Raw genomic sequence first — 144,179 nt, 5'->3', positions numbered from 1 at the left:
TCACACGGGACTTAAACGCCATTTTCTTATGCAAGAGCCTTGCATTTGATACATCCATCCAATGATCCACCCACGCCCTTATGTGGACTTTCTCGCTATTTATGATACGTCACCCGTCTTCCTCCTTTGCTAACGTTGTGCGGCCACTAGAGGTCGCAGCCGCAAGAAAAATTAATATGGGTCGTAAGAACGTGCTCATTTTTCTGGTGAGGACATTATTGTTAAAATTATTCCACACTGAAAGTATCACAATGTTCTGTGTCAGCTTCTTCAAGTTCTTCGTTAAAGCTGTACAATGTACAGTCAAATATTCAAAACCAAGACTCCATGATTTTTTATTGCTGCACCATTCAGTGAAATTATATTTTGTGCATCACTTTATACTAATTTCTCAAAAATACATATTTGATATCTTTGGAAACGTTTGGATCCCCAGTAAAGTTTGAAAGTAAATCCACCATCAACTTGCGATAACCTTTATTTCTTTGTGTTTTGATTGTAAATAAAAACAAGCAAACATACAAATGAGTTGGAATAATAATTGATAGACTTTTAAGGACACTTTTTATGGTCTTTTGATGATGTGGTATAGCAGATAATTAGTTTGCAGGGAGTCATTTAACCAACTCGTTCAGATTAAATGTATCGGTAAAAGTTCATTTCCAACATTATCCAACATTATAAAAGACAAGAATTTGTGTTGGACAGAAGAAATGATTTTTAAACCATGTGTTAATATTTGCTGTAGTTCTACGTCTGCCTTTTGTTTGTTTCTTTTCCATCAACAGAATAAAAACCCTCTTTTCAAACACTGGTTCTACGTGTCGAGTCCTTTACTCGACTGTATTTCATGTCTGCCTTCCTCAGAAGCATCCCGAGACACATCAAAGCCCCGAGGCCCGAGCTGGAGATGGAAGGAGGGGAGGAAGGGGGAGGAGGAGGGAGGGAACGCAGGATGCCCGCACTTTAATCTTCTTTATCCGCTGATGTGAGGACAGACCGTCCCAAATTCCATTTATAAGAGAAATACTGATGCAAAAAGGCTGAGCGTGTCTTTATACCAGAGTGAACAAATTGGGATGCAAATGCGCAGCCTTTGAACTGTGTAAAGTGGCATAATGGGATGATCCATAAATTATTAATCAGTGTTGGTTTAGAGCTGAACCCAGAGGACGGCTGACATCACCGCCGCACAAGAAACCCAAAGAAGAAATTATTTATCTCCTCTGGTCTTGAGCTGAACAACACATTACCAAGAAAAGGAAAGTTTCTTACAATCGGCGCACAAAACTGTAAAAATGTCCAGATTTGTGTCTTTTTCAAGTTTGTTAATTTATGGTTTTGTTAATAAAAATTGATTCAGTGATTTCACTGCAACTTTCATTTTTAATTTTCTTGATTTATTCACATTTGTTAGGCTTGGTGTCAGAAGTTGGGAGTCAGGATTTTTTTTTTGTTGTTTTTTTTTTTTACATTTATGTGCAATGTAAATAAAGCAAATTGGTCATTGTGCGTTCCACAATTAAGGTTGGCCTATTCTAACAAATGAATGTAGTAATTTCCAGGGATGGGCAAAGATACATCAAAATGTATTTTAAAATAAAATACCAATTACCCTAATTTTAGCTCTATCAAAATTAAGTAGAAATCACAGCAGCCATGCCCCGTTTCAGATTTAAAAAATACTAAAAATACTTTTCCCAGGAACCAAGAAGTTACGCTATAAAGTGCAGTAGTACAACGACTCCACAAAACTTTTTGTGCGCAACCAACAAATAGATATCATAGGCTGAAAGTAGCAAGCTAATGTTAACACGGAGCGTTCCTCAGGTCAGATAGTTAGCTAGAACATTACATACTGTAAATTGGTTAAAAAGGACACTACCACAAAAAATAAAACTTTACAGGAACTCTTAAGTTTTGTAGCAGTTTATGCAAAAAATCAATAAAAAGGTGGCAATCTGCACGTTTCTCAGCTTGACCTTCATGAGTCTGGATAAATTTTCTGTTCTGATCTCTTTGAGTCTGGGCAAATTTCTGAGTAGGCACCAATCAGAGGAAGCATTTTTACTTCTCAAACTCTTTTATAGTATTTTAAAACTACAAAAAGAAAAACACAGAAGTATTTTGATACAAAATATGAAGCCATTTTTATATCAAATAAAAATTTGAGTAACTCACGTTAAGAACTTCTTTCAGCTCTTTGTTTAGGTTTTACGGCCCTCAAGTGTACTGTTTTGCTTCGGCCTCAGTTCTCACATCACAAGTGTGGTTTTCATTATCAAATGGGGAAAAACATAGTGGAGCATTTAGCAGCTAAAGAGCCAGATATTTCCCTCAGGAGCTGGTGGAGACCAAACCTTGAGCTATTAGAAGAGTGAATATTGAACATACATTCATCAGGTTGAGATACACTTCAAATAAACGCTAACGTTGCTCTCTGTCTGCTGAATGAGCAACTTGCATGTTCAACATATTCACTTAATGGTTGTGCTCTGTAAGTTAAAAACAGGTTGCAGGTTTATTGTTGATTATGCAACGTCACAGTTTTATTTAGTAAACGTTACACTGGATTTAAGAGTCTGGGGAGTGTTTTGACTTACAGTATTTAATAAGCCGTCAATAATTGCATTGCACATTACATGGTTGTGCTCTGTAAATGAAAAACAGGTAACAGTAACAGAATTCCTTGTAGCTATCCAGTTTTATTAGCAACCTGGATTGGTGATACAACATTCATTATAATCACCAGAGACTTGAGACTTGACTTGGACTCTAGCTCAAAGACTTGAGACTTGACTTGGACTCTTCAGAGACTTGAGACTTGACTTGGACTCTAGCTCAGACTTGAGACTTGACTTGGACTTGACTTGAGACTTGACTTGGACTCTAGCTCAGACTTGACTTGACTTGGACTTGACTTGGACTTGACTTGCTCAGAGACTTGAGACTTGACTTGGACTCTTGCTCAGAGACTTGACTTGAGACTCTTGCTCAGAGACTTGAGACTTGACTTGGACTCTTGCTCAGAGACTTGAGACTTGACTTGGACTCTTGCTCAGAGACTTGAGACTTGACTTGGACTCTAGCTCAGAGACTTGAGACTTGACTTGGACTCTTGCTCAGAGACTTGAGACTTGACTTGGACTCTTGCTCAGACTTGAGACTCTAGCTGAAACTTGACTTGGACTCTTGCTCAGAGACTTGAGAGACTTGGACTTGAGACTTGACTTGGACTCAGAGACTTGAGACTGACTTGGACTCTTGAGACTTGAGACTTGACTTGGACTCTAGCTCAGAGACTTGAGACTTGACTTGGACTCTTGCTCAGAGACTTGAGACTTGACTTGGACTCTAGCTCAAAGACTTGAGACTTGACTTGGACTCTTGCTCAGAGACTTGAGACTTGACTTGGACTCTAGCTCAAAGACTTGAGACTTGACTTGGACTGTAGCTCAAAGACTTAAGACTTGACTTGGACTCTAGCTCAAAGACTTGTGAGCATCTCTGGTTCCTTTTTTTTTTCCCAAACACACTGCAGAAGACCCAGAACAAGCTCTACCAAAACAGTCAGAACAGCCTGACAGGCATAACTCAGGGCAGCAAAAAGTGTTCACTGTTGCTTGTGAAACTTTTAAATGTGCGTCAAGGTGAAGCAGATGAGTGTGTGAACATTTTCATTATCTTCTTTCTTGTCCCTTAATGAGTTAATTCAAACTAAAACTGAGAACAAAACATGGATTTTTTAAAAAGTGAGTAAGTGGAAATTACACCCGTGGTTATTTATGATCTGTCTTGTCTCAGATTTAGTCTCAGAGTATGTCTTACTTGACCAAACAAACACCTACATCACATTTTGGCACAAAATAAAGCTACAGTACGATATAAAATGATTAGAAAGAGTAAGAGTACAAATAGGTTTCATGTTAAGAAGCTTATAGATGTAATAAGTAATAATTTACAAGTGAAAAGGAAATAAAAACACAAAATGCATGTTTTTCAAACCACAATCACCACATCAAACTGTCAGTTCCTCCCACTTGTCTCCGGAGTTAAATTAAGATGACATGCCACGTTAAAATTGACTTTTCAGCTCGTTTGCCACACTGAGCACAAAGAATCGTCTCCAGGTCGCACTAATCTTCTGCTACCTGCTTTCAGACCCCGCGGGGCCTCTCACATTGTTTGGGAAGCTGGATTAGCGTCGCTCTGAGTGACTCGGCATTATTGTGTAGGGCGTTGTGGAACTCCAGTGCCGCCTTTCCTCGGGGATCCACGCCACATGCTGTCCGGGCTAGCGCGCTAGCTAGCAGGCAGGAGTGCCAGTGTCGTCGCGGCTGATAGGCTGGCAGGCTGCTGGCCCTCCGAGCCAAAGCACACTGCAAGAAATGACCCCCTGACAAAGTCTCAAAAACAATAAGCAAATATTTTGACATAATGCTCAGACCAGAGGCTACTTACAATGAAATGTAAATGGCTTTCCAACATTAAAATATTATATCTAGAGGGTCTGAATGAGGATTTGTCTTAATAATGCTTTACTGTCATCTTTTCCATTGAGCCTGATGCAACCCCTAAAAAGCATGTTCATGTAGAAGTGAATACTAAAACACTTTGGTTAAAGCATAGGTTCACAATTTTCTCAAGTCTGTCTTAAAACAATTATCAGGAACAGTTTTTGCTCGTTGTTATCATTCCTCCTGTTCATCCTGGCCATCAAAAAACACCATCCTAATGTGCTTCCAGTGTAAGTGATGGAAATCAACGGTCCTTGTTCAGTGCGATTAAACATCCCAAAGTTTGCATCAAGTTAATATGAGGCCTCAGCAGTCTGAAGTCTTTTGGTTTCCCCAGGATTTTATTCCAAAAAGACTGGAACTGTGGAAGGTATCCACTCGATTTTATAAACTCAGACTGCTGAAGCCTCATAATAGTTTCATAACTGGAATGCACTGAACAAGGACGCCTGAGGTTTGGTTAGTTTCACCTGTGAGAATGATAAAACAGCCCGAAGCATCTGTTCTGTTGTCATGTTTACTTACCAAAGTCTTGTGTCGTGATCACGATCAAACTCAAGAAAACAAGAAATCATGCTTGTTCTCAAGATCACAAACTAACTTTCTAGTGATTCACATGAAAAGAACATTTTGCAAAAATGCCTTTTGTCTTCTAAAAAACATTTCTCTGCCTGTTAAATCAACCTTATTGCTGTAATTTGAACCTCAACTTGCTTCTTGCAACTCTCTGAGCCCGAAGATATGACTTTAGCATACTTTTTTGAATCATAGACTATATTTTTGTTAAACGTTTTAAACACATTGTTTTGACACTTTAGGCAGACAGAGTGAATATTGAATATTAAGGCATCACAATGAAAAATATATATCATAATATTGCTTCACTTTCAACAAGTATGCACATTCACCATGGCAACAGGACAGGTGTCAATTGTAAAATGTAAAAAGAAAGAAAAACTGCATAAAAAATAAAATAGATAAATAATAAATACTAATAAAATAAATAAGGAGTAACAGAAAAATAGGCAAAAGGATCAGATTCATATTTCTTTAACAAATTCTTGTAAAAAACTAGTTGTATGGACACATTTTTTATTGTGGACCATCGACCGTATAAAACATGGTCTCAAATTCTCAGGCTATTCCGCCAGTGTATGAATGAGTGTGAATGTTAGTTTCGGTTTGAGCACTTAGGCTCAGTGTATGAATGAGTGTGAATGTTAGTTTCGGTTTGAGCACTTAGGCTCAGCGTATGAATGTGTGTGACTGGTGAATGCAGATGTAGTGTAAAAGCGCTTTGAGTGGTCGAAAAGACTAGAAAGGCGCTATACAAGTACGGAGCATTTACATTTACATTCAATGACGTCACCCACAGGTTTCTAAAGAGCCATTGTAAAGCTCAGTGTGGGCGGCTCCCTGCTGCTCCGGCCGTCGCCATCTTGGCAGCGCCAGAATCTGGCTGATCCAAAAATGGGCAAAGAGGCGGGCCGAATGAAGCCTGGCGGCTAAACCACCTGGCAGCTAGCCACCTGAGAGGGCACTCACCTAATTATGCAGAGCTTCAAGCCTTAACATAATTTAAATGGCTTCAAAATTCAAAATCCACGCCCCGCAGAATTAGCTACAGAGACCAAAAAGTTTTTCTGTACCGGGCTGTAAAAATGTTTGTTTGCTGTTGTGCTGTGAAGTTTTAACGTGGCCTTCTATGGGGATTGACTCGCTGTTGGGGCCCGCCTCAAGTGTTCATTAAATGAACTGCTCTGCGTTGGCTTCATTTTTCATTCCTGGGGTTTGCCGCTTGGTTCGGACTGACATTTTTTGCAGCGTGTGTGTGGTGGCCAGACTCGGAGCAGCTGGTCAGTTAGCAGGCCACATCAGCGTCAGGCCGCCTCACTGATAATGGGATTAGTTTAAGCCAGGCAGCAGGGAAAGCAGAGAGGGGAGGAGTATGAGGCAGGGTGGGGGGTGAGTGAGCAGAGGGCGGGGGGAGACTATTTCCACCCTACACAACCAACACTCGAGTCCTTTAAACCCCAAAACCCATAACTGTACACCACAGGGCCCAGATACTGCAGGTATGTCAGCTGGGTGTCAGACTCTGGTTCTTCATATCAGCGTTTTGCAGATGAATAAAACAAAATCGGTCACGTTAACATCAGAATAACACTTCCAGCAGAGCCAAAATGAGTTTCTTTTCTATTTAAGTTTGTATGTCAGACAATGAAATGGTCCAAACCTAAAGAAAGAAACACAATACAATGTTATGTTATTAAACACTGTAAAATATATACTTGCAATAGAGGCTCTGTTTCCAGTTTGTTGTGTGTGTGTGTGTGTGTGTGTGTTAGATTATCTGGAAATTTGAATCAAAGCGCAAGCGATTTTTTCACTCCTGATCTGCAATACAAGGCACGAGCGTACCAGCAGAGCAATCAGTCGGACTGGATTCGGTCTTTGTGGAACTGACCTTCTTGTCACAAACTGACCCGCCTCCTTCGCTTCACACAGAGTTCAAGCTGATTGAACTTTGACATGTGAAATCGCAGGGCTCTCTAAGGTCCAACCAGTTTGAGAGAGGGGGTGGTACTGACCTCTTATTCAGGAAGTTTTGTTTATTTAAATCCTTGTTTGCGTGCCAAAATAATACCGTGGCGTTTTGCAGTGACAGACCTTAAAAACTGTAAAATGTTTAATAAAATGTTATTACAATTTACAACTTTGTGTGCTGCTGTTGTTAGCCCGCTAGCCATGCTGACAGGCAGAACCACATGTACTGCTTTGAGGGGAAACACTACAGTAAGGACCCCAGCTAAAGACCAGAAAAGCTTTGACCTGTCCCCCATGATTTTGGCCAATTGTGATTGGATGCTACAAGTCAGCTGGCAGCCACCATCTGATGAATGAAGCTGACGGTGAAGCCTTAATGAAGCGGCTGAAGCCAATCAGTTAATGCAAGCGTGAGGAAAGCTACGCTCCATTTTTAGAAACGTCAAAGTCATCATCAAGATCCAAAAATATTGATTTTGACATTGTTGTTGTCAGGGAAATATTTGGACTTTGTGGCCGGGATTAAAAGTCCACATTTCAAGAGAGGTTACAAAACTGTTGTTCTCCATTCACTCAAAAGATTTCCTTGAAAATGTTATTGTCAAAAAAAAAACATTTCTGGGAGACAGAGTTGCATTCTTCTTATAGTGTCACCTACAGGTTGTTTGGATTTGACATGTCATGTGTTGTGTTTATGTCAGATTAAGCTACAAGAATTTAGCAACAGTTAGAGGCTCATTAAAGGCAAATCTAATCTGTTTTTACAGAAATGTGTGTTGACGTGCAGATTGTTGATCTAAAATGTGCTTCTACACCTCACACTTTAGTATGTACCAAAAAAAAGACATTATAGATGATGACACGGTGGCGCTATCTGCACAAACACTAATTATCTGTTCCTTTACCCATGACTGAACTATCAAACAAATGTCACTGAAATCTGTGTACATGTTTTGTGAGATACTGATGATCACTACGAAAAACACAAACAGGATGCAAACCTCCTAAAAAGAATCATGTTATTTTCTGCAGTCTACAGTCCATGAAATAACACTCTTCACAATTAGCAGTTTCTTCAATCTTCTTTTAAAAAAACAGTAGGTTGGGTCACTCCGGTGGCCCAAAGGTAAAGGCACAGACTATAAACAGCAACATTTGCTGCCCTTCATTCCTCATCTTTCTCTTCTCCTGCTCTTAGCTGTCTAATAAAGGCATACGACATGTCTAATAAATAAATAAATACAAACATAATTATCTTTGCAGCAATGGAAATTTAACCAGGAGGCTATTTTCCATCTGTAGCCCCGACATTTCTTCCGTCAGCTTAAGCCTACACGTGAAGTCGTGGGATGGATATTTTTTGCAGTGCACCCTCTCCGCCCCTCAGCTCACCTGCAGTGGAGGCGGTTGAACCACACTGGGCTCTAATAGGCTCACAGCAGCTCAATTATTATAGCCAATCTCACTTGCTAGCAGCCTCATCTTGTGCTGCGCCAACCGCAGGCTTTAATGGCTGAAGTCTTTGCAGAGGGGGAGCGCTAATAGTGGCATCAATACGGACAGCAATTTTGATGTGATGAGAAAGCCCTGAAGTCGACATATTACATCCTCTAAACCAGCAGCAGCAGCAGAAGCACTACCACATAATTTTACCCTAAAAGCCCCCGGCAGTCCTGCTGAGGGCTGGAGAGGATTGTAGGGGGATTGATCTGTGAGAGTAGATGGATGTGTGAAAGCCTACAGAGCCGTCTATTGATTTCAGACGGTGTGGAGGATGAATCCATGATAACAAAAGGTCACCGCTCCTTAATCCTGGTCTTTAATCAGAACAGAGATCCGTCCTGCAGCCTCCGGCCTTCTTCAAAAGAATCCGAAGCCACCTGAAATTTCAAACTAGGGGACGTTTCAAAGGTGTGAGAGCAATAAATTCACAATGATCTGTCTTGGTGGCCGGTGATGTGGGTGAAATAGCTGCACTCTCAAAAAGACGTGTGCAGCAGGAAGGAATAAAAACTGTTCCTAAGCAAAAAGTTACATTTTCGAGCTTTCACACCATGCTCAAAAAAATGCCCTACTTTTTTGAATATATCCCACACATATGCTCAAAATACCACCCTTTTCCAAAAAAAAATATTGGCTTTGTAGAAATGCCCTCTCTGTCCAAACTGTCCTCATTTTCCAAAATGTCTTCTCTTTAAAAATCTCCCCACTTATAAAATATCCTTACTTTCCAAAATAAAATCTGCACTTTCCAAAACATATCCACACTTTTTACTTTCCTTAATGTCTTCACATATGTAAAAACATCATACACACACTGTTGCACGCCCGTCCTAATTACTCCACACACACGTTTCCCATGAGGCACCTGACACATGCAGCTGCCTGTGGCTCTGACATGTTCACACATGTCATTCCAACATGCTGTGTCGAGTGTCATCTCAGACAAAACATGCAAACACACACACACATGTGGAAACATCTCAGCTGCACGACCTTCAACAGGACAGCCTGAAATCTTCTCTCTACGGATGCTGCTTTTAATAACTTTATATGTGTCCATCTATCTGTTTATAAGAGTCCTGTTTATTTATTTTTTTTCAAATTAAGATGAACTGAAAAACCTCAAAAATTGTGGACATGTTGCATGCTCCTGTCTGTTACTTCTTGTATTGTACCAGCGCAGCGTTTCATGATGAGAAGCTGACCTTGAAATGAATGAATTGTTCCTTTTAAATGAGATCATTTAGATTTAATTCCACATAATCATAAAAAGTCAACAACTGAGGAGGAACTGTGCCAGTACGAGTTGAATTAACAAGAAGCAGCAGGGTGAAATTCTGGCCAACAGCACTAATGAGATTGTTGAATAAACTCCAACCTAATTAAGGACTTTATATGTGTGTGTGTGTGTGTGTGACTGGCATGCATTTGGTTCATTCATTTGTTTTTAAGGGGAAACAAAGACCTTTGAGGCCTCACTCATGCTCGCTCCTTATTTTAGATCATTTCTACAATCTCTAAAGTGCAACATCGCCATGCAGCCACACAGCTGCCGTCAGCAGCCGCCCGTAGCACACACACACACACACACACACACATTACATGAAGAAGCAGTACAGTAGCTGGGATGTGCTGATCCGTGCATGAATGTGATAAATTGCTGCTTTTCTGGAGCGTTGAAGCGTGTCAAGATGCTGTGGTGTGTGTGTGTGTGTTGCCCTTCAGTCCTCTTAGTAGATGTTGTTGCAGTAGTGCTGCCCTAAATTTGGGGAATTGTGATTATTTGCTATTGGCTCCAGCTGAATTATTAACACACAGAACTGAGAGTCATATCAATCTTCTCTTCTAACTGAGAAATAACATGCACGCTTTCTAAAATGTGGCAAGTAGCTGTGGTCTCATGTTAGTAATAGCAGCAGTAGTGATATTATTATTGGAAGTATGAAACTGGAATCATTAGAGGGCTAATTAGCAGTAGAGGTACTACTGGCACTACTAGTTAGTAGTATTACTGTTTTTCTCTATTTTTATTTTGATAAATTAATCTTAAAGAGGGAGATCGGGATGTGTTAATGTAGCAGAGATGAGCAGCAGCTGCAGAGGAGATATCTTGTCTTTCTAACTCCACACCAACAGATTTGTTTCATTTTCGAACTTGTAGTCTTCAACAGAGTTGGGAAGGTTACTTTGGAAATGCAATAGATTACCGATTACAAGTTAACCTGTGTGTAACTTTTTCATTTACTTTATCAAAGTAATGTAACTTATTACATTTTCTAAATTTCTAATGAATGTTTTCAGCTGTTAACCATTTTCTAAAAACAGCTTGAGAGGCAGTTTGACTGGCAGACGTGAATTCAAACATGAGAACCAATCAGAAGCGTCAGAACAGCATCAAACTTTACTTACCAGCTGTGGTTGGAAACAGGAGACACTGGATGACACTGCGCACATGAAAAACATGCAAAACAACAACATTATTCAGCATATAGCCGAACTTTTTACATAAAATATTCACATTCAACCCCCAACGTAACTGTAATTTACCAGTAACTGTAACAGATTGCAAATACATTTATATTGTAATTAAATTATGCTACTAAATTAGATGTAACTAGTTACACCCCATCACTGGTCTTCAACCCCAACTGATGCTGACTGAAGTGACTTGGGGACATTTATCAGACTTCACACAGCTCCCTCTGGAGACACTAAAGGCTTCATACGACTTGTTTCACCTGCAGTAGCACAACAGCAGGAAACACACTTCGATGAATCAATGTGTAAATGTGAGTCCCACTTTAAGTGTCACAAGGTTTTTCTTTAAACCACATCTCATGACCTCAGCGTAGAACTTCCTGTGATAACAGGAGGTCGCTCAGTGGTGTTTTATATTACAGCGTAATAATGTAATGGCATCAGTGCTTCGAAGCTGCAGCAGATCTCAGTCTCGTTATGCAGATGATATTATAATGAACAGCGTTGTCCCTCCATTAGCAGGCTGGACTGAAGGAGCTGCAGCAGGGGCTGCTGGGATTTTGACAGCTCTGGGGTGGTGGTTATGGCTGAGGCAGCAGGGGCTGCTGGGAGCTGCTGGTGCCGTGGAACGATGCCTGGGCCGCCAGCAGCGCTCCTCCACTTCTTCTGCATCGGCCACAATCTGAACCCCCCCCAACACACACACACACACACACACGCTCAGCAAGCCGTGTCTTTGTCTGGCGTGTCCACATACATCTGTCATGCATGGCAGCGTTGGCAGTGACAGTCTGCTATTGTTGCCCCCCCCCCCCAAAGAAAACCCTGTCCACCCCCTCTTTCAGCAGGAGACGCAGCCACAGTTTGGGGTAATTGCTGGTCCTAATTAGTTCACACACACATTGACACACACACACTCACATAAACACACACACACATATATGCCAGAAATACTGATTAAATGCCCAAATCCTATTAAAGGGAAGCTTCACTGAAACAATGTGATGTTTATTTTCCAAAGCACCATTGTTCACCCCTGAATCGATACAGAGGAAGGTTTATCTCTTAATTCTGTGTTTAACAATGCAGTTATTATGAAGTAGTTGGACTCACACTACCAGCACGTCCCTACCAATATCCAGCGACTGCTGAATTATCCCTCGCGATCACTGTGATCAAAACAAATAAATAAAAACACTGTTGTCTGTCAGATTCAAGCCAATGTATTTGGTACACAAACAGCTCTTGTTCTACTGCGAGTCCAATGTGTTATTTAAGTTTTGAAAGATTATGTCCTCCCCTCCTCATCTGCCTCACAGTGGTTTGGTCCGCTGTCTATACCTTTTTCAGACTCTCACTCACTTTATTTCTGCAAGTCTGCACTGGGAGATGTTTTTATTGAGCCCACCAACAGTGACATGAAATATTTACACCTGCACCCAACAGTGATGACGTGAGACGTTAAACCACCATAGGCTATAAGAAAAAAAACAGGGTGTTGATGGTACCCTGCAGAGTTTCTGATAATTCCTAGCACTGTTTTTAGGAAAGGAAATCCACAGTCCTGCCGATGGTTTAACACTATTTCACTGTGGAAAAGAAGAAGAAGACTGCAAGCAAGTAAACATGAATGTGAAAAATGCAGGTTAAGATTTTTAAGATATCGCCTTTTAAAAATGTTTTTGACGATAAAGGAAATGCATTCAGCGCGTTTGTAAGACCTTTAAACGTTTTTTTGAAGACACAGTTCTCAACAATTATCTATTCTGAGCCAACTCATTGCCTCATTAGATCTACATGTTTCCAAAAGTTGTGAATGATTCTTCACACTCACGTATGTTTACAAGAGAACAGACTTCAAGGATCAGGACTAAGTGGTTGGTTTTTAAAAGCTATGCTGGGTTTAGTTCTCTACCTTTAATGGAGAGGAGCTTCACTAAGCTTTTCTATGAGATGCACCTGAGATTGTTTTCCATGCGGTGGTTGAGATGCTCCCAAACAGGACAGTAACTCTCTGTCAACAATGTAAATCTGCAAGTCAAATAGAGGTGGAAACTACAAATCCCTAAATCAGTCATTTCTGTTTAGTTCATCACTGATAATATAGTTTGTCCATTTTAATTTGTACCGTTCGAAAGGTTATCATCGTCACTCCCGCATCATGATAGTTTCTTTAGTTTAAGGTTTTCTCAGCTTTTAAACAGACACAGCTGAGCTGACAGCAGGGCTTTCAGGCTCAGGTGGAAGGAGCTGCAAAGCTAAAAGCCGCTGAGTCAGTTAACGAGTACGATGAGTCACCCCAGCCGGTTCATCTTGAGAATTTGGTGTTTGAGATTTGTTCATGCGTGTACTGAATCACCACGATTCCAGTCAGCTAAATGAAGCTAATAAACAGTGTTACCCTTCAAAATGTTTGAGCTGAGTTGGTTATTATGATCCTCAAGCAACTGAGACTGGAGTCACAGTTGCTTGAGGATCTCTAATCAGAAAAGGAGCCAAACAAGAAGAAATGACTCAACTTTCACTGCGGCGTTTGATCTGAACTGAACTCCTGCTTCTGCTCAGCAAAGTGTTGCTTTAAGCTGCAGGCTGTTGTCATGGATGCTGTAACCTGATAGTAATCAGGGCTTCGCAGGGGGAATACATGCAAGCGCCTCTACTCGAAGTAATCACTGGAGCGTAGCCTTGTTGGCTCCCAGGAGCCCGGACACCGCCACAACCCTGATTTAATCTGCTCATTATTACACGGAAAAATACTGTCAAAATACACCAGCAGGTCTGGGATTTATATGAGTGGCTGCCTGATTTGGAAAGTTTAAAGTTCACCTGTTAATTTAAAAATCACAACAACTTTGTTTGAATAAAAGCTAGAGAGCAAAAAACCTGAAGCACAAGAGAATAAAGAAGCGATTTCAAACTCACTGGAAATATCTGATAAATCCAGACTGATCAGTGCTACTGAGGAACATAGGGGTGTTGATGAGAAAGAGATATTTTATCTAATTATTTGTAATACAATTTCAATGTGAACAGTTGATTTTGTTAATCCATGAAAAAGTATGAATTACATTGCAGCTCAGCATCCAAATCTGTTTAAGATTTAAAGCACCATCGATCCTCTCTACACTTTCTTTAACACTGACTTCCACTTTCAGTCTGCAACAAACCACCTGTGGAGAAGGCTGAAGGGGAAACTTTGTGACCCTGTGTGTGCAGCATTGTTGGAAGCAGTGGATCCATTTAGCAAACCACAGCGCCATCTAGGGTTAAAAGCACAGAAGCTCCACACAGAATGCACGGTGTTAAAGCGACAGAGGTGAGATCATGTCCTGTGAAAGGAGTGTACTTTCAATAATTACACACAAATTCGCACTGGTTGTTTTTAACACTCACAGTATCTCACATTTACTTCAGGTTCTGCGGGCGGTTGTTCTGTGGGTCAGGCTGAAGGGGCACCAGCATCCTCCTGCTGAATCCTTCTCACAGAGGCTGCAGAAGCTGGGATTCTTGGGATATGCTGTCTTCTCTGGATTTGAGGTTCTCACTAATGACTTGCCTGTCTCCTCTGGAGCTTTCCCGTGATCCAGTCTGGGTTTAACGCTATCCAGATGCCAAAGCATTGTACTCTGAGATGTCAAAGATGAAAAATATCACAAGTGGCCAGCGAAGGGTTTTCCTTTTGCAGCTGTAGCCAGTCACCAGCTTTGGTGGCAATATAATCCATGATGAGTTCTGGTGTTTGGGCTACACAGTCTCCCTATGCAGCGTACTCATGAGTACCACATTTTTGCCTTTTTAAATATTTACAGTACATTTACTTTACTCATTTGGCAGTCGCTTTTATACAAAGCGACCTGTCAATAAAGTAAGACATCTACAAGTGACAATAAATACTACACCACATGTGTAATATAAATGTGGAGGGGTTGTGTATAGTGTTCATTGAAAATTACATTTTATATGTTCTTCACAGAAAATGAGCCAAAGCCAAGGAGTCCGAGGTTGAAAAAATAATTTTTATTTTTAACATTAAAAACGGGTCCAATAAACCCAAACAAAAGCGTTAAAGTCTGATTCTAATGTTTTTTAAACTCAGATATTTAACTTTTAGTGTTTTTGTCAAACAAATGAATCTATGTGTGTCTATGTTCCTAAACCTGAATCCACTGCCCTGGTATTGTGATAGATAAAGTTCATAAATCATACAAACATTCTTAGATGGTGCGCTGGAAGACTTTGGACCTCATTATTTACATAATTCTGGCTACAACATTGATCAGTGTGTCTGTTTCTGAGCTGGCTGACGATGGCTCAGTCAGTTCAGACGTGTCATGACCAAGGACTTTATAACCTTTTTTAATGTGCTTGGAGACGTGAGTGACATCGTTTAGTAGCCCGCTTCACAGGTTATAATTATTTTTGAAAGTTGTTTTTGATTGTTTGCAGATTTTAATGTTGATGTTCTCTCTGTGCTGCATTTTACATATTTAAAGGCTTTCTGAACATGTAAGTGGGGGAGGGCAGGTCCCCCTAAATTGTCATCCAAATCTGAGTTTGCCCTGGATTTCGCCTCTCAGGCAATACAGAGGTTTCCCTGACTTATTAGTGCTGCTAGGGCTGAAAAAGGCACTGTCTCCTCATATGCATGTCTTTGTTTTTAAGAGATACTTGATCCCTGTCTTTATTTGAGGTTACTATTATTTTAGAACTGAACATCAACCAAATGTAAAGCACAGTGCTCTTCATAGTAAAGATAGAAATGCAACTGCATCGTGTTGTTACAGAGCCTTTGACTACACAGAAAATATATTTAATATACTAATGTTTAATCATAAAATAGCTAAAATGACTTTTATGTCAAATGTTGTAACATATTTAGTACAAAACATGACTTAGTGCCAAAACTTGCATTGCAGTTGCTCGTCTCTAAAAGCACCAGCAGGGGGCAGTCAAAGACCAGGGATACAACTAACAAACGTCAGCACAAAGTGGTCAGTGTCACTGAGCATGCTCAGATCCACCCAAACTCTGACGATCCTGCATGTGTGTGACCTTAAGTGTTTAAGGGAAGTGTTTGTGGTCAAAGTCTAGTCCTCCGGGAGCCTCAGTCTGGTGCACAATGGTGAGTTTTCACTTCATTACTTTTGGTTTTAAACTTTAAACATTTGCACCGAACCGAATCCAAAGCAGAGAAATAGAAAGCAGATGTTGTGAATCCACTCTGCACTCAGGTTGTTTCCCCTGCGACTCTGAGAACTTTAGAAGTGGGAGAACTTTTCAGTCCACGATAGGTCTCATCTTCACACCGCCATTATTTCCACAAAGTGGTCTCTCTCTGTACAAATTAGTAGTATTGAACTTTCCTGTATGACATAAGGAAATGTGTGAAGATAATTTTCTTTGAACTGCAAAATAAGGTTAATCGTCATTTTGACTTGAGCCTCTAAAGGCCCCATTTATCAGTAGTGCTGAAACTCATGCAAGTAGAGGTGTAAATGCAGATCGTGACCACATCCGATCTGATCAAACCACCTCCGGATGTGGTCCAGGCCGCATTGTGACCACATGGCACATAAGTTTAAATGCATTGCATGCTTTGTCAAAAATAAACCGCTTGCGGTCTTCCGCAAAAAAAAAAAACTGACTGCGCAGACAGGCGTCGTGAAGTCAGAATAAAGTTCTGAAATAACAGAAAGGAGCAGGCAAGGAAATGATACAAGGCGGAAACTTTCACTTTCACTTTGTGGCTGAGCTGTCACAGTTACTGAAGAGAGGAACACGTGGGGGTTTAACCCATAGAGGAAATCAAATCGTGATGGAAAGCCCACTCACAAAGGTGTTTGTAGTATTATCTGTGTTATCTGTAGTTCTGAAGCATTGTTTGGAGGCCGGTGTGTGTGTGTGTGTGTGTGTGTGTGTGTGTGTGTGTGTGTGTGTGTGTGTGTGTGTGTCTTCACCTCTATTAGAATCACTACGAATCTACATAACAGAAATGAATTCATAGTGAATTCTAGAGAAAATGTAAATAAAAATGTCCTCAAATATGATGATTATTGAAGCTAAAGTTGGACAGTTAGTTCACACATTGACCCGTCAACATGTAGAGTAAATAAATGTAAAGTAATGTGATGTTGGCTCCAAGACCAAGGACTTTATAACCTTTTTTAATTTAATGTTTTAAATTATTTTTGAAAGTTGTTTTTGATTGTTTGCAGATTTTAATGTTGATGTTCTCTCTGTGCTGCATTTTACATATTTAAAGGCTTTCTGAACTTGTAAGTGGGGGAGGGCAGGTCCCCCTAAATTGTCATCCAAATCTGAGTTTGCCCTGGATTTCGCCTCTCAGGCAATACAGAGGTTTCCCTGACTTATTAGTGCTGCTAGGGCTGAAAAAGGCACTGTCTCCTCATATGCATGTCTTTGTTTTTAAGAGATACTTGATCCCTGTCTTTATTTGAGGTTACTATTATTTTAGAACTGAACATCAACCAAATGTAAAGCACAGTGCTCTTCATAGTAAAGATAGAAATACAACTACATCGTGTTGTTACAGAGCCTTTGACTACACAGAAAATATATTTAATATACTAATGTTTAATCATAAAATAGCTAAAATTACATAAAATGACTTTTATGTCAAATGTTGTAACATATTTAGTACAAAACATGACTTAGTGCCAAAACTTGCATTGCAGTTGCTCGTCTCTAAAAGCACCAGCAGGGGGCAGTCAAAGACCAGGATACAACTAACAAATCAGCACAAAGTGGTCAGTGTCACTGAGCATGCTCAGATCCACCCAAACTCTGACGATCCTGCATGTGTGTGACCTTAAGTGTTTAAGGGAAGTGTTTGTGGTCAAAGTCTAGTCCTCCGGGAGCCTCAGTCTGGTGCACAATGGTGAGTTTTCACTTCATTACTTTTGGTTTTAAACTTTAAACATTTGCACCGAACCGAATCCAAAGCAGAGAAATAGAAAGCAGATGTTGTGAATCCACTCTGCACTCAGGTTGTTTCCCCTGCGACTCTGAGAACTTTAGAAGTGGGAGAACTTTTCAGTCCACGATAGGTCTCATCTTCACACCGCCATTATTTCCACAAAGTGGTCTCTCTCTGTACAAATTAGTAGTATTGAACTTTCCTGTATGACATAAGGAAATGTGTGAAGATAATTTTCTTTGAACTGCAAAATAAGGTTAATCGTCATTTTGACTTGAGCCTCTAAAGGCCCCATTTATCAGTAGTGCTGAAACTCATGCAAGTAGAGGTGTAAATGCAGATCGTGACCACATCCGATCTGATCAAACCACCTCCGGATGTGGTCCAGGCCGCATTGTGACCACATGGCACATAAGTTTAAATGCTTTGCATGCTTTGTCAAAAATAAACCGCTTGCGGTCTTCCGCAAAAAAAAAAAAAAAACTGACTGCGCAGACAGGCATCGTGAAGTCAGAATAAAGTTCTGAAATAACAGAAAGGAGCAGGCAAGGAAATGATACAAGGCGGAAACTTTCACTTTCACTTTGTGGCTGAGCTGTCACAGTTACTGAAGAGAGGAACACGTGGGGGTTTAACCCATAGAGGAAATCAAATCGTGATGGAAAGCCCACTCACAAAGGTGTTTGTAGTATTATCTGTGTTATCTGTAGTTCTGAAGCATTGTTTGGAGGCCGGTGTGTGTGTGTGTGTGTGTGTGTGTGTGTGTGTGTTGAGCCCTACAGGATCACTGAACGTGGACATTGGAGATGCATGTCAATTTGTTTTAAATCATATCTCCATACAGTCTGTAGAGGAGACACATGCTGCAGGGCCCTAATGTTGGACAGAGATTCAGTGTTTGGATAAAAGCTAACTGCCGCAGAGGAAATTTGTCTTTTAAAATCTTGTTAAAGATCTTGTCAGATTCACCGAGCTGCAGAAGATCCTCCACACTGAAAACATTTAACTCTAAAATGTATCTCTGGTGTCTCATGAGCCATTTTAGCCAATGACCCACAGCAGCTCATGCAGGAACAAATTAAACCTTGTTCAGTTACCATTTAATGCAGGCCATTAATAAAATGACGATGTAATTGAGGTTAAGTCTCTTATCCTGAGTTTCAGTGAGCATTTCGGTAGGTTAAACACTGAAAGTGCTGCCTCCTTTTAGACGTCTGTCACCTTATTAAGACGGAGCATTCTCATTTCTGTGTGGCTCTTCTTCACCTCTATTAGAATCACTACGAATCTACATAACAGAAATGAATTCATAGTGAATTCTTGAGACAATGTAAATAAAAATGTCCTCAAATAGGACTTTTAAAAGATCAAATATGGTGATTATTAAAGCTAAAGTGGACAGTTAGTTCACACATTGACCCGTCAACATGTAGAGTAAATAAATGTGAAGTAATGTGATGTTGGCTCCACCTCGCTGCCTCTTGCTCTTTGTGGACCTGTGGATCAATGTGAGCTTCACTTATGTTTGGTCACGTGACTGCTTTCTCACTCTGCGGGGTCAGAGGTCAGCCGGGTGTTTGGTTAAGCGCAGTGATCCTCTTAAAGAGCTGAATGGGCCACTCACACTCACACACACACACACACACACAATGAACAAGAGCTTTCTGTCCGATTTGAAATTACATTTTTGCTTTTCAATACATTTAGAGCCCATTTTAAATGACGATCGCACAGCTGTTGGACAAGTAAACAGACAAAACAAGTTTAAATGACGAGGCTGTAAATGGTTTTGTTGACGTTCAAAGATCGGCCGACTCCAAACCCAAAATAAGTGGGCCATCCTTACAGAAAAATTATGTGTCATGAGTTGATGATGAACAACAGAGTAGCTGATAAAGATATAGCGGCTGCGTCATTATTTTGTTAATATCCAGTTAAACCTTTTAAATTTCGCTTAATGTGCATATTTATTTTGAAATAAACAAGAATTATTGAATTTAACAAATACAGAAAACACACAATATCTAAAAAAGTGTTAAAAATACAGTAAAAATTTAAGAAAATAGATGGAAAAACTGAATAAATTAACAAATAAAACCATCTTTTTGTTGCAGAGTTCAGCAGGAGGAGGCTCGTCCCTGCAGGTCCACGCGGTCCGGTTCGGCCCGGGTCAGGAGCTGCTGGGATCTTTGCAGACGTTCGTGGAGGAGAGGCGACTCCGAGCGCCGTTCATCATAACCTGCGTCGGCAGCGTTACAAAGGCAACGCTCCGGCTGGCCAACGCCACATCAACAAACACAAATGAGGTCAAATATTGTTTAACTGTTTATAACCACAAATACAGCCGAGAAATGTAAGAAATAAAACTACAAAACAGTCACAACTTGTTCATTAAAAGTCCATATGTCGTTGTAAATCCCTGTAAATATTAATACTTCGAAGTGTAAAATGTAATTTAATCCACTGACATGAATGAGATCAGCACTTTCATCAGGTTTTCTCAGCTTGTCTCTACATGATGTGTAAATAAAGTTTTGTCACCATAAATAAACCGTGCTCAGTACCTAGACTGAACCTGGATGACGGGCTGACCTTCACTGCAACTGTCACTACGACAACCCGCTCCTGCAGATTCGTCCTCAACGCCATCAGGAGGATACGTCCGTTCCTGGGTGAGGAACGGACGTATCCTCCTGATGCAGGTTCTGGCCCAAGCTCTTGCGCCATCCATCCTCTGCAGCTCGTCCAGAATGCAGCGGTCCAGCTGTTCTTCAACCTACCGAAGTTTAATCCACGTGCTGCACTAATGGCTGCTCTAATCCAATTCAAGACACGTGCACTTGCCTATCGTGCTGCAAATGTCTCAAGGCCCATCCTGTATCCAGGTCATGATCAAGCAGAGGAACCCAAACCACCCTTTGCCGAGCCACATTAACCAACTCTGACTGGGGGATCCCGAGGCGTCCCCAGGCCGGTGTGCAGATAGAATCTCTCCACCTTGTCCCAGAGGTAATGAATGTAATGTTAGCTTGTCATGATGTCAGCCTTTTCCCTCAGGTGGTCCACCTCAGCGGGCGGTTCGAGATCGTCTCCCTGGTCGGCACGTTAAACCCCGACGCCCACCTCCACATCTGCCTGTCAGACAAGGAGGGCAAGACGGTCGGTGGTCACGTGCTGGGAGATCTGGAGGTGTTCACCACAGCCGAGGTGGTCGTCGGCGAGGCGGTCGACCTGCAGTTTACCAGAGAGATGGACGTGGGGACGGGCTTCCCTGAGCTTGTGGTTAAAGCGCGCTCACAGACGGGCGAATCGGCCTGATTGGACTGACTTTAACTCCCTCGTGCTGCTATGTTAATGTACGAAAGTGTGTCCAAGGCACTGATCACTCTGTTTGATCGCAAGATGGGAAGGGAAATGGGGAAAATTGCAATTATCAAATCTGAAGAATCTGACAGTTGAAGGAGTAAAAATAGGTTCACCAGATACAGCTGCTGTCGACGCCATGTTTTATTATGAAAAAGCTAAAATTGAATGATCTTGTGCAGCGAATCCACTGTTGTCCCATGATTCCTGTGTTAATATGTTATGTACAAACACATAAATGAACAGACTGACTGGCAGCTGATGACACAGGCTACATTAGCCTTGTTAGCTTAGCTACTTGTACTGTAAGGTTTGTACAGTACATTCAAAAATTTCAGTGGACTCGTACAACAAAACACTGAGTCCAACTCAAAGCATCAACTTGCCAATGGACAAAATCGATAAATGTGCATGGCTGTGCAGAAAGACAAGTTAAAACACAGAGATGAACACAAACGTCCAGTGTGTGCCCAACATCTACAGGGGATGCAGCTTACAAACACACACAGAGCAGCCCCAGCAGCCAATAGGAGCCGCTCTGCGGGGGTCTAATAGATGTTAAACTGAGCGGCGGCCTTTCAGACCCTCTGACCCCCCTGGTTGTGACAAGACAAAGGGAGGACCCCCCTTTAAGGATTAGTCATGACCTTGGCTCGGTCATGGCCGTCGCCGCGAAGAAAGGAAAGCCTCCGTTGCCGTGTGGCGGGCGGGTCGGAGGGAGGGGAGAGGGGAGTGGCAACAGCCTTTTGATGGAATCCAGTTCATTGAGTTTAATTGGACCTCAGCCTGGCTGACGTGTTCTTCATTACCGTGAACACACAAGTGGTAGCTTGTTTTACCTCAGTCCCACATACACCGCCCGGCCCCTGGACGAACTCACAGCTATTACTAGTACAAATTTGTTTTAATCCACCACTGAAAATAGTCCTCCGGTTTGAGTAAAGTAGTAATGAACAGTACAGCGGCCCACGAGATCAACATCGTATCAAAGCGGAAATGTTCTCACGATAAAAACATTTCATACCATTTGATTTCAATAATTATCACAAGTCAAATCATTATTCCTTTCAAGTTTAAAGGCTGATTTTTGCCCCTGAGTGAAAGTTGAACATTCAAAACAATTATGATAAATGATCTTTTTTTCTGTCCCTTTTCCTCAACAAGATAAATATCTTAATAGAAAAATAAAGTGCTAATTCATTCGTGATTCTAATGAATTTAATCAAATATTTATTGACGAGGAACCCAAGTTTCAAGAGGCATTTCAATTCAACTGTTAATTGGTAGGAAGTTATTAGAGGAACCTGCTGATGGCCTTTTAAGAACGAGTCTTTTTTTGCTGGTGTGATTTTGGAAGCATTTTCATTCACAAGGTCTAATGCGGGAAAAAATACCAGTATGGCAGCTTCCTGTATCAAGATGTGTCTCAAGTCTTGAAAGTTGGGTCTTCTTCCAAAACCAGCACACCACAAAGGTACATTTTTAAAACATTACCTGTTTGCAATATAATGAGTCAGGTTGCCAAACAAATTAATGCACGTTTCCATCCACTCCCATTATGCAAATATTAACAGTTTGTAACATTAAGTCTTCAATACATTATTGTAGAAGAAGACGGTGCAACAAAATGATGGTTTTAAAGAATGTGTGATTTGTTGTTAATTAATAAAAAATGCTAAAACCACCAGTATGGAGAACTTTACGTTTCTCCCTCAGCACAGCGACACTTTGCGGGTCTTTGCAGTTGTTTGTGTTGCTTCCAGGAGGACGAGGCCGCAGGTCAGCGGGGCAGCCGGCCTGCCGCCACATTAAAGCAGAGCAACAAAGCGTCCCCGCTGCAGCTTTGTGCTTTTGTTTTGCTGCGTTGACGCAGCATGGTGGCCGAAAAGCGTTGGTGGTCTGCCCCGGTGGCCCCCTGGGAGGCGGTTTTACGCATCCAACTAAAGCGGCTCAGCTCACGTTCCTGACAAATTGAAAGGCGACACAGAAGCCCAAAGCGGATGTTCTGGATTTGAAATATATCTTTTGATCTAAAGGCCATTCAACACACTTCTCATCTTTTTGTCTTTCTTTAAATGGCATCTTCATGTGGCAGAGATGATTAAACGTCCACAGTGTTGGTTTCCCTGTGCATACGTACGCTTAGATTTCCACAGATAAAATGTGACTTATCCTTGTTTGAAACATCCATGAATAACAAGTTTGTAGTGATGTTTGTTGTTTATTAATGTTGAACAGTGCGGTTTGCAGTTGGAGTCCTGCTGTGAGGGACCAATTACATTTTACTGAGATTCTCTCGCTCAACAAAGAGTTGACTTTAATCACTGCACAGCTGTAATGTTCGAAACCTCTTTGGCTGCGTTCACACTGCAGCTCAATCTGTTCATATGTTTTTGACAAGGAGATTAGAAGTTCTCACTTTTTGTTTAAAAAATAATTACAAATCATAATGTGTTTGTCTTTTAAATGTAGCCAATACTGGATAAAAGGTTGTTAAATAGAGCCAAGTTTTATCTCCTTCAGGTTCAATGTCCTCGAGATCTTTTGTCATGTTTAACATCTAGATTTTAGCTGACGTGTGCAGTTTTGCTCCTTGCTCACAGAGCTTTCACCCCTCTTACCTCTCGCTCCAAAAAAGGAAGAAGCTGTGTCTGTAATTAGATTTTAGCTTAAATCCTAGCCTGCTATCCAAAAGATCTGAGCAGCCAAACTCATGTTTGAGCGGTAGCCGAGCAAAATTGGAGCATGATGGAGATAAAAGACAACGCTCCAATGTTCGCTCTTTGCTCCATCCAAAATTCTCGTGCTACACTCACACATGCCATGGTTCAAACTGTAGCTCAAATCTCATATGAGTGTAAACGCTCTGCATAGCGCCTTTCTAGTCTTTGCAACCACTCAAAACGGTTTTACACTACATCGCATTCAAACATTAATACACTGAGCCAAAGTGCGGAAACTAACATTCATACATGGAACAGCCATCAGGGGCACATTGAGGTTCAGTATCTTGCCCAAGGACACTTCGACATTCCTGGAGAAGCAAGGGATTGAACCGCCGATCTTCCGCTTGATGGGCAACCCGCGCTACCTCCTGAGCGTTACCTGCCCAACATAGATACCATATAACATATGGGTATGATCCCATCTGGGTAAAAAGATGGCACCAACCTAATTTTTTTACTTAAGCGTACTGCGATGAGTAAGACACATTAACGCTGTGACCAGGACGCTGCTGAAAACAGCACAGTAAACAAAAACTAGTGACTGTACTTGCTGTCTTTAATTGAATAGCCACGAAAGAGCTGAGTCACCGTGAGAGCACATGCAAAAACAACACAAAAGTGTACACAGGGCATTAATAAGCCAAGGGGTGTTGACCAATCGTCCATTTGTGACGCTCTCTGCAGGAGCTACAGTAAAAATGCAGGACGGGTAGAGGCCTTAGTGGAAATGTTTCAGTGCCAACAGCACACATAAATGAAGACAAACAGGTGTGAAAGTGATTCTGTGCTTCCACACATCATTTACGAATCAACTCTCTGTAAAAGCCTAATAACTGGAGCAGACTGGGATGTCTTTTAAGATGGACACGATGTAAGTTCCTGCTGTGAGTTGGTGGAGAGACGGACTAATGGTCGTATTAGCCTTCTGTTCAGCGCAACTTTTATTTTTCCATCTTACAGGCTTCAGTAGAAAATAAGAAGAAGCAGAGCAAGTAGTCGTAGGATAAGACTGTTATGCAACAGTATCATCCTATGCGACCTTTATCTACCAGAAGTCTGCAGTTGCACCTATTTGCCGAATGGTGTTGCATTGCCCAACAGCAAAAGTTGAGCCAAATTCAATTGTTTAAAAAGACATCTGCTTTTTTGGGGGGCGTTTTGGCAGGAGCCTCTTCGTCAGCCCCCCATTTTGCATGGCACGACTGGTTAGCTGTGAAGAGGTGAAACAGTAGTTTGAACTTCTCTCTCTTGACACTTTTTATGTGACCAGCTGAGTGCAGCACTACTGTCTGGTTTGGATCTGCCACCAAAAAGGACAGGAGCAGACTACAACAGAGCAGAAATCATCTGTGCCAACCTGCCCTCCATTCAGGACTTACGCATTTCCAGAGTCCGGAAACGGGCAGGAAACATCACTGCAGATCCATCTCACCCCGGACACAACCTGTTCCAACTTCCTATAATGCAGATTTGCTGTGATTTTTCTCTCGCTTCAGGACTTCCCCTGTAACCCCTGTGTTTCACGTCATACTGCTATTTAACTGTGGGCAATGCCCTCAGGCAAAGTGCCTGCAGAAATGCGGACTTACGAAAAGGCTCAAAATGTCCACGAGAGAGCCCTCGCGCACTTGATGATTTGACTCACAGTGGCAGGAACACTTCTCTGTCTCTACTCAGCCACCTGTTTACTGGTTACCACTTACTTTTTATTCATCATTCTCTATTTCTGAGCTGTTCATACTGTTCATTTTGTTATATTGGATATGTATACCAAATCCACCTACACCTGCACATAATATTTATTCCAACATCTTTTGCAATCATCAAACTGTGTACATGTATGTGCATAATGATAATGATGGTAATAGTAATTTACTTCTGCATCCTTTGCACTCTGCTTATTGCACTACTGTCTCAATATGTCTATATTGTTATTGTTTATAGTTTGTGTGTGTATATATATGTTCTCATATCCTGGTAATAAAGAAATAAAGCTAATTTTGATTCTGATTCTATGAATGTCTTTCAGTTTAAGACATGCATGTGGAACAATTATCACGTCTCCCCCACTCTGTACGGTGGCCGGCTCTCCACCTTCTAGAGTGGCCTTTCCATACACTAGAAAACTAGCGGATGCTCTGGTTTTGAGGTTTTGACCCAGCTGTTGCAGTTCCAGCAGGCCTCTTCCTGCCCTGCTCAGGTGAATCTCCTCCCGCAGCAGTAGTGTCTCTGAGTGACAGACGAGGAGCAGAAAAGCTGGTGAGGAGGTTCGTAATTCCTCCGTTTAGTATCTGCTCTTTTCCTCATTAGTGACTTCTCCTCCCTTTTGCCTTTTGTCCGTCCTTCTGTATTATCTGTCAGAGTAATGAGCCGTGTGCGCGGCGCAGGGACTCCAGCGCTAAGCCGCCCCCACTCCGCCTCACTTCTAACAAGACCAACTCAGGTCATTTGTAAGTCGGCTGCCCTGTCTGAGAAGCCGTGGCGGCAGTCACAGGCCTGTGCACGGTGCAGGGATGCAAGCAGCCGGCCCCCCGGGGAGCCGCCGCCGCTGATCATCCGGCTTTCATGTGGCAGTCAAAGATCTCCTGAGCTAATGACTCGCAGCTCTGTTTGAATGTCGCAGCATGAGGCGGAGGGCTGGATGAATAACACACACAGATCAAAACATCTGAGCCAGCGCTGCTGAGGGAAGTTGTCACAAGTTTGGTGGGCTTCTACACCGACATTGCTCTTTTTTAAAAACATTTTAGGACACGCAGAGACACTGAGGATTATCAGACACACACACAAAATCAGAATTGCTGTGCACACAAATGGTTTTCACACAACAATGCATCCAATTGAGAAAGTTTCCCTTCAGAGGAGGAAAAACAAGCCAATTACTAAAGTAAAAGTGTCAAAACAACTGTGGCATAAATACTTTCTGTCTGTTTCTGTCAGAAATAGTATCTGTAATAAAATGTTATTAATGGTTCAGTGTGTAATATTTAGAAGGATCTATTGGTACATAACAGTTCATTATGTAAGGTCTTTATGTTTTAATACTTTAGAATGAGCCATTTCTATCCATGTTTCCGACTCTACAGAGTGCGTTTTGTCACTACTTACTCAGGAATAAGAAGAAGAAAGTAGTGACTGATTTATTAGAAATAAGAAGAGACTTGAAATTTGGACAAATGCAAGACCTCACGTAGGCCTATTATTCAGCACAAGAGCTGAAAGAGCGTGTCGGACACCTTAGCTTCTCCCCCGCACGTGGAGAGGAGGGGTGAGTGAGCCGTTGGTTGCAGTCAGGTTACAATTTGCAACCCTCACCAGTAGATGCCACTAAAACGTACACACTGAATGTTTGAAGCAACTACAATTAACTTTTATTTCGTGTTGATAAAAGGAGGACTTCTTCTTCGGTTCATCTTATTTCACGAGGCAGGACTTTACTGTCTTTTCGCTCCCTGTAGTTGCTTCAAGTACCTAAAGTAAAGGTACTCATGAGGAAGAAGAGCACAGTTTAGTTCCACTGTTGGCCCAGATTTTCATGTTTTCAGATCAGTTAAAGAAGGAAGAAATGTAAGAAAGGAGAGTGGAAAAAACTGAAACTAAAAGTTATCGTATCTTCAATCTGAAATAAGGCCATTCCTTAAAAGCTTTTCTTTTACCAGTCAGCTGTATCTATCTCATGGTGAGACACATCTTTGTTCATTGTGGGACTCTCCCTCTAACAAGAGATTTTGTTATTTACCTGCTATGCAGCTAAATGTCTTAACGAGGTCGTGGTGATGAAAGATGTTGGCATAAAGCCTGTTTCTCACCCAAGGTCAGATCGCTGCAAGAAAATATTGTCTGACATTGTTAGAGAAGTTTGAGAGATCTCTCGAAGGCTGAAACCACGGCAAGAGGAATTTTTCTTTTAGACGTCTCTTAATGTGGTTTTTAGAGTGAGATGTGGGTTTGTTTGAAATATCTGTTCAAATCATTTTCTACACTTACTCTGAAATGTCTTCTATTTGACATCTGCAGGCCACTTGAGCCAGAAGTTTTTTAGCCAAATACCAACAACAATCATTTGTCTTTTCAAGTTTATTGCAGACATAAGGTACATTTACATAACATTTATTCATTTAGGTGACGTTTTTATCTAAAGCGACTTACAATTGCTATAAATGTCAGAGGTCGCACGCCTCTGGAGCAACTGGGGGTTAAGTGTCTTGCTCAGGGACACAATGGTGGATGGATCACAGTGGGAATCGAACCCAGGTCTCTCTCTGTCTTATCCGTTGCGCCATCGCCACCCGCCACATAAGGTACATTTCTATCTACCTAGGCAATTTATTTCAGAAGCATTTTTTGTTATATTTGTTGAAATTCTCTTTACATCCCAACAGTATTTAATAAATCAAATGCTCCAACACGTCAATCAGCTAGATAGAACGAGCCAGTCCAGTAGGTCGTATGACTACATCCTGGTACGAGAAACTCAGCATCGTAGCTTCAGCGGCTCTGGGTAGCTTGTGGAAAGAGAAAGTCATGATGCCACTTATGTGACTTTCTCATTACACGTTTACAGTCAACAACTGCAACTTTATTTACTTGCAAAAATGTCTTTTAAATCGACAAACATCATATGTGTAATTCATGGCACAATTCAAACTAAATTTCTGTGGCTTCATGACTGAGCCAGAGGGGCTGCTGTGGGTTTATGTCACCCCGGCCTATTGAAGTGGCGGCCCACCCGCCAATAAAGTCAGACCGGCCCGTGGATCAGCTCTATTTACAAATAAATAACATTTAAAACCTGAAGAAGTACAAAAATAAATCACATAAACAACAGACCTTTTGGCCACATTAAATCCTTCAAACCTGCAGAGCGCTCTGTGCTGCCAGTAACAGCCAATCACAAACATGCATTACTGATGATGAAAGCCCTCCTTTGCATGCTGTTGTGGTCTCCTGCGAATCCAGTTTCTCTCACATGTTAATTGTCATCTTTTCGTGCTCTCTTAAATAGAATCACATAAGGTAGCTGATGAAAACAAACAGTTTCATGATTTATTTACAGAAATACTTTATTGATCCCCGAGGGGAAATTCTTTTGTCACAATTGCACTCTCATCAAAGGTAGATAGATAAAGAGTATATAAATATAATGGTATAATTACAAAATATAAAGACATTTGCCAACATGTCTGAAATGTAGGGAACATAACTGCAGAGAATTGTCAACATTTATACATTTATTTATTATATTTAATCATTTTAAATTAGATGTTTGCATCTATGTTCTTACTGTAAAGTATTAAAATAAATAATTTGGTCATAAAGTGTCAAAATCTTACTGCATTTGAGTTTGATTATAGCTGAAGGGGCTTTTACACAGTGTGTCGGCTGCTGCTCATGTGAACACCGGGGGGCAGCATGAGGCAAGAAGTCCCTGAGAAGGACATGATGGCAGCAGCTCTCTGTGATAAGAGGGATTTAACATTGTGTTGTGTGTGTTGTTCAGATCTTTAAATGTGTTTTTGATTAATGTTTGTAACAGCTGCATTTCAATAGAACAGGGAACTTAAGAAGATGTAATAAATGCTATAAATAATTATTTTGTACAACACAGTGAAGACAGACCCTGTGTGTGCAAGTGTAACCTTCAATGTGAAAGCACTCACCTGAGGAACAACAAAAGTCTATTGGCTTCTCTTTCAGCTGGTTAAATGTTCATCCAACAACAGAATCTTTGGCTGAAAAATTAAGCGACATCTTTGCAATTCTTAGGGCTTTACCACTAGGGGTGCAACAGTGTCAGGGCTGTGCCATAGGAAGGTTTCTCCGTATTATGACGGCAACATTTTTAAAGAGCAATGGTGGAAAAGTAAATTCCTGTAAGTCTGATCTTACAGGTGCTTCAGCAAAAAACTCTAAAGCGAGAGTTTTGAAATGAGAGAGGACGGTGATACCAGATAATAATTTCAGGGGAGGCTCAGAGACTGGAAGTGAAACAATATTACATAAGTTATCAAAGGGAGATCACAAAGAACAGCCTCACTGTGTGTGATCTGGTTAAAGAGAGAGGAGGAACTGTTTTCCCCACTTTATCAGAGTCAGAAACTAATAAATGCCCGAGGACAGACCTTTTTTAATTGTATGTTTTGTAGTCTGAAGTGAAGTCAAACAGCAACATTAGGCTATTTTGGCTAAATTTTTGAGTGTCTATGGGATCAAATAACATAATCCTGATCCCACAGGCATCCAGGAATTGAGCCATACTAAGCAAGTAAACTAAGGGGAGGTGAAGGGGTGCCTTTTTTCACAGACTTTTGTGGTGTCTGAACAATAATGCTGCGATGATGTGTTGAGAAGAAATCCGCTTGACACTGTTCTTGATCATAAAGGTTTATTACATCAAGGAGTTCAGCATCAATTACAAGCTCTGCAGCAGCTTGGAGAGAGACCCGAAAACCCCTGGCTTAGAGATACCTGATATATCTGTTTTTAATATTTCTATTTATTATTTTATTATTTTAATTTTAAAACACACAAACACACACTTTTACTGTTTTATTTACTTTATTTCATGAAATGTGTGAAATTAATTGTTCTTTTGCATTATGTTTAAAGCTTTGGCAATATTGATGTTTGACATTCATGCCAATAAAGCTTAATTGAACTGAACTGAATTGGCCAAAATTAAATGTAACCACTGGATCACATCATCATTTTTATACCTTCAGTAACTAATTTGTTTGGCTCGGGGGCAGCGAAGTTGTGAACATCAATCTGTTAAGTTGTATTTACACATCCAGCAGTTACAGAGCAACAATATCACCCTCACGCCCCTGGTCAGATTGTTTTGATGTTGTCATTTGATTGACTCCTCTTCCATCTCAGTTCATTTACAGTTTGTTTTATTGTTATAAAAATGTATTCTGGTTTCTTTTTTTTAGCATCAACTAAACAGCTTGAGAATAAACAATGGCTTTTATAAGATAATACATCAGCCAGAACTGAATGAGGCCAAACAGTTATAAACACATAAAAACTAACTGTAGGATGCATTTTATGAGAGCTCTTGCTTCAAGTGCCCTTTTCTTTCTCCTGTTTAACTGTATAACGTTTTTCAGGGCCTGAGCAGCTTTATTGTTTGGGAAAATATCATCGATGGGATGCCAGATGAATTGCTGGCAGCTCCAAATCACTTTATCATTTAATTCTGTAGCCAGTTATTTTGAACAATACCAACAAGAAAATGTCTCCAAGGGCAAAGTGATGAAATGAGTTCTGGGAATTGGAAAGAATGCTCAACCATAATCTGCTCAAGGTCAGGAAATAAATTAATTTGCTCTGAGGAAAAAAAAAAATCCTAGTATAGTCTGAAGTATGAACATACTGTTAGCTCACTCTCCAGAGCTTGGAAACTAATTGATTCTGGGTTAAACATATAACGTTTCCCAATAAGGACTGCACCTGACAAAAAGCAAGTTGGCACCTAATCAAAAGGTTTTATCCCACGGATGTGTTGCGACAACTGACACAGCATGGCAAATATCAGCTGATATCTCGAGTTGAAATAGTCAGAAAATCACGGGTGTTACTGAAAACATGAAGGCTCTTGTGGTGGCTAAATCTAAACTTGAAGCCGCTGCTCTTGCCTCTTTTGTTTTTATTTATTGTTCACCGTTAACGGTCTTTAGGTAATGCGAGAATCCATCACACAGTTCATAAAGCTCCATTAGGTCTGACTATGACCAGTGTATTTTGTCATCTTTTGATACAAGAAACCTACCTAGGTGCACAAATAAATAATACAACTGATATATTATTTAGACGATAAGATTGCGTCAAATTTGTGGGGGCAATTGTAACACTGAAAAATAAGTCATATTAACCCACTGTAGCCTATCTCAAATAAAAGTCTACTTCAAAGTAATCACTGCTTTCAAATAATATAACTTTGCCTGCATATGGTTGAAATTCTTTTAAATTTCAGGCATCATATGCACTCAAGGTCTAGTTCTAAAAGTCTGTTTCTATTTTTGCAGAAAAATAGGCTACTATTCTAGTGATAACTAGATTTTAATTATTTAAATATATATATAACTCAAATACATTAAATCAGCTGATGAGTGAAGAGCAGTCTTTAACTAAACTTTAATGAAATGGTACAACATAGACATATTAACAGAGTAACTCACTGAGATCATGTGGAGATAATATTCATAGTATTTTTAAAAGATTTAAAAGCAACACATTGTTTAATGTTTAACACTAACGCTAATTTCCATAAACAATGACATAATGATTTGCCAAATAATCTTAAACGACATTTTATAAACTGTTAAACTCTAGTCTGATTGCAGTTGTGGCACATGTAGATTTCACTTGCACCAGTGCAGGCAAAGTGTGCACAGGACCGGCAAGACACACAGGACAGCCAGACCTCCTTTGATTTTTAACAGCTCTGCAGGCAGACAATGCAGAATTCTTCCTCTTCCTGACTTTCATCTTCATTTTCTTTTGTGCACTTCTTTCTTTTCCTCTTTATATTGATAAAAGATGTTTTGTTCTGCTCCACTGGCGAATTAAATTCTTCCTCCAAAGTCTCATACTCATTTTCTGTTGTGGACTTCTGTCCTTTCTTTTCTGTGAAAACCTTTCACTTTGGTCAAGGATGCCGTCTCCTGCTCTTCCTCAGGGGAATTCCTGACTTGTGTGTCTGTAAGAATTTCAGCGGTGCTCCTTTTTCTGATCTTAGTTGTCTTTTGGGGCAATGCTTTGGGGAATGGCCTCACCAGGATAGGCGAAAAGTCCTCAATGATCAAGGAAGATGTTCCAGCAGCAGGCACGGTGGAGGCATTGGAAGGTGGCCCACTGACAGGTACAGTTGAAGTGGCGGAGAAAGGCCCATTTGTAGGTACGTTTAAGGCGATGTAGGGTGTCCCAGAGATGGATGCATCAGTGCCAAAATTTCCCTGTTGAAGGGGCCAAATGCCTGCGCACCTGAAGCCAGCCTGGGTATTTGATGGTGTGGTAGCCATTGGGAAAGGATTCTTTACAATTGCTGCATGCTGTAAATAGACATGGTCGTTGATGGATCACGCGTCATCCAACTGTCAGAGAAGGTGTAAAACATCTTCTTGAAATGGCCAAACACACTGCGGTCCAGTGGCTTCAACTTTTAGCAACAGTGCAGGATTTGGAGAGGAGAATAATGCCAGATCCCCGTCAAAAGTCAATTCCTCGCAAAGACGCGTGGGAGCGATGTCACGATCCTGTCCTGAGTTTCTCTGTGTGCTGTATTTTGATTCTTGTTTGGTTGGTTTTGTATCTGCAGTTTAGTCCTGTCCTCTGTTCTGTTGAGTTTAGTTCTCTCTGAGTTTATTTACTGGTCAGCTCGGTTGTGTTTTGGTTCCTGGTTCTGTGTCTTAGTTAATGTCTTTGTATTTACTCCTGGTTCTGTGTTTGCATTCATTTGGCCTTGTCTACCCTGAGTTCTGTTTTATCCTAGCTTTAGTTTCTTTTCCCTGTTGGTTGTAGTTTGTTTGTGATCTGCCTGCTTGCATCTGGATTAGTTTGTTATTTATATTATTCTGATCTGTTACATCTTATTTTTATATGGCTGGTGTTTAGTGTTCAGTAACCTGTGTTGTGTCTGTTCCCTCTGCATGTCTGTCTCTCTACCTTGTTAGTCCTGATCCCGGTCACTGTGTTGCTCCCGCCCTGCTCCTTAGTCCCTGTGTGCGTATACAGGTGCTGGTCATATAATTCATATAATAATATCATCAAAAAGTTGATTTATTTCAGTAATTCCATTCAAAAAGTGAAACTTGGATATTATATTTATTCATTACACACAGACTGATATATTTCAAATGTTTATTTCATTTAATTATGATGATTAAAACTGACAACTAATGAAAATCCCAAATTCAGTATCTCTGAAAATTTGAATATTACTTAAGACCAATACAAAAAAAGGATTTTTAGAAATGTTGGCCAACTGAAAAGTATGAACATGAAAAGTATGAGCATATACAGCACTCAATATTTAGTTGGGGCTCCTTTTGCCTGAATTACTGCAGCAATGCGGTGTGGCATGGAGTCCATCAGTCTGTGGCACTGCTCAGGTGTTATGAGAGCCCAGGTTGCTCTGATAGTGGCCTTCAGCTCTTCTGCATTGTTGGTCTGGCCTCTTCCTCTTCACAATACCCCATAGACTTTCTATAGGGTTAAGGTCAGGTGAGTTTGCTGGCCAATGAAGAACAGGGATACCATGGTCCTTAAACCAGGTACTGGTAGCTTTGGCACTGTGTGCAGGTGCCAAGTCCTGTTGGAAAATGAAATCTGCATCTCCATAAAGTTGGTCAGCAGCAGGAAGCATGAAGTGCTCTAAAACTTCCTGGTAGACGGCTGCGTTGTTGAAAACACAGTGGACCAACACCAGCAGATGACATGGCACCCCAAACCATCACTGACTGTGGAAACTTTACACTGGACTTCAAGCAACGTGGATTCTGTGCCTCTCCTCTCTTCCTCCAGACTCTGGGACCTTGATTTCCAAAGGAAATGCAAAATTTACTTTCATCTGAGAACATAACTTTGGACCACTCAGCAGCAGTCCAGTCCTTTTTGTCTTTAGCCCAGGCGAGACGCTTCTGACGCCGTGTCTTGTTCAAGAGTGGCTTGACACAAGGAGACAGCTGAAACCCATGTCTTGCATACGTCTGTGCGTGGTGGTTCTTGAAGCACTGACTCCAGCTGCAGTCCACTCTTTGTGAATCTCCCCCACATTTTTGAATGGGGTTTGTTTCACAATCCTCTCCAGGGTGCGGTTATCCCTATTGCTTGAACACTTTTTTCTACCACATCTTTTCCTTCCCTTCGCCTCTTTATTAATGTGCTTGGACACAGAGCTCTGTGAACAGCCAGCCTCTTTAGCAATGACCTTTTGTGTCTTGCCCTTGTGCAAGGTGTCAATGGTCATCTTTTGGACAGCTGTCAAGTCAGCAGTCTTCCCCATGATTGTGTAGCCTACAGAACTAGACTGAGAGACCATTTAAAGGCCTTTGCAGGTGTTTTGAGTTAATTAGCTGATTAGAGTGTGGCACCAGGTGTCTTCAATATTGAACCTTTTCACAATATTCAAATTTTCTGAGATACTGATTTTGGGTTTTCATTAATTGTCAGTTGTAATCATCAAAATTAAAAGGAATGAACACTTGAAAACGCACGCAATGTCAACACAGACAAGCAAACTGCTTATATCGGGCCATGTAGCTCGGGGACAATTGTAACGCAGTGTTACAATTGCAGCCATGAAAAAATCTTGTATGCTAGCTTAGCCGCACCTACGTTAGCATAGGTTGTTTATGTTCATTTTAAATTCCAACATCAAAAATAAAAATATTTTATTTATTATTATATTTTATAGTATTATATTTATTCTTTTAGCCTAATTTTGTGCAGTCTCACCAATGTTTCAGATTCTGGGAGACGTTTCCTGCGTCATTGCAGGATTTGATACTTTGAACCGAGGCACACACATTGCACCACCTTTCATTTGTCCCCTTGTTGCTGGAGTTGTTGCTGTGCTTGATTTTGAGAAGCTACATTGCCAGGTGTGACTGAGAAGACAGTAAACTTTGCATCAAAGTCACCTCCATATGGCAGCGGTGGCAACATTTTTACGGGTCCTCAGTGAAACTGCAGATCGGCTCATCTGCAGCAGATGAGGGCTCCCATTTGAAAATATGTGGTGAACGTCCATTAACAATAATTGAGTTCCACTCCAGTGAGATGCTAACTGGGGAGGAGAGGGGGTGGGTGGGGGGGCGTCTGTGTTGTTATTAAAATGCCTTCTCCACTAATGTGCAGGTAAGGACCCCTCACGTCGCATCTCACCAGGCCTGCTGCCAGGGCGGCCTCTCGCTTTTAAGTGAGCGCCTTCATTGAGACAAATTTAGCTCAATTAAACTGTTTTACCTCTGCCAAGAGTGGTTCACATCATCAGTTCTGCAGAGCGGCCTTTTCAATTAGCCGCAATGAGGAGATTCACCACTGATCCTATTACTGTTTGGGTTTGTGACTGTGACAGTGAAAACCTCTTGCTGCTGCTCAGCATAACCCCGAATGTCCATAATGGAGCTCAAGGATGTTTTCACTATTCATATTTTGAATAAACAAACAGACAAACAGACAAATGATTGAATAAATACATAAATAAATGATGAAATGAGTCTGAAAAGTTGGTGTTTTATTGACAGGTGTAACCAACATGTGAATCTTTAGCCATGTGAGCATCCTGTCTGTATAGCAATGTCAGTAAATATCTATCGGATTGATTGTCATTCAATTTTGTACAGGCAATCATTGTTCCAAGAGATGAAACCTAAAGATAAGAGTGATCCTAACCTTCTCTAGCGGCACCATGAGGTTGACATGCAATTTGGTACAGATATCAGTTTCCACCAACTCCTGAGAAAGATATCTGGCTCTCTAGCTGCTAAATGTTCCACAGCTAGTCTCTAACTTTGTCTGTCTGCTGGTCAGGTAGTGCACAGTGGGTTAATCAAAGCTTTTGCTGAAGATAGCTGCCTGACGCTGTTGAGAGCAGTAAGATTGAATCAAAAAAGTAAAGTTGCAGGTCATGTAACCAAAACAACAACTTAAAAGTTGCTATAAATCTCAGAAGAGCTGCAGAAGGTGATAATTCACAGTGGGTTTGCCACCATGAACGACCCATTTCACATTAAACACAGAACTTGTGTAAAAATGTTAATTATTAACAGATTTTCGTGTGTTTTTGAGCAGTATTTTTCAAACTGGGTATTGATTCTTAGCTAATTAGCTAATTAAGTATTCAAAGTTTTATCCATCACTGATAACTGAAAAAAAAACAAAAAGGCCCCAATCACACTGTCCTCTACATTGGACCTGAAAGCATGTCCACATAAAACAGAATATGTCAGAATATGTTTTGTAAAATTTGGCTAAGGGGAGAACAAATTAGACGTAAAACATGAGTCTGTGTGTTTCATTTAAAGGATAAAAAACTGAAACCTAGTGGGTCTTTATTCCTGCGGCACAATGGGCAGAAACCGGCTCAAAGAGGCTCAGATGTGAAGACATTCTGCGAGCCGAGGACACATCACAACCTTGGAGACACAAATTGCTGTATTGTACCATGTGACTTCCTGCTGAGCCTTTCATGTGCATGCTAAAGGGATCAGCTAATCAAAGGCGCGAGTAGGAAGGAGCGCTAACGCGTTTAGCCAGTGTCTTTGTTAGCTTGAAACTACAGTACAGTTTGAATTGGGACTAACGCGACGGAGAAAGAGATCCTTTTTCCTCGACGAGCTCTTTCATTAAACTTCTATTAAACGGATGATTCCTGTATGGTGTGTAAAATGCTCCCTGTGCTGAAGCTCCTGGTGTGTGAGCATTAAAGTGTGAAAACACAAATCAACTCCTGGATCTCTGAAGGCAGAGATTAAATAAGATTAAATGTTGTTTGAATACTTAAGCGAGAGCTGCAGCGTCTTTGTGAAAACTCCATCCTCTGAAACTGTTTTGGTTTAAATTTAATGCCTGCAGGGAAGCTACTGAGACGAGGCATTATCAGTGTGTGTGTGTGTGTAGACAGGATTATCTCCGGTCTAAATGAACAGAGGCTTGTGTTTCAAATCAAAGACCTGCTGTATGATGTGATTTACGCAGGTATCGTCATCATTCCTCAGTCCTGTCCTGGAGTAATTAAACGAGAGCTGTACATTTAATGTACTGTTCTTTAAATTTGTATGAAATGTCAAAACTAAGAAATTGCATTAAATGATTATTCATTATGCGGGTCAAGTGCATGCACTTGTCTCCAAAGTTATGCATAGAATAGACAGAATAAGAACTAACTGCACGACACCTGGAAAGAATCAGATCTGCTGGGACAGATAAACTTGCAGACTTTTGATGAATACATGTGTTTTATTTTTATTGAGTAGCTCTCAAAGTGGTTGGAGAGGAACATTTACTGACATTCTTCTCAGTATTTTGACACTTTATTATGATTAAACAATTAGTTGATTAATGAATTAGTCATTCCTAAGGAAAATAATCAGCAACAATTTTTGATAATTAATTAATCTTTTATGTCTTTTTCTTGACTTGTGTAATAATAAAGTTAATTCTTTACTCTTTATTAATCTAAAAAAACAAACAATCTTTTATTAACACCACCTTGGGTGTAATGGGCATTTGTTTACTATTTTCTTACATTTCAAGGACCAAACAATTAATCAAGCAGACAAATCAATAATGAATTACAGTGTGGTCCTGAAAGTTTCCTTCAAACTGTTTTAAATGTTTGGACTATTCCGCAAATTTAGAATATGATTGCCTGTTGAAAGGCACTGCTGCCTACCATGGAACTTATTTGTGTTGTTAGATCATAGAAAGAAGAGTCAAACTAGGGAGAACGTCTATTTGTGAAATTTTCAGAACTTCTTCTCTGAGGAGTAGGACTAAATATCATTAGAATATAATACATAGAAAAGTTGTAGCTGTAAAAGGAAAGGGGGAAAAAATACACAAATATTAACCGCAAAGCAACAAAAACAAGGTAAGAAACATAAAAACAAAGATTTGGTACAAAAACCAAAGTGTTGGTGTTGAACTCGTCTAAAAGTGAGGAAGTATTTCTTTTCTAATATAAAAAGAATTAATGGGATTTTCGGGTGTAGTTGGGGTGTGACAACATGTTTGAGGATGGAAACTGATCTTACAGGGAAAACAGTGAGCTGATGTCTGAAGACAAGTTACAAAGAAATGTTAACATTTATTTATTTATTCGAGCAATCCTTTACACTGTTGCTTCACTACACTATTATCATGCTGTCTAAAAATGTTGTTTTGTTATGGTTGTGTGTATGTGTGTAATGTAAATATAAACCTGGCCATTACAAGAGATTCACAAAGTGTTGGTCTGTCAGAATGAGTTTACAACATGAGCTAAATTCATCCAGCTGTAATGTGTTTTTAGTGTATTTAATCTGCTTTTTTAAACTGATGTAAAACACTCTGAGATTTGTTTTTGCTCATGAAGCAGCAGGAATGAGACAAAGGAACAAAATGCAGACAGACACAAACCAACACAAGGAGGCTGAAAGCTGCTGTGACCTTTCCTGTGGTTAAAATGGTGACACTCGACCAGTTGAGGGCGCTCTCTCTCTTTAAGTCTTCTGCATGTTGTCAGGTCATGCTGAAAAATCAGCTCACAGAGAAACTGAAAAAAACCTGAGCCTGCATGTTTGTTTTAGTTTCATCCTGTTTGAAGGAATAAAACTACACTGCTCAAAAAAATAAAGGGAACACTTAAACAACACAATGTAACTCCAAGTCAGTCACACTCCTGTGAAATCAAACTGTCCACTCAGGAAGCAACACTGATTGACAATCAATTTCACATGCTGTTGTGCAAATGGAAAAGACAACAGCTGGAAATTATAGGCAATTAGCAAGACACCCCCAATAAAGGAGTGGTTCTGCAGGTGGTGACCACAGACCACTTCTCAGTTCCTATGCTTCTGGCTGATGTTTTGGTCACTTTTGAATGCTGGCGGTGCTTTCACTCTAGTGGTAGCATGAGACGGAGTCTACAACCCACACAAGTGGCTCAGGTAGTGCAGCTCATCCAGGATGGCACATCAACGCGAGCTGTGGCAAGAAGGTTTGCTGTGTCTGTCAGCGTAGTGTCCAGAGCATGGAGGCGCTACCAGGAGACAGGCCAGTACATCAGGAGACGTGGAGGAGGCCGTAGGAGGGCAATAACCCAGCAGCAGGACCGCTACCTCCGCCTTTGTGCAAGGAGGATCAGGAGGAGCACTGCCAGAGCCCTGCAAAATGACCTCCAGCAGGCCAAAATGTGCATGTGTCTGCTCAAACGGTCAGAAACAGACTCCATGAGGGTGGTATGAGGGCCCGACGTCCACAGGTGGGGGTTGTGCTTACAGCCCAACACCGTGCAGGACGTTCAACATTTGCCAGAGAACACCAAGATTGGCAAATTCGCCACTGGCGCCCTGCGCTCATCACAGATGAAAGCAGGTTCACACTGAGCACATGTGACAGACGTGACAGAGTCTGGAGACGCCGTGGAGAACGTTCTGCTGCCTGCAACATCCTCCAGCATGACCGGTTTGGCGGTGGGTCAGTAATGTGTGGGGTGGCATTTCTTTGGGGGGCCGCACAGCCCTCCATGTGCTCGCCAGAGGTAGCCTGACTGCCATTAGGTACCGAGATGAGATCCTCAGACCCCTTGTGAGACCATATGCTGGTGCGGTCGGCCCTGGGTTCCTCCTAATGCGAGACAATGCTAGACCTCATGTGGCTGGAGTGTGTCAGCAGTTAGAGGAAGGCATTGATGCTATGGACCAGCCCGCCCGTTCCCCAGACCTGAATCTAATGAGCACATCTGGGACATCATGTCTCACTCCATCCACCAACGCCACGTTGCACCACAGACTGTCCAGGAGTTGGCGGATGCTTTAGTCCAGGTCTGGGAGGAGATCCCTCAGGAGACCATCCGCCACCTCATCAGGAGCCTAGGCGTTGTAGGGAGGTCATACAGGCACGTGGAGGCCACACACACTACTGAGCCTCATTTTGACTTGTTTTAAGGACATTCCATCAAAGTTGGACTGTAGTGTGGTTTTCCACTTTGATTTTGAGTGTGACTCCAAATCCAGACCTCCATGGGTTGATAAATTTGATTTCCATTGATAGTTTTTGTGTATTTTGGTGTCAGCACATTTAACTATGTAAAGAAAGGAGTATTTAATGAGATTATTTCATTCATTCAGATCTAGGATGTGTTATTTTAGTGTTCCCTTTATTTTTTTGAATAAAACACATCTTCTGAATCCAGTCAGAACATTGAAACAGAAACTTTTAGGTAAAATCCTGCTCTTTGATAACAAAATCTTTTTGGAAATGAGTCTGCTTCAAGCCAAAACCCTGAATCAGCATGATTTTTTTTTAACATGGGTTCGGTGAATGCATCATCTGCCATAATGTACATAATGTCACATTCCTGAGCTGTAACGCCTCTGTCTGAGTGGGCTGTGTTGGAGCTCTCGCATCCGGGATTTGCATCAGATTTTCCTTCATCTCCTCTGTTTCTCTCCACAAACACTGCAATGACGGCGTCAACCTATTACCTGCAACTCTAGCGTAAATGTTTATGGAAATGGCCTGTCGGAGCAGGCCAAGTGTTTTCCATCAGCAGCTCTTTGCAGTAATAATACTACAGTGTTGATGTCAGACCCGCCCTGCTTGAGGAGGGGAGGCTAATGGCCCCCCACCCTCCCGTGCCTGAACCAGAGAGATGAGGAGAGAGGGGAAAAAAATCTAATTCACCTTAAATGTGGTGCTGCAGGGTAGGGAAGCGAGAGGCCATCTGTTCAGAGAGTCCCCATTAAAGGAACATTATGTAACATCAGGCTGTGGATGGTGGCGATTCACCCACAGCACAATTACAGGGAACGTGGACACGAGTCTGCAAGGCTCACACACATGCTGATATTTGGTCGTTTGTTGTTAAATACATTTAAATTGCAATCTTTATCTTCTGTGAAATCAACAACAATAATTATCATTAGTTTTAAGAGCTTGCTGTTAATTTATTTCCAATTTTGAAATAAATTGTCATTAATTTTGTTTGAATTTATATGGATTTTCTTTAAAGAACAAGATTTTTTTCATTCCAAATTTAAAGGAACGTCTTTTATAACTTCCTCCTGTCACAGCTGTTTCACTTTTGTTAACATGTTTTATGCTGTTTGTACAGCACAAAATAAAGAATAAATAGTAGATAGTAGACTATCCAAGGAAGATTAAAAAACAGGGGCACCTGGAGTGGTGGGGGAAGGGGTTTACAGTAATCTTTACTCATTACCATTGACGGCAACATTGCCCAGCACCATTTCTCTAAAAGTTTCTCCGTGTGTCATCAGCTTAACACGTTTCACCTTTCATCCAAGGGGCGTCTTCAGTTCTGCCAGACTTTTTTATTATTATTATTTTATTTTGTATTAAAACACACAAACAAAACTTTTACTGTTTTATATTTACCTATTTTAATGAAATGGATGAAATTAATTATCCTTATGTACTTTATATGTAGCTTTGGCAATATTGTTGCTATACATTCATGCCAATAAAGCTCATTTGAATTTGACTGCCAGGGAGTCCAAGCTATTTAACCTCTGTGGGGTCATTATCAAGGTGCTTGGTTGATTTGTGCTCCTAACTGTTACAACGACATGGGCTACTTCCAATTCGGGCCACTATCTACAGGAGGAACAGCACTGAGCCACACATGAGTTAAAATTAAAGCCTTCAGAGAACACATCAACCCCGTGGACAGTAACATCAAGGTCACATGAGAACATGTCAGCAACAACAGTTTGGCCTTCCTGGACTGTGTCGTACACATTGAAGAAGACCAGAGCCTCTTTGTTGGACTATGCAGGAAACCCCCGCACACAGATCAATACCTTCTCTTTGACTCTCACCTGCCTCTAAAGCATCAGGTAGGAGCTGACAACATACCAACAAGTGCTCAAGCCCAAGAGAAGGAGCATAAACCCCTGAAGGATTCACTTAAGCTTGTAGATTTGCAAATTGGACCTTTGTGAAAACAGGCACAAGATCAACACTATGATGATGAGGAAAAGAAGAGTGAACTCAACAACATTGTGTCTGGAGTGTCAGAGAAACAAACACCACACCCCTGTGTTTTTTCAAACCCAAGAATAAGCTAAGAAAGATACTGGTCTGAAACACCGCACACCCAAACACAAGAAAATCAGTCTAGCGGATGCTGTACAATGCAGGGAGGAATGCACAGACCTGCTTATCAGGGAAACCGAACAACCTCTACCAGCTCCTCAGGTCAAGACGTCAGTTTACTTACATCTGAAGGACAAGGAGCCCTCTTTCAGTGACAACAATGTGCATATTTTGGACAGAGAGGGAGATGGTTTGAAAGAGGAGTCAGAAACCATCTCTCAGCAGGGGAGGAGGGCTAAGACACCACTTATCCCCCACCTACACCGCTGTCCTTTCATCTCTTCCCAGGATTGCCTTCTCATGCGATCCTAACGACCGTAACGACTGTCGTTATTACAGCCAGGAGCACTAACGAACCAAGCGGCATCCACCTAGATAACAATCTCACAGAGGTTAAATAGCTGGGACTCTCTGCCAGTCAGTCAGAACTGAAGAAGCCTCTTGGATAAGAGGCGAAACGTCTTCGAGTATCTTCAACCAAGTCCAGTTGCCCTTAATTCTTGGATAACTTTGACCTGGATGACTGAGAATCTTTGCAGACAGTTTAATAGTGGATGCTATTTGTGTGTGGTTTTGTTGTATATGATGATTCTGTGAGTGTAATTCACTGGATGTAGTGTGAACATGTCCTTCTTCTGCCCTCACAATGTTTGTAGGTGCACAACTATGCAGTGAGCTAAGCATATGTCCTGTAAAGCAGCTGGCTGTGTGAGATTTTTACTGTGAAAATAGTATTGAGCAACAAAGACTGCAAATCAGAAAATCAGGAGATACCTATTATCATAATAATAACAATAATAATAATAATAATTTGTCATTTAGCTGACGCTTTAATGCAAAGCCACTTACAATTGTCAGAGGTCGCACGCCTCCGGAGCAACTAGGGTTTAGGTGTCTTTCTCAGGGACACATTGATGGATGTCGTAGTGGGAATCGAACCTAGATACCTTAAGAAATAGTTAGACTAAAGGTATTCTAAAAAAAAAAAAGAATAAGTAAGATAAAAGGAAAACTGGACTCACAAAAGCATAGACCAGCTGTCAGACCAGTGACTGGTTTACATGAATCCTGATTTTAAGGTATCCAGGTCATTTTTTTGACATCATATACTGGTTTCAGAAACCTGCATAAAATCTGGATATGCTACTCGAGTCCTCTTTATGAGTAGAAAACTGTGGCATTTAAATACCTTATTCAGGTTTCTGAGCTCTGAGCATATATTCTGCTGGTAGAGAAATTAGTGTTTGAGATATTTAGGAATCAAGACAAGATGATCATAAATAACTATAAGAAGAAATAAAATAACAACCAGATTTATTATTAGGGATGGATGGATAGAGACTGTGGGATCAATACTTTGCTACTCATTAGGGCCCGAGCACGACCGTGCGAGGTCCCTATTGAAATTGCTCGGATTATTTTTTTTTTTTTTTTATTTTTTTTTTTTTCTGCAAAGTAGGCCCAAATGACATGGCCTAAACATACTCGAAAACTCACCAAAATTTGCAAACATGTCAGAACCGGTGAAAAATTTCGTATTCTACAAGTTTCGCACATGGGCGTGGCAAAATGACTCGCTAGCGCCACCTAGAAAATTGGAAATGATTAGCCCCTCGTTCACGTTCAACCTACATGTACGAAATTTTCTGGGGACATGTATCGTATCAAGACGCACAAAAAGCCTCAAGAACCCATAGCCTAAAGTCAACAGGAAGTCGGCCATTTTGAATTTTATGGCCATTTTTGGATGATTTACATACTTCGTACTTTAACGAACTCCTCCTAGGGATTTAGTCGGATCGACCTCAAATTTCTGCTGTGCCTTCTAAAGGCATTGACGATGAAAAGTTGTGCTATTTGCGCGTTTTCGTCAATGGGCGTGTCCGTGGCGTCGATGATTCGCAATGAAACAGGAAGTTGTTGTAACTTCAGTGTACATGCTCACATCCGGACCAAACTGTACATGTAGGATGAGAGTCCCGCCCTGAACACATGTACATGCCGACATTCACCCACAGTCATAGCGCCACCTGCTGGCAACAGAAAGTGACCTTTAACGAAGCAGCCCCCGCCGCACGTTTCACCTACGTGCACGAATTTTCTGTGGTACGTGTATCTTGTCCAGACGCACAAAAAGTCTCTTGGAGCCATAGCCTAAACCCAACAGGAAGTCGGCCATTTTGAATTTTACGTCAAATTTTGGATGATTTACACACTTTGTACTTTAACGAACTCCTCCTAGGGATTTAGTCCGACCGACCTCAAATTTGTGCTGTGCCTTCTAAAGGCATTGAAGATGAAAAGTTGTGCTATTTGCAAGTTTTCGTCAATGGGCGTGTCCGTGGCGTGGCGTCAAAGATCAGCTCTTCGCCATGACACGGAAGTTGTCGTAACTTCAGTGTACATGCTCACATCTGGACCAAACTGTACATGTAGGATGAGAGTCCCGCCCTGAACACATGTACATGCTGACATTCACCCACAGTCATAGCGCCACCTGCTGGCAACAGGAAGTGAATTTTAACGAAGCAGCCCCCGCCGCACGTTTTACCTACGTGCACGAATTTTCTGTGGTACGTGTATCTTGTCCAGACGCACAAAAAAGTCTCTTGGAGCCATAGCCTAAACCCAACAGGAAGTCGGCCATTTTGAATTTTACGTCAAATTTTGGATGATTTACACACTTCGTACTTTAACGAACTCCTCCTAGGGATTTAGTCCGACCGACCTCAAATTTGTGCTGTGCCTTCTAAAGGCATTGAAGATGAAAAGTTGTGCTATTTGCAAGTTTTCGTCAATGGGCGTGTCCGTGGCGTGGCGTCAAAGATCAACTCTTCGCCATGACACGGAAGTTGTCGTAACTTCAGTGTACATGCTCACATCTGGACCAAACTGTACATGTAGGATGAGAGTCCCGCCCTGAACACATGTACATGCTGACATTCACAGACAGTCATAGCGCCACCTGCTGGCAACAGGAAGTGACTTTTAACGAAGCAGCCCCCGCCGCACGTTTTACCTACGTGCACGAATTTTCTGTGGTACGTGTATCTTGTCCAGACGCACAAAAAAGCCTCTTGGAGCGATGCCCTAAAATCAACAGGAAGTAGGCCATTTTGAATTTTACGTCAAATTTTGGATGATTTACACACTTCGTACTTTAACGAACTCCTCCTAGGGATTTAGTCCGACCGACTTCAAATTTGTGCTGTGCCTTCTAAAGGCATTGAAGATGAAAAGTTGTGCTATTTGCGAGTTTTCGTCAATGGGTGTGTCCGTGGCGTGGCGTCAGAGATCAAGTCTTCGCCATGACACAGGAAGTTGTTGTAACTTCAGTGTACATGCTCACATCTGAACCAAACTTTACGTGCTTGATAACTCTCCCACCCCGTTATGGAGGACCGATCCTGACACAGTCAGAAATAAATACAGAAATAAATAAATGCTCAATAAATAAATAAGCATCCAATTAAATACACAAAAAATAAAGTAAATAAATAAATGTAGGTAGTAATTAAATTATACAAAGAGACATAAATGTATATATTTTAATTAGTGCCTTTACTATTCACCTTTGTTATAATTACCTTATTTGTTTATTCAACTTTATTTATTAAATTTTTTTAATGTATTTATTTATGTGTGTGTTTTAATATTTTTGTCTGTTTTATTCTTCCTTTGTATTTATTTACCTTATTTATTTTCACCCATGGTATTTATTTCTGCCTGTCTTTTTAAATTTTTGTATGCATTTCTGCCTCATTATGCAAATGAGGAGGGGCTGTGTCTCAAGGGGTCATCTTCTCTGCTATTGGTGGACCAGTCAGACAGGAGAGCTCCTACTCTGCCTGCAGACATCAACGATCTTGCCCCTCACACAGTCAGATGGCTTCCTTCAGTGCGCTGAGGTGTTTAACAACTCTGAAGACAATACTACCAGCAATGTCTTCCTTCTCTTTTCACGTAGACGCTCCGACAGACGGTGCTTTCAGTTTGCTGCATGCATGGACACAGAACTGCGGTACAGCACACAGTAACGATGAAATGTGTGCTGTTCTCACATTCTTCCTCTGTATGTACACATAAACAACAAGGCAGGGAAATATAAAAGGAATTTATTTTATTGTTTGGGTACATTATTGTTCAGTGTACATGCTCACATCTGAAACAAACTTTACGTGCTTGATAACTCTCCCACCCCGCAGACATCTACACGCCAACACCGATTTATATTCATAGCGGCAAGTGCTATGTAGCTCCACATAGGGGACACAGGAAGTGACATATAACACCTTCATGCGGCGTCATAACCGCGTAGCAAATTCACAGCCGCACCGGCAGAGCTCCAGAATATGCAACTCGGCCGGCTCACACGCGGACGCGCTTATAAGTGCGAGGGCCCGCCCAACGCTGCTTGCAGCTTTAATTTGGTATTGATTCCTTTCAAAGGTGGTATTCGAACTTGTGCCACCGCGACAAGGACCCAGCTAGACTATTTTTTACACTTATCTGCGTGAACATTTTTATTTAAATGTACTCATATACTGTAGCCTATATTTGGATTTGTAATAAAATGTGCTATCATTGGCCGGTATGTGTCAGGGTGTCATGTGATTTGCCTGTGATTTTCTTCTAAAACATTATCAGTATACATATCGTTAAAATTGTAAAATGTGTGTAACTTTCATTCATATTTATAATTATTCATTTATTTTATTCATATTAAATCATATTATTTTCATATATTGCTGACTAGGTTTACACTTATCTGCACAAACAGTTTTATTTAATTGTACTAATATATAATTTACTGATATACATGCTGCTATCAACTTAGAATATAGCTAAAATTCGATCTATGTTAACTTTTAGGGACACCGAGACCATTTTACACGCCTTCATCTCATCACGCCTGGATTATTGCAACAGCCTTTTCACCTGTTTAACCCAAAAATCTATTGATCGACTCCAGACTGTCCAGAACTCAGCTGCCAGGCTTTTAACCAGAACAAAGAAATATGACCACATTACTCCTATTTTAGCTTCATTACACTGGCTCCCAGTATGTTTTAGAATTGACTTTAAAATTCTATTGATCACTTTTAAAGCTCTTCATGGCCTCTCGCCTTGTTATATTTCTGACCTTTTAGTCCCATACGCACCAGCACGTACCTTGAGATCCTCGGGCAGAGGTCTGTTGTCTGTTCCAGAGTCTCGACTGAAAACTAAAGGGGACAGAGCGTTTGCTGTCAGGGCCCCGAGGCTCTGGAACAGCCTGCCCGAGGAAATCAGGTCGGCTGAGTCAGTGAACTCTTTTAAGTCCCTTCTTAAAACATACTTTTATAGGAGAGCCTTTCCCGATCTTATTAGACTTTATTTATTTTATCCCTTTTATTTTATTCTGTTTTACTTATTTTATATTTATCTTAAACGTGTATTTTAGTCTTTTCAATGTTTTCATGCTTTTATCTTGTATTGTTTTTGTATTATTGTCTTTACACTCTACAAATAAAGATTATTATCATTATTATTATTATTATTATTATTATATATTATAATTGTTATCAATGGCCGGTATGTGTCAGGGTGTCCTGTGAAATCACAAACCCATTTAATCAGAATCAGAATCAGAATCAGAATTAGGTTTATTGCCAGGTAAATTCTGACATATGAGGAATTTGCCTTAGTATAAACTGATGCTTACATACAGTACACATGAACATAAATAAAATAAAGAAATATAAATATGTAAAAAGTAAGGAGATCAAAAAATGTACAAGTACACAAACATTACAATAATACTATAATACAATGAAAGAAATGAATGAATCAGTATCCATGTGGCCACCGGGGGCGCTGTGGGCTGACGTCACTCTCCGAAATGCTCCGGAAACCGTCGACATGAACCGGAAAAAGTCTTAATTGGCCAACAGCATTGTAGCCCCGTGTTGAACTCATTCGCAGCAAGTCTTGTGTTTTAATTTACCCGTTTTAACTGTTTCGCACGAGTTCACCTATTTTATTGACAAGCCGACGGATAAGCGACCCTTTACCGGAGATGGGAGTCCCGGCGTTTTTCCGTTGGCTTAGCCGAAAATATGCGTCAATCATTGTGCATTGTGTGGAGGAGAAGGTAAGCGACTAGCATGTTAGCTAGCAGCGTTCGCTTAAACGTCAGCGGGAAGATTTTAACGCGTGAAATTTTTCTGAACTCATCTCTTTTACCGACTACAGTCGGCGATAAGTGTTCTCGGACGTAAAAGCCGCGGTTTGAGCCGTTTGTTTAGTGTTGCGAAGGTCTCTGTTGGTCGCACGTTAGCTGAAACAAATAACGGACAGTTTTGTTTCTTCCTCGTGAGATTGTAAACAAAACGGCGTGGCTGTTGAACTTAACTTCAAGTTGCCCTGTTAAGACAAACGATGAAATGCACGTCTAGAGCCTTGAGTATGTGGCTGAAAAAACAAGATTTGACATCTTTGCCCACTTCAGCTAACATCAGAAATATCTAGCACGTTCAAATGAAAACGTTATTAACTTTGACGGTTTTTACTCAAACTGCTTTAGCGTCACGTGTCAGAGGTTTCACACCTCTGGAGCAACCAGGGGTTAAAGTTAAGTGTCTTGCTCAGACACATTAATAAACACCAAAATGCGCTACACAGTAAGCATGCTGAGACCCGGGTTCGAGTCCCGCTGTTACACATCCACCAGTGTGTCCCTGACGTTAACGCACACGCGCCCTCTGCCAAACCACTTCCTTTACAGAGAAATTCCGGGTTGTCTTCAAACTAAGTGATGTGTTTTATCTTCGCAGGGGAAGGAATGTAATGGAGTCCGTATTCCTGTCGATACGACCAAGCCAAACCCAAACGAGGTGGAATTTGACAATTTGTACTTGGACATGAATGGGATCATTCACCCATGTACACATCCAGAAGACAAGTAGGAACCCTCCTCTCTGTGCACATTTATGATTTACTACACTAAATAACTGCCATTTCTGTTTAGCTATTTATTTTAGTGGTCAAATGCATAACTTACTTTTTATTTTATTTTATTTTTTAATTGGCAAACTGTCCATGGGAGGTCGTTAAACACTCACATGGTACCCTGTTTAAATAAAATTAGCTCTTCTCACATTCCTTGACGTATTCTTGTGTTAGATTTGCTTCTCTGATGTGGAGATATGCTGCCCTTCTTTCTCTTATGTCAGAGCAAATTAAACGTTTTTGGGCTGTTTTGTCCATTATTTATTGGCAAACTATGCGTGGGAGCAAATTTACCTTCTCTGTCCACCGGCCAAATGGCTAGTGAGTTAATTTGGCAGATGATTAAACAGCCGTATGACTGCTGTTTGAATAAAACTTGCTCTTTAAGGGTCACCTTCATGTACTCTTGTGTCAGATTTGCTTCTCTGATGTGGAGACTTGCTGCCCCCCCCCCCCCCCCCCCCCCTCTCATATCAGTGTGAATTAAATGTTTTTGAGCTGTTGATCAGACAAAGCATGCAAACTGAAGATGTCACCTTGAGCTCTGAGAATTCTGCCTTTTAGTCGGCTGAATAATACCTTGACTAATCTAAGAAACAGTCAACAGATTTATTGATATTGAAAATGATCAGAAGTGGCAGCAGCCACACACACACACACACACACCCTGTGCATACTTCACATTCGGATCTCTGCTGTCTACAGACCTGCTCCCAAAAATGAAGATGAGATGATGGTCGCCATTTTCGAGTACATTGACCGCCTGTTCAATATTGTGCGACCCAGGAAAGTTCTCTACATGGCCATCGATGGAGTGGTAAGTGCCTTTCAGTAACTGAAGCCTGCAGCCGGGGCAAAGTTTGGACGAGGGCTCACGTCCACAGCAAAACCTGAACTAGAGAATTGAATGTTAACTAGATTTTGGCTCAATTTATATGATATCTTAGTTAATATAGATGAGAAATTAGCTTTGATGACCAACCTGAAATCAGCTGCTGTACTGCTGTAGAAATAACATCCTGTTTAACTTTTCTAGGCTCCACGAGCCAAAATGAACCAGCAGCGCTCTCGGCGGTTTCGTGCCTCCAAAGAAGGAGTGGAGTTAATGGAGGAGAAGAATCGCATCAGAGAGGAGGTCATCCAGAGAGGTGTGTAATGTATAGTGGGCGGTATTTTCTCTGAGCTCCAGGACAGATGATGTTTGGTCATTTGTGTGTTTTTTGAGAGCTTTTATACTGAATTGTTCAGACAGATCCAGGTTTTACAAACACACCTGGTGTTTTAATTAGGAAGTTAGAATTTTGAAAACGCACATCTTTTTCTGTCTATTTGAATCTCTTTGTGCAGTAAAATTAACCGGTGAGCAGTTTTGTTTCATGTATCAGAAGTATCGTTTACACTTGACTGGGAGATTAAACACACTCTTTCCTCTTTATGCTCTTTACCCAGACCAGCAACATTAACAATTCACTGGCTAAAATAGATGAAATTGTTTACAGTTGAAGTAATGCTGGTCCCTGATAGAAGGCTCGCTGTTTGTGCCATTATCAGCTTTTTAATGTTAACCCTGAGCTCATTGGTAACCTCCCTTGTTATGTTTTTTCCTCAACAGGAGGTTATCTTCCACCTGAGGAGATTAAAGAGAGGTTTGACAGCAACTGCATCACTCCAGTAAGTGGGCTAAGTGTTTTTAGTTTGTTTTACAAGGGAAATCAATGGTTTTGGCTTTGCTCATTTTTATTGTTAGGATTTAATACAGGAAAGCTTGGCTTCCTTTATCTTTGATGCTTTTTACCTATTACGAAAATGTTTATTGCCACTTTTTCTTTGTTGATTTTATTTTAAATTATTTAATTATTCATGATGTGAATACATGGCACACTTGTAACATAGGGGCGCCTGTTCCTCACTGTGGTGTAAATAAAGGTTATATATATTTACTTGTAGCAGAAGAATTTCAGGATTTGATAACTTGTTGTGATTTGGCGCAATATAAATTGAAATTCTTGTGTCTCCAGGGAACAGAGTTTATGGACAACCTGGCACATTGTCTTCGATACTACGTCGCCGACAGACTCAGCAATGATCCCGGATGGAGGAATCTCACAGTGCGTCTAATGTTTCTGCGAAGCCAGCAATGTTACAAGCAATTACTTATTGTTTCTGACATTTTATAGACAAAACAGTTGATGGATAAATCAAAAACTAACACGACAAAATCACAATGTTAAAATGATTTCTCTGTTTTTACTTTGTTTTCATCCCTTGACAGATGACACGCTGTGGTTGTATGTTAATATGGACAGCGTTCAAAGTGACTCACCTTGAGTTACCTTTTTTTTTTATCCAGGTCATCCTGTCTGATGCCAGTGTTCCAGGTGAAGGTGAACACAAGATCATGGACTACATCAGGAGACAGAGAGGTACAGCTACTGCACACAGATAAACTTTAATAATTGATGCATGCCAGTTGCAATACAAAGGATTACATTAAAGCACATGCACGTTAGCAAGTTACATCATAAACAAAAGTTAAAACAAACCCAGAAGACCCAAATACCAGATTACATTAAAACAAATACAAAATAGATCCATACAAGCAAAATGTATCTCACAAACGCTAGTAAAGGAGGCACATATAAAACATATAAGACCAATCAGTATCGCACATTTGCAGCTGGCAGATTTCAGACTTGACAGACTGAGACCAGAAAGTGTTGTTGAATATCATGTGGGTGAAACGATATGTGGACTGATCAACACAAGTCAAATCTGAACCTTCTGTACACACGAACACTGTCATTATGTTGTTTTTCACTTTACAGCTCAACCCAACCACGACCCCAACACACACCACTGCCTGTGTGGAGCTGATGGTAAGCCTTTAAATCCGCTGCCTGTTATGTAAAAGAAATAAAATAGAAGTTAAATAATTAAGAAGTGGGTGGCGATTCACAATGTGAGACATCCACCACTGTGTCCCTGACCAAGACACTGAACCCTTAGTTGCTCCAGAGGCGTGCGACCTCCGACATGTATAGCAATTGTAAGTCGTTTGGATGAAAGCACCGGCTAAATAAATGTAAATGTTATCCGCCAGGAGTGACCTTGTTTCATTGTACCTGACTACTTTGTAAGATGTAAACAACTCTGCCATCACTGAAATAACACTTTTTTCTTTTTTTTTTTTTCTTTCTGTGTGGTGATCAGCTGACCTGATCATGCTGGGCCTGGCCACCCACGAGCCAAACTTCACCATCATCAGAGAGGAGTTTAAACCCAACAAACCCCGCCCCTGCGCGCTCTGCGGACAGATGGGCCATGAAATCAAAGACTGTCAAGGGACGGCCAGAGAGAAACAGGGACAGGTGAGCTCTGCTTGTACAGAAAACTAGGGTTGAGCAGGTACATGTACTATAAGTGCCATCAGATTAAAATGTGTCATTATATGATAAACCTTTATAAAAAACACTTGTTCTGTAAATAGTTCTTACTATTGTTCAGAAACATTGCTCTGAAGCTCAATAGTGAGGCTGTTCTGTAAATAGTTATCTTATAAATACAGCAACTTCTGATTAACTCATATTCATTTCAGGCTTAAATTTAACAATTTACAGATTGGCTGCAAATTCTAGCCTCGAACATCACACAGACTTTTGAAAACGTTTTGGGATTTATTTATTTATTATTAGGCTCAACAGCTTTTGTCAATTTTCCAAAATATCAGCAAAAGTCAGCAAAAAGGAAATTTTAGTGGAAAAAGAAGTCCACTTCCTGCCATCTTGTGATGCAGATTTTAATGTCAACAGAACCTGATTGTATCTCTAGCGTGGAATTTTCTTCTTTTTCTTTTGATTTATGTAATGATGATATTTGTTATCATATATGCTTATTTGTTTTGCATTATAACAACTTTCTGTCTGTACCATTTGTGAGACCTGATCTCTCTGCTTACTATTTCTCTTTCAGCATGATGAGTTTGCAGACTCGATGCCAGTTTCTGAACAGGAATTCATATTCATCAGGCTCTGTGTGCTGCGAGAGGTATGACAGTTATGTTTTTAGGGTAATGAATCATGATGTTGCTTCATTCTGGGATTTTGACCTATGGTGGCGCTATAGTGTTTGTTTAATGAATGTCATGACACTTCTCATCTGATTTTCATTCAGTAATAATGAATGGGGCTTATTATTACTCTAGTTGGACATTTTTTAATGTCACAGTAGTTGATTGACTGTGTATTTGATTACATAAATATAATTCCTATAAACACACTGGAATGCGTACAAGAGCAAACGTTGGCCGTTGACCTTAAAGCACGAACCTGATGACCTGCGTTAATTCTGCTTTCTTTGCATGTTTTCAGTACCTCGCAAGAGAGCTGACCATGGCCAGCCTGCCGTTTCCCTTCGACTTTGAGAGGAGTGTAGACGACTGGGTCTTCATGTGTTTCTTTGTTGGAAATGACTTCCTTCCTCACCTGCCATCCTTAGAAATCAGGTGAGCTTCAGGACACCCTTTTTTGTACTAGTTTGAATTTTAGATAGTGTCGTTGGTCCTTAAAAACTCAGCTCTCTGTTATCTAAATTCAAGCCCTTTTAAAAGTACTGAATTTATGTATCCAGTTATGCAGTTTGTTGCACGTCCTGCCGTCTAAGTTGTTCCAGTGTTGATGCAGAAGCTGACTCAGAAGTCGGCGAGACTTCGGCTTTCTTTAAGCGTCACAAAACGGGGTTAATTGCATGACTGTTGTATAATATCGCTTTAGAAAGTGCAGGTGTTTTCTTTACTCTCTGTATAGAAGAAGCCTGATTACTCACTTTCACAGTGAACGTAATCCTGCCATCACTTCACTTTAACCTCCAACACGGAGGTATTGTTCTGTTTCACTACTCTTCTTTAGTGTTTTTTTTATTTGTGTAAGGATAAATTCAATCTTGATTGGTTACCTGCCAGAGTTGCTGATAGGGCTGCCAAATTTCCTGCTGCTGTCAAAGATAAATCAGTGATTGGTGTCAGCTCAGTGTCCCATCCCAATTCTCATTTAAATTTACACTGAAAGACTTGTCTTTAATTATTCACTGGTGTTGTTTCTTGCAGAGAGGGAGCGATCGACCGACTGGTCAACATCTACAAAGACGTTGTGCACAAAACCGGAGTGAGTATCATCACGGATTTGTATGGTTCAGTGTTTTCCAGTCATGTCTGGTACTGTGGCTGATAACAAGGCCTGTGTTTGTCTGTAGGGCTACCTGACAGAGAATGGATATGTCAACCTGGAGCGAGTTGAGCTGATCATGCAGGCTGTGGGCGTGGCTGAGGACAACATCTTCAAGAAACGCAAAGAGGATGATGTAAGATTTTAGCAAGTTCACACAGTGATCATTAGAATTTAAAAGACACTCAGGGCTTTTATCGAGAGGAGTTAAAATGTGACTATTGGACACCAATACCAAACCTTTGTCTTCTACTTCTTGTTTATTTATTCTCAGATACTTCCTGATTTATGGGTTTTTTATTTATTTCTTTAAGTCATAAGTTATTTTAAGGGGGTTTTCTTTTCAAGATAAGCTAAACGTGTTGTTCTTTTTGGTACTGAGACCCAGTTCTTAGAAACAAGAACTGCTGTTTGAATACACAGCTATCTACAGCTGGGCCAGATTATCGTATCTTTCTACTCCTGACTGTTGTCTTCACATTTTCTTTCTTTTTAGGAAGGCTTTAAGAGAAGAATGAAAGAGAAACGAAAGAGGATGAAGGTGAGTAAAACAGATGATGGATACTGTTTGCTTTGTGTTTCTTAACTGATAAAACTGTGTGGACAACATTTGAGGAATTATTCAGTGAAAATTAGAGCTCATTCCAGCTTGTTCAAGTTTCAGCATTCAGCTGGTGTTTATTTTTGTTTAAACATATTTTCAGTGCATTACTTGTGTACCGCCATATTGTAAAGTTTCCTGATTTCCAAACACCCAAACTGATCCTGATGTTCAACAAAAGGGGGAAAAAATATAGAGAAAAGCCCAGTAGTAAAGTTAAAGCCTAAGTTCTGTCGCACAGTATACGCTGATGCATGAAATAGCCATATAAAATATATAATTTTCACAGGGATGACAGTTAAGTTTTTCTCTCTGTGTTATGACAGGCAGAGAAACAGGGCCCCGCCTACCTGACTACAGGCCAGTTTGCCCCTCAGGCCCTGGGGAGAAGGGACCGACCCGAGGCCGTCCAGAATGCGCGGCACCAGGCCTACGACATGAGGATGCAGTCCAACAAGGTACGACAGGTTGTTCATGGAAGAGTTTCTGGGCAGCTCTGGAAATCTGGAAACTGACAGTTGCGGGAGTGCCGTCATGGTGTTGTTCTCAATTTATTCTCCAGGATGCTGCTCAGTCCCTGAAGGCCATGATGAGGAACGGTGGCAATGTAAGTTCTTGGTCAAATGGAAGGTGGACACATAAAAACATACAGTTCTGTCGTGGTGGGCCAATAGCTGGCGTTTTGATATCATCGACCTCTGATACCTGCACTCACAAGGCCGATAGACAAAAAGAAACGTCTGTAGACACATGCAGGTGTCTTGTCAGTGAGCTGCTGTGGAACGATATTGTGTTTTGGGAAGGTGGTAGAAAAGTTAGTTTGGACCCCTACATGTCCTCAGTCACCATCGTCTTTTCTCCTAAATGACAGGAGGTCGAATCTAAAACATTACTGGCTAATGTTGACCATACAGACAACAGAACCAAATGTTTCATTCATTAATAATAAGTCTGTCTAAACCAACACGTTACTGGCTGAGATAACATGTATATTAGATTGTACTCTATCGGCATTATATATCGACCACCCTGCTGTCTAAATATCGGCATCGGCCATTGAAAAACCCGTATTGACACATTTTTATCTGCCTTGTGAGTGCAGGCATTATCTGATGCTGATTATTTCAAAATGCCAGATATCGGCCCCGATTAATTGTATATATTTGTAAAAAAAAAAAAAACAGTGTAAATAGTTGAAAAATTCAGTGGTATCAGTGTGGAAGATCTGCCCGTCATACATGTGGTTAATTGGATCCTTGAATGTAATCCTCCTCCTCCTCAACGCCATTTGGCAAAGTGAACAGAATGTTGAGTCCGTCTTCATCGTCTGTGGCTTTAGCATATTTTAAGTAGTTTCACAGTCTTTCTTCACAATCTGCCTATAAGTCATCATCATACACTTCACACTATCACAATCTTTACTTTGTTTGTCGACATCTGAAGGACAGAGATCCGCTTTGGACTTTTAAGGTGCCACCTTACCGGAGCCTTTAAAAACATCTTGCAATTCTGCTAGAGATATTTGATTTGAAAAATGTATTTCTTCATAAAGAAGAGAATTTATTCTGTGTTAAATGTACCGTAACATGAATCGTCAGTCAGTCTGTTTGAATGCGCACGCTATGTTGTGGTTTAGTTCAAGGTTGTGTTTCTATTTAACGTGTCTGGAAAGCTGTTATATTTCCTGTCTGTGTACAGCGTTAAATATATCGAGCAACAATAGCCGGCCGAACATTTGCACATGAATGAAATGAGCACAAAGGCCCCAGGGAAAAAAAGGAAGGCTAAGTAGCTCCGGTAGTGATGATTTTTTGTTCTCCAAACATAGAAAACACACACACACACATATACTGTACATACAGCAGCTGTACCAGACAGCAGAGCAGATAGCTTGCATTTTAACTCGACTCATTGTCAGTAAGACAAAACAAATGTTATATTGATGCTATAATGAACATGACATACTGTAGTATTTTACCATTGATCCTTATTTTTATCTCTAGGACATAAATATGTGTATAAAATATGTATTTAATTCAATCCACAGTATTCAGTGATATGACTTGTGGCCATATGTTTGTCGGGATCCTTGTTGTCCTGAAGAAAACGAGTGTACGAGAATTTCCATGTTCTACTTCTGATCTGCATGCGTTATTTATTTATTTAATTTTGTCCTGGGTTTTTGTTGCCCTGCCCAGTCGTCTGCAGGGCCCAGCGACAGCACAGACGGCAGGGGTGTGAAGAGGAAAGCTGAGGACAGCGACAGCGAGCCGGAGCCTGAAGACAACGTCAGGTAAATCTGCACCAGCTGGGTGGGCGGGGTCTTAGCGGAGGGCGGACACATCTTGTGTTTTTTTTTTTTTTGATTTAAAGTGAACACAAGCTGCTGTCAGGGGAAGTAGCGGTGGGAACTAACTTTTGTGTGTGTATTGCAGTGTAGGAGGAGGAACACAGTGGGCATTTAAAAAAACAAATTTAAAGATCATTATTGAGCAGATTCATAGACGTCTTTTTTTAGTTCACAAATACTTTCTTGTCTACGTTACCCACAATGCATCTTGATTGCCAACAGTTTGGTCTGAGAATCAGGTGTGTTATGCTAGTAGCTGCTAATGTAGCCTGTAGCAGAGATGAGCAGCAGGCTACAGAGGTCTGCTGAGCTAACTTCTTTCCAACTCCACACTCTTCTTCAACCGATGCTGATTCAAGTGACATCACTTCATCATCAGGACATTTATCAGATGTTGTGCGGCTTCCACTGGATTCGCAAAAAGCTCTAGGCTACTTTTTTCTAACCCTAAAACGCCCCCAAACTCTTAAACTGTTGAAACTGTTTATATTAACGTGAAGGCCACAGCAGCACAAGATGAAATACACAGATATTAAATGCACTTCTTGTTCCATCGTCTTAAGAGCTCTACAAAAATATTTAAAATTAAAATTTCATTTTTTATTAACAAAGTCACCTAAATCTGTTTAATCAACCACACAGTACTGTGAGTTGAAGAGCAGTCTTTAGTCTTTACCTGCTCCAAAACCTCGTCTTTGCTGATCATCTCTGACCATAGACCAATCAAAACAACAGAATCGCTATATCAAACAGGCTGCTGATTGGCTGCCTGCTCTGTACACATTGGTACATGGTTACATGAATACTCGCTCAACTGTCACCATATAGTGACTTATCTGCTTATAATCAAATGAAGCTCAAACTGTTTTACATGGTATATAAGAGCGCTAGTAGAGTAATTTATTTTGGAAAAGAAATTGCTTAAAATAGTTTTAATAATTTGGCAGGTGAAACTTTGTTACTGTGAGTACTTTAAAAACAAACCCAACTCTGCTGATGTGAATGTAGTTAATAAATATCGTTAAAATTAATCTTTACTGAGCCGCTTCAGTGAGTGAAGTTAACAAACACAACCAGAGAGATGCACTCATTAATGCCACAGTGCTGCAGCACAAGCTGTTTAACACTCTGACACTTCCCCAACACACACTCACCCGCCTGCTGAGCAGCTCCCACCTCCCTCTGCATGTGATTAATATGGAAAGCAGGAATATTCGAGTAAATTCCTCTGTGACGCACTCGTCAAAGCTGCTAAATCCATCGGGCTAAATTGGTATTCATAGAGGCTTTCCTCTCAGGAGTCGGCGCTCCCTGCGGGCCGCTCCGAGTATCCACGACACAGATGCTGGACGGCCTTTATTATGTGTGCAGAACGGCATTGCCGCCCCAAATCTACCAAGAAGTCAAAGCCATTAAACTATTCCAGAAGCAACGGGGAAGTTAATGCAGTTCTTTTTCAGCCTATAGACGAACAGCATCCACAAAACTAGTGATTTTAATAAGCAAATGTGTCGTCGAGGCACATTTACACTGCAGTCATCTGATTGTCTCGTCCAGTAGTCACTTATCCTCTCGTTCAACATGGAATAGATTTACATTTCAAGGTCTCAAACACCACAAGTCTCAAGAGAGTTGATCAATTTTATGACTTATTGTTGATCCAGGGACGATCATGGTGCAGTTTGGCAACAGTTTCGCTGGTTCAAAATAACAACAAGGATTTAATATTCAAACTAATTCAACACTTTGTAAAGCCCAACAGAGGTGCTGCGATTCCAATGGAAGATTTAGATTCGTCATAGGGCATCGTTTTGTGGTCACTCACAAATTCAGCCAACTGTACGGTGGTCATGACGTATGATCAGCAGTCTGAGATCGAATGGCATGTCAGACATATTGATTGGCTGTTTTGCAGACATCCCTGCTTGCTGCTGTCACAAAGTTATAAACTTTAGTCAGCTTGGTTTTTAATACCGTGTCGTCCACATGTGCTGCAGGCTGTGGGAGGAGGGCTGGAAGCAGAGATACTACAAGACCAAGTTTGACGTGGACGTGTCTGATGAGGATTTCAGGCGGAAGGTGGTTCGGTCATACGTGGAGGGTCTCTGCTGGGTACTGCGCTACTATTACCAGGTAACACTGAACTCGCACTCATTTAGGTGTATTTGTACAGTAAATAATATCATAAGCTGAACCGCCATGACGGCGTTTGAACCTCAGATTTGTTTTGTCAGGTTCTGAAATGTTTTTTTTTTTTTTTTTTCACCGTCTACCTCTAAGGCTGGGCAATAAAACTAATGATAATTATCGCTTGTTCAATATATCGTCAATAAATATTTGGTATAATTCACTTGAATCTCGAACAAATTAGCATTCTATTAAAATATTTATTTTTGAGGAAAAGGGACTGAAAAAAGATTAACTAATCATATTTGTTAAATTGTTTTGAAGGTTCTCCCTCAGATTCGTTAAGTTTTGTCTGCAATTCAGAAATTTTATTTGAATTTTCAATGTTCAGTATACATAAAAACAAAAGAACTTACATACATGTTTACATAACATGACAAGCGCTCCAACTTACTTAATAATCACTAACTAGCAGGTATTTCAAAGGTGCCGACAGACAACAAGAGCACAAAACACTTGAGAACTTGAAGTTCGCAGTGTTTAATACAGTGAGTGCTCAATACAAAACCCACAGTTCAACCACCAATCAATGAGTCCTCATCTCAGTTCAAATCTGCACAAGAGTCCGTACCTCAACAAACTGTCTGGATCCCAGCAAGCAAACAACAAAAAAATACTCGCTTTACAAAAGTTGGCCAACGAAAAATGAAACCAAGTGGATAAGCTTTGCGCTGTAACCTGCCACTGGCGAGTTTGGTTTGAAGCGCCGCCATAGGTTTTCCCTGAGCTGGCTCGTGGATCGCCACAATACGCGAACTTTACTACGTGTCTTTCTATTGTGCATTTTTCCTTTCCGCCAAAGTGGCTGATAGCCTGACAATTTCACCCACCGCTGCCAAACATTAACGCCAGCTCTAATAATAATAATAGAGACCTTCAAGTATTTGAGGTGATTAAAGTTTTCCAGCAGAAAGAGCTTAAACCACCAGATTACAAACAGCAGATAAGAACAAACTGATCTAAAAAACGTCAATAAAATGTATCCAGCTGCAGTAAAAGTTTCTACTGGCTACTGTACCGTTCCTATCATGAAAATGAATAATGTGATCGATCCGCTGCAAAATAAATCTGGATTCAGAGATCCAAAGTCATTCTGGAGGCTTGTTAAGATGTTTTATAGCTGATCATTTCAGATCCAACAGGTGACCAGTGGTTTTAAACAGAGCGACAGGTTTTTTTTATTTTTTATTTCAAGAACTCCTTACAATCGAGTGTCTCAGCCAAATAAACCTCCACACAGTCTCTTACCTCCACTTATTGTTTGCAGTGTGATTAAACACTAAATCATTTTTATTGTTGTAAAATATTGATCTTTATCTTGAAATGAAATAATCAGCAGTCGGCCCTCTCCTGAAGAGCCGGTGGCTTGTCTTGGCTGAGCCGGGGGGATTTGCCCGGGCTGATTGTGAGCGGCGTATATGCACGCTCTGTGTTGACTCCACATGCTCGCCAATCCAAAGCCCGTCTCAGGGGGCCGTTCTGGATGAATTCATTAGCGGGCCCTCGGCGGCCGGGGACGTGTCTGCTCTCCGCTGCCACACATTCACGGTTCTGTGCCCGCCGCAGCAGAGTTATGATCACGCACACCTCGCCTAATGATCAGGGAAGGCAGAGCTGGGTTTATCCAAAGCACAGGATTCACACACTTTGTTCTGTATCTGAGTTTTTAGGTGTGTAACCCTGGCGAAGGAGCCATTTTCCACAGTGACTACAGTCTATTTGCTCACCCATAAATCTGTGACATATCTTCAGTCACACGTATAGCGGATATAGACACTCATTTCACAATATGAAGAATGTTCTTACTGAACAGATTTGAGTAACTAATCGATTTCCTGATTAATTGTTCTTGAAATCCCAAGATCAGTCTTTGTCTCTGTGAATGTGCAAGTTCCTTGTTATAAACAGTACAGTTTTATTTTCCTTTAGTCCACAACTTTATAACGGTGAACTGTGTTGCCTGTTTGTTATGAGGTCCACCTAATTAAAACTTCCGCCGTCTAACACAACAGACCTGGAATAAATTCTACCTTCATGAAGGTTATAAAGTTCGGCCTTTGTTGTGGAGAGCTGTTGATGGAGGCTGGTTTCCCTGCTGCTGAATTGTACTGCATTATACTGAGAGGTACTTGTACTATTTAGTCTACCCTCTTTGTTTTTAATGGGGTGGACAAAATATTTGAAACACCTCCCAGTAGAATTTATTTCACGGCTGTTGTATCAGATGGTTTTAGCTAAATGCACCTAATAAACTGGTCATATTCAAAAGAGTGAACTTGTGGAATAAAAATAAATGTTGGCTCCCGGCACACGGCTTGAGAAACACTTTTTAAAATGGAATATTTGGGATGTAAATATTGGTATTGGATTTCCTTGAAAGAATTCAGAGTCGAAACTAACCGAATAAGGACTTCCTGGATTGAAATTGAAAAAAATCTCGATCCGTGCCAATCCTAACAAGTCTCAAATCTACTTTAATCAATCCAGAGACTACTGAATAATAATGATTTACAATTAATGCATCTTTTTAATTGTTGTATTTGTGATATTTGCTTTATTTTAAACAGTTATGACCTTTTAAAAGTTTCATACCTTTTGCAGAACGATTAATTGTCAGTCCATCCACTAATTAATTAACTAATTAATCAGTTGATTGTTTTTTTTCATCATTGAAAAAAAATTGTTTATCTAGTTTCTCACACAAGGAATTTCTGTCTTTCTGTCCCTTTTTTTTAAATTTTTTTTATTATATTGTCATAATTCACATTCACAATTTAATCAATTCGGCGTTTGGATGTATGTTTGGCCGTCATCATCTCGTTTTAAAGCCCAAATGATTCATCAGAAAAATAATTGAGATTTATTAATTTCATCGTTGGTTGGTTTCACTTCTAAAATGGGCAACAGAAGTTTTTTTAAATTGACGTGACTGTTCAGAGACGATCGTACTCGTTTTACTCACTTTGATAATATGTTGGAGGTTTTTTAACTTAAGTTCTTATGAAACAGTAAATGTGTTTTCTTTTAACGTCGTGGTTTGTGGTCTTCGACCCCGCCGGCCCACAGTCACAAATGAATTTCTCCTCGACACAGAACATTTCGTCATATTAACATAAATGATTTGTGTGATTATTTGAATGTGGAGATTGGAGCCTCTTCTGCCTTTTATTATGGTAAAGTCCCATATTATCATTTGAATGGCCATTTTTTAATAATAGAGTGGTGGGCTTTAAAACGAGATTGCCTGAGATGTGAGGATTGGTGGATTTGTCAGAGGTGGATTGTGGGTGATTTTGAGTGAAGGTTGTTCTTTGGTGTTAGACGTGTTTGTTCAGGAAGGATAAGTGGTCCAATCGCTGGACCTGGACCATTAGATTTTTTTTTTTTTCTGCTGCTCTTCTACTTTGCTTCTCCTGCATGAACCTTTTCAATACACAAGAGTTGAGGAAGAGAATTATTTTTGAGACGCAAGAGCCTCTCAGCAGGTGGTTGGGAGTATTTTGTCCCCAGGTGCTCTAAAGCCTCAAAGTCCTGTCTGGCTTTCCAAGGACTGGATCGTTTTTTGATTCATTGTAGTTCAAGCAACAAGAATCAGCTCCCACACAACATCAACATCAAAGTTTGAAAGTTAATTTGGAGTTGGAGCCACCGAGCAGACGGTTCAGACTATTTCACACAGAGTTTAAAACACACTGATCAGGATTCAGGCGTGTGAAGGTTTTTAAATGTCAGCTCGGCCATGTTGGTCTGAGCAGACTGGATTTGAAGCTTTGCGCTGCAGTGGAACTTTTTGTAAGAAAAGGGCAAAGAAAAGCTTTTCTTTCCATTTCCTAGTCGTCTCTTAAGCCTTTTTTTCCCCTTCTCATTTGGTCTTGTTCTGTAGCACAAAGGAAAGAGCAACAATTCAAACCAGCACAGCGTCTGCAGATACCATTAAATCGTACAGAGACTGAATCGACAATAATTTTAATTATTTATGAATCATCACTTCAAGACTTTAATCAAACAAAAATGCCAAATGTTCTCTAGTTCCTGCTTCTGAAACGAGGGCTTTACTGCTTTGGTTTTTATATCATATTATACATCTTAAGCTTTTGGAAATATATTTGAAAATGCCCTTTTGGACTCTGGTGATTTGTATTGGATGTTTATGTTACAGAGGATAATTGTGAGTTGCAAAGTTAAATGGTAAATGCACAGGTTCTAACACAAGCAGCACATGGGCTGTACGTGGCAGACCTGGGATTTCCTCTGACTTTTAAAGTCAATGATTAAATCGCTGATGCTGATATTTAGAGAGCAGGTCGGCTGATGTGTAATGCAGATATCATGTACAATCTAATATACATGTTATCTCAGCCCGTAAGGTTTTGTTCTAGATGGAAGTTGTATTAATAAATAGCCAGTAATGGTGTTAGGTTAGATCTGCTGTCGTTTAGGAGAAACGTGTTAACATTTAGAAAAGACGATGGTATCTGAGGACATTTAGGGCGCAAAACTAACTTTTTCACCACCTTCCCCAAACTCACAAGGTGGAGCGCTAGCATTGTTCTACATCAGCTGACTGACATGGCTGCCTGCAGACGTGTCCGCAGGCAGCCTTTTTTGTGTATTGACCTCCAGGGTGCAGGTATCGGCTGAAGCTGATTATGTGAATTTGCCAGATACTGGCCCGATTTATCTATGTGTTACTAGTGATTGTTTCCGTGTTGATTTGCAGGGCTGTGCCTCCTGGAAGTGGTACTTCCCATTCCACTACGCGCCGTTCGCCTCCGACTTCAAAGACATCAAAGGGATGTTCACTGACTTTGAGAAAGGGACCAAACCGGTAAGAATGGATTATGAACTTTTTTTCTCTTATTTGCTTTTTCTCATCTTCTTTTGTTGTCTCTGTTCTTTTTGTGTTTTTTGTTATCAAAGCATGTGGAAAATGTTGCCCCTAATAATAAAATGCCAATAAACTCTCCGCGCCATAAGGTCGTTATGTGTATTGCCATCTGCGCCAGATGGAGGCGTTCTTACAGAAACCCTCTAAAACACCAACGGTTTTAAAAAGAGAAACAGCTGAAGTGTGGGAACACTGCATTGCATTTACTTTGATATGACCATTCAGGATTGAGTCTTTGAAAACAATCATTACTGCTGGTACATGTCTTTTTTTTTTTGTATCATAAATAAGACAAAGTATTTAAAATTAGAATGAAACATAAAACAGAACAAAATGACATGTAGTAAGAAGTCATAACTAGCACCTCGCATTAATACATGTTTATATTGTGTCCTGGATCGCACTAGTTTCATATCAGGGCTGTCGCGGTGAAGTAATTTCCCCCGCGGTAACATGTTTGGGATCAACGGTATTATCGCATTTTTCATCAACAAAGTAATTTGGTGCCATATAGCAGAGTAAAGGCTCGTGCAGACCAGACTCCTCCAGATATTTGGCATGCTAGATATCTGTCTGGTGTCTGCCATGCGTCAGCGATGCGTCGGGGAGCCGTTTTGTTGCGTCCTTGAGTAGTTCACACGTAACAGCCAATCGGCTTAAGAGTGTCTGTGGATCAGGATCACAACGTTAGTCCAGCATCGCACAGCCTGCTAGCCACATTAGCTGCGCAATATGCTAACGCCAAGTTAGCTAACTTTAAAATACACAGTAACACAAAACAAGGCAACACTTAACAGCTTCCAAGTCTGAAGTCAGGTCACGTACTGCCCATGGCGTCCTGTCCATTAACCGTTACAGAGCTCGTTACGGTTGTGGAACTTTTGAAATTTATTAACTTAACGCGTCCTGAAGTGTAAAGTATGAACATTGCGGTTGTTGTGGTGCTTCCCATCCTCTGCGGTAGGCCTGACCAGTGGCGCGGGAACTCAGTTTTGCGTTATCAGTTATCATGACAGTGGAGTTGTATTAAAACTGCTAGGGAAGTATGTAAAATGACGTGTGTGTGTGTGTGTGTGCAGTTCAAGCCTCTGGAGCAGCTGATGGGAGTGTTTCCTGCTGCCAGCGGCAACTTCCTGCCCCCAACATGGCGGAACCTCATGAGCAGTCCTGTAAGTGTTGAGTCAACATTAATGTGCAGAGAGATCAGGAGATTATGACACTTCAGTTACAGAAATATTACATGTTAACTTTATTAAAAATCAGATCTGCAGCGATTTAAATATCCTCTCTAGAATGAAACTCGATGGTGTTCAGTTGGCCTAAAATGAGCTGCCTCTGTCTTATTTGAAACGCTTCTTTTGTCACAGGATTCTTCCATCATCGACTTCTACCCCGACGACTTTGCCATCGATCTCAACGGCAAGAAATACGCCTGGCAGGGTGAGTCACTTTCCCATCAATAACCCAGCATTTATTTGCAATTACGTTCAGTGTTTCCCACCGGATTTTAAGAGACTATGGTGGGCTGAGCTTCGGACCCTCTCGGAAGAAAAGAAAAGAACATTTTGTACATTTCAAAGTTAAATGCATTAATTTGTTGCAAAATTAAGAGTATCTATGAAGAATACGGACCGGAATACGTGTGCACTCCAAATTTAGGCGCAGCTAGCTTAATCGCCTTCTCACAAACGAGTGACAGAAACAGACGTAACGTAACCGTAGTTTCCTCAAAAGAATAGTGGTTGTCTCGAGTCGGACGCCAAAGTGTGTGAGCGTGCGAGCTTACAGCAGCGTGGAGCTGCGGCGCAAAACACAACGTTGGAGGTCTGAAATGTTGTTGTTATATATGACATGTGTAAAAATATTTTCGGTTCATTTTGAAACTATGGCGGGGTAAATTAGACTGCTGCGGGCCGCCAATGTCTCGTTAATTAATGGGAAACACTAACGTTTGTTGGAGTTCATTTACAGCTGTATTGTTTGTCACCAACTTGCCAGCCTTACTGATGAGCAAAACGTGTTATCTTGTTTGGTTTTTTTTTTCATATCCAATGAAAAGCTTTAGCTGATCAGTATCTAGCTTCTTCGTGCCTTTACATACATCAGTGGGTGGCACATAGCTACACCACTATGAGTTAAATTCCTGTTTATGTCCTTTTTATTTTTTTGGAAGGTGTGGCTTTGTTGCCTTTTGTGGACGAACGTCGGCTGTGGGCGGCTCTGGCTGACGTCTACCCCGACCTCACATCTGAGGAAGGTGAGCAAAAGCCCCACAGTGAATATCTCCCAATTTCTTTACTTTTAATGAACTTTACTTTGTTTAACAACAGGTGTTTATGTGCCGAGATGATTGCTGTTCGACAAACACATAGCTTCTATATTTATGATTATTATGACACTTATTGAAAGTCTCGACATAAAGTGTGACGTATAAAAGTGTTCAGTAAGATTGGATTGATTTGGCAATATATAAATTTTAATAGCGGAGAAGTTTTCAACTAAAGTTAGGTACAATGTACTAATGTGCTGTGACCACACTCAACATTAAATTCACTGCAATCTACCTCATTTATTTAACATAAGACAGTGCTATTTGTTTTTGGATATCATGCAGTTTACCGTTATCATCTTCTTCTTTCTTCCTTCTGTCCTTCTGACTTTTCTAGTCTGTTGTTTTGATATGTGGCTGCTTTTGTTTCTGACTCTTCCCATTCATCAACCCTCTCATCCCACCAAAGTCAGAGCTCCAGTCTCTCCACTAAACTGTGTTTTTGTGGTTGCAGTGAAAAGAAACAGCTTGGGAAGCGACGTGTTGTTTATCGGGAAGTCTCACCTGCTCTTTGACTTCGTCCATGAACTCTACCGTACAGAAGCTCAGGAGGTAACCAACCCAAAACTCCACACACAGGTCAATTAGGTCACATTAGGGACAGCCAGACTTCCACTGAAACTGATGGCTAAATAGAAAAGGCTGTGTTCTGTCTGTCTTTGCAAACATTTTTTTATTTCACAGTACATTTGACAATATAGCAATTGGTTTCATTGTTTAATATTTATGTTTTAGTACCTTGAATGTGGTGAAATCCATCATGCAGCTGACACCTTTGCCTCCACAAACAGTCAGCGTCTTTGTCAGCTGACACGTGTCTGTAGTAATAGTCTTCTTCTGTGGATCAAACTTTGATATCAAGTGAAAGATCTGCATTACTTGCTGCATCATTCTGCTGCAGATGTGTTTGTGTAGCTGCGCAGGTGTCGTCTGAGTCGGATTCTTTCTTGTTGATTATGCATTTGTAAACCAAAACAAATTGTTGCTCAGACTCTGTTTTTTTTTTTTTTTTTTTTTTTACTCGCTGGTGAAAATTTCTTAATGAGCATGTCTGAGAAGTGAAGCAAACATTCAGCAGCGACATTAACCAGATTAGGCTCAAACTAGCTGAGATAGATACATTATTATAGGCATTTAAAGACCCATTCAGGTCACTGTGCAGGATCTTAAACAATAGCGTATTATCAAGTGCCTTCTTATTGAAAAGAAGATAAAAATCTGCAGCTCTGTTTGTTAATTGTATCCCAAAGAACAAACCGCACTGTTGGTCTGATATGATTGGTCTGTATTAGAGTCTTTCTAGTAGTACAGCTAAACATTTAAACTTTGTCATGATTGTGAGTAGCCCATATGTCATTAAAATGAATTAGGTTTACACTCAGAGGAGCAGGAACTACGCAAAACTCTTACGCAAACGTCCACACAGCCTGCGTAGCAAAAGCAACATGTTCGGTCCTCCGTCTGTGTTTATACAGGATGTGTTCAGGCACAGTACTGAGAGTAGTTAATCCACATTTTGACAGTGCTCAGAGCCAAACGCATAATTACCAAAATGCGATCCCTGAATTTCATGGCGTGATACACATTATTTCAATTGGCTGCTACGTTGACATGCCAAATGAAATCACCATTTAATACATGATTGAAACTCCACCTTTCTGTCCTTCAGGGCACTGAGATCCCTGCAGAGCTGTGCCATGGAATCCAAGGTACATTAAATCTTGATGACGACCCTATTCTACCAGATAAGTAAGGAACACCTGCTGTATTTTTTTTTCTTTTAACAAACACTCTAACCTGCTAAAGAAAAGCCGGCCCAGTGTGACGACGCTGACCTGCTTTATTTATTTATTCTTTTTCTGACATTTACCCTTCAGGACAGTGACGTCCCCCATCCCAATGCTGCGTGACATTGCACAGAACAATGCGATCGGGTAAGTGCTGTCTGTCATCGGCATTAAGTGTTGTGAAAACAAAAGGGAATAAACACTAACAGTAGAACATTTGTCATACTTGTAGTACTTTTGTTCCTGGTTGAGATATCTGCCATTTGAATGCACTTCATAAACACTCATGATAAATTTATCTAAATTTAAAAAGGATGGCGAGTTCATGTTGCTGAAGCAGCTTGACAGGCTGGAAACTCTGTGTTTATACATACAGTATATTAAAGGGGTAACTGTATTATTCAACCTGGAACTTATTTTCCCGTGTTTTTCTTATTATGTGACTAACTGGGACAACATTTTTTTTGGTTCAAAATTGAGCGAGCAAGCTGCAGTCAGCAGCAAAGAAACAGCCCTTATGAACTTTTGTAAACATCCAAATTAGTTTACAATTTTTTAAACAAACTTCCAAATTACACATGATAAATAAATTACATAAAAGAAAAAAGAAATAAAAAAAAAATAATATGGATTACAGTGCAGCATTCTTCTTATTCTTTTATTCCGTCTATGATACCATTAGTGAGTTAGCAAGTTTGACGTGTTGCCAGAAACCTACCCGATCACTACTGAGAAATGTCAGTCTGCTGCTTTTGTTTTATCGACTTGTCCGTTGTATTTCACTGGAAACCGAAGTGTTCCCAGAAGACCTTAACAATAACGGAGGGTCCTAAAGCTTTGGCTTCTCTGCCACTTGATATGTCCGTGTGGAAACTCTGAATTTACGTATGTTCCACACACAAAACAAGCCTAATAGATGAATTTAAAGACTGCGTTCGGTGCACATGTGCACCGTCGTGAAAGTCCTGGTACGAATACATGTACAGTTACCCTTAAATTTATAAATTCATCATTATTTTTCAGTTAGTAGTGTAATGGTATAACATCTAAAAAATGCCTATATCATTATCAAACATGTTAGCATTACATTTCCCCTTAATAAAGTAATTGATTCATTCTTTCAGTACTGTTTAAAGTGGACTGTTTTGCTGAGACGGTCATTGTTGGTTCTGGTCTGTGTCCATTACTTAGCTGTTGTATTGAATTGTATTATATGTTCAGGTGTTCCTGTTATTATGTCCACCCCACTTTGGAGAACGAGCTTAATCAAAAGCTTAGCTTTCACACAAAGTTGGAAATAAACACAACAAACCTTTTTATATGCAGTTCAGAATCACAGTGCAGGACGTATAATTGACAGTTAACAATACATAGTGTTCTGTGTACATGTACACAAACGTATACTTAATGTAAAGAAACTGTCTCCCCTGTCTTTAAGTCCGTCGCTGTGATTCACCGTGATGCATCCTTGCATTTGTATCACAGATCATTTTTAGATGTGTGTGTGTGTTTGTGTGTTTGTTTGTGTGTGTTTGTGTGCACCCACCTGTTATTAGTGATATAAGTGAGGGTTCTCTGAGGGTGAAAAAAACATTCAGGAACATGTCGAAAATGACAGGGTGAAGTGGACGAGGCGGGCAGAGAAGAAAATGACAACACTTATCACAGAATAATCCTCGACATCAAACACCACAAACTCGGCATCTCTGTGATGAAGGGGAAATGTTTCCTTTAAAAAAAAAAAAAAAAGTGAGCTAATGGAAATCTTTTTTTCCTCAAATGAAAATGTTTTTGTTGTTTGTTTGTTTTTTTTCCAGAGTGAAGTTCAAGGATCCCCAGTATGCAGATGACTTTGTGTTCAAGGCGGTCCTCCTTTCTGGAGCCAAGTGAGGGATTTTCTTTGTTAAACTTTATTTATGTCAGATATGTCTTGGCAGACGTTTAAGCCTTTTTCCTTTTTTTGTCACGTAAAAAGATGAAAACCAACGTGTCATTTCATCTGCCAATACTTTCTGACTTCCTGTCTATGGCTCTCAGCTCCGAGCACATTGGTTCCTATTGAAGACCTAAATCTTTAAAAAAATATTTTATAATATAATCTTATTAAAAGGCTTAGTAATTTCCTAAAACAGCTGCTCACTGTTGACAAACAGCATTTGTTGGGGACTATTTTCAGCGGCGGATGAATCCACATGTGGTGCTGTAGTGAGTATTTGGGGCAGCAGGACAGTGTATGTGGGGCTGAGTCAGAATAAACTACAGTGTGTGTGTTCATGGTGATGGAGGAACATGTGACCCAGCGCAGCAGTGAGGCTCACTTTCTCAGTCAAACTAATAAAGGCCTTAGGACAAATCTTTTTTTTATGTGATTCTGCTGTATTGGCTCAGTTGTTGAGTGTCTGTGGGATCATATAGCATAATCATGATTCCATAGGCATCCAGGAATTGAGTGAAGCTAAGCAAATGAACCCAGAGGGTGTGAGCGGGCGCCTTTTTCCAAGCTTTGTCTGAGTGGAGGCCCACAGCCTCGGACTTTGAGTCTGGTCTAAATAACCAAAAATTAATGTCTGTTATTTTGTTTGATGTTTTCTTAAAATACACAACGTCTTCTATTTAAAACAACGGGGGGAAAAAAGACACCAACTTTTCATAGCGATCAGAATTTGTTTTTCAGATATGGAATTTTGCTTTTATTCTCATTTATTGGTTAATTGAGAAACATCAGACAAACACGAGAGTCTGCAGGGTTTCAGTAGAGACGACATCACCTTTCAGTCTGTGATTTATGTTGGGGTTTCTTTTTTTTTTTGCAGGATGCCCAATAAGGTCCTGAAGCCAGGGGATTGGGAGAGGGGGAACAGGGAGCCATGGAGACCCCAGCTGGGCTTCAACCCAAACAGACAGCAGGCTCACCTGGGCCAGTCCGGCTTCCGGGCTCTGGGGTAAGTTACCATTTACTGCAAACGGTCCATCTGTCTTGTCTACAAGGCCTGATGAAGATCTTCCTGATTTTTACTCTCTCTCGGACAGATGAATGAGAAATTTGGGAGAAAAGAAACACAATAGATTTGCGCTCAGTAAATTTCCATATTGTTCAAATGCAGACAGACAGGTAGATAGTCTGTTAATTCATTTTATGCAGCTTAAACAAACACACACCTGCTTCTAAAACAGCTTGCCTGGCATGATGATATAATTTTATAGTAAGGAGTGATTAACAATGACTGCTGATTCTGCAGTGACTCAGTATTCAGATTTGGGGGAAGCGTACAGTATTTTAAAATGGAAAATGTGTTTAAATGTTTGTATCGCTCCCCATTAACCAGCCGTCCTTGATTGTGATCTAAGCTCCTTCCTCCACACATTGATATTATCATTAAGGAAATGTGAATAATTGAACATCTGGCTCGGTCCTACTATGGCGTGTTTGGGAATTAATTATGCACGGATTTGAAGAAACAGAATGTATTCCAATTTTTTTCCCCTTTTTCCTACTAAACTAAGTCGTTAATTCTGTAATTCATGCAGTTAATGTGCCTTGATGGGGCCAAACAGGCAGGTGCTCAGAGGATGGAGAGCAAGAAAACCTGGAGAAAAGGATCTTTTTTTTGTTGTTGTTGCTTTGATTTGAGTTTGATTCAACGTGGACTGTTCTGTGTCAGTTCAGTCTGAGCCATGAAACATGTTGTACGCCTCCGATATGATGGAGGTTCTTCTAAATAGCATGTGGAGCTGGGAATCAAACTCCCAACCTTGTGATCAGGGGACAACCCACTCTGCCTGCTGAGCCACAACCTTTTTAATGTCGAGTTGTCAACACGTTTAGGACTTTTTTTCACCAACATCAATAACTCTGCAACCATTTGTGGAGTAGTTTAAGTGCTGGAAGAAAGGTTTCAACAAGGTGTAAGATCTGCACCACCTTCTTCTTCTCCAGATTTTTCTCAGGAGTTTTTTGTGAGATAGTAATTGTTCTCCAGCTACCCTGAGGTTTATGTCTACGTATCTGGTGCACAGCAGGCGGACGTTGGGCCCTTGGCATTAAAAAAAGGCTTTTAGTTTGTGGATCGTCACCTTGAAAGGGAACCAGGCTCTGACTTTTCTGGCCAACGTGACGCCACCTTGCAAGGCGTTGCTGTGGACAATCAAATACGTGCAGGCGCACTTTCCTAAAAGTAACTTACTATCGGCCAAAACAGCAGCTGTAACACGGTGGGTCAATATATTTGAGCTCACAACCCGAGCGAAATGACTCGTTTCACTATCAGAATGTGATCACTCTTCACTTGGCCGCACGTATACAATTTTTACCCCCATTCCCGTTAGCGGAGGGCTAAAGCAGAAGTTAGCCTGCTCGCCCGGCACGTAGACCCTACACAGGAGTATAAAATGGGCCTCAAGGGGCGAGGCGATGCACGGTATAGGGTTCACGAGAACAGGACCAGACGATATTCTAACACTATATTTTAAGAAATCTTCAATGATGAAATATACGACTGGAAAAATTGTCTTTTTATTCAACAGAAAGTCACAAAATGCTAAACAATGCTGCCACACAAACAATTTTAAAAGTTGCAGTTGTGAGACAGATTTTCATCTCAACGAGAAATATTGTCACGTTTTAATATCTCGTCACACCCCTAGTGATTTGATTTTTCTGTGACAATAATTTGTTGAAAGAGGACGTGTTGTTGTGAGTTAGAGTCTAACTAAACACTTTCTTCTCTTCCTTCAGTCACAGTCTGAACAGAAACCAACATGGCGGACAGTACAGCAACGCCCCGCCCCCAACAGCTACCAACAAGGAAACTACCGTTCTCCACACAGCGGCGGCCACCACCAGCCTTTCCAACGTAAGAAACACACACATCCTTAAAGGTGAAACTACAATGGATAATGGTGTTTATTTGAATTTATCTCCGCTGTAATTGCGCCACACATTAACATGGTTCTCATTTAAGTGGAACATTTTTAACAAGTGGAGATCATGGATCAAGACTCCCATCTCCTCTCTACGGTCACAATAAAATAATGGCTACATTCCTGAAAGCAGATCTTATATCTGTACATTCTGGTGTAAATAACAAAACCAAAACGGCTTTGCGGTGTAACAAACGCACTCACTTGTGGAGACGCATCATCTCAGCTCGTCTCAACAGACTTGGAATTTGACAAAGAAAAATGGAGTTTAAAGTTGTTTTTTTATTTTTTTTTTATAAAAGTAATGGGGTTGTTAAACTGCTGCTTCCAAGGCCATGAATTTAATGGGTGAATTGTCAGATTCGCAGCTGTAGCCTTGCATTGAATAATGCAGTACGATGTTCTGTATTATTACACCACTACTTATTATACCAATCCCATTAAGTTCAGCTAAATGTTTCTTTTGGCTCACAATGTCGTCTTCCTTAAAATGTTCTTCTAGTTATCATGAAAAGAGAGGTCACTGTGATGTGTTCATGAGGTTTTCTTTTTGCTTCCTGAATGAGAAATAGTAAAATATTAAACTATTTTATTAGTGATTTGGTGCTTTCAGCCAATCCCCTTTGTTAATGGTCAATACGTTCCCTAGTTTTTGTCCAGTAAACTCTTCTATTCTATAAATTGTAATCAAATATAGTGAAACAACATTTCGTGGCACCATATGTATCGTAGTCTTACAACTGTTAATCCACTAAACTGTAATATTTAAGAGATAAGAGAGCTTTTCTTTATTTCAAGGAGATAATTGGTAACGCATAATACAAAATAACTCTTTCTTCTTGGCAGCAAATAGCAGCAGTGTACAAAACATTCAGGTTGCAGCTTCTCATTTTTAGCCGGCGCTAACATGAACCCAAAATTTTACTTTGTTGTTGGATTTGTGAGCTCTCTGCACTGTCTGGACTGCTGAGGGAAGAACCTCTGGATATGCAGGTCCACTGAGTGTTTCTGTAGTTCCAACAACTCCCACAGAGTCTTCTCTCCAGTGGCCACGTCAATTTCAGGAGTTTCTCCAGTTGAACTTTGATTCATACATCATTTATGCTGATCAGCTCTAAAGCCTTGAACCAGGACTTCCAGTGTTTGGATCAAGTAGCTGCAGCTGCTATTTCCATATGTCAGACAGACATTTTATCAACTTTAAGTAGAGCTGGCGAAAATTTTATCACGATAAAAAAACATTCGATATTGATAATTATCACAAATCATTATTTCTTTCAAGTGTAAAGGCTGATTTCTGCTCCTGAGTGAAAGTTGAAGGAATTGTGGTTTTAAACTTTTCTTTTATGGTTGGAACAAACACTTGATGCCAAACAGTGGATCACTTCACATATCTGAGGCAGAACAAAACACTGTTATGATAAAATCATTTTTTTTTAGTCCCGTTTCCTCAACAAAATAAACATCTGAATAGAAAAATTAAGTGCTTTTTGTTATTAAGGAAAATCATATTGGGATAATTATTGTTTTATTGCCCAGCCCTACAAATAGTAAATAAGTAGGTGTCAGAACAGAATCTGTGGTTACCAAATGTTAAAAACCTTGTCCTCATGTTTGTGTTTGAAATAAAGATCATGTGCAGATTAAATGCAGCTTTCTGGATCTTCCTCTGAACAAGTTTTTATAAATGATATCAAGAAGGAAAGCCAACAACATCCCCCCCCTTTCTGCCCTGTTATCGTCCTTGAGCCAGAACACAGAAAATGCTTGTTAATAAAAAAACAGCTTCGCATAAAAGCCTGAAACATAAACACAGTAGACAGACGGGCAAACGGATATTGTTAATACGCTTTGGGTACACAGCTGCGAAATTGTTGCTCCGTTTAAGACGCAAATATGGATAAATGGCTGCCTTTTGTTCGTCACGTGATGGATGGTCGAGCAGCTCGTCACGTGGAGGCAGAATCTAGTTCCCAGCTCCTAATCACGGTCTGTGCTCGGCCCCCGGCCCCGCGGTCCTCTGCCAGCTCTTCTCCAGTTTGACTTTGATGTGCCAATTTGCAAGTAGATGAATAATCTCATCTGCCCACTGATGGCGTGCGGGGGAGTCGGAGCTATTCTGGTGGCACTTGATGCAAATGGGGGTTTTTGGCTCCTCCGGATTGCGGTAGCACCTCCCCTGGCCTCTGCCGCTCGTTCTTAATGTTAAACTTGCCAATTAGCGGTCCAGGACATGTTTTTTTTATCTCGGTCCTTGCTCTATATTTTTTCCATCATCGTTTGGAAAATTGTTACTTTAACAAATGGCAATATTGGAAAATGTTGAGCGTGACTCGTCTGTGATTCTCTCTGCCTGGATCTGGCGACAGAGGATGATTTTTATTATATCAGGTTTATTATATCAAGTACCTGGAGCAGAAATGCCATTGTCGAAGTTAGCTTTGATATTAGATTTGATTTCTGCTGATTTTGGTCTGTTTAAAGTTCTAAACCTTTGACTTTTCCTCGAGTGATGACAGTCACATGCTCAGCACTGGTCCAAAATAAGAGTTTTAACTCTCAGCATCCAGAATTATAACACATTAATAACACACATGACTGAATTTTCTGACTTCTGTTTAACATTGATGGTTAAAACTGAACTTAACTTGGGCAGCTATAATGTTGGCATCCTTAGGAATGTGATTATCCAGACAAGTAGGCCTTATCCTGCAGCAGGAGGCCAGAGGCCTGCTTTTGTCCAGAGAACACTTTCTCAGGGCCAATCTTCTGCTTGGCCAGTAATCACTGCGGCTTTGCTTCTGGGCTTTTGTGATTTTGGGGGGTGGTGGTTTGTTGATTAGCGTTGTGGGAGACCTGGGCCGGTAATGAGACTGTCGAGTGGCTCCGCTGGACACAGTGGCCTCCTCTGATAAAAGCATCCGGGAGGATCCCGTTTGATTGGGTGTGTGATGCGCTCTGAAGAGGGTTGAAACCAAAGTTAACTTCCCCCTTTGACGGTGCAGCTACCTCCTGCGGTGATGTGTCAACACGCTGCCTCTGAAACATGCTGCAGGGCTTTGTGCTCTGCAGCCGGACCAGCTGGTGTTTAATAACCAGCCGGGGAGTCTCTGCTGGTGGCCATTATTGTCTTGACACACAGTGACACCAAATTTTAACCTTGGAAGCAAAGTAACGGATTCATCCAGCGGCCACAGTGGCTGATAAGCCTCCAAACTCCCCAACCACTTCAGAATAACAACTACACATAATGGCTGCTCACGCCGGCGGACTTCAATAACAAGGGGTCACCAAACGCATGGGGCCTTGATGATAACTATTTGTATTTTTACAAAACTTTGTCAAAAGAAGTCTTATAAAACATTATATTTACATAACATTATTATTTTGAACAATCCAGGAGACTGTTGTCTGCTCATGTACTGAAGCATCAGTTGGAAATATAGCTGCACTTTGCTTGTGCTTTGTTGCTACTCCCACATTGATTGAAGCTCTGCATCCTCAGAGATGGAGCATTTAATGGTGCACCAAGAGCTTAAACAGAAACTTTTACTTTAGTGGGTTAGAAGGTATTGGAGGACTTGACAATGGCTCAGTGTTCTTCTTTATCGACTTTCATTTGGTTCATAATGTGCTCATATTATACTTTTTAAGCGCCCAAACAAAATGGGCCCATAGAGTAGAATTTTTTGTTGCATGCCTATTTGTTCAGGCTTATTTTTGATTGGACAGTTCTGATTTAAGTAAGTCATTTTTAGATGACGTTCTTTCAGTTGCAACATTAGCCAAACTTCCAAAAAGGCATCTGTGTTATTAATTATTTTGTAGTTGTACTAGAGATCGGGTATTGTACGGTCGCAGGCAAAAACCAGATGACTGAAATATGTGAAGCGGCGGCAGATGACGTTCTGGGAGTCCCGTCTGTCTGCTTTGTCCAGCGGACAGAGATGTTACTGTCCCGCTTCTGTTATCAGACCTGAGCTGGCTGGATGGGATCTGAGTCAAATAGTCGCTGAACTAATTGAAAAGAGGTGGAGAGAGACGTTTAGTTGTTTAGCGCGGTTGTAATCCCTGCATTAATACAGTGGCCACAGTGTGTTTTAAGGATTTAAAGCGTAATCCTTTGTTGGCTTTTGTCCGGCGCAGACTGGAGGTCTATACACTTTCAGATCATTGTTAATTAAAGAGATTGACAGGTGTCCACTTGTAAGTCTCTCTTTTGAGGCATCGCTGGCGATGAGGAAAAGAAGACCAGAGTGTTGTGGAGTTATAATTGGAACCCAACTGGGTGGTCCACTTAAAGTTTGTTGGTGGAGGAGATAATCAAACATGAAAACTGAATGACAAAAAACCTGATGATAATGTGCCGACAGCAGTCTGCCTGCTGGCTGGTAATTGTGTCTTTTACTTTTTGGTGTGGTCAGCAGAGAGCTGGTGGAATATTTCCTGCTTGACTTCCCTTTTACGTTATCCGGTCATAAACAGATTAATTCAGGTTTTTCTTTCATTTTAATGGTTTTGGTTCCAAAATACTCGACAATCCCAAAGTTTTACACTTTCCCTGATATTGAGCCTAAAATAAATATCAGATGGTCCAAACAAACTTGTGACTTTTTATTTCTTTATTTTTCTTATTAATTTTAAAGTCAATTTAAGCCAGACACTAATGTAGCCCAGAGTTTTTTCCTTCAGTAAGTGGGGTCAGTTTTGGATATATAAATATATAAATCCTCAAAATGGGTTTCAGGTTTGTGACTCATGAAAATCTTGATGTCAAAGCTTTTATGTCCTAAGACCCAAATAATGTTGGAAACTTTGGATCTAGAATTTACAGATTAATGCCAGCTGTGTTAGCTTTGGGGATTTAACAGATCAACTTTAAACACGTGTATATAAAGTAAACTTTAGCTGGACAATTGGAGAAAAAACAAGACTAAGTGAGGCGGCACTAAATGAAACATTCTAAAGCAGGTGCAATGTGATCATGTTCCTCACGTTAGTTTAGCAGGTTAGCATGCTAACGCGAGCTAAATAACACAAAGTACAGCTGATGTCATCAGATTTGCAGGAATTTGGTCATAAATGAAAAATGTGACCTGATGCTGGCGCCTGAAGGAACGTTGAGGGATCATCAACGTTTTTATTTAATTCTAAGGGGACGTGAATGTCTTAAATGCTAACATGGCTAAAAACATCACAATAACCAGAACACCTTTGTAAGAGTTGGTCGTTGCTGTCAGGTCTGTCACATCGCAAAGAAACATTTAGCAGATTCAGTTTCTGTCGTTGGGGGAAGGGCTGAAAATGTATGGAGGCTAGAAGTCAGGAGCCGTCATTCTGCTCATGTTCGCATGTTCAGAGAACCTTTTCCCAGGTGCTTTGCAGACACTTGTATCCTCCACACATCACCTTCATTTGTTCATCCATTTAAACCTGAATATAATGAACATTATTTAGAATCTTTCAGATCATATAAATGCATATTTGGTGGTGTCAGGGAGCTACGATGGGAATTTCCATGAAATCTGGGAAAGTCAAGGCCAGGTTATACTAGAAAAGAAGTGGTTCGTACGACGTGATGTCGGAAATCAAAAGTGTTTCTGGCAGATCTGAATGGCCACACTCAAGGAGGGGGGATGGGGGGCGGCCATCATAGAGAGAGGGGAGACGTGATTTGTTTAAATATGGGGAAAACATACCTTTTACCCTTTAAATTGATAGTAAAATGTCAATCCCTCGTCTGACTTGAACTGGTTATTTTTCTCTGTAATCAATAACAAACTGAATTATGGGGCCTTGGTGGAGTTTTTTTGTTTGTTCGCTTGTGTGTCGTTGTTTTTTTGTCGTTTTTTCACCATTTTTGTCAATTTGTTATTGACTGAAATAGAAATAAGGTTAATCTTTTATCTTTAAACAGTTTTTGAGAATTGTATTTGAAGTCATATGACTGAACGATGAATCCTAAAAGAACGACAGATTTAGGGGCAACTGTTATTTTTATCATCAGGTACTCTGCCAGTTATTTTCTAGATCAATCGATTCATTGTTTGGTCTTTTTAACATGCCAGCAAAAAGTAAACAAAGGTCCCTCACTCACATATGACGTCTTCAAATGTCATGTTTTATTGAACAATCCAAAATTATAAAGCTATTTAGTTGATCGATAAGTGTGTCGACCTGTTTTGGAAAATGAGTGGAAATGCTCTAAAATTCACAAAAGTCAACCAAAGAGTTTCTACGCTCAGCTAAAGTGAAGAAGTTGGCAATCGATTAAAAACAAAATGTGTTTTTACAGAAATAGCACCACCTACTGTTAATCTTGACGCGCTCAACTCCTGATAGTCACGAGCGGCGGGAACACGCATTAATTCGAGTTTTCTTTTGCCTTGTCATTTAAAATTTGCACTACATCTGGATGAAAACCTAAAAACCAGAAAATATGTACGTTTGAGAAGCTGGACCCTGATCATTTTGACAATATTTGCTTCAAAAATAGCTTTGGGCTAATTGATTAATCACATTTTTGAAGCTCGGAACAGATGAATAGATAATTAAAATAATAAGTTCTAGATGTAAATATGTTAAATTAGATATACAGATTTGGCCGCAGCACCCCGCCCGCTCTGATACCTGTACTCACTTTAAACGGCTTCAACCCCGAAGCGTCAGTATCTGCTTCTGTGAACTCGTCCCGGCCGAATCCTCTTTATTTATTTATTTTACTCGGACTCCTTCCCTCCTCGTGGCACCCTTCACCCACCCAGAGCCGAGCCACTCGGCAGGCCTGCCCCTATAAACAAACAAGTCCGCGGCTCGCAGCTGGTCATCGCCTTGGCAACAGTGAATCTGGAAGAAGCCGTTAGCTCCTTTTTTTTTTTTTTTTTTTAAAGTGTGTCTTTGTGAAGGGCTTGCAGCCATGGAACCAGGGTACTTGAGGCGTCCACAATGCTGCCGGCTGAATGCTTATTTCATTTTCTGAACAAAAAATGCAAATGTGGCGCTCCGGCTCTCCCTCGCCTGCCACTGCCCCCCCACCCGCCCCTCCTCCTCCGCCCCTCCACTTCCACAGCCCGCCGCGATTCAACGTTTTCAAAGACCTTAATTTTATCATGAACTGATTTGTTCTGTATCCATGACAGAAATTTTAGTATTTTTATTTCTTTTTTTTATCTTCAAGGTTAAAGCTTGAATTGGGTTAATTAGGATCCATGTTTAATGTCAAATCCTTGTAGTTTTGGCTTGTAAACAATGAAACTGGAGGATTTTCTCAGGTTTCATTACAGTTTAACTCAATACAGGCGACTCAGATGATGTGGATGTGAAATATTCCCTTAGTTATGATACTGTTGAGTAATTAAACTGAATCGCGGGTTAACGTTTGAGGTAAAACATGAAAGAATAACAGCTAACAACAACCCGCTCCGTGCTGCACGTTTCATATTGTATTAGGAGCTCACAGACGCAGGTTAAAATTTAGGACAAATTGCCGTCTTTTCCTCCGAGGACTGAGCTCTCTGCTTCTTCGAAAACTTCCAACTCGACTCAGCAGAACCACTTCTGAACATGTGGCCTTTTGTTCTCCGCAGATTCCAGGCAGAACAGTTTGCTGGGAGCGCCTCCCTCCTACCAGCAGCCCCAGTATCCAAGGTGAGTCGGCCGGTCTGCTTGTTTTAAATCTGTTTGTGTGGTTAAGTTTGATATAAACGCTGTTTGTAAAACATTTGTGTTCATCGGTTAACTCTAAAAGAAGGAAGAAAGGACTTTATTGACCACATAAAGCATTTCCTGGTAGAACTCGTGCATTAAACGCGTTAAGGCCCTGGTTTATGGTTTCTGCAGCTCGTCCCCCCCCCTCCCTGCAGATTTCCAGCCTTTCTACACCGGCGCTCTGCCTTCCTCCGTTGGGGGGGCTGTGCTGCTGCTGCTGAATTAAGATTTCTCCCCGTCTCTCTAAAACAAATTTCTCTCGAGGAGGTTTGTGCAACTTAATGAGGCATCACTAATGCTGTTGGAGGCTGCGGCGTTTCCCTGCGCCCGCGGCCGCACAAGTCCGGCTATTGATCCTGGCTCCAGACCTCTCCAAAGTCCTAATCAGGTTCTCTGGTTCAACTTTTCAGGCCCATTGTGGCTCTGTGTCACCTCAGGTCAGTAGTTATTAGCAGCGACTGAAAACAGTTTCTTTAACTACCCGGGATCGGACCAAATGAAATGCAGGAGGAACTTGGAGGAGAGGGGATTACGGATTCCAGCGCTCGGTTAAGTCCGGCGCTGGCCAGAGTGTGACATGGTTCAGTAATGAGGGATGGGGCCGCTGCGCTTAGTTTCTTCTCCCTTCATTGTTACAAAGAAGAGACTTTTAATATCCTCCGTTGGATTGACACATTGTCCGGCGGCGGTTTTGGAGGGCCGTGGCGTGCCGACTCTTCACTCGGTCCCACGGACGCCTCATCTCAGGGACGAGCCATATGTGAATACGGTTAATTTCATACTCTGTGCTTTGATGTGAATCGACGCTAAGTCATCTGAGAGGAGAGGCTGATTTATCTTTTTGAGAGCTCGATCCCTCAGCAAACGGCCGTCAACGGGGTCACTTCAAAGCAGAGTTAAAGGCCGCCTCTCTTGTCGGATCAGAAAGTTCAATATTTTGTCAGTCGGCTGGAAATTCCTCATAACATGAACAAATCTAAACTTTAAAGTTAAATCAGACTTGTTTATTATGAATGAAATTGAACTTTAGGACTCGTTGAGAAAGTTGGTATCGACTTGTTACTTAGTTTTTAAATTAATACATCTGTAGATGACTTTTCGATTCACTGTTTAGTCAATGAAACATTAGAAAATAGAAAAAAATGAGTCCAAGCTGATGTCTGCGACCACAAAACCCAAAGATGTTAAGTTTACAAAATACTCAAAATGGAGAAGCCACAACCCGGCGTCGCTGTTTTTACCTGAAAAATGACTGAACCAGTTCATTTGTTACCGAAATACTGATACTGCTGATAAACTCGATAAACTTATTCTTTCATCTTGAATTCTTTTTTTTTATCCGCGTGTCTTCAAACGTCATTAAATACTTATTAGGGCTGCAACTAACGATGATTTTCATTATCGACTAATCTGCCGACTATTTTCACGATTAATCGACTAATCGTTTAGTCTTTAAAATGTCAAGAAATTGTGAAAAGTGTTGGTCACAATTTTCCAGAGCCCACAGCGTCGCTTCTTTTGTCCAACTAACAGTCCACAACCCAAAGACTCTTTATTTACGGTCAGAAATGACAAAGAATAGCAGCAATTCCTCACGTTAAGAAGGTTAAACAAGCATTTTTCCACATTTTAGCTTAAAAAAATGACTGAAACGATTATCAAAATAATAATTGATAAATTTTCTTGTGATGAATTAATCGACTAATCGTTGCAGCTCTAATACTTATTATAAAGTTTGGCATGTTTTGTTACATGGAAGCACGTGTGTGTATTACTCAAAAGTACAATGTTGCTACCAAAACTCAGGTAATGTTGTGACACTATATTTTAAAGACACAATGCAGGTGGAGCTTCTGATTTCTGTATCTTTAAAAAAACTACATAATGTCTCATTTGATTCATGCACTCGGTCATTTTTAACCCGCGCTGGGAAACACAGTCCAGCCAATATTGTGTAACTTTTAGAGCACAAGCTGGTGTTCGTCAGAAATTAATTAAAAGGTGATTATGTCAACATGCTGTAACACTTTAAAATGGCCTCGTTCTCGTGAATGAGCCTGTTCTCGCCTGTGGAAAAGTGTTCTCTAACTTCACTCTGAGATTACCTGAAACATCCGAGGTGACTGTTATTTTATGCATCTTCTTCCAAGGTCTTTATTTCCACTTCAGACAGAAACTACCTGGAGTCCGACATGTTAGAAAATGTGTGTGTTCATTGGAGACCTCGTTAACGGAGTGTACTTGACGGTGAGTTTTTCACAAGCTAACAGATTTGATGCGTTGGCGTCCCCAGGCAGCAGCAGCAGCAGCAGCAGTACGGAGGCGGAGGCGGGGGTCACGGCTGGGATCGGGCCACGCAGTCGCAGCAGTCGGCGTACCAGCAGAACGCGACCCGCGGACGGGGAGGGGCGGGGCCGGGCAGCTACCAGCAGCGCTACGATCAGCGTAGAGACGACTGGCACGATCGCAGGGACAACAGGGGACAACAACAACAGGTAAATCCTTTCAGAGACGTCAGTCCGAGTTAGTTTCTAAACGTCTGAAGTTTACACGTCGTCTTTGCTGGCAGGTCGTAAATACAAACTTTTTACTTCCTTCCGTCTTATGAATAAAAGTTGTAAAGAGCTGAAGTTTGAAGTTTGGCTGCAACTTATTGTGAAACAACAACAACAAAAGAATCTGATTGGCTGTTGCTGACGATGCTGAAAGCGTTTGTCCAGACTTCCCAGTTGAAATTAATGAAATTCCTTTAAGTTGTAGTTTGAAAGCTGAACTCGTGGCAGCCTTTTCTTCTAAAGTCTTAAATATTAGTCCTGTTTTTACATTTTGGTCATTAATTCTCTAGAAGAGCATCAGCTGATTAAAATGTTGACATAAAACATTGTTATCGATTTTATCGGTCTGTTTAACTCTCAATTAATGAATTAATCAATTAATTGTCTGTAAAATGTCAGGAGATTATAAGAAACTCAAAAGATTTCCAATTTACTGAGAGATCATATAAAACACAAGAGAATCAAACTTGGAAACATTAAATGTTTAAGCAGTTAAGTGATTAAGTTAATTTATAAATTGAGTAAGTTTATCTGCTCCATTATCCATTCAGGGCTTTGTTGATATTTAATTTTCGTAAATGTGAACTAATTTTGACCTTTTTTAAATATATTTCACTATTTCACTGACTGATTGTTTCGGTTTTCTCATTGGTCAACAGCTACTTTATTTTTGTTTTTAAGAAGAAGTACTTGTTTAACATTATAATTTGGAAACTTCAAAAGGAGAGAAAAGGAGTCTCTCAAAATCTTTTGCTTCCAAACAATTCATGAGAACTGAGAGGAAACTGAGTGTTTTTTAAAATGTGAAATTCAAATGTTTCAGTTTTGTTTGGTTTATTCAGCTACAACTGAATAATCTGTTTTTAGATTTTGTGCACAAAAACACAAAACTTTTTACTTTTATGTGTCCAAACTAATGGAGGGAAATTTGGTTTGTGATATTAACAAAATCTTTCTACAAACAGTGTCCATGTTAATCCACAGACTTTCACTCTGTGGTTTCTTCTGTAGGTAGAAGTTACAATGATTTGAGCTTTTCATGAAGAAATATGTTGCTAAATTTTACAAAAGCATTAATTCCAGTTGGGTTGTTTTTGTTTATTTAAGTCCAGGAGTTCATGAAACATCACATGAAAAGTTCTGATTTGAAATACAAAGAAAACATCAAAATGTGCTCTTTAAAAAAATAAAAAATAAAATAAAATTTAAAAACATTTCTGTTTTCAAGTCTGTGAATTTAAATTATTTAAATACTTCTGATATTTGATCCATGTGGAGAAAAGTCAAATTACACTATATATTTTCTAAACTTGGAAATTGGTAGATGTGTTTAATATATGTCTTCTAACTTTATTTATTTTGTCTTTTAGGGTTACAGCTCTGGCAGAGGTTACCCTGCTCCTCCTCCGTCCAGAAGATATAACTGGAATTAAACTCAAAGTAATGATGGACTTTGGGACTTTAAGGGGGGGCGGGACTATTTTTAGGGGAGACATGTCATTTTTTCTTTTCATTCTAATGTCTTCTTGTACAATGATATTTGTGGGTTTATTTCCTTTTTATTCGACCACACACAAAAACACGTTTAATGTAACCTGTGATTTTTAAGATGAACGGCCTGTAAAACTTGTAAAATACAAGTGAGTCAAGGACAAAGAGTCCAGCTGTGTTTATTTTTTGAGAGGAATCTCTCCAAAGTGGTCCAGTGTTGAAAACAACACCACACACACACACAAAAAAAACCATGTAAAATAAAAGGTGATGTTGGGATTATATTTGTCTGATAAGAATGATCATGTGTGTCTTCGGGTAATGGAAATGCTTTTTTAAAAATGTTTTGATTCACACTTACATTTTACTTAAATTAAAAAGCAAAAATGCCTTAAAATATCAAATTATTTTTAATTAGTCTCCCAATAGAATTAAGGTAAAAGATAAAGAAATATTTCATTCTTTTTTGTTAATTATATCTGAAGCATTACGCATTTTCTGGTGAATATTCAGGTATATTTAAGCAGCAAACATCCTTTATATCCACATTCTGCTTTTATATCAGCTGTAAATGATCATTAGAATTGTCATTGATCCAAAAACCATTTAAAGAAAATGTTTTTTTTCAGACTTCACAAATTACATTGAAATGTCCAAAATGAAAATATCATTTATTAAACACTGGAAACAAATAAAAATCAGCTGTAACAAAGAATATTTATTGACTTCCAATGAAAATATTTCTCAATTCGTTTAATTCGGAATTAAACGAACTTCTGTAGCTCTGTCCCGGATTATTTCCCGTTTTCAAACCGGCCTCTATTGCTTCACTTTGTATTAACTTTATATTTAAACCTGCAGTAATATATTTTGTCTAGAAATGACAGGGGAGCACAGTGAGAGTGCCTCATCCTGAATCTCCTCGCATTAGATTTTGTTTTAATGGTCTTAAATGCAGCAGCAGTCACATCTGTCAATTACAAAAAAAGACTTAACAAATAGGGAGAAAATACATTATTATCGACGTTCAAGGCTCTAATATACAGTTTGTTTTTGCACCATGTTGCTCAAAACCACCGAGTGTCTCTTGAGTCTCTGCGTGCGTAAAAGAACCGGAACTTTACGCACAGGAAAAAAAAAAAGATCTGGTGCGTGCTTTTGTCCTCCAGCCTGTTCTTCGAAAAAAATCCAACCCCGGATTGCGGCCCACAGGCCCGATACCGTCTGTCCTCCTCCCGGTATCCCTACCAAGTTCTCCCGTACAGTAAATTGGAGCCGATCATGCTGTTTGTGTACTCGATTAGCGCCGCGTCCGTCTGCGTCATGTTGATCTGACCGTGTAGTCCCATCGGCGGACTTTGGGACAAATCCTCCAGCTCCTCTGTGGACGACAGCTGGTTCACCTGCTGCTGCTGCTGCGGGGTCGTCGCCATGGCCTCCCCCGAGCTGCTCTGTCGGTTTCCGGTTTGGTTGGAGTCGGTCCGGCAGGCCTTGCCGTTCTTGGAGAGGACCGGAGACACTGAGGACGAGCGGTGGGTCGTCGCGCACAGGCCTCCACCGCCTCCACCTCCACCGCTGCTTCCGTCCTGCTGCAGCTGCTGCGTGGTCTTGTCCTTGGCCTGCCTCTTCAGCTTGTAGCGGTGGTTCTGGAACCAGATCTTGACCTGGTTCGGGGAGAGGTGGATCAGTCCGGCCAGGTGCTCCCTCTCCGGAGCGGACAGGTACTTTTGCTGCTTGAAGCGCCGCTCCAGTTCGTACACCTGCGCCTGAGAGAAGAGAACCCGCCGCTTCCTCCGCGGCGCGGAGTGCAGCGTCACCATGGACTTGGCGGTGGAGTCCATCCCGGCCAAGCTGCCCACCATCCCGGACATGTTCATCCCGGCGGAGGGGCCCATGAATCTGGAAACTTAGCAGAAAAATTATCCTTGTTTGAGTAAAATAAAAACAAGCTAACTGCTGAATTTAACTGGTGACATTTCTCTCAAACATTTAGCATCATTTATCTCATCCTTCACAAACAGTGGATTATGATTATTCTATAGGAAAATGTTAATTAGTGTAATGGCTTGTTTTAAAAAAAATACATTTTAAAAACTGAACAGTATTACTTTTAAACATTAAATAAAACGAAACGTTTAATGGAAAATAAGTAAACTTCTTGCTTTTTACTATAAACATAAATAATTTTAGGATTATATATCGTTTTCAAGGCGAAAATATGAGCTGTTCATTCATGTTTATTTAGTTTAAAGCAATTAAAGACACTAAGGAGCACCATGAGCACTATGTTATGATAGTACAGATAATAACAGATATTTTAAATAACAAGGCCTGTAGACTTACAAAATAAAAGTGCTTTAAAGTCACTAAACTGATTCTGAAAAAGTAATTATAGAGTCGATTATATCGAGGCCCTAAGATGAACAATAAAAGGTCACTTCCCGTTTTTTAATACCAAACACTACAATACATTTTAGGAACTTTGCACATTTGTTCCATCGTGCGTAAACGCAGGAGGCCGGACTGTCCAGGTCTCGTTTTCTCTATTTAAAACGTTTCTCAGATTTAAAACAGAACTTTTTAATTGACGCTGCTCTTACTTGTCGGGTATCTGGGCTCCGGGTTGCTGTACCACGCCGCTGCCGCCCCTCCGCTCCTCACCGTGTCCTGGTAGGACGGCAGGTCTCCGACGTTCCCGATGCCGCCGTTGCAGAATCCTCCGACGGCCCCGGAGAACTGCGGCACCCCGTGGGGCACATGATAGGGCCCGCCGGGTCCCAGAGCGGCGGCGGCTGCTGCTGCGGTGGCCGAGGCTGAGGAAGAGGAGGAGGATGAGGATGAAGAGGAGGAGGACAGGTGATGGTGGTGATGGTGATGGTGGTGAAGATGATGCTGCTGCGCCTGCTGCTGATGCTGCATACCGGGCTGGGAGACTTGCTGCTGCCGGTAGGCGCCCAGCTGGGACCCGAGACTCCCCGCGGCGGGATCCATACCTCCAAACCTCCGGTAGCTGTCCTCCATCGGGCTCAAAATGTCGGTGACTGAGAAGGGGGTGGAGTGCTTTGGGCTGAAGGACATGTTGTGGCCACCCCGTGCGCTGGCTGGATGTGGTCGGGTCTGTCCGGCGGCTCTCTTGCCTGCGTCCCCCTCCCTCCCTCCGGCTTCTTGCTTCCTCTGTCTCCCTGGGAAGAAGTCCAGCTGATCGGCTGAAGGAGGAGACGAGTTGCCCCTTATCCCGCTGGACTCGGACTCCCAACACACGGAGGGGCGGAGCGACGCGGATACAGCAGCCAACAATGGCAATTGACATTACAGAGGTAAGTGGAGAAAATGGTTTGGACCTACTTTCCTCTTCTGCTGCGGATGCGGTTTGGTTTACAAGGTTTGACCCAAACAAGAACGCAGAGTGACAAAAACCAGATTCCTTTAAACTCTGATACATTATTTTAACCACATATGATTAATTTAATATTGGAGATATAACATATTTCTATAAATCTAACTTCAGTCTCACTTGTTGTATTTGTTTAAACATTTCCAGAACTTTTTTTATTTTCATCTTGAACTTAAAACATCTAGGCCACATGTCCGTCTTTAATACTGATTTTACACAAAGTTTAATTTCATTAATTCTGTTTTTTTTCCCCAGCACAGCACACTGAGAAGACTTCCGCTTCTGGTGCTGCTGAAAACTTCCGAGTTGTTTTGACATTAATTTAACTTCCCGACACTGTTTTCTTGAGGTTTAACTCCTGTCATCTTCTTTCTTTTTGGGACCATAGGCCTAAAACCTGAACAGAACTTGTGCTGAAACTATTTCTTTGTTAATCATGATTTATAAATAACATTTTTTTAATTGTTTGTGTTCTGATTTTCTTTTACTTCAAAGCACAAGTACAGAATGTATTTAAATTAAGAGCCATGTCATTTCTGACATCCAAAAATAAATCACCTGAATATAGCCTATTTGTAAATATAGCCTATATTTAGCATATATTTATTGCTGGCATAGTGCACCATTCATTTATTCCTCAGTCTTCTGTTTATAGCCTACTTCACCAGGTAGCCTACAGGTAATAAGATCATTTATTACACATGTTAGGCTATAAGCTATATGTCTCTAAGTCCAACTTAAGTTCAAATTAAATCAGAAGTTCGATAATTCCTTGACTTTTAAAAGGTTTTCATCTTCCTTTGTTATTTTTATCTAGAGGGAAGTATTGGGATGGAGTTACCAGTTTAAAACATATAAGATAATACTCATTAACCAAAGTAAAATCCATAAATAGGCTATACAAGCGACAGGAAATTGGAGCAAATTTATTTTAATCTGAATTTTTGAATGCAGGATTTTGACTTTATTAATTATTTATTCCTCTAATAAGTTTGATTAAATTTCTCCTCGAGCTGTTTCACGTGCTCCGGTTTCCTCCTGCAGGCTCATCACTCATCAACAATAAAGCACCTTTTTAAACGTTAGTTCCGCTCAGTGGAAACAGTCCGAGCAGCCAATCACCTGCTGACCTGCTGCCGCGTCACTTCACGTCCTCTTTGTAGTTTTCCGGCGGCGGATTAAAACAGTCTTCGTTTTGCTTTCCGGTGAACCGTCCAGCTTCAGGGGGGACCGGGACCTGCAGACCGGAGCTTCTCCCGGGCCCAGAGGCGCTGCTGCAGGCGGTAAGAGAGGTGACCCACCGGGAGCAGACGGACCGGAGACACCGGAGACAGCTGTTCCGTACTGATGTTTAACTCCTGCAGCTGGTTTAACCCTGCACGCACTTTATTCGATGTTTTCGGTGAATTAATTAGAACTTAAAGGCCTTTAAATTCTTATTATATGTCTCAAGATGTCACTAAAAAATTCTACCTGCTGCCTCTGGTACTCCAAAGTTTCTGTTACCATTACTACGTCATTATTTTTCACTTGTAAAGTCTCTTTCTTTACTGTTTAATTACGTTAATTCTTTCTAAAATGTTATAATATCTTTAGATTCCCACAGGAATTTAAACCTGCATGTCTCTGCTGTAGCTTGTGATGAGTTTAAGGCGAATTAATTACACTGGGAAGTGTTTGTAACTCTTAGATTCTCTCATGATATCGATATAACACTCCTCTGGGAACTATATGTTGCCTCATATTTATTTAGTTTATTATAGGCTACTGTTTAATGACTTTATGGCGAGTTAATGCTTTTTAAAATTTATAATGTCTTAATGTTCAGGCTTATAATTTGTCTGTGTGGTCGTTTATAATGAGATTACAGTGAATTAATTATACTCAAAAGTGTTTTTAACTCTATAATATATTTAATAATATTAATGGTAGGGTATAGTGACTTAATGGCGTCTATATAAATTATTAATTGGCTGTTTAAGTGAAACTAATTGCTGTTTCTAACTCCTACAGTATGACTATATTTCTAAGAGCATTAAAGTTAGTTATTCTTCCACTAGGTTTGTAGAAAGTGTTTAAACTCCTGTAGTATTACGACACAGCACATTCACAGGTATTCAGGTAAAATACTCAGAGGTGGTGGTAAAACTTCTGGCATGCCATTATTGATATTGGTTATTGATTACAGTTTTCTTAAATTACTAACAGTGTGTGTGGAGAGGTAACCTCGTTACATTCAAATGTGTTTTACTCCCTAATATCTCTGATTTATAAAAGGTACTTGTGGTTATGCTGTAAATTTGTATAAATTGGTCTTATTGAACACTTTTATTGTATTTCACAGAGACCCATTCGCTGAGTGTGCTATTCTACAGTTAGTTATAGTAACTAGTTATTTATGACTTTATATATTATACTATATAATGTTTTTTTGGAACGTAACTAATATAAACTTAATGTTGAGATTTGCGTTATCTTTATGACCATATATATATATATATATACTCATGTCTATGTATTGTTATAATAATCATATAGTGAGTTTATGGTGACTTTGATGGGCAAAATTACTTATTTTAAATCTCCTCTGTCAGCTTTAAACTCCTTTAATATCTCCAGTGGTGCAGGAAGTATTCCGATTATTTTACTTATGTAATAGTTCTAATACCACAATGTGAAAGTACTTAATTGTAAGTAAAAGTGCTGCATTAAAAATGCTACACAAGTAAAAGTACAATAGCGTTAGCAGGAAAATGTCCTTAAGATATCAAAAGTAAAAGTACACAATGCAGAGAAATGGCCCCTCCTGGTGTGTATAGTATATCTAATGATGTACTATATATATGTGTGTGTGTGTGTGTGTGTGTGTATATATATATACACACACTATTAAATAGTACATTATTAGATTATTGTTACGCCTGCATTTGTTAAATTTTTTTTACAAATTGGGTTAATGATTATTTTCATTATGGATTCTTCTGCAGGGTTTTCTTTCTGGATCAAACCATTTATTTTAGTCACAATTAAACAGAATTAAAAAAGGACTCCTTCAGATGTCGTTATGTCCGACCAACATTCAAAACCTTTACTTTCATTTAAGATGAAGAAAAGCAAAAGTTTTTATTTGAGAAGCTGAAACTATGAAACGTTTCAGAATGACATAAACGTTTAATCAGTTAATGATTAATAATTGACTAATCAAATTTTTATATTTTGATGTGTAGTTTGATTTTTTTTTATTATAAAGTGTCATGTTTTTAAAATAAAGTAAAGTAACAAAAGCTGTTAGAATAATGTAGAGAGAAGAAAGTACATTCCCCTCTGAGATGAGTAGAAGTAGAAAGTACAAGTTAATCAAGTACAAGTACTTGATTAACTTTCAAATTTCACCTAAACATTTCTGACTTCAGCATCTCCTCAGGAAGTATTTTTATTTATTCTTTTATACCATTTATTGTGAATTTTGGGGGTTTAGCCATCTGGAGGGAGGTTACATCATTCAATTTAAAACCATTTTATTATTATTTATGAGCAGATTTTGATATTTTTAAACTCGACTACTTTAATGCCAACTTAGAGATAAATACGTACATTGTTCAGCATTTCTTCCCCAGGATTGTATTCGTTGCAGTGTGGAGGCAGCTTTGAGCTTTCAGGCCTCCATGAGAGGAAATACAGTTTGAACACATTAGTCAGCTGTGGTTTCAACTTTAATCTTCTTTTGAAAAAAATCTCTATTTTACATCTTATCTCTTTCAGTTCTTTTTATTCTTAACCTCAAAGCCTCAGGTCCCTGCAGACGAAAGCAACCTGGACCTCCATCTAATTCTTTGGAGCCAGTTCAGACCCTTGTTTTCCCTGCCGTTTTGATTTTATAGTAATTATTATAAACGTATAATAAATAAATCTTTCTTGTGTTTGCAGAGACACATTCAAATCTTTGTTTCCTTTATCCTCAATGTTCTGATTTACATTCATCTGAAGCTCTTCAACTGTAAAAACATGTCTGAAGGTGAGTTAAGTCTCTTCTTCCGTGTTTGTAATCAATAAAATGAAATAAAAAATCTTCCTGAAAACCAGAGAAGAAAAGCGTTTTCAGGTCCAAGGCAGCGGCGTCCTCGAACCTCAGACGGCGCCTTAAGATGCTTTCATAATAAAAACAAATTAGTGAGTTAATTTGCAGCTAAATCAAGCAAATAAATACTTTAACAGGCATCAGGAGGCTCACTGAGCTGCATCAGAGCCGTAATGTTCACTTCTGTTCGTATCTGCTAAGAAGATTTTTATTATTTCGTACATAAAAAGCAGCTTTGAGAGAGAAAATTATTCTGAATTTCTATTTGAAGTTTGCTTGAATTTGTTAAAAGAAAACGACTTCCAAATTATCTCCACTCAAGTTTTTCTATATACTTTATTCTTTCACAAAACAAAAAAGTCAACAAGCTCATGTTTACAATGAATAAAGTTAAAGTAACTCACTGTTTCTCTGTTTGTTTGTTTTTTTTCCAACAAAAGCAAACAAATGAGCCAGTTTGGCTTATTATACGGTTATATTATCATCAGCCGTGGTGGAATGTAACTAAGTACATCTACACAAGTACTGTACTTCCAAACCCCCAAGTTCACAATAAACAGGTTGAATAAATTAAAACTACTAAGGTCAGTGAAAGCCACAGCCCTGAGGAGATGCTGAAGTCAGACATATTCAGGTGGAATTTAACTAAATTCATTTAATAGGTACTTCTACTTTACTTGAGTATTTAATGCCACTTTCTTCGTCTACTTCACATCTTAGGGGGAAATATTGTACTTTTTACTCCACTAAATTTGTCTGACAACTTTAGTGACTTTACGAAAATACAAAATAATTAATAATAATAATGATCATTAGTTGCAGTCTGATATCAAATGAGCTCTAGCACAAAAACTATAACAGTAAAATCCTGCTTTTGCATTAATGCATAAGGGATAATCTGTTAATCCAATATATAACAGTACAACAGTCACCGGGGACATGTTTCGGGTTCAGAGTACTTTTCCTTGGTAATGTTTTTGAAAGCAGAATCTTTACTTGTAACATTGAATTTTTCCATTGTGGTCCTGCCACTCAAGTAAAGGATATAAATACTTCCTCCATTTCCCCTGGTAAACTCCAGTGTGGCCGCACCTTGAGCTGAGAGTAATGAAGGAAGGCGAAACTTTCCTGCAGTGAATGAAATTCTATTGGAGTTGGTGCAGGCATGCGTGGCCTTTGGTACATTTTGATATTTGCAATAACTAAAAAATTTGATGAAAACTCTTCTGTTCCTTATAGCCTTGTATCCGTCTGCCCCAGCCTTTGGTTACTGAGTAGATGGGAGGCTCGAGGACGCGTTTCTCTACAGGGATGGCACTGACGGACTTTGGTCCAGAGAGAAAAACAAAAAACAAATACTGGGTGAAATTTGGTGTCATGTTCCCCTCAGAACAAACTGTAGTAACTGCTGATCCTTTCAATTTTAACATGGCCCTACACTTAGCATGACTGTGGGCTCTTGCTGTTAATAAACTGCCCCTTTTTCTGCATGGAGTCTGGCCTACAGTTGCATCTTCTTTCTCTGTAGCGTTAAATATTCATGAGCAAAGATCAAAGTTTAAGAAAACAAATGTTACTGCTCAGAGGCACATGCTCGCTTCAAACAAGAGGCGAAGAGAACAGATGAAAAAGGAAATACAAAAATCTCTCATGTGAAATATCCAATTTGTTTTGTTCATGCGAGCAACCCCCCCCCGTCGCTCAGAGTAAGAAGCTGATTGATTGGTGATGAATTTTGGGCGTCAGCACAACACAAGATGTAATTCTCCTCAGTGTCTCCGCTACATTGGTTTTATTAAAAGATCTGGGAAACTTGGCAGTGAAATTTAACACTGCAACTCTTTATTTTCAACCCTGAAAATATCTTTCTTTCAATTTCTTGTTCTCCAAACCTGGTCCTCAGGTGAAACCACCTGTGTCTGAGGCTAAAAGTGGAGGAGGTGGGGGGGGAGACACTTCAACCTCTATCTGTATGCACCCCCACCCGCTTTACGTCTCCTGTCTCATCGGGTCCTTTCATTTGCCCTCTGCAGACTCTGGTTCTCTGCATGCCTCTCCGTCTCTGGCCCCTCAGTTTAATCCTCGGCTCTCTGGAGGAGCATTAGGCCAAGCAGCTGGGGCCCCTGAACGCCTCTTGAAAAGGCAGCCCACTTCAACCAGGAGGGGCAGGGGGAGGCGTCCAGACCACCTGGCTCCTGAAACGTAGAAAAATCCACTGACTTATAACTCCACACTGAGAGGGAGGTGGAGGGATGGATGGATGGTGGTTGGACGCCCCCCCTCCCCCTCTAGCGGACACAAGTCCTGGGACCCAAATGTGTGGATTCTTGAACTGTGTCCCATTATTTTATTATAAGGAGCAACTCACAGCTGATTTTAAATGCTAAGGCTGGAGTTCTTCCTGTATGTTTGTAGTCAAAAATCCCATGAAAAGATAAAACCAACAGTGTTTCATCTATTTCTCAGTAATAATCTGAATTATTTGGGAGTTGAAGTTGAACACACTCCCAAAATGCTTTTATAAATCACTCACTGTAAAACGGAGAACATTTGCAGTAGAAAATCAAAATCCAGAAGATCTCATGTTTACAGGAGATGGTTTAGGTAATGCATTTCAAATAACAGTTTTAACTGTTTAATTAAAGCCCCGTTAGACTTTCTTATGTGATTGTAGCGTCTCAAACCTGTTTGATGACTTAAGTGTTTGTTTGTAGCAAAAATGAGACAATCCTGACGACAAAATGTTTTAACCCCTTCATTCAGCGCTGTATTTAAAACTGGGGAAGGCAATTTACTTCACACGCATGTTTTCTCATATCTGTTGAAATTCTCTCTACATCCAGACCGCAGACAATAAATCTCATTTTCTCACACATAAAAGAAAAACATCTGGTATCTGTGGCTGTCGCAGGACTGTAATAGGCATTCAGACTGAATGAAATGATTGGCTGGCCTACCTGCCTGCTCGTGCACTCACCACACATGAACGTGTGTTTTTGGCAACACGTCCTCATACCTAAACCGCCATAATAAGCTGCTGCATCATCGACCTATGCAGCGTTTTTTTCTGTTGACAACTGATAGGGGGATAATTTTTCCAACATTGCCTTCCCCAGCTTTAAAGGTTCAGTGTGTAAGTTTAAGTGGCATCTAGTGGTGAGGGTTGTGAATTGCACCCATCTCATTCACCGCTCACCCCTCCCTTTCCAAGCAGGTAGGAGAAGCCACCGTGGCCGACACGCTCTGTCGGCTCTTGAGCTAAATAATATGTGTGGTCCTCCATTATTATTTCTTCTTCTGTATTCAACGCGCTCTGTTTATACCGCACTGAAAACATAGTTATGGATTTTATTTTGCATTTCTGTCAATAGATCTTATTAAATATTACACACTGAACCTTAAAGCACAGTTTTGAGGTACTTGTACTTCTCTGCATTTCAGTGGGAAATTATTTTACTTGGCTACAAATATTTAACAGCTTTAGTTAATAATCAGTTTAACCGTACTTTTCAGATTAAAATTCAACATAAAAAAACACAATAAGCTTATAAAATACAACACATTGATTAAAAGTTTAAACCAGTGATTTCCAACCATTTTGACTTGATTTTGACAGGTCGTCATCACATTTCAGATGTCTGAGTTGTGAGCACTTCCAGACAGACATTTACTCTCTTAACTTGACCTTTCATTTAAAGTACTTTTGCTTTTTATTCTACTTATTTTCTTATACATAGAATTTTTGGTATTAGTGTTTTTACATAAGTAAAAGATCGGAATATTTCTTTCATCACTGCACAGCCACCAAGAAAACAAAAAAACAAAAGCACAGAGATAAAATAATAAATAAAATAACTTATTTCCCTCTTGTTATGTCGTTATATGTTGTTACAAGTTATTATTTAACTAGAAATAATGTATAGGATTATTGAGAGTGCAGAGTCAGAATCATATTAATTTATTTAGCAGCTTAAACAAAAGTCAAAGTGCTCCTAAGGATGTGTATTAAAGTTAACAGCTTCATCTTTTAATCTTTTTCTGCACTGATTTTCATCTTCAACACATCAGATGACTGTGAGAGGCTGTTTCATATTTAGTTTATTTCATAAATCAAGGTTTCACTCACTCACTTCAGCCTGTATCAGGAGGGAAGAAAGGCTCCATCTTTAGGAGAAGGTCAGAGGTCACGCGTCCAGAAGTGGTCTTCAGAAATCATTCAGTGTGTCAGTAAACCCACATTAAGAAAACATGAGAAACACGAAAATGCCCACAGGTCTTCAGCACTACGGGTGTATGTTCTTGTTTAACTCACTTCGTGGGGTCCAAAAACCAGGATTGGATATACTTGTGGGGTCTGATCAGCTTTGTGGGGCCAAAATACTGGACCCCACAAGTTTAAAGGGTTGACTTGGTTTTAGGGTTAGAGTTAGACATGTAGTTGTGATGATTAAGGATTAGGTACCAGGCAATGCATTATGTTAATACGATGTCCCCACAAAGATAGTAACACTTGGTGCGTGTGTGTGCGAGAGAGAGAGAGAGAGAGAGAGAGAGATCACTGCTGGCTGTTGACTCCAGAGCGCCATCATGTGGTAAGTCTGTGTTTCTCACCATCTACTGAACAGACAAACACTTTTTCCACATGCATTTGCCTAATTAAAATCAAACTATATCAACCAGCTATTATTGTTTAGCACCAAAGCACGTTGCTTATATGTTGAAACCTACTAGAAATAAAAGCTGATTCGGATGAAAAACTATAATTAGTTCAGAGTTTTTTCCTCCCACTAGCTAACAGTGACTCTATGGGGCCCTCTGCTGGCAAGGTCGCTCATTGGCTCGGCTGGCTCTGACTGCATGCTTCCTCATGTCTGTTGGGTCCGTGGTCAACTTTCCATCAGGGAGGCGAAGACACGCCATTTGTTTTTAACAAACTGACTTCTCTAAATTAAAGAAGAAGGTGGTTGGTGCTCCTGTATGTCCTGGAGTCTGGTGAAGCGTGCTCGGACTAAAGCCCCTTCAGCTCTCTCTTGCAGGAAGGAGTTGAGCTCCTGTCTTTTTAGAGCATTAGAGATCATTATTGTTTTTCTCTAGGTCTCTTATCTGGTCCTCTAACTCCTGCACAGCTCTCTTGATGTTAACTTTGACATTAATTGTGTATTCCTGACAAAACACCCTAATGTGAGCCTTTCCTACCTCCCACTGAGTCATGGAAAAAAAAAAAAAGTCTTTCTGAGATCTCCAGTAAGCCTAAAACTATTTGAAATTTTCACAAAAATTATGATCATGTACCAATTTAACTTTAAAATACCAAAAGATTTTGATTTTACAGTGTGAAATAGAATCAGTCTCTGTAAAAACTAAATGTTTTGTTACGACCAGGGACGTTAAGGAGAGCAGTAACATTTTATTGGGATTGAAAACGAGGTGGAATGAACTGGAAGGGTTTTGGTTAATGTCGTGTGTTTAATTAACCAAGAGGGCGCTTGCACAAGGAAATACAACAGAAAGAGGGCTGACAAACAACTGTTAACAAGTGAAACAAAAGAGGGTTTTATCCAAAGGATGTTGGTTACATATTGTAACCCCGTATTCCATGAGTACAGGCGTAGCCCTCTAATGGTGCTTTCAGACCAAAAGCGAGGCGAGCGTTCAGGGCGGTGAGTTTACATACAAAGTCAATGCAAAGATGCGTAGAGCCTAAGAGCTGTTATTATGAACCCAATAGCAGCAGCTCTTGCAGGGCGAAGCCTACGAAATAGAACTAGATCCATCAAATCTGTCTAGTCTAGCTGCATTTCCTCTACCATCTGATATTTTGACTCAAGTGTGTGACTTTGTGTTTAATAAGGCTGCCCTTAAACCCTGCATGTGAGAAGAAGAGAGACAGGCCGGCAGAGATGAAATGAAGAGATGATTGCCATTTTATTCTTCGTCGTTTTTAGATTTCTCCTTATAGACCAGTGACATGTTTCATGAGACGATCATGTTTCTTTAAACCCAACAACTCTCCGCTCTTGATGCCCAAAGGTGCCCTGTCTGTCCGGTCTAGCTGTTTGAGGAATTTAATTTGACTAAAAACTGTGCCTGCTTTGAAGTACTGTTACAGCATTTATTTAAAAATGTAGTGTGCCTTAAAAATAATTATAACATTGTTAAAAAGGCTTGTACTGATTCTTATACCTACGAATTATGCGTATCAGCCCTTTTTTTTTAAAATTGTTATTCAATTCAGAACATTTGAGTAGATTTATATTTTAAATATGACAAAAATATTTTTCTACAACAATAGTGTTTACAACAGGACAATCACTATATAAACTCAAATAATAAATCTAAAAATGTCAAAAATTATGATCACAATAATGCATACTGTAGACACACAATCAACACACACACACACACACACAAACACACACACACACACACACACACCTACCTCTGTCTATAGATTTGTTAAACTTTTTCAACTTTTTTTTTCATGAAAATAAATCACTAAATTCATAACTTGATCTTCTTCATTACATTTCCAGAAAGAGTTTAATTGGCTACCATTTTTTTCTTATTTAATAAATTTTTCTTGTTTAATTCCTTCATCTGGTTGTCGCTACAGAGCACTCTACGCCAAAACCAAAGCTTGTTTCTCAATCTGCGTTCTTATCCGTTCTTGTGTTCTTGTGAAACGTCGTCAGTCGCAGCCAAAGTCCTGTTCCAATTCAAAAGTCTGCATGTTGCCCAGTTCAGTCAAATACCCGGATGTGTTCTCGCTGCGTCCGTTTTACCGAGCCTGCATCGGCGGTGACTTGTGTGGACTTATAGCCAGATATTGAATAGCCAGATATCCCATAATGCATTTCGCCGCCAAAAAGCGGAAATGTCAGAGGAGAAAACTCACAACTGTTATAATATTGTTGTTCTTGTGTCACATATAGTAGTTTTAAGAGTTTTTTTATGTGGGAATATAGTTGTTTAAACTCCAAATATGTGGTTGATTTCTCAAGACAGAGCTGATTTAAAAATTTGCTACGACGTTTTCGGAGATGTGAGGTCCCGCCCGCTAACAGGTCCAACTGTCATAAAGTCCGCTGCTGTTCCAACTGCTGAATGACTGACTGCGGCTCGGGAGTTTGTACTCGGGAGTTTGTATTCCCGAGCCGAACTTGCCAAGTCCGAGCTTTAAAGTACAGAAGTCTGAACTTGGCGAACTCGGTGTTGAGAAACAGCCCAACAGACACATGAACAGTTTCTCTCCACAAGCCATCACATCAACAATGTCAGGAACAATTCCTGTGCAATAACCCAGTAACTCTGTGAACACTTAATTATTCATTATTCTCTATTTCAGAGCTGTTCATATTGTGTGTATACTGTACACCAAATCCACCTACCTCAAGTAAATAACACTCGCGCTTAATACTTATTTATTCCAGCATCCTTTGCACTATGTGTGTATCTTTATATCACGTCCACCTCCGACATACATAATATTAATAATAATTTACCTCTGCGCCCAATGTACTTTGCTCAATGCACTATTGTCTCAATCTGTCTATACTGTTTTTGTTTATAGTTATAATATAGTTATAATGTGAACTGTCCACAGCTTGCAAGTGACCCGCATGCGCAGAAGAATAAAATGACGTGACACGCAGCACGCTGTCGTACAGACGTAAATAGAGCAACAGAGGTTAGCGCAGGTTAGCTCATACTTGCTAACCCTTGTGATTTTCACCGGAGAATCATGATTTCATTCCTTTCATTGCCCTTTTATGGTTTCCCCCCGGGTCACATTTCTTCTGATTTATGACAAAAACTTTTCTGTCGTTTTCATTAGATTCATTAGATTTTTACTTTCATCTCTGTCATTACAAAAATACCCCATATCTCTCTCTCTGCTGTAAACACTCGCAAGGTAGCATGAACGTGACTCTGAAGAGAGTTCGCAATCCGGTGGATTTCAGGTTAAAGAAAGGGAATTTGTGAGAAAATGATAGCAAGGTAGAGAACAAAGTGAGCCACATGTTTAATAATGGCTTTTTTGTCCACTGTCTAGCGCATAATTGTGAGAAGCTGCTCTATAGTGATTTCAGAATTGCATGAATTTCAATCTGACCGTCCAGACTGATGTCACATTTAAAACAAATCTGACGTCTATCTGATTTGGACCACATATGAAAGTGGCCCAAATTCGAACTGGAAAGGATCCGATTCTGTTCACACTGTGGTGGGTCACTTTGGCCTGCAGAGGCTGTGATCATGCACAACAAAACATGCAAGAATTGAATAGTAGTGGTGCAACAAATTGACCAAGTTGCAACATCAGGACAGAAGGCACTTCCTGCGGGGAACCCTGATCAAACTTGTCATTTAAAACCAAGCCGCTTTCTATGAGCTGACTGACAAACCGCTGATCCTTCATAAATACAACCAGAGCTTTACTCATGCGTGAGACACGACACGAGATGTGAGCTTCATGTATTTCTGCAGTTTATCTTCATTAGAGGGTAAAACCTGCAGAGCTCTGCTGCTGTTGTTAACCACACTCTCACTAAAACTTCCTCAGATCTCTGAACAAAAATAATTTCATGATAACTTTAGAGACATGATAACTGTCTGAAGAAAGCTGCATTTTTGCAAACATTTATCTTAACTAACAATCTTCACAACTTCAACTTACTCTTCTTCTTCTTTTCAGGAGGTGAAACACGTCATTGTCATAAATACACAGCCGGTCTGGACAAAGTGGCTCAATGCAGAAACATATTCCTTTGTCTTATATTGTGACAAAATAAATCAAAAATGTAAAAGTGAAAATTGTAACAGAGGGTTTGGCTGTTTGGGCATCGACAAGAAATTCAGAGTCTCAGTGACCCCAAACCTTCCAGGGGTTAAAGTTGTTTTCAACAGAATTTGATAAGTACATCTTTGTCCTGTGTCCTAATAAAGTGTGAGCCTCATGTGTTTCTGATGTTTATCTGGTCATCATTAAAGGGTAAAACCTGCAGAGCTCTGCTGCTGTTGTTAACCACATCCTCACAGAAACACTTCCTCTTCACATCTCTGAACAAAAATATCTGCAAAGATAAAATGAGGAACCAGCAGATCTCAGAGCAGTAAAATATCATCTTATCTGTGTTCTTCAGCAGCTGCTACAGTATCACCATATTGCACCATGGACATCAGGAGTCAGATTCTGGTGGGAGAGGAGTTTGACTCTTCACCTGTCTGTTCATGTGTGCTGTCAAACATCACCATGGATCCTGTCTGTTTTCTAATAAACACTATCTGAAGAAAACAAGTTGCATCATTGCAAACATTTATCTTAACTAACAATCTTCACACCTTCAGCTTCCTCTTCTTCTTCTTTTCGCTTGGTGAAACACGTCATATAAATAAATAGACCTGAATGAACAAAGTGTGAACTCTGATGGCTGCATCTCATGTTGCTGATCAAGAATTTGGGGTCTCTGTCAGTCACTGTGGATGAGAGAAAACTACATTTCTAAAATGTAAAAGTGAAAATTGTAACAGAGTTTTTGGCTGTTTGGACATCGACAAGAAATTCAGAGAGACTGAAATCTAAAACAGACCAAAAGTCACTATGAGGAAGTGACATCATCCTAACCACAGGAAGTAGCTGCAGTGTCTCTCTACTAAAGCACTAGTTTAGAAACTCAGACAGTTCTGAGCACGAGAACAAGAGACAGAAGAAGGAGAGACTCAGAGAATCATGATGGTTGAGTTCAAATGGATTTCTTTATTTCTTCCAGCGGTGCTTCAGTTTACAGGTAAGAATACATATATCACATATATAAATGGAAGGCACATTGTAAAAAATAACTTGATCAATATTATTAAAGATTCTTTATTAGCTACATTTGATTTAACTAAGAAAACCAAATCTGTTGTTTCTAATGTGGTGAGTTTAGTGAACTCTTGGAAACTAAGGATAAAGAAATAATCGTCACTAACTATGAACATAACAGACATTTTCTCATTTCACTTTATTTTTCATCATTTTCTCAACAGCAACAGCTGAAAAACTTCCCCTCTCCTTCACTGTCAGAGTTGGAGATGACGTCACTTTGCCTTGTGAAAATGTGATAGATGGTCAGCAAGAATGTGAAAATACTACATGGCTCTTTGCTGGTTCAGGAAACACAGCAGCAGTAAAGCTGATTGAACTTGGGCAGATTGGTGAAAATGCCAAAGCTAAATCAGACAGACTGAGTGTTACAGAGAACTGTTCTCTGGTTATAAAGAAGGTCACAGTCGAGGATGTTGGTCGTTACGACTGCAGACAGTTCAACAAATCAGACAAACAACAAGTTCCAGACTCTCATGTTTATCTGTCTGTTATTATCAGTGAGTATTTCCATCATAATGTTTTCAGCTCAAACTGTCTTGTTAGAACAATATACTGAAATATTACAATAATTATGATCACAGTGATGAAGTTAACTTTACTCTTGTTGTCTTTCTCTCACAATATCTCCATCTTCACCAGTGACTGAACGTAAGGATGCTGATGAGGTGACGTTAACCTGCTCTGTGTCGAAATATGAACAGTCCTGTAATCACACAGTGAAGTGGCTGTATGAGGGTAAAGATGTGGACAAAGATAACAAAGACATGAAGACATCACAGTCTGTCTGCAACGCCACTGTGTCTTTCCTGGATTCTCATTTTAGTTACAAATCAAAGTCTAACTTGAAGTGTGAAGTGACAGATGGTTCCTCTGGAAAAGTGCAGCTGTTCACCTTCAGCCCTCAGTCCTCAGGTGAGAAAACAGGTGAGAATATGCTGAGCTGTTCAAGATGACTAAAACCACCAAAACATTTGTTTATTTGATGACTTTTCACAGTGATGAACTTTGCTCTTGTTTTCTTTCTCTCACAATATCTCTGACAACAGAATCAACAACAACAGCAACAACATCACCTAAATCAACAAGAACAACTGAAAACAGCACAAAATCAGTTTCTCACATTTTACAAAAAAGTGAGTGGACCCCATATTTACCTCCCATAAAGGGCAGTTGGTTCTAGGACCAATCTTCTTCTTCTAGGAAAATCTTTAGCCAGATCTTTATTGGTATATCATTTTTATATTTCTTCAGATGACATAGAAAGCTCTCCTTGCTTTGTCCCACAGATCTTTCACAGCCATGTTGAAGTTTCCTGTTGTGCTCATGTTTAAGCCCAGAAATGTGTAATTTATGTAATCATGATCTTAGACTTGCAGTGTAAGGCAGATTGTTCTAGTGTTTTTGCAAATGTAACGATATATATTTCGAGAGTTGGACTCAAATTACAACCCTGGTATAAGCCACTCTCTTGTAAAATATTCTGTATGTTTATTATCAATTTTCACCAAACATTTATTATTTCTATACATTGATTTTAAGATGTCATGTTTTCCCTCCAACACCACTCAGCCATTAATAGATTAAGCCATCTCTCTCTCTCTCCTCTCTTCTGAAGTCAGAGTGACACTCGACTGTGGGTGGAGGTATTCATTTATTCAGTCAAATGTGTTCACACAAAATAAATTAACAAATTAGTAGATTTTTATTCTCTTTCCAGATTTGTGGCTCATCATTATGTCTGTGGGACTTACAGCTCTCTTAATAACTGTTGTTATTGTTGTTGCTCTCATCAGATGGAAGAAAACTAAAGGTGAGAGCAACCACAGATATTATAAACAAGAAGTTTTGATGAACCTGGATTTTTATTGTTGAAGCTAAAGTCGACTCTCTTTTGTCTCTTCAGGAAAAAAACCCCAGATGGATGAAAACACTGTGAGTTTTACGGCTGAGTAATCAAATGTTTCTACAGTTATGACAGAGCTGAATCAGCTGCTCTCTGACAGAGTCATCCAAATCTAAACAGCCTTCACAGAGCCAGTGTTTGACCACATGGAAGTAGACTCTGTTTGTTTGTTGTTTTCAGGGACGGAGCTTAAACCCTGCAGTGAGTCCAGAAAGCAGTCAGGACACGGTGAGATCTCACACTACACCCAGGACAAAGTTACACTCACTGTTTTTAGATTTGTTGTTCAAAATGTAGCTCTATGAGACACACAGTGACTCTTGAATCTAAGCTGTTTCTGCAAGAGAAGAAGTGGGGAGTCTGATGATGCAGCTGGACGAAACCAGAACAGACCAGAACACAATCAAGTCCACATGTTACTGAGCAGCCATTATGTTGTCTTCTCTGTGTAGGCTGATCCTGAAGATGGTGTTTCCTACGCCTCCATCAGCTACACCAGGAAGACCAACAGTAAAGGCCGGGTAAGCTGTCTGATTGGTTCTAGTGATGATGGCAGTGAATGAAAACACTTCTCTCATTTAATGTTGTGTAATTTCTGTGTTGTGCTGTTTGTCTCTTTTCCAGGTTCTGGGTAAAGATGGTGATGATGAAGATGATGCAGTGATCTACAGCAGCGTGAAAGCTTCCTCTTCTTCTGCTGGAGCCTCAGCTGATCCCAGCGACCTCTACGCCACCGTCAACAAACCAAACAAATAAGAGACCACAGTGTAGTTACAGCTCATATCATTACAGGTAATTTACACTGAGAACTGATAAATGTTTTATTATTTGAATTATTTTATGATAATATATGGGACATTTAGCTTGATGAACTTGCTGTCAGGCACTTTAATGTGCTAGTGCTGTGTTGTAGTTAAACATGTATTAGTTTTTACTGTTATTTCTGTATCAACTGTTATTGTTTGATATGCAGTCATTTTAACATCTATATTTCTGTAGAGGTTTAACACCTCCAGAGCTCTTTGCACCTTCTTCTTCTTCGTCTTCCTTTCATGTGGTGAAACAGGTCATTGTCACAAAAACAAAGTGTGAACTTGAGGCTCAGTGTGAATCTAAATATAGTTTATTCTAACTGTCATGTTTCAGAGGAAACTGGCAGTGGTGAAGCCGTTCCTACGAGTCAGAGACAGGAAATATAAAGACCACGTTCAGTTTTACTTGATCCAGGCAGGCAGAGTCAGAACAGCAGGTAATAATGCTGCATTTGACACATGAAGTTGGATTTTCCCAGTTTCCAGTCGTAAATTCCAACTTGAACGCCCCCTTAAGGAGACAGAGTGTTACACACTTCTCTGCGCTTCCATTTCAGCTTTTACCAAAACTTCATAGTGACGGCGTCTGCCCCCCCGACCATTTAAATTAATTAAATCAAAGATAAAGTGAAGAGGAGCTGTGCATAAAACTGTAATAAAAGTTAAAACCACTGCTGTAATAGTATAAAAGAAATTAAAGGTGTAAATGTATAAAAATATAACAGAATATGATGCAGTATTTAGCTGCAATTTTTGGACAATGCACGTTTGTTTTTTCTATATTTAAATTGCAAATAAACGTTTCTCAAAGCATTTTTATTTGTTAGTTCACATTTCTTGGTGCAAGCTATTTTTCAGAACATTATTAACAAATGCTCTCAAAAAGTGATGTGGACAAAATCAGGCATTTCAAAATGTGGTGGGGACACATGTCCCCAGTGTAAATGACATGTTGATTCCACATTCAGACTTAAGAGCACATGAACACAGAAAAACTCAGAAGAATGACTTCACAACTCGGGAAATGGGACGATCTGAGTTTTAGTTACCCACTAGATGAAACTAAAACTTAAGTGTTTTTATCTGCTTTAAAACACGTCTGGTTGTTAGACCGGTTCAGAAGCAGCTCTGCATGACGACTGTTGGAGCCTTTAGATCTTTTTCACAGCAGACGTGTTTAATTGTCAGGACTCTGAAACTGAAGCAGCTAAATGGAATCCAGCCATCATTAATTGTTTAATTTAAATCTGTTTTCCTGCTGTGCTGTGTCAAAATGTCTTGTATGAAAAAAACAGATGTGTGTGTTTTGGTCAGGTTAGTATTGAATCTGGATATTTTCCCGTTCAGGCCAGTAGGGGCTGATTAATGTTATTGTGCAGGTCCTGACTGGGACATAATATAATGCTCCTGAACACTGAGTTGTTTTAGATCGAGGGAAGTTTCATCAACTGCAACAAGTCAAACTTTAAGTTCTCTGCATCTCACACTGTGAAATCATCTGTGTTTGTTTACTGAAGCCATCAGTTAGCAGCAAGCCAGTAGGACTGTCAACAAATCCCACGAAAAGTACTATTAAAACCAGTCAGTGACCTTCACTGCTGCACTGGGTGACACGTTCTGAAGAAAACAACATTTATCTTAACCAACAATCTTCACACGTCAACTTCCTCTTCTTCTTCTTTTAAGGAGATGAAACTCGTCATTGTCACAAACACACCGGACTGAACAAACTGTGAACTTGAGCCTTAATATAGTTTGTTTGTTTCAGTGTTAGTTTGGCTCAGTGCAGAAACATATTCCTTTGTCTCGTTATCAGTGACTTTGTCGTATGTGTTTGTAGATGGTGGATCTTTGTCAGGCTGCTGTGACCTCTGACCTCTGACCTCTTTACTGTTGGCTGCATCTCATACTGCTGATCAATAATTTGGGGTCTCCGTCAGTCACTGTGGGTGAGAGATGTTACGACCCCTCCCCCTTCCTGCTTCCTTCTCCTGCAGGAGGCTGCAGGCAGGGAGGCTGATTGGGCAATCACCTGTGCAGCTCTCTTCAGAGCTTATTTAGCCAGGACTGATCAGTCTTTTGTTCTCTCTCCTCCTAAGTCAGCGTCTGACTGGGTTTGTTTTGTGTCTTTTTGGTTTATCCTGACCACACACACACACACACACACACACACACACACACACACACACACACACACACACACACACACACACACACACACACACACACACACACACACACACTCATCCATTCACTGCTGACACAACTGATATTCATACTTTTCCACACAACATATTTTTGGTGATCATTTGACCCTTCTTTTACTTTTATTATAAATCCTACCATTTGCGTGCAAACCTGTTGTGTCTCACCTCCTTTTTGTCACGGGCTAAGAGCTGGCTTGTGACAAGTGGGGGCTCGTCTGGAACTTGTTGTTATTTGGTGTTGATCGGCTTGTTTTGTGTAGCATCCAGCTATTTTGGTATTTGTTTACCAGTCTGTGAGGTAAATGTCAGGTTTGGTTAGGTCAGTTAAAGCTCCGTAGGAGAGAGGTTCATGGTCCTTTTGTCAGTGGTTTAGCTCTGCTGGCTGAATTTGTTTTGTTGGACCTTAGCTGGGTTTTCTAGTGTGAGCAGGAGAACTTTCCCCTGTTAGGCTTAACAGCGATTTCCCTTCGTGGTGTGGTGGTTTAGGTGGCGGTGAACGTGGGTAGAGCTTTGCTCGGGAGCACCTCCGCGGCTGTGACGGGGTCACTGGCTTTCTGGTTGCCCTTTTTCACCCCACTGGTTTCGAGTGCATAAGTACCCTCCACAATTAGCTGCACGAAGACTAGGGGGGAGTTGGCTAGATAGTCATTGTTGAAGTTAGCATGGGTATAGGGGGAGTCTTCTGCTCAGGTAGCCCAGGGTTTTATCTGTAATGGAGGGCGTAGTGCATCATTTAAAACTGACACCTGCCGATATTGTCGTGCCAACGGTCATTGGAAGAATGATGCCCCGTGTTGAAAGTAGACCGGCTGTTTCTTCAACCATACAATTTAGACATACGCCATTTTAATGCCATGTGTTTCTTTTCCTATTCCTCTTCTTTCATTGTTTGTTTCCCTGTTCTTCCTCTTAAAGTGCTCGTTTCATTTATTTAATTTAATTTATTATATTATATTATTATATATTTATATTTTATATATATTTTTAACACACACACACACACACACACACACACACACACACACACACACACACAAGCTTACCGTTTTATTTATTTATTTAATTAAAATTTTTAATATATTTTTTTTAACACACACATATACGCTTTGATTGCTTTACGTTTAATTACTTGTTTAATGAAATGTATGGGGTTGATTGTTCTTATGTTGTATGTATGATGCTTTGGCAATATTGTTGTTACACATTCATGCCAATAAAGCTAATTTGAATTGAATGCAGCTTGATTAGTAAAGTATGGCACATGGGTAATGTGTTGATAAATTATGGATCAGCTTGATTATATTGTAACATGAATGGTTATGAGTGTATATTGTACTGCTAACTGCTCTATGCCAAATTCAAGGTTCTTAGAAGAACCTTGTTCTTAAGGGGGGGATGTTACGACCCCTTCCTTCTCCTGCAGGAGGCTGCAGGCAGGGAGGCTGATTGGGCTGCACCTGTGCAGCTCTCTTCAGAGCTTATTTAGCCAGGACTGATCAGTGTTTTGTCTTCCAACCAACGATACTTCAACAAAACTACAAGGTAGTAACTCATCTTTCTCTGGAGTCTCTCTGTCTTCCTGTCAGCCTCTTTCTCTCCCCATAATAAACACATGAATCTAACTTTTAAGTGTTTCATTTAGTTCTTGTTGATTTTTTTCTGTTCTACAGCTCGTGCAGATTGTTCTGCTCTGGACTACATAATGTTGGTTATGCGTGTGGCTGAACTCCTCCTAATTACTGTGATTACTGTTCTTCTCATCAGAGCTCGAGGTGAGAACATTCACACCAACATTTGTTCACCCTGATTAACATAACCTGTAAGTTTAGAGCTGAAATATTTCTCTGTGATTTATTTACCTGGTAACCAGAGACTACCTGACAACAACACAGTGACCTACAGCAGCGTGAAAGCTTCCTCTTCTTCTGCTGGAGCCTCAGCTGATCCCAGCGACCTCTACGCCACTGTCAACAAACCAAACAAATAAGAGACCACAGTGTAGTTACAGCTCATATCATTACAGGTAATTTACACTGAGAACTGATAAATGTTTTATTATTTGAATTATTTTATGATAATATATGGGACATTTAGCTTGATGAACTTGCTGTCAGGCACTTTAATGTGCTAGTGCTGTGTTGTAGTTAAACATGTATTAGTTTTTACTGTTATTTCTGTATCAGCTGTTATTGTTTGATATGCAGTCATTTTAACACCTATATTTCTGTAGAGGTTTAACACCTCCAGAGCTCTTCGCACCTTCTTCTTCTTCGTCTTCCTTTCATGTGGTGAAACGGGTCATTGACACAAATAAAAAGTGTGAACTTGAGGCTCAGTGTGAATCTAAATATAGTTTATTCTAACTGTCATGTTTCAGAGGAAACTGGCAGTGGTGAAGCCGTTCCTACGAGTCAGAGACAGGAAATATAAAGACCAAGTTCAGTTTTACTTGATCCAGGCAGGCAGAGTCAGAACAGCAGGTAATAATGCTGCATTTGACACATGAAGTTGGATTTTCCCAGTTTCCAGTCGTAAATTCCAACTTGAACGCCCCCTTAAGGAGACAGAGTGTTACACACTTCTCTGCGCTTCCAGTTCAGCATTTACCAAAACTTCATAGTGACGGCGTCTGCCCCCCCGACCATTTAAATTAATTAAAACTGTAATAAAAATTAAAACCACTGCTGTAATAGTATAAAAGAAATTAGGAGAATTAAAGGTGTAAATTTATAAATAAATAACAGAATATGATGCAGTATTCAGCTGCAATTTTTGGACAATGCACATTTGTTTTTTCTATATTTAAATTGCAAATAAACGTTTCTCAAAGCATTTTTATTTGTTAGTTCACATTTCTTGGTGCAAGCTATTTTTCAGAACAACATCAGCCATTTCAAAATGTGGTGGGGACACATGTCTCCAGTGTAAATGAGATTTGTTGATTCCACATTCAGACTTAAGAGCACATGAACACACACTGAAGTCAGAAGAATGACCATCTGAGTTTTAGTTACCCACTAGATGTAACTAAAACTTAAACACTGAACGGTATCACTTTCTATGAAGGTCATCGCTATAATGACTTATGCATATATTTATAACACGATATAATGCATCCATAAGACATTATAATAGTTGTTATAATCACTTACAAACATGCATTAGGCGCTATAGCAAAGTTCATAATGTATTATGACCTTCTGATTTAATGTTTTATAACTAATAGTAACAGCAGTTTAACAATCTCCGACCATGTTCCATAACACATTATAACCACCGACTCTGCCTCCTTATGAATACACTTTAGTCACCATTTAGACTTAGTGATATAAAATGGAATAATAACTTATAGTAATGTTTAATGTTATATAGCGTGTCTTTGTTTGCTTTAAGTGTTAAAATATCTATCCCTGTATAATATATTACAGGTGGACATGATACCATATGAACTAATTATAAGAACTTATAACACGTAATTGTTTGCTTTAAGTAAAGTGACACATTTAGCTCAGGAAAACAACTTTATACAGTGAAGAATGACACCTGACTGATTAAAGGAACAATCTGATGATTTGCAATATTTTTATTATTTTCAACAAATCCCACGAAAAGTACTATTAAAACCAGTCAGTGACCTTCACTGCTGCACTGGGTGACACGTTCTGAAGAAAACAACATTTATCTCAACCAACAATCTTCACACGTCAACTTCCTCTTCTTCTTCTTTTAAGGAGATGAAACTCGTCATTGTCACAAATACACCGGACTGAACAAACTGTGAACTTGAGCCTTAATATAGTTTGTTTGTTTCAGTGTTAGTTTGGCTCAGTGCAGAAACATATTCCTTTGTCTCGTGATCAGTGACTTTGTCGTATGTGTTTGTAGATGGTGGATCTTTGTCAGGCTGCTGTGACCTCTGACCTCTGACATCTTTACTGTTGGCTGCATCTCATATTGCTGATCAAGAATTTGGGGAAGAATTTGATTCATAGGGAGAAAGAGAACTAATGAAAGCAGTTGATGATACTCAGTTAAATTTGGCTATGAGTTTAAGGACTAAAGATAATGGATCAGCAGACTATTGGACATCACTGATCACAGAATGCCTTGTTTTGCCTTACTGTGTGTCGCTGGCCTGTCTTGGCCTGTTGCACGGGTCCCCACGCTAGCTGCCCGATTCCTGGCTCTCTGCTAGGGAATTTTCCGGAGGTTCTCCGTGTCTGAATGAAGAAAAACAGTCCAGTGTTGACCGTCCTCGTCCTGGCAGTTAGGCTGTTCTGGTTTGGATGTCCTTTGGGTTACTGCTGGCAAGGCGGGCCCACGTGGCTGGGTCCGGGCTTCGGTGGGAGCAGTGTAAGGTAGCTCGACGGAATAACTTAAAAGAACTTGGTTGTTCTTTAATTAAAGTAACTTAACGGTCTGATAACTTTTAACAAACAAAACAAAAGAGAAAAAAAGCAAGTAAAGTTCCAAATTTATTTGATATAAAATGAATAAATCCACACTGGTTTGTTCACGACAGTCCTTTTGTCAGTGGTTTAGCTCTGCTGGCTGAATTTGTTTTGTTGGACCTTAGCTGGGTTTTCTAGTGTGAGCAGGAGAACTTTCCCCTGTTAGGCTTAACAGCGATTTCCCTTCGTGGTGTGGTGGTTTAGGTGGCGGTGAACGTGGGTAGAGCTTTGCTCGGGAGCACCTCCGCGGCTGTGACGGGGTCACTGGCTTTCTGGTTGCCCTTTTTCACCCCACTGGTTTCGAGTGCATAAGTACCCTCCACAATTAGCTGCACGAAGACTAGGGGGAGTTGGCTAGATAGTCATTGTTGAAGTTAGCATGGGTATAGGGGGAGTCTTCTGCTCAGGTAGCCCAGGGTTTTATCTGTAATGGAGGGCGTAGTGCATCATTTAAAACTGACACCTGCCGATATTGTCGTGCCAACGGTCATTGGAAGAATGATGCCCCGTGTTGAAAGTAGACAGGCTGTTTCTTCAACCATACAATTTAGACATACGCCATTTTAATGCCATGTGTTTCTTTTCCTATTCCTCTTCTTTCATTGTTTGTTTCCCTGTTCTTCCTCTTAAAGTGCTTGTCTGGTACTGAGGTTGCAGAACTGGTGTGATGGGAGAATGAAAAACACACAGACGTTACTGTTTCATTTATTTATTTTATTTATTTTATTTTTTTAACACACACACACACACACACACGCTTACCGTTTTATTTATTTATTTTATTTTTAATATATTTTTATTTTTTAACACACACACGCTTACCATTTTCTTTCTTTATTTTATTTAAATTTTTAATAGACATATTTTTTTAAACACACACACGCTTACTGTTTTTGTATTTATTTTATTTTTAATATATTTTTAGTTTTTTAAAACACACACACACACACACACACACACACACACACACTTACTGTTTTATTTATTTATTTAATTTCAATTTTTAATATCTATATGTATTTTTGTTTGAACACACACACGCTTACTGTTTTATTTATTTATTTTATTTTTTATATATTTTTGTTTTTTAAACACACACACACACACACACACACATACACACACGCTTACTATTTTATTTATTTATTTATTTTATTTTTATTTATTTTAATTTTTAACACACACACACGCTTACTGTTTTATTTATTTTATTTTATTTTTAATATATTTTTTGCTTTTTAAACACACACACACACACACACATACACACATACACACACTTACTGTTTTATTTTATTTGATTTTTAATATATTTTTTTAACACACACACACGCTTACTATTTTATTTATTTATTTATTTTATTTTTTATTTATTTTAATTTTTAACACACACACACGCTTACCGTTTTATTTATTTATTTGATTTTTAATATATTTTTATTTTTTTAACACACACACACACGCTTACCATTTTCTTTCTTTATTTTATTTTAATTTTAATACACATATTTTTTTAAACACACACACACGCTTACTGTTTTTGTATTTATTTTATTTTTAATATATTTTTAGTTTTTTAAACACACACACACACACACACTTACTGTTTTATTTTATTTTTAATATATATTTTTTAACACACACACATGCTTACCGTTTTATTTATTTATTTTATTTTTAATATATTTTTAGTTTTTTAAACACACACACACACACACATACACACACTTGCCGTTTATTTATTTATTTTATTTTTAATATATTTTTAGTTTTTTAAACACACACACACACACACACACACACACACACTTACCGTTTTAATTATTTATTTTTAATATATTTTTAGTTTTTTAACATACACACACACTTACTGTTTTATTTTATTTTATTTTTAATATATATTTTTTTAACACACACACATGCTTACCGTTTTATTTATTTATTTTTAATATATTTTTAGTTTTTTAAACACACACACACACACACACACACACACACACACATACACACACTTACCGTTTTATTTATTTATTTTATTTTTAATATATTTTAGTTTTTTAAACACACACACACACACACATACACACACTTACCGTTTTATTTATTTATTTTATTTTTAATATATTTTTAGTTTTTTAAACACACACACACACACACACACACACATACACACACTTACTATTTTATTTTTTAATATATATATTTTTAACACACACACGCTTAGTGTTTTATTTATTTATTTTATTTTTAATATATTTTTTGTTTTTTAAACACACACACACACACACGCTTACTATTTTATTTTTAATATATTTAAATTTTTTAACACACACACATGCTTACCGTTTTATTTATTTATTTAATTTAAATTTTTAATATCTATATGTATTTTTGTTTAAACACACACACACGCTTACTGTTTTATTTATTTATTTTATTTTTAATATATTTTTAGTTTTTTAATCACACGCACACATACACACACACGCTTACTATTTTATTTATTTATTTATTTTATTTTTAATATATTTTAATTTTTAACACACACACACGCTTACTGTTTTATTTATTTTATTTTATTTTTAATATATTTAATTTGTAACACACACACACACACGCTTACTATTTTATTTTATTTTTAATATATTTTAATTTGTAACACACACACACACACACGCTTACTATTTTATTTTATTTTTAATATATTTTTTTTAACATACACACACGCTTACTGTTTTATTTATTTATTTTATTTTTAATATTTTTTATTTTTTTAACACACACCTGAAATATTTCTCTGTGATTTATTTACCTGGTAACCAGAGACTACCTGACAACAACACAGTGACCTACAGCAGCGTGAAAGCTTCCTCTTCTTCTGCTGGAGCCTCAGCTGATCCCAGCGACCTCTACGCCACCGTCAACTAACCAAACAAATAAGAGACCACAGTGTAGTTACAGCTCATATCATTACAGGTAATTTACACTGAGAACTGATAAATGTTTTATTATTTGAATTATTTTATGATAATATATGGGACATTTAGCTTGATGAACTTGCTGTCAGGCACTTTAATGTGCTAGTGCTGTGTTGTAGTTAAACATGTATTAGTTTTTACTGTTATTTCTGTATCAGCTGTTATTGATATGCAGTCATTTTAACACCTATATTTCTGTAGAGGTTTAACACCTCCAGAGCTCTTCACACCTTCAACAACTTCTTCTTCTTTTCATGTGGTGAAACGGGTCATTGACACAAATAAAGTGTGAACTTTTTGTGACAATGCTAAATGCTAAGTAAAGGCTGTTAAATGCTTCCTTTCTTAGCTCCTTTAGCAAAGGCTACACTGGACAGTTCTTTATGAAAGGAAAGGAGATAATGCTTTCCCACAATTCCTTGCAACAGCAGCCTTTAGAGCCACTCACCATTAGTTTCACCACGATAGACACCCATAAATGTACAGGAGCATCTAAAAAAATTACAATATCTTAGAAAAGTTTATTTGAACTGAACCAGACTGAGAGATTAAAGGATCAGGAAACATTTGCAGGCGTTTTGAATTGATTCTCAGGTCAATTTCTATATATTATATTTATAACTTTAATTATAATTATGAATTTAAAAAACTGAGATGCACCTGTAGAAACAACAGAGCATCTATTTAACAAATGTATAAAAATATCAAAAGCACCCATCCCAGGAAACTCTATATTTATGTTTGAGTATAATTCACTCAACTTTCTCTACTTGTATATTGATTTTGTTATTATATTGTGTCAGCATTTTAATCCCTTTTGTTTTTTCAGCAGTATCTATGTTGTTGTTACTTCCTATGAGCAGCCTAACTGATGGTTAAATGTACCAAATGAAACATCCTTTCTTAGGAGGTGTGATTCTGTGTTGGACAGGAAACCTTTTGAAGTGAGCAGCATTGAGTTTGTCACTGTACTCATCTTCCGCGTGTTATAAATAAAGTTGGTTAAAAAGAAGCTGGTGTAAGTGCAGCCTGGTTCTCTGAGCACCGCGGTTGTCTTTTATGAATTCTCCTTCACATCTTTCCTTGACCTCATGACGTTTTCCAGCAAAGTCAAGGAAAAGTGTTTAGGAAAGGACAGAGGATGGATTTTTTTTACCATTACAATGTTTGTATTTAATGTTTCATGGTTTTATGTTATGTTGTGAGGACAAACATGACCACAGTTTCCAGGTTCAGTTCGTCCACAGACACATTTTAAATCTCCAAACATGCTGAACAAAGAACAGCCTGAAGATTATTGAAATAATTATTGACTTTCTCCCGTTCTGTGTGTCTGTAATTATAATTGTCAGGACCAATTAGAGTTTGAGACCTTGGGAGTGAGGACGTTTTGTCTGGTCCTCACTTTGGGACAGACCTTTAAAAGAGTGTTTTAGGGTGAAAATTAAATAAGGTTTAAGTTCAATGAAGGTTTGGGTCATTTAGTTGTGATGGTTAAGAGTTAGGGACAAAGCTATACTGTGAGAGACAGAGAGAGCTCTCTGCTGGCTGTTGACTCCAGAGCGCCATCATGAGGTCAGTCTGTGTTTCTGTTTCTTTTGTTTTTAATTCAAAGAAATCTCAACATCTACTGAACAGACTGATATTTTTGCACATCAGTTGAAATACTTGCAGTAGTGGAGTGTAATTAAGTACATTTACAAGTTCATACAAATATGATCTAGTTAGTAATCCATTATGCTTCCTCATCTCTGTTGAGTCTGTGGTCACTTTTCCATCAGGGAGGCGGAGACACACCATTTGTCTTTTCAAAACTGACTTCCCTAAATTAAAGAAGAAGGTGGATAGTGCATCTACAGGTGCATCTCAGAAATTTGAATATCAGGAAAAAGTTATTTTTATTTACATAATTTAAGTCAAAGTGAAACTTTCTAGCTTCATTCCACAAAGTGAAATATTTCAGGCCTTTTGTTGTTTTAATCTTGATCATTATGGCTTACAGCTCATGGAAATTAAAAATCCAGCCTTCACTCTCAGACACCTTTATTGATTCAGCAGCACCTTCAGGACTCCTTCCATACAGCCGGTAAGTGGGGTTTTGCAGCGCTGTGCTTTTGGTTGGATGTATTTTACAAGAACGACGTGAAGAGAGCATGCACAGTTGTTTATATTGCTGTGTGTAGCCTGTAGAAGTAATCTTACTTAAATTAAGTAAATTACTTCTACCCACAGAAACATAAACAATAGTGCTCTGTTCACTTCATTCTTACAGTTTGAGGTTTCACGGGCCTCAAGAGGTCTGCTCTTATTTTTTGTAATTTGACTAAAAACTATTTAAAAACAAAGTTTAGGCCAGTTTGAAGAAGAGTCGGCTACTATTACTTTAAACTATCATTGTTACAGTATTAAAAAAAACATAGTGTGCCTTTATAAAATCGTTAAAAAGGCTTGTACTGATACTTATTCCTTCGAATTATACTTATGAGCCCTTTTTTGAATTTTGTCATTCAATTCAGAGCAGTTAAATTAAAATGATATTTTAAAAATGATAAAAGTACTTAATACAACAGTAACAGTTGTGTTTACAACAGCAAAACCAAAGGCTTTGCCATCGACGTCTCCAGGTCATTTTCCCGCGGCTTTAGCCCCGAATGTAACTCAACAACAGCAACAAAAATATTTTCCATGTTAATATGCAATAATCTTCATGATGCAGCCTGTCTCGCAGGTCTTCAAAGAGCGGAGGCTACTCGAAATAATGCGTTTTAGAAGAGCAGGAGAGAGAGAGAGACAGAGAGAGCATTGCTCACAGCTTCAGGGCTTATCCGCGACTTGTGAATTGTCCCTGGCAAAATTGTAATCAATACATTTAATTATAAATGTTGTCGGTCAGTGTATTTGTTACACAAAGAGTAAAGTAATGAGAGAACATCATGACACCTGTCCTCTGTGTCCTGCTGTCTCTCCCACTCGCTCAGAGACACTTTGCTCTGTTTGACTGTCTCTCTGCTCCAGGATGCTTCATTCCCTCTAAAGCGGATGTGATCTGCACTTTATCAGCTGAAGTGAACATTAGTGTGGAATTGTGGTGATATTTCTGTCTGATCACAAGTGTTTTCAGTTTCGGTTTTCTCCCTCTGATGAAGAGCAGTGAGCTCCTCTCATCCAGTAGGCTACAAGTCAAATTATTTATTTATATTGGCCGAACTGTTTTTTTAACGATCAAGCATCGGCCTATACTGACATTGGGCTGGTCCAATCACATCTCTTACCTCCAGTAAAAGCACAGCCAGAGATGTACAGGCAGCATCAGATACAAGCAGCTCAGACCCTAATGGAGGACTGAGTTAATGCTTAGCAAGGGAAGCTGGTGAGGAACATACTGACACATTTCATACACTTTAATCAAAAATATTATATCATTATTATGAAAACACATTCATGATAATTAATTATTTTAAATGCAAAACACATCCACCATCCTGATGAACAGCTGGAAAAATACTGTAGGCTATGTCTGTAATTAGGAACACAAAAATTCAAAAATATCCAACAAGATGAAAGAGCTCACTGTACAGGCAGCACATCCACCCGACATTCATCTGTGGAGACATCTTTGGAGGTGGGCTCACTGGGCTTAGAAATTTAAGCAAAGCACCTTGAGAGGAAAGAAGAAAGGGTTGTATGGTAACCTAGCTTTTCATATTGATTCATTTAGATGATTAGAGACAACAAATTAACAAAGTTCACAACCACCAATGCTTTCATGAAACAGCATTTACCTAAATGGCAACACCTAGTTTATATTTTCATTTTGTACACTGAAATGAGTTGTAGCCAACATGGCACATTCAAAGCATTAAGCTTATCTGCCGTTCGTGTATGAATTAGGCAGAAGCTAACTTTATTTTTCTTATTTAGCAGTAGAGAGTTTTAGCACAGTTTACAGCCACCAATGCTGCGAAACATAAAACATTCTTTTCCCCCAGCTGCTGGCAACATCCTGCCTTACGGTAACTTTTTTAGAGTCAGTATGAACGATGTCTTCCTGATTCAACTTCTGCTGAGCTTCAATTCTCAGAAAAAAAGAGCCGCAAAGATAAAATGAGGAACCATCAGTTCTCAGAGCAGTAAAATATCATCTTATCTGTGTTCTTCAGCAGCTGCTACAGTATCACCATATTGCACCATGGACATCAGGAGTCAGATTCTGGTGGGAGAGGAGTTTGACTCTTCACCTGTCTGTTCATGTGTGCTGTCAAACATCACCATGGATCCTGTCTGTTTTCTAATAAACACTATCTGAAGAAAACAAGTTGCATCATTGCAAACATTTATCTTAACTAACAATCTTCTCACCTTCATCTTCCTCTTCTTCTTCTTTTCGCTTGGTGAAACACGTCATTGTCACAAATAGACCTGAATGAACAAAGTGTGAACTCTGATGGCTGCATCTCATGTTGCTGATCAAGAATTTGGGGTCTCTGTCAGTCACTGTGGATGAGAGAAAACTACATTTCAAAAATGTAAAAGTGAAAACTGTCACAGAGTTTTTGGCTGTTTGGACATCAACAAGAAATTCAGAGAGACTGAAATCTAAAACAGAGTAAAAGTCACTATGAGGAAGTGACATCATCCTAACCACAGGAAGTAGCTGCAGCGTCTCTCTACTAAAGCACTAGTTTAGAAACTCAGACAGTTCTGAGCACGAGAACAAGAGACAGAAGAAGGAGAGACTCAGAGAATCATGATGGTTGAGTTCAAATGGATTTCTTTATTTCTTACAGCGGTGCTTCAGTTTACAGGTAAGAATACATATATCACATATATAAATGGAAGGCACATTGTAAAAAATAACTTGATCAATATTATTAAAGATTCTTTATTAGCTACATTTGATTTAACTAAGAAAACCAAATCTGTTGTTTCTAATGTGGTGAGTTTAGTGAACTCTTGGAAACTAAGGATAAAGAAATAATCGTCACTAACTATGAACATAACAGACATTTTCTCATTTCACTTTATTTTTCATCATTTTCTCAACAGCAGCAGCTGAAAACTTCCCCCCTCCTTCACTGTCAGAGTTGGAGATGACGTCACTTTGCCTTGTGAAAATGTGATAGACGGTCAGCAAAAATGTGAATATACTACATGGCTCTTTGATGGTTCAGGAAACGCAGCAATAGTAGAGCTGGTTGAACTTGGGCAGATTGGTGAAAACACCAAAGCTAAATCAGACAGACTGAGTGTTACAGAGAACTGTTCTCTGGTTATAAAGAAGGTCACAGTCGAGGATGTTGGACGTTATGACTGTCAGCAGTTCAAATCAGGACAACAACAAGCTCCAGACTCTCAGGTTCTTCTGTCTGTTGTTATCAGTGAGTATTTCCATCATAATGTTTTCAGCTCAAACTGTCTTGTTAGAACAATATACTGAAACATTACAATAATTATGATCACAGTGATGAAGTTAACTTTACTCTTGTTGTCTTTCTCTCACAATATCTCCATCTTCACCAGTGACTGAACGTAAGGACGCTGATAAGGTGACGTTAACCTGCTCTGTGTCGACACATCGACAGTTCTGTAATCACACAGTGAAGTGGCTGTATGAGGGTAAAGATGTGGACAAAGATAACAAAGACATGAAGACATCACAGTCTGTCTGCTACGCCGCTGTGTCTTTCCTGGATTCTCATTTTAGTTACAAATCAAAGTCTAACTTGAAGTGTGAAGTGACAGATGGTGACTCTGGAAAAGTGCAGCTGTTCACCTTCAGCCCTCAGTCCTCAGGTGAGAAAACAGCTGTCTGACTTTCACAGCACGAAACTCACAAAACGTCATATTCTGACGAAATATGTCAGTTGTGACCGATATTAAGTGACATTATTTTGCTAACTTATTATTTAGGCTTTTTATATTATTGTCGTACCGGCAATAACAAGAAAATCAACAATAATATATAACCTAATCATTTTATTTAGCCTAAATATCGGCTATAACTTAGAAGAAAAAATTAAGAACTATTAGCGATTACAAGACATTTAGTGAAATAGGTTTAGTATCTTTGTGTCAACACTGTAACACTATTATGAATCCCTTGGCATCTGACATCTAGGTTTTGAGAACAGCTCAGTGCGCTAAGTGTCTGAGCTTACGCATGTTCTCTATTGAGACAGATACGACTCCCGTGAGTTCTCTATTTATCTTTGTTATAAAGGCAACAAAAACTCTCAGGGATTTATTCATTACAGTACTTTCATGGATTTTATGCTGTCCCTTTTTATGTTTGTAATGAAGACTAGAGAACACCCATCTTCCCCAGAGGCCCAGAAACGTATACATGTAGGTAATATTAAAAGTCTTGTCTTTACATTCTCCGTTTTGTCCTTTAACCTTTGTACTGGGTGACTAATATTAAATTAAGTTATTGTGAGCAGACGGGTAATCTGTGAGAAAAACACCTGTTGTTTGTAGATGGTCTACACTGAGATACTTAGTAGCCTACTGAATCAATGCAACCCTACCCATGACCCCACAAATACATTTAAAAGTACTTTTACAACTACATTTATTTTAAAAATTCACCCTAAATATGTTTGTACAGCAGGATTATCTAACATTCCCTGCTTAAAACACATCACATCCACCTCCTAACACTGCATTTTCTGCTCTCTGTGACGTAGTCACCGTGAACTAAGCTTCTAACCACAGGTCAGGAGCTGTAGTTCCAACTATGCAACTTAACAACAGTTGGTGCGAACGTTCGTCTGAACTATGGTTTCAGGGAACACCTGCGTCGCTTAACGATGGTTCGTACCGTGTAAGTTACCAACTTAGTTACCTCCGTAGTTCCAACTAGGGTTTTAGGAAACACCTGCGTCGCAACTGCAAAGTTCCAACCAAGGAAGTTGCTACCGCAGTCAGCAACGATGCTTTTGGGAAACACACCCCTGTTCAAGATGATTAAAACCACCAAAACATTTGTTTATTTGATGACTTTTCACAGTGATGAACTTTACTCTTGTTTTCTTTCTCTCGCAATATCTCTGACATCTAAACCAGCAACAACAACAACAACTAAACCAACAACAACTAAACCAACAACAACTAAACCAGCAACAACAACAACTGAAAACACAAAATCAACAACCAATGATGCTTCAACAAAACTTCAAGGTAGTAACTCATCTTTCTCTAGAGTCTCTCTGTCTTCCTGTCAGCCTCTTTCTCTCCACATACTGAACTAAAACAAAATTTTTAACTGATTTTATTTCTTGATTTAAAGTCACCAAAGTATAAATCAGAAAATATAAAGTGATTACATTCTCTCTCTCTCTCTCTCTGTCCTCTTCTGGAGTCTAAAGTCTGAATGTCAGAGCGACGCTCGGCTGTGGGTGGAGATATTCTCTTATTCAGTCAGTCTCACTCAGTTGTTGTTGCTCAATCCACAAGATCCACTGCTGCTCACAAATCAGACGACTACATTCACAGTTAGCAAAGACATGCAGGAAAACTGTGAGCTGATGAAAGTCTGTGATTCGTTGCTACTTTAGCTGCAGGATTTCAAACAGAACTGAACTGTGCAGTCAAAATGTTTCTAATGTTTTCAGAATCGTTCTGGAGGTTCATCATTGTGTCTGTGGGTTTAGCAGCACTCATAATAATTGTTGTGGCAGTCAACATCTGGACAAGAACTAAAGGTGAGAACATTCACAGATGAAACTCAGAAACAGGAAGTTTTGATAAAGCTGGATTTTCACTGTGGAAACTAAAGTCGACTCTTTCTCTTTTCTTTTCAGGGACAAAAACACAGATGGATGAAAACACAGTGAGTTTATAATGTTTTTACAGTTGGTACTTTACACAGCAAACCAGTGTTTGTGACATCTGTTCTTCATTCTGAAGTGTAGATATAGATAGAAGAAGACAAACAGAAACAGGACTCACTGAGTTGTACTGAAGTGGCCGTAGCAGCAAAGTTCACAGGATTCATTGCATATAAAAATTAAAATAAAACGATATTACAATAAAAATAAAATGGATGCAAATATTAGATAAACATGACAGTTTAAGTACAACACCAACACAAACTACAGCCTCCAAAGACGCCATAGATCTGAATCAACACGTCTTTGACACAGTGTCAATACAAACTGAACATTATTCCAGATTAAAGGGTCAGTTCACCTAAATTACATCACGTCATGCAGTATTTTATCACTTAACCTCTAGCAGCTTTAAACAACACAGATAGTTTAGTTTTATTCCCCAAAACAACGTCCACGTTACTGTACTACTATAAAATCTAGTTCCAATGCAAACTGTCCAGCAGCCAGTCAGATAAAGATCAGATCAGACAGTAACTAATGGTGTGTTCAGGGTCTGCTGACTGTGAACTGTGTTCAGTTTCAAAACATCAGCAGTAAACTGGGAGGAACATTTTGGATTTGGGGTACCACATAAACACTCCCTCTCTGGTCAGTCAGCTGCAGGAACATGTAATATTTATTTATTTTACTTTAATTAATAAGTTAATTTCCTTCTGCGTGTCCTTCGTTACCACAAAACCACTTCCTCTCTCAGTGGCAGAAACGTAACAGTAACTGATGGTGCGTTCAGGTGCTGTCAGATTATTTCTTATCTCCTTGTGTTAAAGCGGCTATATGTAAATTTTTGATTTTAATAAATCAAATTTTCATTGCCTTATTGTCAGTGGGCTCAAAACTCACTCAGAAATGAAGCACACGCTTGTTTTGCTTGTTTTGCTTGCGTCAGCCACTATTGTGCTTTTAATGTGAGGACTCCGGGTCGGATTCAGCCCTGTGCGCGCTCCCGAGCCTCTCTCGTACTACAGCGACAACACGGCAGCTAACGACATGCAGTCCACTAACACCATAAAACAACCGGCGCACAGCAAAACACAGGCTCCACGTAAGGATACAAAACAACAATAAAGGTTTATGTGCTGAAGCCCATCAGACCAAACAGGTTCAGATGATGTCGAGTAAGAACAAAGTGAGCATTAGTAAAGCTGGAGAAACACAGAGAAAGTCACGTTAGCTCGCCGGTGTTGTAGCCCTACTGGTGTTCAAACTAACTGGTTGGCATACGCGTGCTCGTGTTGTGTGCAGCAGCTGCAGACTGACTCCATCCCCAGATTCATCACACATTCACAAACATGTTCCTGGCGAGTTTCAAGTCCCATATTTAATCTACTGCGGCGATCATGATTGTATAAGTGAGCACTACATTACAGCGACACACGAAAAAAGAAATGAAATAAAATAGACTTTTTACAAAATCGCGTCAAGCTGGATTCGAACTCACCTGAGCAAAAGGTAACATCTACTTCAAACTCCCCACGTTACCTGTAAACTAACCGAGCAATCATAGATTACTGTCGTCCAGTCACGTCATCATCCAGGTAACACTTTGTTTGGGCTGATCTAAAACAACTGGTTACCTTGAGCGATCTTAAAAACACCAGAACATGTTTATCAAGGTTTTTTTCTCGATTCGGCAATATTGACTCCCTAGACACTATGACACGGGAATACTTTTAAACAGTGACGATCTAACTCCGACAATACTGTGAAAACATGAATTTATTGTCGGCCGAGCCGCAGGAAGAGTAGAAGTGGAAATATTCTGCCCACAACACAGCAGGCCTAAGGCATGGACTTCATTCACATCCATCCTTCCTATATTGTAGGCTGTAGTAAAATACGAGGCACCCACTCTCCTCTGCTATCCTCTTTATCAGTAAATGCTCATCAGTTCTGCGTTTTAATACCGAGCTTTGGCTGCTCCAAATCAGAGAGACAGCTAGCTCAAATAGTGGCATCGGCAGCTACCAGTGGCATTTCAGGTGGCAGCTTGAGATGCCACAGATTTTTCCTGATATGCCACGGCACCTTTCGCTGTTTATGTATTTCTGGTGAAACCGACATGCCACAGATTCACTCAGGCACCTGCCGTTGTTTGTGTGGGATTTCTGGTTGCAATGTAACGTTACCATGCTACGGCATCTGCCGCTGATTGTGTACGTTAGGTCGCCACTGATTTACTGTGAGATCTGCCGCTGATTCAAATCAATCAATCAATAAACCTGGACCGAGAGAAATATGTTAGCAACAGTAGTTTATTATGCAATATATAATATTGTGCATTTCTTCATGTAAACAGCAAGAGTCACGTTTAATGAACGCATTGTTTGGTGCAATACAGCTGGTAGTTTAACCTAGGTATTTATTGTGTCTGCAGAGTTGTTACTGTTAGCACTATATTTAATATTAAATTCATATTTAATGTGGTTTTCATAGTAATAGATATGTTTCGCCTTTCTACCAGCAGGTGGCAGTATTTAAATGAAAGTCCAGTTTGTGTCTCTGTTAACCGTTTTAAATCCAGGTTACCGATACAGATGCATTTATTGTTCTTCATTTCATTTGTTTTTTCATTATTAAGGATTAATTTGTAACCTAGTTACCATCTTCATTCACCCACAGCCCAGCGTTAAACCTGCATCCCCTTCTGTTCTAACCTGGTTCTGCTGTCAGCTTCTTAGCAGCTCAGGCAACAGACACATCAGAAATGTCCTAATATAGATCATCTGGCCAAAATAATGATTATATACAGTCTATGGTGGCGACCTAACGTACACAATCAGCGGCAGATGCCGCGGCATCTCAAGCTGCCACCTGAAATGCCACTGGTAGCTGCCGATGCCACTATTGAGCGGGCCCCTGCTGCCAAATCCTGATCTCAGCGTGGTGCGCCATTGAAATAGGATAATAAATGATATATGATAATAAAACCCAAACATTTCAATCCGTGAATCATTTGTTCATATACTGTTAGCCGAATTAACCGAAGACAGTTAATTTGTGCTATGTACCATTGGATGTACTGACCACTGTGAGTGAATTACTTTGATACAGAAAAAATCTTAAACATTCTCAGGCAAGTTCGGAGGCGTTCCCATTCCTGTCCCCACACACGCATTCAGTGAGTTACACTGTGTAGCCTACTGCAAGTCGAGCCTCGTTTTTTATTTCCCAAAACACTAACGTAAAACCCATTTAACTTGTTAGTTGTTGTTCAAGCTCATCTTCATAAGCCTACATTAGCCTAAATCAGGTACCGCCGTCGCCTACCCGTTGCTGCTTGTTTATCAAGTGTAAAACACAAAATAACTTCCTTACAATTCCAGTTTTTCGTTTCCTATTTGTGACTTGAGCGTGCTTTCTGACGACTCAAACCTAGAGACCAACAGTTGCTATGAGTCGTGAACTGATCAATTCTGTTTCCTGTGCTGACGGAGCCCATGCAGCTGCCGTGTGACGAGTGAACCGAAGAGTCCGAGATCCTTCACGCATGTGTGAAAATGAACGAATCACTCACTGAGACAACCCGTTCCTCCTGAGTCATACACACGATTAGGTCTTATGAACGAAACGTTCTTTGAACGACACAACACTACTACCGCCGAGCAGTTGCTAATGTTATCCGGTGCAAAGTTATATAACGTTACTTTCCACATTACTTCACCAACTAACGCCACACATGTTAATTCTATCCTGTGTACCACTGTTGATTTAGCCTGCAAGAAAGGATGTAACGGCAAAAAGCTAATGTGGAGCGATTTGTTTACTAAAGGTAGCCTATAGTGATGCAGCCAGGAGCAGCCAGCTAACGCTACAGTAGCTCGGACTTGCCGCTGTTTGTTTCGTAACATTCAGTTTATGTTTATTTTGGTTTTACCAATACTCAGGTACACAGCTTCTCCACCTCTCAGTCGCTGTAACTAACGTGACCCACATAACATAAAACACTGCAACAAACCGGTCACAACAACCCAGAGGAAGGAAGAGCCGTCCACTAACACTAGTTACAGTAAAGTTACTGACTGCGGTCTGACTGTTATAAAGTGTGACACAGTCTCGTTATAACATTCAGTCCAGCTCACTAACCGTTTCATTATTATCCAGTACATGTAGCTGTGCTGACACTGCTGAGCCTCCGGTGACAGATTCACAGATAGTAAAGATAGTTACTGAAAGCAGCAGGCGAGCTAACGATGTAGCACGTTGGCTAAATGCAGTAAATGTACCGTGATCATGTAACGAGCACGGATTAGTTCAACCTGCAGCTGATAAAACTATTACTGTAACGTTGCAGTGGGAGTTTACCTGAGTTTCCAGCTCTGTCTGTTCTCCCTGTCTGTCTATAGTCGCTGTCACTCTGCCTTTTTTCGGGAGGATTGTGCCGATATGCAGCTCGCTGCTGAATTAAGTAACGTTACGGCGCCGGTGTTGAGCTGCCTCTGAGACGGGAACGTTGAAGTAACAGAGCCTGAACATGTCTGAGTGAAAAGCCGCAGCCTGCATGCTGGTGTTTCTGCATTTATTGCAGGATTTCTGTATGACAGTGGTTGTGTTTTGGATTCTGCTCGCTCATGACTTCAAGCGAGCACGCGTACGAGCTCACGCCTGGTTGCAATCTTAGAACCGCAGCGCTAGTGGCCGCTGAAAACTACATAATGCCCCTTTAAATGTGGGTCAGTGATGTGAAAGCTGTGAGTTAAAGTGTGTCAGAGTGAGGGTTTGTTTGTGTTTCACAGGTGAATAATGATGAAGATGAAGATGATGGTGTGGTGAACTATGAAAACGATGGAGACCCTTCTGCCTCTGTCAGACTCCACTGATCAACAACTTCCATATCAACATCAGCTCATCAGAGAAAAGACTCCACTGCAGTTAAATAACAGCACATTTACACGAGTAGTTGAAGCCTTTAGAGAACTGTTGAGAAGATTTCTTAAGGTGCTTTGTTTATGTAACAAGGAAAGGTCAGACAGGTCTAGCTTAGAGTAAAGCCTAGTTCACACCACACGGCAAGTTGTGCAGTGTGAACAGCACGGCCATCGACCGACGCTGAAAGTCGTGTCGTCTGCGTGAGCCTTAATTTAGCTGACCCCATAAGTGTTTTCTGACCTTCTAGCTCGAGGTGTTTCTCACACGTCCTTGTCAGCGAGACAACAACAGACTGATTAGGTAGAGTCAGTAGCTCATGCGTCAGGCTAGCAGATATCGGTGTTCTCCGGTAATCATACAAGGTTGAGTCCTACAAGAATGTTTCCAAGAACCTACTGGCTCCACAGGTTAGAGCACAACTCATGGGTAGTGACAGATTCCAACATGATGAAGCACTGGAGTCTAAACATCAGATAGATGAGTTGTTCTGGGTTAAGGCCAGTTAAAGATGAGCTAATAGGGAAACCTACAGGCACTAGGGGGAAGACAGAAACATAAAAGGGACCAAAAGATGTCGTCCTTCAGATTTGGTGTTGGCATTTGATGTGTTCACATGTTGTATGCTGGCACTGTGTCTCCTCGGCCGGGCTCAATAAACCATGCTATGTTAAGTCTTCATCAGTCTCTGAAACTTCTTCACACCTGAACCTGGCTCACAGTATTTCTTCAACGATAACAAAAGTCTCATCAGATCATTTTTAGATTTTTATTACTGATTGTTTTTGTTTTTATTTATCAGTGTGAGAAATGTTTGTGTGTTTTGTGCTCAGCTGTTTCTGTTTCAGTCTGACTTTGAACAACAATATTCAAGTCTTGATTTCATCTCATATCAGGAAGCCCACTGTGAGTTTTATAAAATGTCTTTTCCTGCATCAGTTGTGAAAATCTTTATTTTCTGCAGCCAGTTCAGAACACAGCAGCTGGATTTCAGCTTCATTTAACAGGAACGAGCATTTAACTCTAGTAACAGTCTCCTCTTTATTATATCTGATAACAATATAAACTGCAAATAAAGAAATGTTCACCACTTTAGTCTACATTGTGTTTGTGATTCCTTCATGTACTAACGGTGTCATAATGGAAAGTGAATATTCTTTACTGTTAGGAATGTGGTTTTTGTGTTCATGTCTTTCCTGTTTAAGTCTGTTTTTGGTTCTGTGTTTCTCTGTGTAGTCTTGTTTAGTTAGTTCTTAGTCCTGCACATTAGTTAATGTCTTTTGTGTTTACTCCTGGTCTTGTGTTCCCTGTTTAGTCTTGTGTGTTCCCTTGTTCATTTACTGGTTCTGTTTAGCTCTGCATCTCAGCCCTGTGTCGTACTTGTGTATTCTGGGTTAACTGTCTCTCTCTGCCGGCCTGGTTCTGTCATGATCCCGTCTGTGTGTCTTGTTTGGGAGTCTGGGTTTAGTTCCATGTCCTTAGTTCATGTTTTGGTGTTCATTCCTGGTCATTATTGTGGTTTGGTCTCCTCTGTACTCGGTGTTCTAGTTCTGTGTTCTCGTTTAGGTTCTGGTTCTTTGTAACTTGTGTGTGTTTCTGTCTTCTTGGTTATTCACTCTGCCCCATGTCTGCTTGTCTAAGTGTTCTCTCTGTTTCCCCCTGCTGTCTCTCTGCCTGCCTGCTTGTCTCTCTGTCTCTGCCTCGTTAGTCCTGATCCCGCTCACCTGTGTTGCTCCCGCCCCGTCGTTAGTCCCTGTGTATATTTATGCCTGCTTGTCTCTCCAGTCTTTGTCACGTACTTGCGTCTAATGTTGAGTGTTCCTTTGTTTTCCTTGTTCTTGATTATTCCCTGTGTTTTTGGATCGCCTTGTGTTCTGGATTACCTTTGTTTGGACTTTGCCTCGAGCTCCTTGTAAGCCTGTTTCAGTTAGTCTTTTGAATTAATAAATGTTTTTGAACTGCAACCTCCTCGCCTTGCCATTGTCTGCATTTGGGTCCTCACCTCAGTCTGCACTCAGCTCCCCGACCCGTGACACTTTACTATGAATGTTCTGCCTCTACTAGTAGAACCACCTCCCTCCTCTTGTCCCCTTCTAGTAGTAAACCTTCCCTCTGGAGGACCTCTAACCTTCCAGTGTCATGTTACGTCAAGCAGGGAGCAGATAAAGCAAGGATTCAGACAGAGTGCGAATTATACAGTGACAATCGAGGGGTCAACTTTTTTCCAGGTCATAAAGGAAACAGCAGGCGCTTGCCTCAGTGAACTGAGCTCTTATCCTGCATTCAGACCAAACGCAAATTTAATCTTTGCAACGCTTTAACGCGAATAACCACAACTCACCATTACTACAGCTGTATGAAACCAAAGTAAACATTTTGCTGGGATTTAATTGCAGTAAACGGATCAAACTGATTCAGAAATAACAACAATATGATGGAGATTTGTTAAACATATGAATTCATGCTTTGTCAGGTCTTTCAGCAAGTCAGCAGGACAACAACTTCTAAAAGGTTTGTTTTCTGAATGGAGTTTGGATCGATCAGGGCTATGCTACGCTAACTTGTTCACAGTAAAGTACAACGATAGCTGGAATAAAGTTACAGACACATATTTTCTGAACTCACCAGGTAGTTCAACTTCCTCGCTTTCTTTTCTCCAAGTAAAGTTCAGTTTTTTATATAAATATGAAGTATTAGTCCAACAGAGCTCTGGGTGCCAACCTACGCTAACAACATTTACATTTATTCATTTATTTTAGCTTTTATCCAAAGTGACATACAATTGCTGTATATGTCAGAGGTCGCACGCCTCTGGAGCAACGAGAAGTGTCTTGCTCAGGGACACAATGGTGGATGGGTCACAGTGGGGGATTGAACCAAAGGCAAGTGTCTTAGCCACTGCGCCATCACCCCTTCTAACAACAACAGTGAAACCGGATGTGCATGGAAGCTAGCTGCTGAGAAGCTCCAGTGAAGATAAATCAACGTTGTCATCCGCAAAACTAAAGTGAAAAGCTAATTTAATAAAAGCAGTTTACTCCGAGCTCCTCCCACGGGTAAACAGCGTAGTTGTAAGAGTGTAATCCAAACCGACCGCGGGTGTTTATTTGTCCAAAAGCTGCAGCGCTGCTCTCTGCTCTGTCCTCGACTTCTCCAAGTGTAGCAGCTCTCCGCCGGCCAGCGGCATTTCAATCCCCCGCTCTGCCCGGCCCTCTCCACACAACGCTCTGAAGCCATCGGTGATGTCAGGATGATCTCAACGCTGATAGGCTACAGCGACTTAGCGTCAAGCGACTTTCTCGCTCGAGTTGAAAATGTTCAACTCACGCAAAGGCCTTCTCGTTACCGGCAGCACCCTCTTCACACCGCTCGTGGCGCTATGTGTCTTTGCATTGACTTTGTATGTAAACGCAGCGCCCACAACGCTCACTTTGCTTTTGGTCTGTAAGCACCTTTACAAAGTTACAATCTCCTTGTTTCTTTAACGTAATGTCTGCAGTCTGTAGATGAGGATGAATCAAGTTCACCAGTTCATGGGTGCCACAAACAGGAGTCACCAAATATTGTAGAAAGTCAGACCCACACAATGCTGAACCAGAACCAAAGACACTATCATAAAATACAGTCTGCATTATCATCTCTAATTCATAATTCTTATCATTTCAAGTTTTAACTTTCAACTTACTCTTTTCTTAGCAAACATCTCATTTCCTCTAGCTCATGTTAACTGTGAATGAAATGTAATCTGCGTTCAATAAAGTAGTAGTCATACATGTGAAACAACAAACCTGGATTTGAACATTTTTCAGTTACCTAGCCAGGTAAAACTCCCAAATTCCAGAGTGAAAACAAATGGCGTGCTTATTGTAAAACACAGGCGAGCCAACACTAGACAAAAAGGAATACACACACTTAAATACCCAAGAGAGGTGGAGGAAACGAGACACAGGTGGAAACAAAAATCAACTCAAGGACAGGAAGTGAACTGACAAAGACCCACGAGGAAGGATTTAACAAAAGAAAACAGGAATCACCAAACTCACAACCAAAACCAGGACATCCAGGGGTTAAAGTAGTTTTCATCAGAATTTGATAAACGCCTGTTTGTCTCATGTCCACATTCTCACCAAAACATTCCTATTCAGCTCAGTCAGGAGAGACTTAAATGAAAAAGAGGCTTAAAGAGGAATTAAAAGGAAAAGGAACAGGAGAGTTTAAGAAATGTGAGAGGGATGTATGGCCTACCTGGTGGAGGGGCTGTGACCACAGAGGCCAGAACCAGAATGGATGTGAAGGGCTCAGTGGGATCACTGAAGACTGCTTGATCCACCAGCTGCTGGAGCGAGAGAGGGAGGGAGGCCTGGAGCTGGAGTGATGCTGCAGTCTTTTATCTGGTCGGGGTCCTCCAGGAGAGAAAAGACAGTTTGAAAGTTTGACAGCAACGATATGATTGGCTCACAGAGGTTGTGGCAAATTCTGATTGGTTTAACTGAAAGAATGAACGCCCTCAATCTAATGACGGAGTTGGAAGCAGAAAAAAGGAAGAGAGGGGGCGGGGGAGAAATAGAGTCAGCATGAACGATGTCTTCCTGATTCAACTTCTGCTGAGTTTCCTTAATCTTAAAAAAAAGAGCTGCAAAGATAAAATGAGGAACCAGCAGATCTCAGAGCAGTAAAATATCATCTTATCTGTGTTCTTCAGCAGCTGCTACAGTATCACCATATTGCACCATGGACATCAGGAGTCAGATTCTGGTGGGAGAGGAGTTTGACTCTTCACCTGTCTGTTCATGTGTGCTGTCAAACATCACCATGGATCCTGTCTGTTTTCTAATAAACACTATCTGAAGAAAACAAGTTGCATCATTGCAAACATTTATCTTAACTAACAATCTTCACACCTTCAGCTTCCTCTTCTTCTTCTTTTCGCTTGGTGAAACACGTCATTGTCACAAATAGACCTGAATGAACAAAGTGTGAACTCTGATGGCTGCATCTCATGTTGCTGATCAAGAATTTGGGGTCTCTGTCAGTCACTGTGGATGAGAGAAAACTACATTTCAAAATGTAAAAGTGAAAACTGTAAGTTTTTGGACATCGACAAGAAATTCAGAGAGACTGAAATCTAAAACAGACTAAAAGTCACTATGAGGAAGTGACATCATCCTAACCACAGGAAGTAGCTGCAGCGTCTCTCTACTAAAGCACTAGTTTAGAAACTCAGACAGTTCTGAGCACGAGAACAAGAGACAGAAGAAGGAGAGACTCAGAGAATCATGATGGTTGAGTTCAAATGGATTTCTTTATTTCTTACAGCGGTGCTTCAGTTTACAGGTAAGAATACATATATCACATATATAAATGGAAGGCACATTGTAAAAAATAACTTGATCAATATTATTAAAGATTCTTTATTAGCTACATTTGATTTAACTAAGAAAACCAAATCTGTTGTTTCTAATGTGGTGAGTTTAGTGAACTCTTGGAAACTAAGGATAAAGAAATAATCGTCACTAACTATGAACATAACAGACATTTTCTCATTTCACTTTATTTTTCATCATTTTCTCAACAGCAGCAGCTGAAAACTTCCCCTCTCCTTCACTGTCAGAGTTGGAGATGACGTCACTTTGCCTTGTAAAAGTGATAGACGGTCAGAAAAGATGTGAATATACTACATGGTTCTTCAGTGGTTCAGGAAACCCAGCAGCAGTAAAGCTGGTTAAACTTGGGCAGATTGTTGAAAACGCCAAATCTAAATCAGACAGACTGAGTGTTACAGAGAACTGTTCTCTGGTTATAAAGAAGGTCACAGTCGAGGATGTTGGTCGTTATGACTGTCAACAGTTCATATCAGGACAACAACAAGCTCCAGACTCTCTGGTTCTTCTGTCTGTTATTATCAGTGAGTATTTCCATCATAATGTTTTCAGCTCAAACTGTCTTGTTAGAACAATATACTGAAACATTACAATAATTATGATCACAGTGATGAAGTTAACTTTACTCTTGTTGTCTTTCTCTCACAATATCTCCATCTTCACCAGTGACTGAACGTAAGGACGCTGATAAGGTGACGTTAACTGCTCTGTGTCGAACATGACAGTTCTGTAACACACAGTGAAGTGGCTGTATGAGGGTAAAGATGTGGACAAAGATAACAAAGACATGAAGACATCACAGTCTGTCTGCTACGCCGCTGTGTCTTTCCTGGATTCTCATTTTAGTTACAAATCAAAGTCTAACTTGAAGTGTGAAGTGACAGATGGTTACTCTGGAAAAGTGCAGCTGTTCACCTTCAGCCCTCAGTCCTCAGGTGAGAAAACAGGTGAGAATATGCTGAGCTGGTGTGCGTTTCCCGAACAACCACGTAAGGTAACGTTGAACTATGTTGGTACGATGCATCGTTACTCAAACAAACATCTGAAATACGACCGTTTCCCTAAACTCTCATACTTTGAACTAATTAGTTTGAGCCAACGTAGGTCGAACTAACATGTTTCCAGGTGTGTTCGTCTGACTTTCACAGCACGAAACTCACAAAACGTCATATTCTACCTAAATATGTCAGTTGTGACCGATATTAAGTGACATTATTTTGCGAACTTATTATTTAGGCTTTTTATATTATTGTCGTACCGGCAACAACAAGAAAATCAACAATAGCATTAATGAAATCAACAATATAAATAATATATAACCTAATCAATTTATTTAGCCTAAATATCAGCTATAACTTTTACAGCGATTACAAGACATTTAGTGAAATAGGTTTAGTATCTTTGTGTCAACACTGTAACACTATTATGAATCCCTTGGCATCTGACATCTAGGTTTTGAGAACAGCTCAGTGCGCTAAGTGTCTGAGCTTACGCATGTTCTCTATTGAGACAGATACGACTCCCGTGAGTTCTCTATTTATCTTTGTTATAAAGGCAACGAAAACTCTCAGGGATTTATTCATTACAGTACTTTCATGGATTTTATGCTGTCCCTTTTTATGTTTGTAATGAAGACTAGAGAACACCCATCTTCCCCAGAGGCCCAGAAACGTATACATGTAGGTAATATTAAAAGTCTTGTCTTTACATTCTCCGTTTTGTCCTTTAACCTTTGTACTGGGTGACTAATATTAAATTAAGTTATTGTGAGCAGACGGGTAATCTGTGAGAAAAACACCTGCTGTTTGTAGATGGTCTACACTGAGATACTTAGTAGCCTACTGAATCAATGCAACCCTACCCATGACCCCACAAATACATTTAAAAGTACTTTTACAACTACATTTTTTTTTTTAAATTCACCTTAAATATGTTTGTACAGCAGGATTATCTAACATTCCCTGCTTAAAACACATCACATCCACCTCCTAACACTGCATTTTCTGCTCTCTGTGACGTAGTCACCGTGAACTAAGCTTCTAACCACAGGTCAGGAGCTGTAGTTCCAACTATGCAACTTAACAACAGTTGGTGCGAACGTTCGTCTGAACTATGGTTTCAGGGAACACCTGCGTCGCTTAACGATGGTTCGTACCGTGTAAGTTACAACTTAGTTACCTCCGTAGTTCCAACTAGGGTTTTAGGAAACAGTTGCGTCGCAACTGCAAAGTTCCAACCAAGGAAGTTGCTACCGCAGTCAGCAACGATGCTTTTGGGAAACACACCCCTGTTCAAGATGATTAAAACCACCAAAACATTTGTTTATTTGATGACTTTTCACAGTGATGAACTTTACTCTTGTTTTCTTTCTCTCGCAATATCTCTGACATCTAAACCAGCAACAACAACAACAACTAAACCAGCAACAACAACAACATCTAAACCAGCAACAACAACAACTAAACCAGCAACAACAACAACTGAAAACACAAAATCAACAACCAATGATGCTTCAACAAAACTACAAGGTAGTAACTCATCTTTCTCTGGAGTCTCTCTGTCTTCCTGTCAGCCTCTTTCTCTCCACATACTGAACTTCATTATTTTACTTTTCATTTTATTCATTTTAATAAACGTTGTTATTCAAGTATTTTGGAATTTTATGGCAAAACTGAAAAAATCTTCTTTAATTAAGTGACTGCAAAGACTAAACAAACCCTTCATCATAGGAAAATACAGAATACAGGAAGCAGAGCCGGCCCTCGGCCTTCGGGGGCCCTATTGAAAATTTAGATGGAGGCCCCTCTGACTGTCGGGCGTTGTCACTATATATGACACAGAAACATCTCTTGTTTTTAAATAAGACCCGATGAATCTTTCTTCTGTTTCTAAACCTGCCATGTTTGTTTAGCACAAACACACCAAAGCAAATTTCTTGAACCTACTTGGCAATAAAGCTGATTCTGCTGAAAAACAATAACTCTATATTATTATATCTACTATGTTTGAAGTCAAACAGGAAACACATGATACCACCAGAGCTACTGAGCTTAATGGCAGTTCAAGAGCCAGTAGACACTGATGAACTTAGTGCTGAATAAAAAGACTCATAAAGTGATTATGACCAAAGCTTAAATCTTTAATAACAGCCAAACAAGAGTTTAAGAGACAAAAACTAGGAAACAGCTGACAGCATCATTTTCTCAACCTGCTTCTTTATGAGTGATCTAAACATGTAATGATAGAAAAGACTTTTACTGTCTGAGTGTCTTTTTGGAAAAGTCTAAATGTCTCTGTCAACCTGTGCTGGTTTTACCGCTCACCACATCAACGTGTAACTGGTCGTTAAGTCCTGATGTCCAGTCAGCTGGATCCACTGGAGCAGCAGAAACTGGAGAGACAGGTGTGCTGGTACCACGATGGTACTGCTCTCCACTTCAGTAGCCACAGGTAGACCTATGAGGAAGATTAACACATAAAATAAGTCATTTCAGTAAGTTGACATGTTCATACACTGAGTGTTGCTAGAGGTGAATAATTGTTTAGTTATTGTTGATGTAGGCCTAAACTTACCAGCACTGTCAGCTTCCTGCAAGCTACAGCGTTAGCACCGTTGATACCAGCGCGGCTAACTGAGGCTAATCTAAGACCTTCAGTGCAGATTATCTAAAAATACAGGCATAGGAAACGGAGCCTGTGGGCTTACGCACCTTTATCTTCTTGCCTCCTCTCTTCTTAGAGGCTCTTCTGATGTCTTTTTACACGTCCAGAAAAATATGATCTTCTCTTGTCAGACATCGAGCCTGACGGACTCAGCGTAACGAGTGATGTTGGTGACGTCTCAGGGTCAGTCAGGGTCAGGAGTCTCAGGTCACAGCTGATTTTCCATAGTATATAACTACATTAAATAACCAAAGTGCTTATTGTGGTGCGAATTATAGAGATCTGTCTTTCATGTTAGTTTACCACTAACAAGCAGTGACTGTAGGGGCCCTCTGCTGCCCACGGGGCCCTCTGCTGCCCACGGGGCCCTTCGCCACCGCAAAGGTCGCTTAGTGGCTGGGCCGGCTCTGACAGGAAGTGATCAAGAAAAAATGATTATTGATTTATTGATTCTCTCCCTTTTAATTTTCAGTGTTCAATTTTCAATTTCAAAATGGCTTTATTGTTTATTGTTTATTTCAACAGTAAACAAAGAAACATTATACCAACCTTAACAATAATAACATTGTCTCTGTAGAAACGGTGTGATGGTTTCATATTTGTGTTCCTCTGGTTGTCTTCAGGTTTTGACATGTACGTGTATATTTAGCTGCGATTATTTCACATCTTTGTGTTTCACCTAGTAGGTATGGAAGTTGTCCTTTATTATTTTTGGCCTCATATTCAGGATAGGTTTCAGTAATTTGGGAAAATAGTTTTCTCTTAGATCTTTGTGTTTTTCACATGTTGTGTTGCTCATTTTCTATTTCATGTGACGTTCAAAGTGAGCAGATCCTTTCCTCTCTATGAGTTTGTCTCTGGCGGCCCGTCTCGATGGCCAGGTTCTGATCACTGACTCTGTACGTGTCAAGGTTCTCTGTTTTTTGTTGGGTATGTTTGTTGGGTGTGTAGCTTCTGTTTAAGGCAAAATAACACTGAAGTTTTACTTCCAGACCTTTGCAAATTTTTATATATATATAAAATTTCTTTCCATGCACATGAATTTTTAGTATACATTGGTTTTATGATGTCAACACCTCTTTCAAGCAGTTTATAGAATAAGCTATTTCTCTCTCTGTCTTCTTCTAAATTCTAAACAACGAATGTCAGATCGACGCTTAGCTGTTGATGGAAATATTCTCTTATTCAGTCAGACGTCTTCACACAACACAAAATGATAAAATCACAAATAAAATGTCCTTTTTTATTCTCTTTCCAGGTTTTACAGCCACAACAACAACCAATGATCCTTCAACAAAACCACAAGGTAGTAACTCATCTTTCTCTAGAGTCTCTCTGTCTTCCTGTCAGCCTCTTTCTCTCCACATACTGAACTTCATTATTTTACTTTTTATTTTATTCATTTTAATAAACGTTGTTGTACACGTATTTTGGAATTTTATGGCAAAACTGAAAAAATCTTCTTCTAATTAAGTCACTGCAAAGACTAAACAAACCCTTCATCATAGGAAAATGCAGAATACAGGAAGTAGAGCCGGCCCTCGGCCTTCGGGGGCCCTATTGAAAATTTAGTTGGAGGCCCCTCTGACTGTCGGGCGTTGTCACTATATATGACACAGAAACATCTCTTGTTTTTAAATAAGACACGATGAATCTTTCTCATGTTTCTAAACCTGCCATGTTTGTTTAGCACAAACACACCAAAGCAAATTTCTTGAACCTACTTGGCAATAAAGCTGATTCTGCTGAAAAACAATAACTCTATATTATTATATCTACTATGTTTGAAGTCAAACAGGAAACACATGATACCACCAGAGCTACTGAGCTTAATGGCAGTTCAAGAGCCAGTAGACACTGATGAACTTAGTGCTGAATAAAAAGACTCATAAAGTGATTATGACCAAAGCTTAAATCTTTAATAACAGCCAAACAAGAGTTTAAGAGACAAAAACTAGGAAACAGCTGACAGCATCATTTTCTCAACCTGCTTCTTTATGAGTGATCTAAACATGTAATGATAGAAAAGACTTTTACTGTCTGAGTGTCTTTTTGGAAAAGTCTAAATGTCTCTGTCAACCTGTGCTGGTTTTACCGCTCACCACATCAACGTGTAACTGGTCGTTAAGTCCTGATGTCCAGTCAGCTGGATCCACTGGAGCAGCAGAAACTGGAGAGACAGGTGTGCTGGTACCACGATGGTACTGCTCTCCACTTCAGTAGCCACAGGTAGACCTATGAGGAAGATTAACACATAAAATAAGTCATTTCAGTAAGTTGACATGTTCATACACTGAGTGTTGCTAGAGGTGAATAATTGTTTAGTTATTGTTGATGTAGGCCTAAACTTACCAGCACTGTCAGCTTCCTGGATGAAACCAGTGATGGAGGTAGAGGTGGAGGCTGATGGACCTGCTGTGAAATAAGAAGAATAAATAAATTGACTGAATTGAAATGACTTGTGCTCTTAGCTTAAATCTGGAGGATCTTATATCTTATTTAGATAAGATGTCTTTTCAACACTGGCAGCTTTGGAGGAGGCTCCATGATGCTGCTCCAGAATCAGTCCTTAAAAACAGCGACTACACACTCCCTAGCTGACACATTTGATTTATAATCAAAGGACAGGGCCTCTCTATAGGTTTAACTCAAACACATGACCTACCAGCAGTGTCAGCTTGTTGGGTGACAAACAAACAACAACAACGACAGAAAACACAAAACCATTTACAACCACAACAACAACCAATGATGCTTCAACAAAACTTCAAGGTAGTAACTCATCTTTCTCTGGAGTCTCTCTGTCTTCCTGTCAGCCTCTTTCTCTCCACATACTGAACTAAAACAAACTTTTTTTATTGATTTTATTTCTTGATTTTTTTTTTCTTTCAAGAAAGTAAGTTATAAAGCCAGTCATCAAAGTATAAGTCAGAAAATGGAAAGTGATTACATTCTCTCTCTCTCTCTGTCCTCTTCTGGAGTCTAAAGTCTGAATGTCAGAGCGACGCTCGGCTGTGGGTGGAGATATTCTCTTATTCAGTCAGTCTCACTCATTTGTTGTTGCTCAATCCACAAGATCCACTGCTGCTCACAAATCAGACGACTACATTCACAGTTAGCAAAGACATGCAGGAAAACTGTGAGCTGATGAAAGTCTGTGATTCGTTGCTACTTTAGCTGCAGGATTTCAAACAGAACTGAACTGTGCAGTCAAAATGTTTCTAATGTTTTCAGAATCGTTCTGGAGGTTCATCATTGTGTCTGTGGGTTTAGCAGCACTCATAATAATTGTTGTGGCAGTCAACATCTGGACAAGAACTAAAGGTGAGAACATTCACAGATGAAACTCAGAAACAGGAAGTTTTGATAAAGCTGGATTTTCACTGTGGAAACTAAAGTCGACTCTTTCTCTTTTCTTTTCAGGGACAAAAACACAGATGGATGAAAACACAGTGAGTTTATAATGTTTTTACAGTTGGTACTTTACACAGCAAACCAGAGTTTGTGACATCTGTTCTTCATTCTGAAGTGTAGATATAGATAGAAGAAGACAAACAGAAACAGGACTCACTGTTTTATATTGAACCTCTAGTGACTTTAAACAACACAGATAGTTTAGTTTTATTTCCAAAAACAACGTCCACGTTACTGTACTACTATAAAATCTAGTTCCAATGCAAACTGTCCAGCAGCCAGTCAGATAAAGATCAGATCTGACAGTAACTAATGGTGCGTTCAGGGTCTGCTGACTGTGAACTGTGTTCAGTTTCAAAACATCAGCAGTAAACTGGGAGGAACATTTTGGATTTGAGGTACCACATAAACACTCCCTCTCTGGTCAGTCAGCTGCAGGAACATGTAATATTTATTTATTTTACTTTAATTAATAAATTAATTTCCTTCTGCGTGTCCTTCGTTACCACAAAACCACTTCCTCTCTCAGTGGCAGAAACGTAACAGTAACTGATGGTGCGTTCAGGTGCTGTCAGATTATTTCTTATCTCCTTGTGTTAAAGCGGCTATATGTAAGTATTTGATTTTAATAAATCAAATTTTCATTGCCTTATTGTCAGTGTGCTCAAAACTCACTCAGAAATGAAGCACACGCTTGTTTTGCTTGTTTTGCTTGCGTCAGCCACTATTGTGCTTTTAATGTGAGGACTCCGGGTCGGATTCAGCCCTGTGCGCGCTCCCGAGCCTCTCTCGTACTACAGCGACAACACGGCAGCTAACGACATGCAGTCCACTAACACCATAAAACAACCGGCGCACAGCAAAACACAGGCTCCACGTAAGGATACAAAACAACAATAAAGGTTTATGTGCTGAAGCCCATCAGACCAAACAGGTTCAGATGATGTCGAGTAAGAACAAAGTGAGCATTAGTAAAGCTGGAGAAACACAGAGAAAGTCACGTTAGCTCGCCGGTGTTGTAGCCCTACTGGTGTTCAAACTAACTGGTTGGCGTACGCGTGCTCGTGTTGTGTGCAGCAGCTGCAGACTGACTCCATCCCCAGATTCATCACACATTCACAAACATGTTCCTGGCGAGTTTCAAGTCCCATATTTAATCTACTGCGGCGATCAGGATTGTATAAGTGAGCACTACATTACAGCGACATACGAAAAAAGAAATGAAATAAAATAGACTTTGTATAAAATTGCGTCAAGCTGGATTCGAACTCATCTGAGCAAAAGGTAACATCTACTTCAAACTCCCCACGTTACCTGTAAACTAACCGAGCAATCATAGATTACTGTCGTCCAGTCACGTCATCATCCAGGTAACACTTTGTTTGGGCTGATCTAAAACAACTGGTTACCTTGAGCGATCTTAAAAACACCAGAACATGTTTATCAAGGTTTTTTTTCTCGAGGCTTCGGCAATATTGACTCCCTAGACACTATGACACGGGAATACTTTTTAACAGTGACTATCTAACTCCGACAATACTGTGAAAACATGAATTTATTGTCGGCCAGCCGCAGGAAGAGTAGAAGTGGAAATATTCTGCCCACAACACAGCAAGCCTAAGGCATGGACTTCATTCACATCCATCCTTCCTATATTGTAGACTGTAGTAAAATACGAGGCACCCACTCTCCTCTGCTGTCCTCTTTATCAGTAAATGCTCATCAGTTCCGCGTTTTAATACCGAGCTTTGGCTGCTCCAAATCAGAGAGACAGCTAGCTCAAATAGTGGCATCGGCAGCTACCAGTGGCATTTCCAGTGGCAGCTTGAGATGCCACAGATTTTTCCTGATATGCCACGGCACCTTTCGCTGTTTGTGTATTTCTGGTGAAACCGACATGCCACAGATTCACTCAGGCACCTGCCGTTGTTTGTGTGGGATTTCTGGTTGCAATGTAACGTTACCATGCTACGGCATCTGCCGCTGATTGTGTACGTTAGGTCGCCACTGATTTACTGTGAGATCTGCCGCTGATTCAAATCAATCAATCAATAAACCTGGACCGAGAGAAATATGTTAGCAACAGTAGTTTATTATGCAATATATAATATTGTGCATTTCTTCATGTAAACAGCAAGAGTCACGTTTAATGAACGCATTGTTTGGTGCAATACAGCTGGTAGTTTAACCTAGGTATTTATTGTGTGTGCAGAGTTGTTACTGTTAGCACTATATTTAATATTAAATTCATATTTAATGTGGTTTTCATAGTAATAGATATGTTTCGCCTTTCTACCAGCAGGTGGCAGTATTTAAATGAAAGTCCAGTTTGTGTCTCTGTTAACCGTTTTAAATCCAGGTTACCGATACAGATGCATTTATTGTTCTTCATTTCATTTGTTTTTTCATTATTAAGGATTAATTTGTAACCTAGTTACCATCTTCATTCACCCACAGCCCAGCGTTAAACCTGCATCCCCTTCTGTTCTAACCTGGTTCTGCTGTCAGCTTCTTAGCAGCTCAGGCAACAGACACATCAGAAATGTCCTAATATAGATCATCTGGCCAAAATAATGATTATATACAGTCTATGGTGGCGACCTAACGTACACAATCAGCGGCAGATGCCGCGGCATCTCAAGCTGCCACCTGAAATGCCACTGGTAGCTGCCGATGCCACTATGAGCGGGCCCCTGCTGCCAAATCCTGATCTCAGCGTGGTGCGCCATTGAAATAGGATAAAAGACCCAAACATTTCAATCTGAGAATCATTTGTTCATATACTGTTCGCCGAATTAACCGAAGACAGTTAATTTGTGCTATGTACCATTGGATGTACTGACCACTGTGAGTGAATTACTTTGATACAGAAAAAATCTTCAACATTCTCAGGCGAGTTCGGAGGCGTTCCCATTCCTGTCCCCACACACGCATTCAGTGAGTTACACTGTGTAGCCTACTGCAAGTCGAGCCTCAACTTGTTAGTTGTTGTTCAAGCTCATCTTCATAAGTCTACATTAGCCTAAATCAGGTACCGCCGTCGCCTACCCGTTGCTGCTTGTTTATCAAGTGTAAAACACAAAATAACTTCCTTACAAATTCCAGTTTTTCGTTTCCTATGTGTGACTTGAGCGTGCTTTCTGACGACTCAAACCTAGAGACCAACAGTTGCTATGAGTCGTGAACTGATCAATTCTGTTTCCTGTGCTGACGGAGCCCATGCAGCTGCCGTGTGACGAGTGAACCGAAGAGTCCAAGATCCTTCACGCATGCGTGAAAATGAACGAATCACTCACTGAGACAACCCGTTCCTCCTGAGTCATACACACGAATAGGTCTTATGAACGAAACG

The 144,179-nt window shown here is 40.0% G+C and overlaps 3 protein-coding genes and 5 long non-coding RNA genes across 11 annotated transcripts; 4 read left to right on the top strand and 4 right to left on the bottom strand.

Annotated features, from left to right (window-relative positions):
* The first annotated feature begins 15,976 nt into the window (after positions 1 to 15,976).
* On the top strand, positions 15,977 to 23,032 carry LOC119909010 (bifunctional protein GlmU-like). Of its 4 annotated transcripts, XR_005445364.1 has the most exons (4): positions 18,569 to 18,661; positions 20,097 to 20,288; positions 21,040 to 22,687; positions 22,719 to 23,032. XR_005445364.1 is itself a non-coding variant. In XM_038727022.1 (3 exons), exons 1-3 carry the CDS (start codon positions 16,165 to 16,167, stop codon positions 21,298 to 21,300), a joined length of 456 nt encoding a protein of 151 aa, XP_038582950.1. In that variant the 5' UTR covers positions 15,977 to 16,164; the 3' UTR covers positions 21,301 to 23,032. The 4 variants fall into 4 exon arrangements, 3 of the variants coding, with proteins under 3 accessions (XP_038582950.1, XP_038582949.1, XP_038582948.1); XM_038727022.1 differs by lacking the exon at positions 18,569 to 18,661 and adding an exon at positions 15,977 to 16,167 and having other exon boundaries at positions 21,040 to 23,032; XM_038727021.1 differs by lacking the exon at positions 18,569 to 18,661 and adding an exon at positions 17,786 to 17,943 and having other exon boundaries at positions 21,040 to 23,032.
* A 25,925-nt stretch (positions 23,033 to 48,957) lies between these two features.
* Positions 48,958 to 86,007, top strand: xrn2 (5'-3' exoribonuclease 2). The gene is given in 32 exon segments (XM_038726814.1): positions 48,958 to 49,032; positions 49,715 to 49,842; positions 50,595 to 50,706; positions 50,926 to 51,037; positions 51,502 to 51,560; positions 51,908 to 51,997; positions 52,240 to 52,312; positions 52,715 to 52,765; positions 53,100 to 53,257; positions 53,859 to 53,933; positions 54,257 to 54,390; positions 54,991 to 55,048; positions 55,137 to 55,244; positions 55,605 to 55,649; positions 56,036 to 56,167; positions 56,272 to 56,316; positions 57,908 to 58,002; positions 60,057 to 60,192; positions 64,967 to 65,074; positions 66,214 to 66,303; positions 66,502 to 66,574; positions 67,308 to 67,391; positions 67,918 to 68,015; positions 69,133 to 69,212; positions 69,341 to 69,397; positions 71,068 to 71,136; positions 72,064 to 72,192; positions 73,986 to 74,038; positions 74,041 to 74,103; positions 81,757 to 81,817; positions 84,171 to 84,372; positions 85,803 to 86,007. Coding segments are annotated over 32 exon segments (2,916 nt in total). The 3' UTR covers positions 85,866 to 86,007.
* Positions 86,008 to 86,035: 28 nt separating this feature from the next.
* LOC119908898 (homeobox protein Nkx-2.4-like) lies at positions 86,036 to 89,255 on the bottom strand. Its single transcript, XM_038726815.1, has 2 exons — positions 88,524 to 89,255; positions 86,036 to 87,829 (listed from the first exon to the last, which is right to left on the bottom strand). Exons 1-2 carry the CDS (start codon positions 88,999 to 89,001, stop codon positions 87,168 to 87,170), a joined length of 1,140 nt encoding a protein of 379 aa, XP_038582743.1. The 5' UTR covers positions 89,002 to 89,255; the 3' UTR covers positions 86,036 to 87,167.
* Positions 89,256 to 104,305: 15,050 nt separating this feature from the next.
* On the top strand, positions 104,306 to 105,193 carry LOC119909541. Its single transcript, XR_005445474.1, has 3 exons — positions 104,306 to 104,396; positions 104,981 to 105,073; positions 105,167 to 105,193. It is a non-coding gene; the product is annotated as an uncharacterized LOC119909541 (long non-coding RNA).
* Positions 105,194 to 109,383: 4,190 nt separating this feature from the next.
* LOC119909222 lies at positions 109,384 to 110,115 on the top strand. Its single transcript, XR_005445405.1, has 3 exons — positions 109,384 to 109,727; positions 109,856 to 109,957; positions 110,056 to 110,115. It is a non-coding gene; the product is annotated as an uncharacterized LOC119909222 (long non-coding RNA).
* Positions 109,995 to 132,981, bottom strand: LOC119909224. Its single transcript, XR_005445407.1, has 3 exons — positions 132,615 to 132,981; positions 115,421 to 115,560; positions 109,995 to 110,016 (listed from the first exon to the last, which is right to left on the bottom strand). It is a non-coding gene; the product is annotated as an uncharacterized LOC119909224 (long non-coding RNA).
* Positions 132,982 to 136,865: 3,884 nt separating this feature from the next.
* LOC119909223 lies at positions 136,866 to 138,248 on the bottom strand. The gene is made up of 2 exons (XR_005445406.1): positions 137,461 to 138,248; positions 136,866 to 137,206 (listed from the first exon to the last, which is right to left on the bottom strand). It is a non-coding gene; the product is annotated as an uncharacterized LOC119909223 (long non-coding RNA).
* Positions 138,249 to 139,307: 1,059 nt separating this feature from the next.
* LOC119909225 lies at positions 139,308 to 140,052 on the bottom strand. Its single transcript, XR_005445408.1, has 2 exons — positions 139,766 to 140,052; positions 139,308 to 139,648 (listed from the first exon to the last, which is right to left on the bottom strand). It is a non-coding gene; the product is annotated as an uncharacterized LOC119909225 (long non-coding RNA).
* Between the last annotated feature and the right edge of the window lie 4,127 nt (positions 140,053 to 144,179).

Source organism: Micropterus salmoides, unplaced genomic scaffold (assembly GCF_014851395.1).
Source record: "Micropterus salmoides isolate LMB-PRFRI ecotype aquatic unplaced genomic scaffold, ASM1485139v1 Ms_hic_scaffold_18, whole genome shotgun sequence".
Lineage (NCBI taxonomy): Eukaryota > Metazoa > Chordata > Actinopteri > Centrarchiformes > Centrarchidae > Micropterus > Micropterus salmoides.
Note: the sequence above shows the minus strand (reverse complement) of the source record. Positions and strands in the feature narration are given on the sequence as shown.

What these genes read in the sequence shown, in the direction of transcription:
- LOC119908898 (XM_038726815.1), bottom strand. Translation starts at nt 89,001, where the DNA reads ATGTCCTTCAGCCCAAAGCACTCCACCCCCTTCTCAGTCACCGACATT. An exon ending in GGAGCCCAGATACCCGACAA is followed by an intron (nt 87,830 to 88,523) that starts GTAAGAGCAGCG and finishes TTTTCTGCTAAG; the next exon opens with TTTCCAGATTCATGGGCCCC.
- LOC119909010 (XM_038727020.1), top strand. Translation starts at nt 18,641, where the DNA reads ATGGAAAGCCCACTCACAAAG. An exon ending in TGGAAAGCCCACTCACAAAG is followed by an intron (nt 18,662 to 20,096) that starts GTGTTTGTAGTA and finishes TTTTTGTTGCAG; the next exon opens with AGTTCAGCAGGAGGAGGCTC. An exon ending in CATCAACAAACACAAATGAG is followed by an intron (nt 20,289 to 21,039) that starts GTCAAATATTGT and finishes CTTTTCCCTCAG; the next exon opens with GTGGTCCACCTCAGCGGGCG.